The following is a 144,179-nucleotide window of genomic DNA, read 5'->3' on the forward strand; positions in this document are numbered from 1 at the left end:
AGTTTTATTTGAGAGTTTTATCAGAGCCTGGCATACTGTTTGGGATAAACAGTTAGGCTGTGATAATGTTGTATTATGAAGAGGGTTATTATAACATTCAGTTCTGAAATAATTTGGGAAGACTCATCAAGTCTGATAAATTGTGGTTATGATGGTTTGAGCTAATTGGCTCGTTTTGAACTGCAGCAAAACGAGTTATGAAGTTCTACCTATCTGACCTTTATAGAAAATATAGTTGGGAAAATGTTTGGTTAATAGCTACATTAAGAACATGATTTGGTTTATATTTCATTTAACCTCTTAATATTCCTGTTAAATGTGCCTAAAAACGCCTAAACAGCATACCCAAAGTAAATTGGAAGCTGTTCTTGAACCATTTGGAGTACATGCATGTAAATTATCTCTTTTGAAAGCTGACACTGAAGTTATGTCCCCTGTTGTCAGGACCCCTGTCAGTCCTACTAGTGTTGAGTAATAGAAGCTTGAACACAAGGAAAGTGAAAATTTATATTTCCGCCTAGATTTTGTTTTGAAAACAGAGGCCTGAAGAGGCCTAGAGGTGGTAGGTATTAGCTGGAAGACTAAATTGGACCACAGGTTGAAGCCTTACCCAATTCAAATCAAAAGTCAAACATAATACCACAATATATTCATATTTGACACGTTTTTATAAGAGTACATCCAGGCATTTTCTAAAAGGGCCTTTTGGAGACTCCAAAATGACCCTTTGTAACCAAGGTCAAATACTCAGGATAAAAGGTATTATTTTTCATAATTGTTATCTCTAATGAAAGGTGGTACTTAGAACTATCATATATAATAACTAAATCCCGAATTAGTATTACTGAAACACAAAAATTGAAGCATGAACACACTGGAGTGCTTTATCTGATTCCCAGGATTGGCGCACAAAGAAAACTGATTCTGTCAACCATATTGCGCAATCGACTTTTATTTTGACGGCTCCACAGACACATACAAATGAGGTATTGGCATTTTCAGCTAGCTGTCAGCTACAAGGCTAACGAGCTCATTTCAGAGCCAGTCGAAGCCAGTTCGAGAAATTTGTTTAGAAAGAGTGTGGGGGCGGGGGGGGGGGGGTGGAGGGGGCAGGACGCACAGACCTAGTTGGCTTTAGAGGGCTGTCAACGGGGTATGGAAGCTCCTATTGGGTCAAACAAGGTGTCAATCAAAAGGGGAGGGTTCAACGGACATTTTGATGCCTTCATATTGTAAATACTCCGTTGCTAACCGGAGAAAAGAACACTTTTATGTGAACAAGTTGTTTCTTCTGTCGGCTAACTTGCATAATGAAACAAAGGATAATGGCTATTCATGAAGTAAAACATTGTATTTGGACGAATTACTTTACATGGTTAGATACTTTGAACCCTTGGGACTGTAAGCAGATCAAGTTTTGATGGCATGATTTGCACACCTGGACCTATTTGAAGAAGCATACGGATTCTGGTTTGGCATAATGAAAATTGCTTTGATCATATCTTTGATAAAAAGAGCTGTGATTTGGTAAAATAGAGAATCTAAAACAATATCGGTCTTAAACTTAACTGTTTTAAAAGACAGAAAAGGTTTTTTGGAGTGAAAGAAATTAGACTAACAGTTGATTTTCTAAAGAAGGGAACAAAGAAACAGATTGTCATTTCTAGGCATGACTAATAGGAGTTGACTATCAAATGATGATGTATGGTCTTATTAGATGCTGTTACATGTGTTTGCTCAACAATAAGAAAACTGAAGGGTCAATACTGCCTGGTAATTATAGATACAGTATGTTTACTATGTGAATTGAAGTCTTTCCCAGTCCTATACAAGATGCATAACACCATTTGAATTGATTTATTGGAGATCATATGTAATACCACAACTTAAACCTTTCACATAGCATGAAGAAGAGGCAAATCAAATGTTTAACCAATTTTATAAAAAATGCTAACCAGAAAAGAGATGTCTTCTGCTAAATTCTGTTCCAGGCGAAGCAGTAAACCAAAAAATGGAGGAGTCAAACGAGGAGATTGGGTATTGATTAAAGTTATCAATGAAAGGAGGGATCTTATGAAAACTTTAAAATATCCTGTGTAATTTCTGGTTTTTCTATTTGTTTTGAATTTATTTTATTTTATTACAATTCTAAAAGCTTGGCTGAAGTTGTATGTATGTGGTGAAGGGGGCCTGTGAGTATGTCCAGGTCTGCCGTGGAGACATGGATGTCGAATGTCCACTCTGTGGAGTGACGGTGGGTTTTCCCCTATATCATTTACATTTAGTCATTTAGCAGACGCTCTTATCCAGAGCGACTTACAGTAAGTACAGGGACATTCCCCCGAGGCAAGTAGGGTGAAGTGCCTTGCCCAAGGACACAACGTGGCATGACCGGGAATCGAACTGGCAACCTTCGGATTACTAGCCCGACTCCCTCACCGCTCAGCCACCTGACTCCCATATCATCATTAGGGTTTTCCCACTGTGTCCAGTGTGTCCTCACCACTTGGCCATAACGCTGCATAGTCTCATCATTATTGTTGATTTGTATGTCAACATTGTGTAATCGGTAATGGGATATTTTTTACATTTGGGTTTGTTGTCACACCTTACTGTTCGCATCTCATTTGACTCAGTTACTGCTTGATCATGGGAGATAAGGTGATGCTGGGACTGTAACTCTTTTCTGCTTCAGGACGAGTCAGACCGGCGGGTCTGACTACCTAACCCCTGTTCTAAGGCCCCATTCCCCTGGAGACCCTGTCCCCCCCCCTTCTCACTGGATGATCTACCCCTTCCCCTTGGAGACCCTGCCCCATCTGCCCCTATGCCTCATCAGACCTAGGAGTGGTCTGCCCCCTCCTTCCCCTTGAAGACCCTGTCCCACCTGCCCCAATACATCATCAGATGTTCGGGGAAGCCTGTTGTACATTTATGGACAGGACCATTCAAGGTCATCGAGAGAACCTCGCACGCCCTAAGGGTGCTGGGGAAAGGAAGTACGTGGTACCACTGGAGCATGTGTTCTGCTGCTCCAGAATCCAGTCATACGTTCCAGGAGTTGGTGGAGAAGGGCCATTGAACCTTTTGCTATTGCTACGAATGTGAGAGTCCGGAAAAGAGGGTTAAGACTAGGTCAAGAGTGATACTGCTTGACCACACTAGAATTGTACTGGACTAAGAAGGTTTCCGCTATTTTACTTAAGAGTGTGCTATATCAATATCAACATGATTGTTGCTCTATCCCGTGTATCAGGTCCCTGTGCAACCAGATCATTGGCTCAGCTGTGGAGAACCCAAAGACGGGGTTCCAAATGCCATTGCTGGGGCTGGCTGACCAGGACGAGGAGGCAGTGGTTGGTCCGGGCTATGTTGATTGATCTCTGGTGTTTTCAGAGATCAAAAGAGGGATTAAAGAATATATTGTGCTTATTAAAGTTATGCATTGTGCTTATTAAAGTTATGAAACTTAGAAGTGTGCTCAGGCTTAAACATAGGGTCTCACACTGAGTGTGGGAAGCAGGCTGTTCTTTGTGTCTCTATCTTTTCATTTTCAGAAACAACCTTGAATCTGGGTGGAGATGGCACCCGAGCAGGTGGGACGCGGAGGCAAGAACAACTCCCTGATGCACGAGAGAACAAGCTCAACCCTCTTTTCATCTTTCTGTTTTAATTGCACTGTATATTATATGCTGGGGCAGGGAAAGATAGCCAGTTGGACTTCGTGAACCAGCCCAAACTCTGTTGCGGGTAGGGAAACGTAGACAACCCCAGAGCTCTGTACTTGTTGATTTCCAACTGCTGCATTAAAGCTGATATTATCGGACCTCTGCGACTCCAGACCACTCTTTCTAGAACACAGATTTGTGTCATAGAATACCATCATTACATATTGGAATAGACACATAGATTTTGAATCCTTCAGCACATTGACCAAAATTAACGGATTTCTCTTCAAAAGCGACCCTTTCTCTATGTACAAATCTACGATTCCTTGACAACGCTCTCTTGATATATGTACTTACCCACCTCTCAAGGGCCCTGCGATCATCTACATTTAAAACAAAGTTGTAACACAAAATGTCAACTACACTTTGAATCACTGTACCTACATCCATCAAAGATACAAACCTGTGAATCTCAAACAAGACCCTATTGGTCAACAACTTGATATCGATCTTATCTTTCACTCCTGATAAATTATGCAACTCTACACCTAATCTCTCACATTCCCTGAACACCATACTACCTTCACTCTTTGTCTCTTTGCTGCAGCTCATGTTGTCTTGCTTGTCGTCTGTCAGTAATGAATTATTAGATTTGAACTAGTAACTCCTCACTGACAGGGGGGGAGGGGTGGACAGTAACAATTGATTGGCTTAATCTTTGTATGAGTTACAATGTGTTGCTGGGGTGTTTGTGTGTGTTGCTGGGGGGGAGGGTGCTTAGCTGGATATAATTGGTTTGTTTACTCTGATTAATACCCAATAAGATCATATCCCCTGTCACTCACTTGTGCCCCTCCCCCCTGTCACTGTGGTAAATTGTAACATGTTCCCGCCCTTTTATGATAGACCAATAGTAAGCAGTTAAAAAAAAATAGAAGGGGGTTTAGATACAAGTGCATTTGTCTTTAGACTTTACTTACCAACAATTATGGAAAACAAACTCCAACTCCTTCGAAAGCCACGCGTGTGGATAATTGGCAGCTCGCTGATTTACTGGCTTGAACGCCACCTGACCGCCACACGGCCACGGGACACAGCCACCCTCGGCTTGATGTGCCAGATTGAGTGGATGGGGAAGAGGGGTATGAGATGGGAGCAGCTCCTGCCTCTTCTCCAGAGAACACCGGGTCCAGGTCCCGACATAATGATCGTACATCTAGGCGGAAACAACCTGGCCTCTCAAACGTCGTGTTCTCTGATGATCCAAATGAGGAACGATCTTGGATGGTTACTGCAAAAGTACCCCAGTACCAAGATCATATTTTCAGATATTATCCAGCGACGGGTCTATCGGAACCATGTACCTGGCACCAGTGTGTATGGGATTGAACGGGCCCGAAGGCGTGTGAATGCCGGCATAGCCGCCTTTCTGGCTGATAGGGGCATGTCTGGCATCCGAAACAGCAACATCCATCATAAGGATGATTGTTATTTTAGGGACGGCGTTCACCTAAATTTCAGGGGAAACAAAATGTTTCTTTTGAATGTCCACTCAGGTCTGAGCAAGATATTGTGAAGACTCCCGCCTAAAAGCAACAAAGGCTCTTTTAAGAGCCACCTAAATAACCCCAAAATAAACTTTCACTAATGCACTCAGTGAAAGTCACATTGAGCTGATCACTGTCACTCATTCAAATCCAAATGTCCTCCACCACCTTTCACACAATAGCCTACTTAAATTAGGGATTGGCTAAATTTGTTGTTTAATCTATGTGATATATAATTGTCTCATTATGTGCTGGTGATTGAAGATAATGCAGATCAGTTCACAAAAAAAGTCACTAGATGGCGGAGTTTACATTTACATGTACATTTAGTCATTTAGCAGACGCTCTTATCCAGAGCGACTTACAGTGAGTACAGGGACATTCCCCCGAGGCAAGTAGGGTGAAGTGCCTTGCCCAAGGACACAACGTCATTTGGCACAGCCGGGAATCGAACTGGCAACCTTCTGATTACTAGCCCGACTCCCTCACCGCTCAGCCATCTGACTGTGAGTTGAGGGGAATATAAAAACGCGCCCTTTTCCGGGTATGAACATACTTTTTTTTTTTTTATAGTAAACCTTGCAAGATACAAGTATACTCAAAATACAAATGTTATATGAAGCCCAAAGTACCAAAAACGTCAAACCGCAACCATGTCATGCCACTTAGGCACTGTAAAACTAAAACAAAGCCAGTATAACATCAGTCTGTCGTGGGCATTTCAAGCTGGGCTTGAAAATATAGCTAGCTACTGTCAGAATTCAGTAAATCACAGGCACTCCTAGGACTTAATCTCGATTATTTAAAAAACCCCAGCTGGGAAATGTTAGAGGTTTTCACAGTCCTGTAGAGGAGACCTTCATGAACAGAATGACATCAAATTGAGGCTGTGGCATTGAAGTTCAGGTTAGTAGCCAATGGCTCAAAGTACTCTCAGCCCATTACAGACGTCTAAAAATGGGAAAACCTCTGTGCCACATACGGGATGGTATTGGCACAGGGATTGGCTCTAATTTGAGTGACAGGTTGATTCACCAATTGAAAAACTCATCTGGGAATTTTGATTTTTGTAAGGGGAGGGCCGAGATTTTACTGTCGCCGTTTGGCTTCCTAAACTAAGTTCCTAAGTTTCTCTAAACCGCGTCGCGTACAGCCTAACAGTGAGCTACACTGGCTTAAAACTACAGGTATATAATGATAATTGTACCCATTAACTGTTTACTAGTAATATTATCTCATAATAAATCATAAAACGTTCATTGATATGTGAGCCATGTTTATTATTTTAACGATTGAAAACAGATGTATCACAGACCGCTATCGTATATGTCGTCCAACAGAGGCTAATTATGCTAACGTCTCAGTCAACAAGCCAAAATTGACTACTGTTTTCGAAAGTAAATGTACTAATAATATCATCGTACATCGTCCACTAAATAAATGTCAAGCTTATTTACGTTTTGGGGGGCATATTTTCAGTTAGCAGATGGTACTGTTTGATGCGCGATTCCATCTTCTACTGCCGGGTAACGTCGTAGAATAATCTTCAAAGGGGGTTCTTTATTCATGAATGAATGCAATATGAGTAGGCTAAATGCCTGAAAATATCACTAGAAGGGAAAAACTTAAAATGACGTTTAAGTCATAGAGATTAGGTAAATTTTTACACCGGTCTGCCAAATGTATTCGTTTTGATTCAACGATGAGTCTGCCTCTTGCAGGGGAAATGAGAAGACATCTATTTCATTCTACACTTCACTCGTATTTTCAGTTGTAAATGAGCAGCAAAAAAAAAAAGATTTTAAATCTATGTAATCTTTATAAATAATAAGTATGCATTTTTATATAAAATATACAGAAATATCAGTTGTAAAAATGTCATTCAAAAACGGACCCCTGTGCAACCGACGCAAGCAAGCACACCCTACAATTTCCCCAGAAATGTTACCCTCTCTAGTCTTATTTAGATCTTATTTACAGAGAATGGATAACTTCCCTAAACGCCGAGATGTTTTCCCATGTCACATTCTGTCCACTAGTCTGAGTTCGGTAGCACACAAAAAACATTGTACAGTGATCGGAACACGGAGTGATCGGAGTATCGTCAGTCAGCAATAGTCCCAGCTTTGTCACCACGGCCTCAATGTTGCTTCAGAGCCGGAAGTCTCCTGGAGCCGAGTGCACCAGCTGGGCGTAAAAAAGTTGGTCTTAACTCCTACGTCGGTCTTAGTTACGTCCGACTTTGTGATTTGAATTTACACCCAGTGCACCAAGCTTGACACGCCACGGTCGTAGCTACGCCTGGTTTTAAGATGCGCGTCCTTGTGAAAATGCGAAAGCGTCGATCGTTGCCAAGCAACACATTTAAGATCCAAAGCGCACTTAGCTAGCCTATCTCCCTTCAAAACAAGCCATGGATTTAAAAAAGAAAGAAAAGGAAAATACATTTTACTGATAGAGAAATTAGAAAACTTCTAGAGTTGTTTACTCAGAATAGAAGCGTGCTCACGGGGAAATGTAATAATATCAACACAAACAAACAGAAACAATCAGCTTGGAAATTGATCACCAATAAAATTAACAGTGGATTTGTGCGATCACGGACAACTTTTTCTCGCCTTAATGTCCTTTCCATATGTTGCTTATAAACAAGACGCGCTGCATCAAACGCGATCAAACTGTTGTACATTATAATTACCATGGATATTAGTCCGATTTTCCAATTTACGCCTGCTCCCCACTAGGCGTAAAATGTACACCCAGGTGCCGCACATAAAGGGCTTAAGTCTAACTGGTGCACTAGTCGTAACTTTAAGTTAGTCGTAACTTTCAGTTCTACGTCGGACGTAGCGTTACACCCAGGCGTAAGCCCAGCTGGTGCACTCGGCTCCTGGTCCAGTTGTGGCGTTCACGGTCCCGCTCTGCTGACTCTGACTGGAGGATGTGTCACGGCCACGGTCTTGCACCAGGTCTTCCCTCGTGTGTTTTCCATGCTCCCTAGTGTTTCCAGTCTTCCTGGAGGTCAGATTTTCGGTGTCTGTGCCTTGTCAAGTGTGAGGTTTTCAGCTTTCTCATTTGTTGTAGTCAGTTCTCTCGTTGTCGTAGTTTCCCCTGTCTAGTTTGGTCCTTCTGTGTGTGTATATAGTTGCTTTTTGTAAGGATAGGCGCGCTCTACTTCCAAAATAAAGGCGATTTAGGGTGCGAGTGAAAAAACCGCACTCTCAGGCTTGTCTCATTGCTTTTTTTGTGAGCAGTTTATTTAACAGACGCGTTTCGGCCTTAGCCATCGTCAGTGTGTGTGATATAGTTGCTCCCTTTGACAGTCCTTGTCACGTTCTTGTGTCTTCATGTTTGTGTGTCAGTATTTCCCCATGTTCTTTGGGTCCACCCTCTTCGACCACACTTTGACAGGATGTAGTCATCTGGAAGTCTGATAGGCTCCCCGGAAGCCTCCATCCTAAGCCACATAGAGAGATTTAGCGTCTCCTACTTAATGACCAAACTCTGTTCTACTCTCCCCTAAACTTTGCAGTAGTGCCCCAGTAGTGGAGGGTGTTACCTGTCAAGTGAGTCCAGCTCCTCTCACTCTGAGCGCATCATCTGGCCCTTCACCCGTTTCTGCTCTCTGAGCAGCTTTTTACGGATTGCAGTCAACTTACAGAGCACTTCCCTGTTGTACTCTGGTAGGCAGCCTGACACACATACACACACAATCATCACATACCAGTTACAAATAATCTACAATGTGTTGGTTCCAGCTATATGGAACATTTCGTGTTTTTGTGTGTGAGTTACCTGCAGCTCCCAGCTCCTTCCTAACAGCTGGGACAGAGGGTGTCTGGGACTGGGGCACTGAAAGAGAGCCCTTCTAAAAGGTGTTTGTGGGGGGGAGAGAGACATCAGTTTACACCCGTTTTCAGATGACGCTCTCCATAGTACGTTTATGGTTTATACAAGCGGTAACTTACAGACAGGGGGGTGGTGGGGCGTTTGCTGTCCATGCTGGGGGGACTAGGGGTGGACTGGGGGGTCCTGTGTCTCTTTTGGAGGGTGGGGATGGGGGGCGAGATCTCCCTTCGCACCTGCAGATAGACAGTAAGATGGGGATCATACTGATATTTATGTTTGTTCAAATCTTTCTAATATAGTTTTGTTGTCCTCTCACCTCTTGAATGCGCGCCTGTCTCTCTTTCTCATAGCGCATCCTCCCAGCAGCAATCTCCTCCTCCTCCAGCTCTGTCTTCTTCTTCTTCTTCTCTACAAGACGGACCAGCTCCTTGTTTTTGGCCGTTTGCTGTTGCAGAAGAAGACATGGATCCGCCCTGAGAACACTGCAACTCCAGCTGCTCTCTCCGTCAACCACTCCTTCACTCACTCACCCCGCTCAACCGGGCGGGGTGGTGGGACAGGGTTGCTTCTTTCCCCACATATTAAATACACATCCACACCACTCCCTGTTACTGCCAAATCATTTGAACACCATTATACGATGCTAACTGATCCTATCAAAGCATGCTTAATTGTTCTTTATCGCCCACCAGGCCCGCTAGCCGACTTTGTGGAGGAGCTGGACATGCTCCTCAGCGTCCTCCCGGATGATGGAAGCCCCCTGATAGTCCTTGGGGACTTCAACATCCACCTCCAAGGAACTCAGGCCGTCGACTTCTTGTCTCTCCTGACCTCCTTCGACCTGACGCTGCTGAGCACACCGGCGACCCACAAGGCAGGCAAACAGCTAGACCTCATCCTGACACGTAACTGTATCACTGACTTAACCTCTGTAACCCCACTGCATATTTCTGATCACTACTTTATCCAATTCTCTATCTCTCTCCCTCCAACTCCTTCTACCTCCCCTCCCCTTGTAACTCTCCGGCGCAACCTCCGCTCCCTATCCCCCTCCCATTTCTCCTCTATTGTAACATCCTCCCTCCCCCCCATTGACGAGTTCTCGTCCCACCCCACTAACACTGCCACCGACACCTTGTTAACCACTTTAACTGCATCACTTGACTCTCTCTGTCCCCTGTCAACCAGGCCTGCACGATCTTCTCCCTCCTGCCCGTGGCTTACGGATGTTATTCGTGAAGAACGGTCCACCCTTCGGGCAGCCGAGAGGAGATGGCGCAAGTCCAAAGGCGGTCTGGACCTTGATAAGTATCACTCCCTCCTCAAATCCTTCTCTTCTCACATAACTGGTGCTAAAACCCTCTACTTTCTGAACAAAATTAACTCTGCTTCAAACCCCCACAAACTTTTCTCTACCTTCTCCACCCTTCTTAACCCACCTCCCCCACCCCCTCCCTCCACCCTGACAGCAGACGACTTCTCCTCCTTCTTTGAGAAAAAAGTCGCCGACATTAGCAGTCGGTTCCCTAAACCCACCTTTCCTACCCTCTCACCCTCCATGACTGACCCAACTAAATGTCTAAACTCTTTTTCTCCCCTGTCTGAGGCAGAGATCTCTGACCTCATTCTCTCTCATCGCCCCACCTCCTGTCCCCTTGATCCTATACCCTCCCCTCTCTTTCAAACCATCTCCCTCTCCATCATAACTTTTCTTCTCCATGTCCTAAACTCCTCTCTCACCTCTGGCACCTTCCCCTCTGCCTTCAAACAGGCTAGAGTTACCCCTCTACTCAAAAAACCCTCCCTTAACCCTGCCATTCTCCAGAACTACAGACCGGTATCACTGTTACCCTTCCTTTCAAAAACAATTGAACGTGCTGTATCTAACCAACTGTCTAACTTTCTCTCTCAGAACAACCTGCTTGACCCCAACCAATCGGGCTTCAAGACTGGCCACTCCACAGAGACTGCCCTCCTTTCAGTCACCACTGCCCTCCAGTCTGCCAGAGCGGCTTCCAGGTCATCCGTTATCATTCTGCTGGACCTTTCTGCAGCGTTTGATACGGTTAACCACCAGATCCTGCTCGCCAGACTTTCTGAGATGGGCATCACTGGCACTGCACTCCAGTGGATCTCATCCTACCTGTCGGGAAGATCCTACCAGGTTTCCTGGGGAGGCAAACTGTCGGGCCCTCGCCAGCTCTCCACTGGTGTCCCACAGGGCTCCGTCCTTGGACCCCTCCTCTTCTCTCTGTACACCACCTCACTTGGACCAATCATCACCTCCCATGGCTTCTCCTACCACTGCTACGCTGACGACACGCAGCTGTACCTGTCGTTCCCCCCGACCGATCCGGGGATCTCAGCTAGGATTGAGGCCTGCCTCACAGACATCTCCGCCTGGATGACCGAGCACCACCTCCAGCTGAACCTCGCCAAAACAGAACTTCTCATCATCCCGGCTAAACCCTCCATCTCCCACGATCTCTCAATCACCCTGGGATCTGCGACGGTGACCCCTTCATCCTCTGCCAGGAACCTTGGGGTTACCATGGACGACGAGCTCTCCCTCACGGCCCACATTGCTGCGGTCTCCCGGTCGTGTAGATTCACCCTCTACAACATCCGGAAGATCAGGAGATACCTGTCTGAGCACTCCACCCAGCTGCTAGTCCAAGCACTCGTCCTCTCCAAGTTGGACTATTGCAACTCGCTGCTCGCTGGTCTCCCAGCATGTGCAACCCGCCCTCTTCAGAGGATTCAGAACGCGGCGGCCCGCCTGGTCTACAATCTACCCAGACGCTCCCATGTTACCCCGCTCCTCATCTCTCTCCACTGGCTACCTATCATGGCCCGTATCAGATTCAAGACCCTGGTATTGACCTTCCGAGCAGTGAACGGGACTGCACCCGTCTACATCAAGTCTCTCCTGCAGCCTTACACCCCCACCCGTCACCTAAGGTCTTCTTCAGACAACCGCCTGGTGGTCCCACCGCTCAAGACCGCCCGGTCCCAACACAAGCTCTTCTCCTGTCTGGCCCCCCAGTGGTGGAATCAACTCCCCACCTCCATCAGAGACACTGACTGTCTCTCCACCTTCAAGAAAAGGCTCAAGACGCACTTGTTCCGGGAGTACAACGGTACTTAGGAACGGTTCGCTTGACCCGATGTTAGTTTCCTCAAGGATCACAATGACTCTTGCTTAGAGACTTGTTGCTCTTGTGGTTAGTGGTAACTGATTAAAATTGTTGTTCTCGCTGTGATATATTGTTTTATTACTGTTGCTTGCTTTTTTTCCACAGGTACACTTGCACTTATAGCTGTTCATGTTGTTTAATTGTAACTTGTTTAACTACATGCTCTTATGGTTCTTCCCTTTGGCACTTACTTTGGTTGTTCACAATGTGTGCTTCATGTTTTGGCTACTCGCGATGTTTTTTGGCTATCTTGTTGTTATGATCAGTGACCTATGCACTTTGTAAAGCTCTCTCTTGGAAGTCGCTTTGGATAAAAGCGTCTGCTAAATGAATAAATGTAAATGTAAATGTAAGACCAAACTGTATTCTGCTGATAACAGCTGAGTCACAAAGAACACTCCTGAAAGAGAACACTCCTAAAAGGTGTCTGTGGGGGACAGAGACATCTGTTTCTACCTGTTTTCAGATGATGTTCTCCATAGTACGTTTATGGTTTATGCAAGCGGGTAACTTACAGACAGGGGGGTGGTGGCGCGTTTACTGTCCATGCTGGGGGGACTGGGGGTGGACTGGGGGGTCCTGTGTCTCTTCTGGAGGGTGGGGATGGGGGGCGAGATCTCCCTTTGCACCTGCAGATAGACAGTAAGATGGGGATCATACTGATTTTTCTGTTTGTTCAATTTTGTTTCTAATAAAGTTTTGTGGTCCTCTCACCTGAATGCGCGCCTGTCTCTCTTTCTCATAGCGCATCCTCCCAGCAGCAATCTCCTCCTCCTCCAGCTCTTTCTTCTTCTCCACCGCTTTCTTCTTCTGCTCCTCTGCAAGATGGACCAGCTCCTTGTTTTTGTCCGTTTTCTGTTGCAAGAAGACCAAACTTTACTTAGCTAATAACAGCTGAGTCATAAGAATATGTTACACTCGCTTAAAATCTACCCTTACGTCAAGTGTTTCCACACCATAAAAATCCAATTCTACTATCAAGATTGTTTAGCATTGTTATTCAAGAGTGTGTGGTCCAAATAAGATAAGTTGTATACTGTATATTGCAAACGCATAAAAATTAATTTCTGCCAAATCCCTCTTAGCCAATCAGTGCCCAGCTGACCTTCATCTCCTTGAGTCTTCGGATCTCCTGATTCTCGTCAAACTCCCTCTTGATTTGAGCCCTCTGCTCTGCCAGCCTCCTCTCCTCCTTCACCTCCTCCAGGCGTAGCTTCTCCCTCTCCTCTGCCTGCTTAAGGTGCTTCTCCTCAATCTGGGCAGGGCCCGAGAGGTAAACAGTTTGTTATACAACATCATGTACCTGTGTGTGTGTGTGTTTGTGTACAGTACACAACATCCTTCAAATCAATGGCTTGTTGAAGCTACAAGACCCTACAGCCACAAGAGGCCAGGGTCTTGAAATGTAAACATAACACATCCCAAACCATATCACACTGTACCTGTTGTTTTAGGCAAAGCTTATACTTATCCAGTTCAGTGAGTTGATGAAGCGTTGGCTGGTTAGGAAACACATTTCCTCTGGCATACATGGAGGTCTGGACAGGGGCAAAACCTGCAAAGATAAAATAGAACAGCCATATGCATTGTGTGTACGTGTGTATGACATTCACGTGAAATTATTGGTTGTCTGCAATGTGCCAGCTGGTGCAGTGACTGGCTACCTGAGACTGTGTTGATGGGAGGCAGTCTGTCCTCTCTCTGGGTGGGCCTGGTGACTGTGGCTTTCTTTTGAGAGGTCTTGGGGTTAAGCCAAGCTTCCTCATTCTGCCTGTGCATCTGCTTCAGGTCAGCTAGTGAGAAAAAAAACATTTTTATTTACAAGACCCTTGAAGTAAAACTTTTAACCACAGTAAAACCAGACCAGCAACCTTTTTACCCCACATGGTAGACATGTTAAAAATGTGGCCTTTTGCAGTGTGAAAATATCAAATCTTATTTGTATATCCCTCTTTACAAACAATGTCACAGAGGGCTTCACAGATCAGATGAGCACCTATATATAGTGGGCATAAGCCTGTAGCGTGAGCTACTTCATGGCAGTTAAAGCTACTCTAGTCCACCTTGTCCCAGAAACACTTCAGACAGAACTGTCTGATATCAATCTAACACAATCCACGTATAATATCCTGTAAGGTGAGCTAAAAGGGGATGCAAATGAAACATGCTACAACGTACTAATGAGGTCCCCTCGAGTGTCTCTAAGGGGTGCGCCGCACCCTCCCCGGCCCCATGGGTTATAGGTTCTTATTTCGGCCTCCAGCTTGGCCTCAGCCCGGTCCCTCTCCACCTTCTCCAGCCTCCGACACTCATGCTTCTCCTGGATCTGCAGGGATTCAAGGTTATGAAGGAATATGGTGAGGAATACTGACACCCCTGGAACCACATGTACCAGAGGTTTGAGGATAGACTCAGCGTACACATTGACATCATCATGAACATGAGACTGACTTTCAACTTGTGGCGCAAATTGAATAATTCATCTTATCTGAATAAAGATTGTCAGAATTAATACATTCATTGCATTTGGTGTATTTTGGTGCTGTATCCCAACAGATAGAGGTGGTGGTGGTGGGGGGGTCACCTGCTGTTCCAGTTCCTCCTGGTAAGTTGGTCCCCTCCTCTCCACAGGCTCCAGCCTGCTCTCTCTAAAGGGAGGTCCACCCTCCTCAGCCCAAGGACCCCTATCCTCGACCAGGTGGTGCCCCCAGTGCGCCCCTGTCTGCTGGTTAGCAAACATACTCCTGGATTTCTCAGTGGTCTGGACATGATCAAAACCTGCAAAGATCAAATATATTATAACCATGTGTATTCCATGCACGTTAATGTATGTTGTCTGCAATGTGCCAGCTGGTGCAGTGACTGTCTACCTGAGACTGTGTTAATGGGCGGCAGTCTGTCCTCTCTGAGGATGGGCCTGGTGACTGTGGCTTTTTTCTGAGACGTCTCAGGGTTCAGCCAAGCTTCCTCATTCTGCTTGTGCATCTGCTTAAGGTCAGCTAGTCAGACAAAGTACAGTCAGACACTTCACACAGAAATATCTGCCATCAATTGAAATCCAATCAACTTATGCAATCCTGTAGGGTGAGCCAACATGGAATGTAAGTGTAACATGCTACAACGTACTAATGAGGTCCCCTCGAGTGTCTCTAAGGGGTGCGCCGCACCCTCCCCGGCCCCATGGGTTATAGGTTCTTATTTCGGCCTCCAGCTTGGCCTCAGCCCGGTCCCTCTCCACCTTCTCCAGCCTCCGGCACTCCTGCTTCTCCTGGATCTGCAGGGATTCAAGGTTATGAAGGAATATGGTGAGGAATACTGACTCCTCTGGAACCACATGTACCAGAGGTTTGAGGATAGACTCAGTCAGCGTACACATTGACATCATCATGAACGTGAGACTTTCAACTTGCGCAACTAGAATAATTCATCCTTTGGGAATAAAGATAGTCTTGTATTTACCTTTATCAGGTTATAAAAGCATAATGATTATTTCATAATGAAACAGAGTCGCTAAAGTGTCTAAATGGGAAGGATCCACTTTGTGAATTAAAGTAACGTATAAAAAACACAAATCTACTTTGATGTACAACTGCTCTATTTCATCTGACCAAAAGGTCACCTCCTTCCTTTTCTCTACCCTTCCTGTCAAAACCTTACATATCCACCATCCTAAGGTCCACCTTGGAATCTCAGTCACCACATCTCAATTTCAACCACAACATCTCAAAGTTGATAAAGAACATTCCATGTTCTACAGTTCAGTCCACATTTTGGTGAGTTTGTTCTTTCAATCCCGAAACATTATCTATGAGCAGAATTAATTGCATTTGGTGTATTTTGGTGCTGTATCCCAACAGATAGAGGTGCGGGGGGGGGGGGGGGGGTCACCTGCTGTTCCAGTTCCTCTTGGTAAGTTGGTGCCCTCCTCTCCACAGGCTCCACCCTTCCCAGTCTGGTGGTCCTGCTCTCTCTAAAGGGAGGTCCATTCTCCTCAGCCCAGGGACCCCTGCTCTCGGCCATGTGGTGCCCCCAGTGCGACCCTGTCTGCTGGTTAGCAAACATACTCCTGGATTTCTCAGTGGTCTGGACATGATCAAAACCTGCAAAGAATAAGTATATTATAACCATGTGTATTCCATGCACGTTAATGTATTTGTTATCTGCAATGTGCCAGCTGGTGCAGTGACTGTCTACCTGAGACTGCGTTGATGGGCGGCAGTCTGTCCTCTCTCAGGATGGGCCTGGTGACTATGGCTTTTTTCTGAGAGGTCTCAGGGTTCAGCCAAGCTTCCTCATTCTGCTTGTGCATCTGCTTCAGGTCAGCTAGACAGGCAAATCATAAGAAGTGTTTTAAAAACAAGATTCAAAAGTAAAAATCACCAGACCAGCAAACATGTTTACCCCTGACAGTAGAACAGTTTAAAATGTGGCCCTCTACAAAGTGACTATATCAAATCATGTTATTTGTATAGCCCTTCTTACAAACAATGTCACAGAGGGTTACACAGATCAGATGAGCACCTATATATATGTGGGGATAAGCCTGTATCTCTCATCAATTTAACACAGATCCACTTATGCGATCCTGAAAGGTGACCCAACAATGAAGGTAAGTGAAACATGCTACAACGTACTAATGAGGTTCCCTCGGGTGTCTCTGAGGGGTGCGCCGCACCCTCCCCGGCCCCATGGGTTATAGTTTCTTATTTCGGCCTCCATCTTGGCCTCAGCCCGGTCCCTCTCCACCTTCTCCAGCCTCCGGAGCTCCTGCTTCTCCTGGATCTGCAGGGATTCAAGGATATGAAGGAATATGGTGAGGAATACTGACTCCCCTGGAACCACATGTACCAGAGGTTTGAGGATAGACTCAGCGTACACATTGACATCATCATGAACATGAGACTGACTTTCACTGGGTGAGACGGTCTAAATGGGATGAATTAAACTAACTTACAAATGATGTTAAAAGTCAATATAGATCTACAACTTTTATCATTTATCTGACCAAAACGTTCACTCCTCCATTCTCTGTACCCTTCATGTCAAAACATGACATGCCCACCATCATTGCTCTACTTGTTTCAAACATAGACTAAGGTAAAACACAGAATCTCAACTCAAAGTTGATAAAGAAAATTCCATGTATCACAGTTCAGTCCATGTTTTGGTGAGTTTATACCTTCAATACCAATCACTTATCTATGAGCAGAATCAATCATATTTATAGTATTCTGTGTATTTTAGTACAGTATCCCAACTCATAGGGGGGGGGGGGGTCACCTGCTGTTCTAGTTCCTCTTTGTACGTTGGTGCCCTCCTCTCCACAGGCTCCACCCTTCCCAGTCTGGTGGTCCTGCTCTCTCGAAAGGGAGGTCCACCCTCCTCAGCCCAGGGACCCCTGCCCTCGGCCGGGTGGTGGCCCATGTACACCCCTCTCCAGCCCTCAGTCAAGGTGGAGGGATCTCTTCTGAGGGAGGCACCGTACTCCTAGGGAAGAGAGAAAAGGCTTCATGCTATGAGCAGTGATCCATTTAAAAATACATTTACTCGCGACACATGAGGTGCAATTCACAAATCAGTATTCCTCTCACACCATTTTTAAAATAAAAGCCAGTCAGCTGTCTATACTCTACTGAATAAAGAGAAACTCACCCTTGTTTCCATGTAAGGACCATCTTGTTTGAAGTTAGGTTTAAGCTTCATCTTCAGACACTTTGGCCCTCTGTTGCTTGAGGAAGTTCTCAAGTTCAGTTTTCTCAATTTTGAAGATGGAAAATTGTGAACACTTCTGTGAACACAAGACAGTGTTTACCTACTAATATTAGTGGTACGCATTAAGACGTTATCTCTGTACTGAGTTTCTGTTTGTGTCAGTCTTAGCTAATATCGGCTACCAAAAAGGGTCATGCGTGACATCATAATGCTTTGGAATGCCACGATGTGTCCGTTGCTATGTCAACTTCTGATTATGATGTCACGCCAGATGCTTCTTTGCATGGCAGTTCCCTAGTGTATTAACATAGGGTGACCAGATTCGAGTTTGTGGGATGGGAGGGGGGGGGGGGGGGGGGAACTCTACAGTCAGAGCTCGCGCAAGAAGGTGGAACGTATTTTTGAGGTCTCGAAAAGAGGACATGTCTGGGTAAAAGAGGACGTCTGGTCACATTAATTAACAGAATAATATCATCACAATGTCTAATATGTCGGCTAAGGGATAATATTATTAGGCTACAAAATAACAGTGTGTGAATCGCGCATGGTCATTAACTTTTGTTCGTATGTTTAGTAAACATTTGTATCCCGCCTACACAATTCATAAATTATTTTTAAAAGTTACATCGGAAAGTGATCAATACTAAGTAATATGATTAGATCAGTAACACTCCTGTAGCTGTCATTTATTTTGATGGTTATTATGAAGAATTTGATCCCAGTACATCTTACAATTCTTTGTCAAGAATGGTCTGAAATAAAAGCCTGTATATAACCTCAGTGTATTCCCTAAATGCTTTGAGCTGTGTGTGTCATCCAAAAATACTACAGTGGAACTATTTCTGTTGTCATGCCGTATTAATATTACAAGGGGAAATCTGTCAATGGTTTAAGCAAAAGAATGACTTTGCTGGAAGGGAAATAATGGTAGAAATAAAAGTTGTGTCCAGTCAATCTTGAGTCTTATGTAATGAGTTTGTGTGACAAAGACAAGGTTCAGTTAGGCTACACCAACTAATAAGTACCCACAGTGGACCTTTTTTTATTCAGTCCACTACGTTTTCAACTGAAACAAACAAACGCAATTCACGTAAAATGGACATTCAAATGTAAATAATAGACGTCAAATTATGCAGGTCTAATGATGATGCTATACAGGCTAGTTTTAATTCCCTCAACAAGCAATTCATTTCCAGATGTGATAAGAGTTGCCATTTATTCTCCACTTGGTAATTTTTTATAATGATCTAATGGATTCGTAGAGGGTAAAGAAGGTTGCAGTCTAGAAGACACTACTCTCAGAAAACCAACGAGAAAGAGAGAGGGGGGCGGGGTATTTGGGTATGCTTTGCCTTCGGCAAGGGCACAACCTTTGTTCTCTCACATATATATTATTATTGGGTGTGCTTTGCCTTCGGCAAGGGCACAACCTTTGTTCTCTCACATATATATCTTTATTATAATTTTTTTTATTTCTTTTTGCCCCCCTAAAACTCAGTCAATATTTGGCCTACATAGACAACCTAGGTGTCAAAAGTTTCGTCTTGGTAGCGATTGAGTTGCTTCTATTGGGATTTACGTTCCGTTGCATGGTTTAGGCTCAAGTTAAGTTTTTGTGGCGAAAAGTGAAGCTAACGGTGGCTAATTTCTTAGCCACAGTCACTGACGTTACTAACGTCACTAACGTCACGAAAACACGCGTGATTACCTTTGGCAGAACATTCGTTTCGCATCTGTTAACTTGGGGGATAGCAAGGCTAACTATAGCTTTACTGCAAGACAGCTGCAGAAATGCCACAAGCAAAGAGGCCAGGGTGATAACTATTTACTCATTTTACTTTGTGATATGACACACAATTGTGATGTGTAATGTACAATATAAGCTGATATTATTAAGGAAGTACATCTACTTTCGGAAACAGTAGTCTACTATTTCACTGAAGTATTAGCATCATGACATTGGCCTGTGTTGCCCGGGCAACTCATACTAGTGGTCTATGATGTATCTGTTTTCAATCGTTAAAATAAACATTCCTCACATATACATTTTCGTTGTATGATTTATTCTGACATTAGTAAACGATTTGTTGGTGAAATTACAATTACCTGTGGTTTCAAACCAGTGTAGCTCACTGCAACGCTGTAGCTTACGCGAGACACACTACAAAAACATCTAGTACAGTACACAGCTGTTTAGGAAGTCAAACGGCGACAGAACATGTTCGGCACTCCCCTTACTTAAATCAAAAGTCTATCTAACTACTAACCTGAATTTCATTGCCACAGCCTAAACGTTGTCAATCTGTTCATGAAAATAATTAATTTCAGCCTAAACCGTACAACGGAACGTTAAATCCAATTCAACCAACGCAATCGCTACCAAGACGAACACAGCAGTAGTCTAGTACTGTACCGTAGTAGTAGGGAGGACAAACCCGTTTGAGCGTTTTTCCTGAAATACGTTTTAATAGTTATTCCTGGGGAAATTATGGAATTAAATTACATATTAACTATACTGAAATACGTGTGCACAATAATATCAACAATATTTGCTCAATTTAGACGTTTTTAAAGGTTTTTAATTTTTTTTGTGAAAAAGAGGCTAGTTTTACAACAGTGACTTTGGATGTAGCCTACTTTAACATGCTAGCTGATTAGCCAGTACGAGTGAGATATGTAAACAGCTACGTTAACAAACATCTTGTTTGTAAAATATGTAGTCTTAAATACGATGGGAACACATCACATAAACAACTCTAAAACGTCCGACACGCCAAATGTTGTCATTTTTTGTCAAGCGTCCCTGAAGCTCAAATTCCGAGTCAGAGTTCCATGAAGCTTTTCATTGCAGTGAATGGGGTGGAGAAGCGTTTCTTCTCTCATCTGTACTCTTATATTGTCCAGTCGATTTATAATAACATGTTATCAAAAGTGGACCTCTAAATCACTTTTTGTTGTCTTTATTCAAATGAATGTAATTTTTATTAAGTTATTCCATTGAAACATAATACATGTAATATAATAATGACACAACTTAAATTTGTTCAAGAACAACAATGTTTAATATGCATATTTAATAGGAAACCTAACTCATTTTCCAGAGGGAATCAAAAAACCAGTTAACCCATTTTAGCCAATATGGGATACTGGAAAAGTATTCCCCGACCCCTAGCAAAAAGGCGATCGAGCAAGCTCCTGGAAAATGTGTAGCTAATTGAAGGCACGTTCATCTGAAAAAGAGAGAGAAAAAAGTGCACATTTGTAACAAATACTTATTGACAATAAGTTACTTATAAACATATTTATGAAAACTTCATTTTACTATACAACCTCACTGCAAACGGAATGTGCTGCTGCTGTTTCATTTTCTCTTCATACCTGAAATTAGAAATACATAAATTATTAAATATCAATATCAAACCTGATCAACAGCCTTACTAGAGTAAAACTGCCAATATTTAGCTATATAAACATCCTATAAGAGATAAGAATATATGCAGAGGGAACTATTTACATCAGAAATCTTACATGAAAGAAAAAGATTATATTAGATACACAATAGTTACAAATAATTATACAGCTATCTTCAACCTAAAAGAAAAGATTAATATTAGAAGATACACAATAACTACAAATTATAGCCAATGCCCTACTCTATACTGTTGGCTTTTAAAGCCCGCTCAACAGTCTAACTGCCAATGCCCTACTCTATACTGTTGGCTTTTACATTTACATTTACATTTAGTCATGTAGGGAATGACATTTAGTCATTCAGGGACGCTTTTAAATCCCGCTCAACAGTCTGCCAATGCCGTACTCTATATTGTTGGCTTTTAAATCCCGCTCAACAGTCTGCCAATGCCCTGCTCTATACTGTTGGCTTTTAAATCCCGCTCAACAGCCTTGCTTTACAACCTATGTAAATCTGACTTCATGATTTAAATAATCATCAGAGGACATTCGTAAACCCCCTCCTCTTCGTCCTCACCCTCGTACTCTACAACAAGTAAACTACCTGTGCTACAGCCCACTACTCTACCTGGATACCAGCACTCCAACCCATCATCACTATCTATGTACATGTGCTTTATTGTCCTGCCTATCATGTCTGCAGCACTGACAGACAACAACTCCACATACCCCTCCTGAAAATCGGACCATAAATCAAACCACCACAGTCTCTTTTCCCCATCGTATCTTACATGGGAAATGGTCTTACCATTGACCTCCTTTTCCCCTATAACTGTGGCTCTGTACCAGACTTTAGTCCCATCTTCATCAAACCCATGTCTGATGATTTTACCAAGGAGCTGGTCTGCCGACTGCACATCAGGTACTATGACCTTTGAGAGCCCCCCCCTCTTCCTACCTGAATCCCAAACAAGTGCCTGCTGCTTCTCAGCAAGGCGTATAAATTCAGCCTTTGCCTCTGCAAAAACATGTGCTGATGCACACCCATACTGCCTATCCTCAGTGTCCTCCAACTCTAGAGGTGCCTGAACTACACTCCTAAGATTCCTAGTGAGAGTCTCTAAAGGCAATCTTCTCCTGTCCTTACTTAGATTGAAGACACCATTCTCATTTTTCATCCCTAGTACCACCCGTCTAAACCTCAACTGTGCTGATACAGCTAACAGTTTGGATCTCTCACCTAAACTCTCTAGTTGCTCATCTATTTCATCTAAAGTTGTCCACAAGCCCCCATACTTACCGATCTCCAATGTCAGCTTTTGCTTTGTGGCAACATCCCTAACTTCCCTCTCTCTCTCTTTGACCCTAGACGCCTGCAAAATTCTAAGTCTCTCATCCCTAATGGCTTGAGCACGCTCACAGAAAACGTCTCTCTTTTCTTGCACTGATGCTCTAGCTACAGACAACACCTGTGCTTTCCTGTCTCTATCTAACCCTGACAGCCATTCCCAAGACCGATTCTGCTTGAAAAGCATCATGCCCTCTAGTGTGTTGACCTTTGCCCTAGCTTTCTCTCGAAGAAGCCTATCAAAAACCCCAAAGTCGCGCTCACAACTGACATTGGTTTTAGGTGCTGAGGCAAGTTGGGCAACCAATTCCTCAGACACATCTGCATAGCGTCCATGCACTAAGTGGTCCGCTAGCATGCTGCTACACACCTTAACCAGGCTGGCTAAAACTATCTCGACAGCCTGCACTGTCAAACCATCAAAATCTATGTCAGTCTTTCTAGTCAAACACTTTAAAACAGGACTATCATGAACAGCTATGTCCTCAAAGAGAGTCACTTCCCCTGTAAGAAGTGAATCTCCATCCACCTGCCACTCTCTAAGCTTTCTGACAAGCTCCTGATACCTGCCATTCATTACCAGCACATTTTCCTTCCTAGAAAGTGCCTCCCACACAGGATCAACAACTAACTTCCCTACAAGCCCCAAGGCCCGACAACCTGCAAGGAAATGAGGAACATTAAGATCCTCATACACAGCCTCTACTAACCTATTGTCACTTCTATTGGCACAAGAGAAATCCAAAATATCCCTACTCAAAAAATACAAACCTGCTGAGTTGTAAAAGGTGACATTTGCCCTGTTTCCCTTAAAAGGAGCTCCGCTTTCACCACAACTCTTCTGGAAACCGGGGTGCCTAGAGCTTCCAATCTCTGCACTGCCAAGAACCATGTCTTCCCAGGTAGACAAGGCAGTGTTTGCTTGATGGGCCAGACCATCAATGAGATGCAAACCACAGAACAGCTCATTCACCACACAGAGTCTTGCTTTCTCTACCTCACTGCACTGATCAAAGTCCTCAACTATGTCAGGCAGGATACTGGCTCTGTACTGAGCTAGTATTTCATTGAACCTCTTCTCTGTGCTAGCCCTGTCACTCATCAGGTTCTTAATTTTGGAGAAAATGTCTTTCTCACAAAAATCACTAACTTCTTCACCACCACTGCTAACAACATCATGAATCATCTCCCGCACAGTATCAAACGTGCACTGGGCCGAACCGGATGCCTGTTCTCTCACACCTAAATGGAGTCTGGTACCATCCTTTAAAAAGATGCCTGCAGTGCCATATTTGTGTCCAAACTTACTTGTTGCATCTGTGCAAAGGGTCAAGTTATTCTCTGACAACAGAGTACTTTGCAGATGCTGTAACGACACCTGTCTTGCTTCCAACACCATATATTTACAAAAAGACTGGCTAGGAAGCCTTCCTATCTTGGACCTGCCAAGCTTCTGCAACACAACTTTCACAACTTCAGATGCTTTGGTGGAACTCACCCCCATAGTTGTGATCAAATCCATGTACACCTCCCTAACAACATCTGAATACCTACCATGCTCAAAAGTGGGGACCTGCCCTTGTATAAACCTGTCTAGTTCCTCCTGTGCGGCAGCATGTTCCCCTTTCCAAAACTGCACTTGCTCATTTAAACACTGAACCTGCTCTACTAAACTAGACGCTCTACCACTTACCTGATCGGTCTTTCTTTTTAAATAATTAGAACGCAGAGTCTCCCTCCTTTTCTCAATTTTCATTTGTGATAGTCCCTGACTCAGACCTACTAACCTTTCTTCTAACTCTTCCTTGGCCACTTCCAACACACTGTTCTGAAGCCTAAGGCTCTCAGCCTCCTGCTCTTTCAGTGCTAGCCTATCTTCCCTCCTCTTCAACTTCTTCTTAACCAGGGATCTGGAGCTATGGTTATCTGAGAACCTCTGACTACACTTGTCTAGCTTACACTGCAAGCTGCTGATCTTAACCTCAGCCTCATACAGCTTCAAACCTCTCTCTTTTCTATCATTGTCTATCCTATCTTTCTCTTTAAGCAGAACCTCAGAGTCCTGCACTAATTGATCCCTTTTCTTCAGTTCCCTTTCTAAATCCACAACAACCTTGTCTACGTCCCTGACACATTGCAGTTCGATACTAGCTACTAGCTCCTGGCTCTCAGCCTGTGTACTAAAGAATATATTGTGCTTATTAAAGTTATGCATTGTGCTTATTAAAGTTATGCATTGTGCTTATTAAAGTTATGAAACTTAGAAGTGTGCTCAGGCTTAAACATAGGGTCTCACACTGAGTGTGGGAAGCAGGCTGTTCTTTGTGTCTCTATCTTTTCATTTTCAGAAACAACCTTGAATCTGGGTGGAGATGGCACCCGAGCAGGTGGGACGCGGAGGCAAGAACTACTCCCTGATGCACGAGAGAACAAGCTCAACCCTCTTTTCATCTTTCTGTTTTAATTGCACTGTATATTATATGCTGGGGCAGGGAAAGATAGCCAGTTGGACTTCGTGAACCAGCCCAAACTCTGTTGCGGGTAGGGAAACGTAGACAACCCCAGAGCTCTGTACTTGTTGATTTCCAACTGCTGCATTAAAGCTGATATTATCGGACCTCTGCGACTCCAGACCACTCTTTCTAGAACACAGATTTGTGTCACAGAATACCATCATTACATATTGGAATAGACACATAGATTTTGAATCCTTCAGTACATTGACCAAAATTAACGGATTTCTCTTCAAAAGCGACCCTTTCTCTATGTACAAATCTACGATTCCTTGACAACGCTCTCTTGATATATGTACTTACCCACCTCTCAAGGGCCCTGCGATCATCTACATTTAAAACAAAGTTGTAACACAAAATGTCAACTACACTTTGAATCACTGTACCTACATCCATCAAAGATACAAACCTGTGAATCTCAAACAAGACCCTATTGGTCAACAACTTGATATCGATCTTATCTTTCTCTCCTGATAAATTATGCAACTCTACACCTAATCTCTCACATTCCCTGAACACCATACTACCTTCACTCTTTGTCTCTTTGCTGCAGCTCATGTTGTCTTGCTTGTCGTCTGTCAGTAATGAATTATTAGATTTGAACTAGTAACTCCTCACTGACAGGGGGGGAGGGGTGGACAGTAACAATTGATTGGCTTAATCTTTGTATGAGTTACAATGTGTTGCTGGGGTGTTTGTGTGTGTTGCTGGGGGGGAGGGTGCTTAGCTGGATATAATTGGTTTGTTTACTCTGATTAATACCCAATAAGATCATATCCCCTGTCACTCACTTGTGCCCCTCCCCCCTGTCACTGTGGTAAATTGTAACATGTTCCCGCCCTTTTATGATAGACCAATAGTAAGCAGTTTAAAAAAAATAGAAGGGGGTTTAGATATAAGTGCATTTGTCTTTAGACTTTACTTACCAACAATTATGGAAAACAAACTCCAACTCCTTCGAAAGCCACGCGTGTGGATAATCGGCAGCTCGCTGATTTACTGGCTTGAACGCCACCTGACCGCCACACGGCCACGGGACACAGCCACCCTCGGCTTGATGTGCCAGATTGAGTGGATGGGGAAGAGGGGTATGAGATGGGAGCAGCTCCTGCCTCTTCTCCAGAGAACACCGGGTCCAGGTCCCGACATAATGATCGTACATCTAGGCGGAAACAACCTGGCCTCTCAAACGTCGTGTTCTCTGATGATCCAAATGAGGAACGATCTTGGATGGTTACTGCAAAAGTACCCCAGTACCAAGATCATATTTTCAGATATTATCCAGCGACGGGTCTATCGGAACCATGTACCTGGCACCAGTGTGTATGGGATTGAACGGGCCCGAAGGCGTGTGAATGCCGGCATAGCCGCCTTTCTGGCTGATAGGGGCATGTCTGGCATCCGAAACAGCAACATCCATCATAAGGATGATTGTTATTTTAGGGACGGCGTTCACCTAAATTTCAGGGGAAACAAAATGTTTCTTTTGAATGTCCACTCAGGTCTGAGCAAGATATTGTGAAGACTCCCGCCTAAAAGCAACAAAGGCTCTTTTAAGAGCCACCTAAATAACCCCAAAATAAACTTTCACTAATGCACTCAGTGAAAGTCACATTGAGCTGATCACTGTCACTCATTCAAATCCAAATGTCCTCCACCACCTTTCACACAATAGCCTACTTAAATTAGGGATTGGCTAAATTTGTTGTTTAATCTATGTGATATATAATTGTCTCATTATGTGCTGGTGATTGAAGATAATGCAGATCAGTTCACAAAAAAAGTCACTAGATGGCGGAGTTTACATTTACATGTACATTTAGTCATTTAGCAGACGCTCTTATCCAGAGCGACTTACAGTGAGTACAGGGACATTCCCCCGAGGCAAGTAGGGTGAAGTGCCTTGCCCAAGGACACAACGTCATTTTGCACAGCCGGGAATCGAACTGGCAACCTTCTGATTACTAGCCCGACTCCCTCACCGCTCAGCCATCTGACTGTGAGTTGAGGGGAATATAAAAACGCGCCCTTTTCCGGGTATGAACATACTTTCTTTTTTTTTAAATAGTAAACCTTGCAAGATACAAGTATACTCAAAATACAAATGTTATATGAAGCCCAATGTACCAAAAACGTCAAACCGCAACCATGTCATGCCACTTAGGCACTGTAAAACTAAAACAAAGCCAGTATAACATCAGTCTGTCGTGGGCATTTCAAGCTAGGTAGCTAGCTACTGTCAGAATTCAGTAAATCACAGGCACTCCTCGGACTTAATCTCGATTATTTAAAAAACCCCAGCTGGGAAATGTTAGAGGTTTTCACAGTCCTGTAGAGGAGACCTTCATGAACAGAATGACATCAAATTGAGGCTGTGGCATTGAAGTTCAGGTTAGTAGCCAATGGCTCAAAGTACTCTCAGCCCATTACAGACGTCTAAGAATTGGAAAACCTCTGTGCCACATACGGGATGGTATTGGCACAGGGATTGGCTCTAATTTGAGTGACAGGTTGATTCACCAATTGAAAAACTCATCTGGGAATTTTGATTTTTGTAAGGGGAGGGCCGAGATTTTACTGTCGCCGTTTGGCTTCCTAAACTAAGTTCCTAAGTTTCTCTAAACCGCGTCGCGTACAGCCTAACAGTGAGCTACACTGGCTTAAAACTACAGGTATATAATGATAATTGTACCCATTAACTGTTTACTAGTAATATTATCTCATAATAAATCATAAAACGTTCATTGATATGTGAGCCATGTTTATTATTTTAACGATTGAAAACAGATGTATCACAGACCGCTATCGTATATGTCGTCCAACAGAGGCTAATTATGCTAACGTCTCAGTCAACAAGCCAAAATTGACTACTGTTTTCGAAAGTAAATGTACTAATAATATCATCGTACATCGTCCACTAAATAAATGTCAAGCTTATTTACGTTTTGGGGGGCATATTTTCAGTTAGCAGATGGTACTGTTTGATGCGCGATTCCATCTTCTACTGCCGGGTAACGTCGTAGAATAATCTTCAAAGGGGGTTCTTTATTCATGAATGAATGCAATATGAGTGGGCTAAATGCCTGAAAATATCACTAGAAGGGAAAAACTTAAAATGACGTTTAAGTCATAGAGATTAAGTAAATTTTTACACTGGTCTGCCAAATGTATTCGTTTTGATTCAACGATGAGTCTGCCTCTTGCAGGGGAAATGAGAAGACATCTATTTCATTCTACACTTCACTCGTATTTTCAGTTGTAAATGAGCATCAAAAAAAAAAAGATTTTAAATCTATGTAATCTTTATAAATAATAAGTATGCATTTTTATATAAAATATACAGAAATATCAGTTGTAAAAATGTCATTCAAAAACGGACCCCTGTGCAACCGACGCAAGCAAGCACACCCTACAATTTCCCCAGAAATGTTACCCTCTCTAGTCTTATTTAGATCTTATTTACAGAGAATGGATAACTTCCCTAAACGCCGAGATGTTTTCCCATGTCACATTCTGTCCACTAGTCTGAGTTCGGTTGCACACAAAAAACATTGTACAGTGATCGGAACACGGAGTGATCGGAGTATCGTCAGTCAGCAATAGTCCCAGCTTTGTCACCACGGCCTCAATGTTGCTTCAGAGCCGGAAGTCTCCTGGAGCCGAGTGCACCAGCTGGGCGTAAAAAAGTTGGTCTTAACTCCTACGTCGGTCTTAGTTACGTCCGACTTTGTGATTTGAATTTACACCCAGTGCACCAAGCTTGACACGCCACGGTCGTAGCTACGCCTGGTTTTAAGATGCGCGTCCTTGTGAAAATGCGAAAGCGTTGATCGTTTGCCAAGCAACACATTTAAGATCCAAAGCGCACTTAGCTAGCCTATCTCCCTTCAAAACAAGCCATGGATTTAAAAAAGAAAGAAAAGGAAAATACATTTTACTGATAGAGAAATTAGAAAACTTCTAGAGTTGTTTACTCAGAATAGAAGCGTGCTCACGGGGAAATGTAATAATATCAACACAAACAAACAGAAACAATCAGCTTGGAAATCGATCACCAATAAAATTAACAGTGGATTTGTGCGATCACGGACAACTTTTTCTCGCCTTAATGTCCTTTCCATATGTTGCCTATAAACAAGACGCGCTGCATCAAACGCGATCAAACTGTTGTACATTATAATTACCATGGATATTAGTCCGATTTTCCAATGTACGCCTGCTCCCCACTAGGCGTAAAATGTACACCCAGGTGCCGCACATAAAGGGCTTAAGTCTAACTGGTGCACTAGTCGTAACTTTAAGTTAGTCGTAACTTTCAGTTCTACGTCGGACGTAGCGTTACACCCAGGCGTAAGCCCAGCTGGTGCACTCGGCTCCTGGTCCAGTTGTGGCGTTCACGGTCCCGCTCTGCTGACTCTGACTGGAGGATGTGTCACGGCCACGGTCTTGCACCAGGTCTTCCCTCGTGTGTTTTCCATGCTCCCTAGTGTTTCCAGTCTTCCTGGAGGTCAGATTTTCTGTGTCTGTGCCTTGTCAAGTGTGAGGTTTTCAGCTTTCTCATTTGTTGTAGTCAGTTCTCTCGTTGTCGTAGTTTCCCCTGTCTAGTTTGGTCCTTCTGTGTGTGTATATAGTTGCTTTTTGTAAGGATAGGCGCGCTCTACTTCCAAAATAAAGGCGATTTAGGGTGCGAGTGAAAAAACCACACTCTCAGGCTTGTCTCATTGCTTTTTTTGTGAGCAGTTTATTTAACAGACGCGTTTCGGCCTTAGCCATCGTCAGTGTGTGTGATATAGTTGCTCCCTTTGACAGTCCTTGTCACGTTCTTGTGTCTTCATGTTTGTGTGTCAGTATTTCCCCATGTTCTTTGGGTCCACCCTCTTCGACCACACCTTGACAGGATGTAGTCATCTGGAAGTCTGATAGGCTCCCCGGAAGCCTCCATCCTAAGCCACATAGAGAGATTTAGCGTCTCCTACTTAATGACCAAACTCTGTTCTACTCTCCCCTAAACTTTGCAGTAGTGCCCCAGTAGTGGAGGGTGTTACCTGTCAAGTGAGTCCAGCTCCTCTCACTCTGAGCGCATCATCTGGCCCTTCACCCGTTTCTGCTCTCTGAGCAGCTTTTTACGGATTGCAGTCAACTTACAGAGCACTTCCCTGTTGTACTCTGGTAGGCAGCCTGACACACATACACACACAATCATCACATACCAGTTACAAATAATCTACAATGTGTTGGTTCCAGCTATATGGAACATTTCGTGTTTTTGTGTGTGAGTTACCTGCAGCTCCCAGCTCCTTCCTAACAGCTGGGACAGAGGGTGTCTGGGACTGGGGCACTGAAAGAGAGCCCTTCTAAAAGGTGTTTGTGGGGGGGAGAGAGACATCAGTTTACACCCGTTTTCAGATGACGCTCTCCATAGTACGTTTATGGTTTATGCAAGCGGGTAACTTACAGACAGGGGGGTGGTGGCGCGTTTACTGTCCATGCTGGGGGGACTGGGGGTGGACTGGGGGGTCCTGTGTCTCTTCTGGAGGGTGGGGATGGGGGGCGAGATCTCCCTTTGCACCTGCAGATAGACAGTAAGATGGGGATCATACTGATTTTTCTGTTTGTTCAATTTTTTTTCTAATAAAGTTTTGTGGTCCTCTCACCTGAATGCGCGCCTGTCTCTCTTTCTCATAGCGCATCCTCCCAGCAGCAATCTCCTCCTCCTCCAGCTCTTTCTTCTTCTCCACCGCTTTCTTCTTCTGCTCCTCTGCAAGATGGACCAGCTCCTTGTTTTTGTCCGTTTTCTGTTGCAAGAAGACCAAACTTTACTTAGCTAATAACAGCTGAGTCATAAGAATATGTTACACTCGCTTAAAATCTACCCTTACATCAAGTGTTTCCACACCATAAAAATCCAATTCTACTATCAAGATTGTTTAGCATTGTTATTCAAGAGTGTGTGGTCCAAATAAGATAAGTTGTATACTGTATATTGCAAACGCATAAAAATTAATTTCTGCCAAATCCCTCTTAGCCAATCAGTGCCCAGCTGACCTTCATCTCCTTGAGTCTTCGGATCTCCTGATTCTCGTCAAACTCCCTCTTGATTTGAGCCCTCTGCTCTGCCAGCCTCCTCTCCTCCTTCACCTCCTCCAGGCGTAGCTTCTCCCTCTCCTCTGCCTGCTTAAGGTGCTTCTCCTCAATCTGGGCAGGGCCCGAGAGGTAAACAGTTTGTTATACAACATCATGTACCTGTGTGTGTGTGTGTTTGTGTACAGTACACAACATCCTTCAAATCAATGGCTTGTTGAAGCTACAAGACCCTACAGCCACAAGAGGCCAGGGTCTTGAAATGTAAACATAACACATCCCAAACCATATCACACTGTACCTGTTGTTTTAGGCAAAGCTTATACTTATCCAGTTCAGTGAGTTGATGAAGCGTTGGCTGGTTAGGAAACACATTTCCTCTGGCATACATGGAGGTCTGGACAGGGGCAAAACCTGCAAAGATAAAATAGAACAGCCATATGCATTGTGTGTACGTGTGTATGACATTCACGTGAAATTATTGGTTGTCTGCAATGTGCCAGCTGGTGCAGTGACTGGCTACCTGAGACTGTGTTGATGGGAGGCAGTCTGTCCTCTCTCTGGGTGGGCCTGGTGACTGTGGCTTTCTTTTGAGAGGTCTCGGGGTTAAGCCAAGCTTCCTCATTCTGCCTGTGCATCTGCTTCAGGTCAGCTAGTGAGAAAAAAACATTTTTATTTACAAGACCCTTGAAGTAAAACTTTTAACCACAGTAAAACCAGACCAGCAACCTTTTTACCCCACATGGTAGACATGTAAAAAATGTGGCCTTTTGCAGTGTGAAAATATCAAATCTTATTTGTATATCCCTCTTTACAAACAATGTCACAGAGGGCTTCACAGATCAGATGAGCACCTATATATAGTGGGCATAAGCCTGTAGCGTGAGCTACTTCATGGCAGTTAAAGCTACTCTAGTCCACCTTGTCCCAGAAACACTTCAGACAGAACTGTCTGATATCAATCTAACACAATCCACGTATAATATCCTGTAAGGTGAGCTAAAAGGGGATGCAAATGAAACATGCTACAACGTACTAATGAGGTCCCCTCGAGTGTCTCTAAGGGGTGCGCCGCACCCTCCCCGGCCCCATGGGTTATAGGTTCTTATTTCGGCCTCCAGCTTGGCCTCAGCCCGGTCCCTCTCCACCTTCTCCAGCCTCCGACACTCATGCTTCTCCTGGATCTGCAGGGATTCAAGGTTATGAAGGAATATGGTGAGGAATACTGACACCCCTGGAACCACATGTACCAGAGGTTTGAGGATAGACTCAGCGTACACATTGACATCATCATGAACATGAGACTGACTTTCAACTTGTGGCGCAAATTGAATAATTCATCTTATCTGAATAAAGATTGTCAGAATTAATACATTCATTGCATTTGGTGTATTTTGGTGCTGTATCCCAACAGATAGAGGTGGTGGTGGTGGGGGGGTCACCTGCTGTTCCAGTTCCTCCTGGTAAGTTGGTCCCCTCCTCTCCACAGGCTCCAGCCTGCTCTCTCTAAAGGGAGGTCCACCCTCCTCAGCCCAAGGACCCCTATCCTCGACCAGGTGGTGCCCCCAGTGCGCCCCTGTCTGCTGGTTAGCAAACATACTCCTGGATTTCTCAGTGGTCTGGACATGATCAAAACCTGCAAAGATCAAATATATTATAACCATGTGTATTCCATGCACGTTAATGTATGTTGTCTGCAATGTGCCAGCTGGTGCAGTGACTGTCTACCTGAGACTGTGTTAATGGGCGGCAGTCTGTCCTCTCTGAGGATGGGCCTGGTGACTGTGGCTTTTTTCTGAGACGTCTCAGGGTTCAGCCAAGCTTCCTCATTCTGCTTGTGCATCTGCTTTAGGTCAGCTAGTCAGACAAAGTACAGTCAGACACTTCACACAGAAATATCTGCCATCAATTGAAATCCAATCAACTTATGCAATCCTGTAGGGTGAGCCAACATGGAATGTAAGTGTAACATGCTACAACGTACTAATGAGGTCCCCTCGAGTGTCTCTAAGGGGTGCGCCGCACCCTCCCCGGCCCCATGGGTTATAGGTTCTTATTTCGGCCTCCAGCTTGGCCTCAGCCCGGTCCCTCTCCACCTTCTCCAGCCTCCGGCACTCCTGCTTCTCCTGGATCTGCAGGGATTCAAGGTTATGAAGGAATATGGTGAGGAATACTGACTCCTCTGGAACCACATGTACCAGAGGTTTGAGGATAGACTCAGTCAGCGTACACATTGACATCATCATGAACGTGAGACTTTCAACTTGCGCAACTAGAATAATTCATCCTTTGGGAATAAAGATAGTCTTGTATTTACCTTTATCAGGTTATAAAAGCATAATGATTATTTCATAATGAAACAGAGACGCTAAAGTGTCGAAATGGGAAGGATCCACTTTGTGAATTAAAGTAACGTATAAAAAACACAAATCTACTTTGATGTACAACTGCTCTATTTCATCTGACCAAAAGGTCACCTCCTTCCTTTTCTCTACCCTTCCTGTCAAAACCTTACATATCCACCATCCTAAGGTCCACCTTGGAATCTCAGTCACCACATCTCAATTTCAACCACAACATCTCAAAGTTGATAAAGAACATTCCATGTTCTACAGTTCAGTCCACATTTTGGTGAGTTTGTTCTTTCAATCCCTTATCTATGAGCAGAATTAATTGCATTTGGTGTATTTTGGTGCTGTATCCCAACAGATAGAGGTGCGGGGGGGGGGTCACCTGCTGTTCCAGTTCCTCTTGGTAAGTTGGTGCCCTCCTCTCCACAGGCTCCACCCTTCCCAGTCTGGTGGTCCTGCTCTCTCTAAAGGGAGGTCCATTCTCCTCAGCCCAGGGACCCCTGCTCTCGGCCATGTGGTGCCCCCAGTGCGACCCTGTCTGCTGGTTAGCAAACATACTCCTGGATTTCTCAGTGTTCTGGACATGATCAAAACCTGCAAAGAATAAGTATATTATAACCATGTGTATTCCATGCACGTTAATGTATTTGTTATCTGCAATGTGCCAGCTGGTGCAGTGACTGTCTACCTGAGACTGCGTTGATGGGCGGCAGTCTGTCCTCTCTCAGGATGGGCCTGGTGACTATGGCTTTTTTCTGAGAGGTCTCAGGGTTCAGCCAAGCTTCCTCATTCTGCTTGTGCATCTGCTTCAGGTCAGCTAGACAGGCAAATCATAAGAAGTGTTTTAAAAACAAGATTCAAAAGTAAAAATCACCAGACCAGCAAACATGTTTACCCCTGACAGTAGAACAGTTTAAAATGTGGCCCTCTACAAAGTGACTATATCAAATCATGTTATTTGTATAGCTCTTCTTACAAACAATGTCACAGAGGGTTACACAGATCAGATGAGCACCTATATATATGTGGGGATAAGCCTGTATCTCTCATCAATTTAACACAGATCCACTTATGCGATCCTGAAAGGTGACCCAACAATGAAGGTAAGTGAAACATGCTACAACGTACTAATGAGGTTCCCTCGGGTGTCTCTGAGGGGTGCGCCGCACCCTCCCCGGCCCCATGGGTTATAGTTTCTTATTTCGGCCTCCATCTTGGCCTCAGCCCGGTCCCTCTCCACCTTCTCCAGCCTCCGGAGCTCCTGCTTCTCCTGGATCTGCAGGGATTCAAGGTTATGAAGGAATATGGTGAGGAATACTGACTCCCCTGGAACCACATGTACCAGAGGTTTGAGGATAGACTCAGCGTACACATTGACATCATCATGAACATGAGACTGACTTTCACTGGGTGAGACAGTCTAAATGGGATGAATTAAACTAACTTACAAATGATGTTAAAAGTCAATATAGATCTACAACTTTTATCATTTATCTGACCAAAACGTTCACTCCTCCATTCTCTGTACCCTTCATGTCAAAACATGACATGCCCACCATCATTGCTCTACTTGTTTCAAACATAGACTAAGGTAAAACACAGAATCTCAACTCAAAGTTGATAAAGAAAATTCCATGTATCACATTTCAGTCCATGTTTTGGTGAGTTTATACCTTCAATACCAATCACTTATCTATGAGCAGAATCAATCATATTTATAGTATTTTGTGTATTTTAGTACAGTATCCCAACTCATAGGGGGGGGGGGGGGGGGTCACCTGCTGTTCTAGTTCCTCTTTGTACGTTGGTGCCCTCCTCTCCACAGGCTCCACCCTTCCCAGTCTGGTGGTCCTGCTCTCTCGAAAGGGAGGTCCACCCTCCTCAGCCCAGGGACCCCTGCCCTCGGCCGGGTGGTGGCCCATGTACACCCCTCTCCAGCCCTCAGTCAAGGTGGAGGGATCTCTTCTGAGGGAGGCACCGTACTCCTAGGGAAGAGAGAAAAGGCTTCATGCTATGAGCAGTGATCCATTTAAAAATACATTTACTCGCGACACAAGAGGTGCAATTCTCAACAATTTTTTAAATAAAAGCCAGTCAGCTGTCTATACTCTACTGAATAAATAGAAACTCACCCTTGTTTCCATGTAAGGACCATCTTGTTTGAAGTTAGGGTTAAGCTTCATCTTCTGACACTTTGGCCCTCTGTTGCTTGAGGAAGTTCTCAAGTTCAGTTTTCTCAATTTTGAAGATGGAAAATTGTGAACACTTCTGTGAACACAAGACAGTGTTTACCTACTAATATTAGTGGTACGCATTAAGACGTTATCTCTGTACTGAGTTTCTGTTTGTGTCAGTCTTAGCTAATATCGGCTACCAAAAAGGGTCATGCGTGACATCATAATGCTTTGGAATGCCACGATGTGTCCGTTGCTATGTCAACTTCTGATTATGATGTCACGCCAGATGCTTCTTTGCATGGCAGTACCCTAGTGTATTAACATAGGGTGACCAGATTCGAGTTTGTGGGATGGGGGGGGGGGGGGGGGGAACTCTACAGTCAGAGCTCGCGCAAGAAGGTGGAACGTATTTTTGAGGTCTCGAAAAGAGGACATGTCTGGGTAAAAGAGGACGTCTGGTCACATTAATTAACAGAATAATATCATCACAATGTCTAATATGTCGGCTAAGGGATAATATTATTAGGCTACAAAATAACAGACAGTGTGTGAATCGCGCATGGTCATTAACTTTTGTTCGTATGTTTAGTAAACATTTGTATCTCGCCTACACAATTCATAAATTATTTTTAAAAGTTACATCGGAAAGTGATCAATACTAAGTAATATGATTAGATCAGTAACACTCCTGTAGCTGTCATTTATTTTGATGGTTATTATGAAGAATTTGATCCCAGTACATCTTACAATTCTTTGTCAAGAATGGTCTGAAATAAAAGCCTGTATATAACCTCAGTGTATTCCCTAAATGCTTTGAGCTGTGTGTGTCATCCAAAAATACTACAGTGGAACTATTTCTGTTGTCATGCTGTATTAATATTACAAGGGGAAATCTTTCAATGGTTTAAGCAAAAGAATGACTTTGCTGGAAGGGAAATAATGGTAGAAATAAAAGTTGTGTCCAGTCAATCTTGAGTCTTATGTAATGAGTTTGTGTGACAAAGACAAGGTTCAGTTAGGCTACACCAACTAATAAGTACCCACAGTGGACCTTTTTTTATTCAGTCCACTACGTTTTCAACTGAAACAAACAAACGCAATTCACGTAAAATGGACATTCAAATGTAAATAATAGACGTCAAATAATGCAGGTCTAATGATGATGCTATACAGGCTAGTTTTAATTCCCTCAACAAGCAATTCATTTCCAGATGTGATAAGAGTTGCCATTTATTCTCCACTTGGTAATTTTTTATAATGATCTAATGGATTCGTAGAGGGTAAAGAAGGTTGCAGTCTAGAAGACACTACTCTCAGAAAGCCAACGAGAAAGAGAGAGGGGGGAGGGGTATTTGGGTGTGCTTTGCCTTCGGCAAGGGCACATCCTTTGTTCTCTCACATATATATTATTATTGGGTGTGCTTTGCCTTCTGCAAGGGCACAACCATTGTTCTCTCACATATATATCTTTATTTTATTTATTTATTTTTTTGCCCCCCTAAAACTCAGTCAATATTTGGCCAACATAGACAACCTAGGTGTCAAAAGTTTCGTCTTGGTAGCGATTGAGTTGCTTCTATTGGGATTTACGTTCCGTTGCATGGTTTAGGCTCAAGTTAAGTTTTTGTGGCGAAAAGTGAAGCTAACAGTGGCTAATTTGCTAGCCACAGTCACTGACGTTACTAACGTCACTAACGTCACGAAAACACGCGTGACTACCTTTGGCAGAACATTCGTTTCGCATATGTTAACTTGGGGGATAGCTAGGCTAACTATAGCTTTACTGCAAGGCAGCTGCAGAAACGCCACAAGCAAAGAGGCCAGGGTGATAACTATTTACTCATTTTACTTTGTGATATGACACACAATTGTGATGTGTAATGTACAATATAATCTACTTTCGGAAACAGTAGTCTACTATTTCACTGAAGTATTAGCATCATGACATTAGCCTGTGTTGCCCGGGCAACACATACTACAGTGGTCTATGATGTATCTGTTTTCAATCGTTAAAATAAACATTCCTCACATATACATTTTCGTTGTAGGATTTATTCTGACATTAGTAAACGATTTGTTGGTGAAATTACCATTACCTGTGGTTTCAAACCAGTGTAGCTCACTGCAACGCTGTAGCTTACGCGAGACACACTACAAAAACATCTACAGTACACAGCTATTTAGGAAGTCAAACGGCGACAGAACATGTTCGGCACTCCCCTTACTTAAATCAAAAGTCTATCTAACTACTAATCTGAACTTCATTGCCACAGCCTAAACGTTGTCAATCTGTTCATGAAAATAATTCATTTCAGCCTAAACCGTACAACGGAACGTTAAATCCAATTCAACCAACGCAATCGCTACCAAGACGAACACAGCAGTAGTCTACTGTACTGTACTGTAGTAGTACAATTTACCGGGGCAGCTTCTCCACACAGGGCTATATCGCATTTTGCGTTGTTACTGACAATGATCGCTACCAGTGAGTTTTTTATGAATGAGCTATTTTCCACTAAATAAATGTCAAGCTTATTTACGTTTTGGGGGGCATATTTTCAGTTAGCAGATGGTACTGTTATTTTTATATAAAATATACAGAAATATCAGTTGTAAAAATGTCGTTCAAAAACGGACCCCTGTGCAACCGACGAAAGCAAGCACACCCTGCAATTTCCCCATAATTTGTACCCTCTCTAGTTGGGTGTGCTTTGCCTTCGGCAAGGGCACAACCTTTGTTCTCTCACATATATATTATTATTGGGTGTGCTCAAGCCTTCGGCGAGAGCACAAGCCTTCGGCGAGAGCACAACCTTTGTTCTCTCACATATATATTTATTATTATTATTATTTATTTTTGCCACCCTAAATCTCAGTCAATATTTGGCCTACATAGACAACCTAGGTGTCAAAAGTTTCGTCTTGGTAGCGATTGAGTTGCTTGTATTTTTATTTACGTTCCGTTGCATGGTTTAGGCTCAAGTTAAGTTTTTGTGGCGAAAAGTGAAGGTAACGGTGGCTAATTTGCTAGCCACAGTCACTGACGTTACTAACGTCACTACGTGACGAAAACACGCGTGACTACCTTTGGCAGAAAATTCGTTTCGCATCTGTTAACCTGGGGGATATAGACTGTGGGCCAAGTCCGTTTTTCTCCTTTAGTTTTCGATTTGATAGATCTCCTTCAGGGAACTGGTGAATTTTTTATAACTGTCTAAATAAATTGTTGTTGAGCACATAACCTCTTGTTTCCAACGTCAATTATTGCACATTAAAAAGATAACGTAGATATAATATCGCAAGTTAACAACAAAATGTTAGCCGGAGTCAGAACCAATCAAAACTCGTGTTGTTACCTTGTCAACCTGAGTTGACCAATCACGTCATTGTTTGAATCGGTGCCCGAAGACCCGGATGTGGCTAAGAGTCGGAAATCGCTTTGGCTCTAAACTCAGCTCTTCTGCCAGACTTTTCCGTCTCCGAAAGGATGTAACTTCTCCGTTGTTCTGGCTACAGTGTATGGCTGCACCACACGTCGTGGAAGCGGTAGGTAATGTTCTCAAAATGGCTAACCGCTATCAGTATTTGTACAACTAATCTAAGCAAAGTACCTTGGTGGAGCTTTTTACAAGCGATGGAGTGGAGCCTACATCGGGAGGGCAGAAGGTAGACGCTCTTGGAACACCTCACTTGAATTGGTGAATTAGGCAAAGTATTAACTGTATCTCCATGAAGCTATTTAGTGAATTAACAACACCAGACAAAATGAACTTGAACCAGATTACGTTTATCAGTGCAATATCTGCATGCTCACAATGTCGTGTTGCGTACTTAGACACAATTGGAGCAGTTAACACATTGACACATGTCTGTGCATGGTAGCTGGTGCTTTCTGCACGTGCAGTGTCCCCCCACACATTGTAGTGTTTTGCACTTGCAGTGTACAAGCTCCATGACACTTGCTGGTGCTGGTGGAAGTGTCATCCAATTAACTGCAAAGCATCCCCCCTCGATCCTCCATCCATGCTGGATTGGTGGAGGTATGTCTGGCATGTTTTCTAAACTTCTCCTGTAGAACAAAGGAATAGATAGTATTTTGGTATATATTCCAGTATAATTATTATATTATTATTTTATTTTTTATTTGATGGGCCTTATAAAAATGGCTATGTATTGTGTATCAAACTAGAGAGGGTACAATTTCTGGGGAAATTGTAGGGTGTGCTTGCTTGCGTCGGTTGCACAGGGGTCCGTTTTTGAATGACATTTTTACAACTGATATTTCTGTATATTTTATATAAAAATGCATACTTATTATTTATAAAGATGACATAGATTAAAAAGCATTTTTTTTTTTTGCTGCTCATTTACAACTGAAAATACGAGTGAAGTGTAGAATGAAATAGATGTCTTCTCATTTCCCCTGCAAGAGGCAGCCTCATCGTTGAAACAAAACGAATGAATTGGGCAGACCAGTGTAAAAATTGACCTAATCTCTATGACTTAAACGTCATTTTAAGTTTTTCCCTTCTCATGATATTTTCAGGCATTTAGCCTACTCATTGCATTCATTCATAAATAAAGAACCCACGTTGAAGATTATTCTACGACGTTACCCGGCAGTAGAAGATGGAATCGCAATTCAAACAGTACCATCTGCTAACTGAAAATATGCCCCCCAAAACGTAAATAAGCTTGACATTTATTTAGTGGAAAATCGCTCATTCATAAAAAGCTCAGTAGTAGCGATCATTGTCAGTAACAACGCAAAATGCGATATAGCCCTGTGTGGAGAAGCTGCCCCGGTAAATTGTACTACTACGGTACAGTACTAGACTACTGCTGTGTTCGTCTTGGTAGCGATTGCGTTGGTTGAATTGGATTTAACGTTCCGTTGTACGGTTTAAGCTTAAATTAATTATTTTCATGAACAGATTGACAACGTTTAGGCTGTGGCAATGAAGTTCAGGTTAGTAGTTAGACTTTTGATTCAAGTAAGGGGAGTGCCGAACATGTTCTGTCGCCGTTTGACTTCCTAAACAGCTGTGTAGTGTAGATGTTTTTGTAGTGTGTCTCACGTAAGCTACAGCGTTGCAGTGAGCTACACTGGTTTGAAACCACAGGTAATGGTAATTTCACCAACAAATCGTTTACTAATGTCAGAATAAACCCTACAACGAAAATGTATATGTGAGGAATGTTTATTTTAACGATTGAAAACAGATAACGCTACATCATAGACCACTGTAGTATGTGTTGCCCAGGCAACACAGGCTAATGTCATGATGCTAATACTTCAGTGAAATAGTAGACTACTGTTTCCGAAAGTAGATGTACTTCCTTAATAATATCAGCTTATACTGTACATTACACATGACAATTGTGTGTCATATCACAAAGTAAAATGAGTAAATAGTTATCACCCTGGCCTCTTTGCTTGTGGCGTTCCTGCAGCTGCCTTGCAGTAAAGCTATAGTTAGCCTAGCTATCCCCCAAGTTAACAGATGCGAAACGAATGTTCTGCTACAGGTAGTCACGCGTGTTTTCCTGACGTTAGTAACGTCAGTGACTGTGGCTAGCAAATTAGCCACCGTTAGCTTCACTTTTCACCACAAAAACGCAATTTCTACTTAAACCATGCAACGGAACGTAAATACATTTAGTCATTTAGCCATTGTGTATGTAGTCCAAATATTGACTGATCCTTAGGGGGGCGAAAATAAAAAATAATAATAAAAAGATATATATGTGAGAGAACAAAGGTTGTGCTCTCGCCGAAGGCTTGAGCACACCCAAATAGCACAGTGTTAAGAATTTAAAAAAATGCAGAAAATAATTGACCCAAAACAGGGAGCTGGAAGACTGTTGAGCGCTTTGCACTTGCTTGTTTAAGACACATGGCAAGTGAAAGATGACTCTCTCATTGGTTTTCTCAGTCCAAACCATGTCTAGTGAAGAGCTGTTAATTATGATCAAATGTTGCTTTGATAAAAACATATTATACTATTTTTAAAATTCAAAATACAAAATATTGTTTATTTTGATACATGTCATGGTTGCTGTAATTTGTATTTTTATTCATATACCTTTACAGCTTGAATATTTTGTCTTATTTCAAAATACATTTTTGCCAATCCCTGAGTAACATTGGAATTCTTGGTATTGCTTGTTCTTACAGTACTATTTTTTTTCTTCTGTTCCTAGGTTCTGTACCTGTGTATAGCAGCCTGATAGTTTGCTCTCTGAATGTGAAGGTGAAGGGAGTCCTTATTTGGAGGAAGACTTCTCTCCAAACATTTCCCTGATCTGAACATTTGCCACCTTGCCTTGTTGACATCTGTTATACCCTTCTGATCATAGAGCTTGCATGTGAATGCTTCCACTGCCTCATAGAGCTCTGGTGGTACAGTGAAAGCAGTGCCCATTTTTCTGAATGTAGCACAGTGTTCACGATTAGACAGGAGTGTCTTGACTGTCTTCACCTTTCCTATCCCATACAGGGAACTCACTGTGTCACAGCCAGAGAAGCAATGTAGACCAATCAGCGCATCACACACTTCTTCTCCTAGTTGGTCATGGATCCTTTCAACTTCAACTGTGCGAGTGTTGACTCCTTTTCCAGTGTGAAAGTACAGATGAGCCCTAACTTCTTTGTAAAAAGCAAGGGCCAGAATAAACACATCAGTGTCAGGACTTCTGATGACTATATGTCTGCTGTAATTAGCAGCATGTGCACAGTGTAGCAGAAGTCGGGTGTCTGCCTCTTCCTGTACTGTGAATAGATCTGGCATTGGTAAGACTTGCAGATCAGCTGTATTTTGTCTTTTTCTTAGAGCATGGCACTCTCCTCCATGTCCAACGATTAAAGTGAGGTCATCTAGCAGATCATTTCCGGATTTGCACCATCGCTCAAAGAAAAACTGTAGGAGATTTTCTTTGTTTTCACCACATGCCAAGAACTTTAGCCATTGCTTTGGTGTCCTTTGTTCTTCAGAATATATTTTGGTAACTTGAGAGCCCTTTACAGCACGTAGATCTCGTTCGGCATTCTTGATGCTCATGGTTTTGTAGGTGTCCGGTACAAAATGCACCACCTTGGACTTGCTTGCTTTAGCCACACTGACAATCAAGCTCAGAGCACTGTCTGCAAACATCCCAAATGTTGCTTGGGGTTTCATGACTTGCACAAGTGCCATAGCATCCCACACCCAAGTTGAACCCTCTGGAATGTTGTCCACTGTCGCCGGTGGGTTGACCTCTGCTTCCAGAAAGTGCATCAGCTTTGCTTTGTCGGTTTTCATGAGGGAACCGTCATAATGGGCCAGTGATGCAGGTAAGGGCCCTAAACTATATACAAGCATCTCACTCATGTCAATCGTTCTAGAGGTTCCAATTACATTTAGTCATTTAGCAGACGCTCTTATCCAGAGCAACTTACAGTAAGTACAGGGACATTCCCCCGAGGCAAGTAGGGTGAAGTGTCTTGCCCAAGGACACAACGTCAGTTGGCATGACCGGGAATCGAACTGGCAACCTTCGGATTACTAGTCCGACTCCCTCACCGCTCACTGCTCAGCCACCTGACTCCCAATTACAATTAGTCTGGCGAACGGATCACAGTCGGCTTTTAGGGCTATCTCTCTGCCTCTTGATTTTGTCACAGTTTTAGTTGCAGTGTCTTTGAAGGTCTTTAGCTTCATTTTTCTTATTGGCTCATAGATTCCTGCCTCATCAGTTTGTAGCCTTTTTTCACAAAAATCTAAGAAGGCTTTCTCACCTCTCTCTTTTGCTTCATGCAGATCTGTGAAAATGGGCTCTGATACTACATGACCTGATGTGATGTGGTAAAGGACCTCTCTATCTATGGAAGGATCAAATGGATTCATCATGTTTTGAATGGTAGACATGATATTCTTTACATCCTTCTTGTCACATTTTCTTCGTGCATCATCTAGATCCGCTCTTTGCCTTGTTGTGGTGTTGTGTCCAGCCATGTCTCTGCACCCCATAGTGATGGCTGCACGCTCATGTTGTGTGAGTGTCCATCTATGAACTGCGCTTTTGTTGAGTGAAAATCCAGTTAGTCCACCTTTTGTTTTGGAGTCACGGTTTGCTGTCTGCTCAATCACTTGGTCACATGCAGTATAAGCAAAGCCATAGGCCTGCTGTCTCTGGGCAACAAAATCTACTGATTGGAGCTGGTGGTTTATGCTTGGATGAGTGTCCCCTAAACTTATCATCTCCATCCAGTACGTTGATAGATATCGAGCATAGTTGATCCTGTCATAAGAGAAGAACCATGGCAAAATGGAATGGACACTTGACAGATGGAGACTCCAATTTGCCTCGCGTGTTCCTCTGAGGAAGAGGAGAAGGTCCTGATATGTATGTGCTCCAAAAGTGGAATGTCTTGTTGGTGGTGTTGTCTTTGATAAAATGTTAATACCCTCTCATAACTGTCAAAAAGTTCTCAGAAATTACCAAAACATCAAAGTCTTCACCGGGGAAGGCTGTCTGCAGATCAGCAGCTATCTTCATAGCAGATTCACGGTCGTCTTCTGAAAGGATGTCAAGGTATTCCTGCCAGCGGAGTCTTTGAAATGCCTCACACATTAACTTGTGAGAACGGATGCTTCTGTTGTACTGATGTCCAGTTATGACTCCTTCTATAGATCCTACAGCAACAACTTCAGCTTCAATGATGACATCTTGAAATCCTGCATCCCCAAAGCGCTTCCCAATACAGGACAGGTATGCCATGGCTGTATGAAATTCCCCCATTCTCAGGACTAGTCGTTTCATAAATGTGGTGTTCATCCAACGAATTTCTTGTGCTTTTGCATATATGGCCTGATCCATTACCAACACAATTTCATTCAGCTCCAGTTTGTCTGCTATTTCTAGTTCTGCCAAGATTTCCGGGGTTCTCTAACTAGAGAAGTACTTCTAAACATCAGGACTACAACCCCTGTGGATTTATTTCCCACTTTTCTGCTTCCAGCGGCGGAATTAGTGGGAATTATAGTCAAAGCCACCCTCGGCTTTGTCCTAGCAGCGAAGCGCCGTAGGAGAGGCAAACGAGCCGGTGCTCTGGTGCGACTCCGTCGGCGTGGGGCACGCACAGCGTTACCGGGGATATTTCTCTCCAACGTGCGTTCACTGAGCAACAAACTGGATGAACTTCAGCTACTGGTGTGGAAAAACAGAGACTTTCATTCATCTTCCGTTTTGTGCTTTACGGAGACATGGCTGAGTGAACTGATCCCAGACTCTGCGCTACAGCTAGCAGGTTTCAAACTGCTGAGAGCGGATCGTAACCCTGTGCTCTCTGGCAAAACGAAAGGCGGTGGTATTTGTTTTTACATTAACAGTGGCTGGTGTGAAGATGTGACAGTGATTCTGCAGCAATGTTCTCCTGATCTGGAATCATTTTTTATTAACTGTAGATCTTTTTACTCGCCACGAGAGTTTGCATCATTCATTCTGGTTGGCGTCTACATGCCTCCGCAGGCTAGCGTTAACGAGGCTCAACGTGTGCTCGCCAGCCAGATACTGAGTGTGGAGCATGAAAATCCGGATTCCTTGGTTATTGTCCTAGGCGACTTTAACAAAGGCAATCTCACTCAAGAACTCCCAAAATATAGACAATTCATCAAATGCCCTACCAGAGAAGGAAACACCCTGGATCACTGCTACTCTACAATCAGCAAAGCATACCATGCGGTCCCCCGAGCAGCACTGGGTCACTCTGACCACGCCATGGTCCACCTGATTCCTGCATACAGGCAGAAGCTAAAGCGCTGTAAGCCTGCTGTGAGGACATCAAAACAGTGGACCAGTGAAGCTATGGAGGATCTGCGGGCGTGCTTGGACTGCACTGACTGGGACATGTTCACGACTGCTACCAATAGTCTGGATGAGCTCACAGAGGCTGTAACATCATACATCAGCTTCTGTGAGGACTGCTGTATACCAACACGCACCAGGGTAAGCTACAACAACGACAAACCCTGGTTTACAGCTAAACTCAGAAGGTTGAGGTCAGAGAAAGAGGCCGCGTTTAGGAGTGGGGACAAAGACAGTTTCAAGGAGTCGAAGAACAGGTTTAGCAAGGCGGTGAGGGAGGCTAAACGACTGTACTCAGAGAGGCTAAAACACCAATTCTCTGCAAACGACTCTGCTTCTGTCTGGAGAGGGCTCAGGCAAATTACCAACTACAAGCCCAGAGCCCCCCACTCCACTAACGACTCCCGCCTGGCCAACGACCTGAATGAGTTCTACTGCAGATTTGAAAGACAATTGGACAGTCTTGAACTACCCCTTCCCACCCAGGAGGCCTCCCACCTCCCCCCCTCTACAGTGACGACTCTCTCCATTCAGGAGGGTGAAGTTAACAGACTTTTCAAGAGGCAGAACCCCCGCAAAGCAGCTGGGCCGGACTCTGTCTCTCCAGCCACCCTCAAGCACTGCGCTGACCAGCTGTCTCCGGTGTTTACCCACATCTTTAACACCTCCCTTGAGACATGCCATGTGCCAGCCTGTCTCAAGTCCTCCACCATCATCCCTGTGCCCAAAAAGCCAAGGCCAACAGGACATAATGACTACAGACCCGTCGCCCTGACCTCTGTGGTAATGAAGTCTTTTGAGCGCCTGGTGCTGGCACACCTTAAATCCATCACTGACCCTCTACTGGACCCCCTGCAGTTTGCCTACAGAGCCAACAGGTCTGTGGACGATGCAGTTAACATGGCCCTCCACTTCACCCTACAGCACCTGGACTCCCCAGCATCCTATGCCAGGATCCTGTTTGTGGACTTCAGCTCTGCCTTCAACACCATCATCCCCGCCCTGCTTCAGGACAAGCTCTCCCAGCTGAACGTGCCTGATTCCACCTGCAGGTGGATCACAGACTTCCTGTCTGACAGGAAGCAGTGCGTTAAGCTGGGAACACAAGTCTCTGACTCCCGGTCCATCAGCACCGGATCACCTCAGGGCTGCGTCCTTTCTCCTCTGCTCTTCTCCCTGTACACCAACAGTTGCACCTCCAGTCATCCGTCCGTCAAACTCCTGAAGTTTGCGGACGACACCACCCTTATTGGGCTCATCTCTGGTGGAGACGAGTCTGATTATAGGTGGGAAGCGGCCAACCTGGTGACCTGGTGCAGCCAGAACAACTTAGAGCTCAATGCTCTTAAGACAGTGGAGATGGTTGTGGACTTCAGGAGGAACACAGCCCCACTCACCCCCATCACCCTGTGTGACTCCCCAGTCAACACTGTGGAGTCCTTCCGCTTCCTGGGCACTATCCTCTCCCAGGACCTCAAGTGGGAACTGAACATCAGCTCCCTCATCAAGAAAGCACAACAGAGGATGTACTTCCTTCGGCAGCTGAAGAAGTTCAACCTGCCAAAGACAATGATGGTGCACTTCTACTCAGCCATCATTGAGTCCATCCTCACCTCCTCCATCACCGTCTGGTACGCTGCTGCCACTGCCAAGGACAAGAGCAGACTGCAGCGTATCATCCGTACTGCTGAGAAGGTGATTGGCTGCAATCTGCCTACCCTCGAGGACCTGCACACCTCGAGGACCCTGAGGCGAGCGAGGAAGATTGTGGCCGACTCCTCCCACCCTGGACACTCCCTGTTTCAGTCACTCCCCTCCGGCAGAAGGCTGCGGTCTATCAGGACCAATACCTCACGCCACAAAAACAGTTTCTTCCCCTCTGCTGTTGGCCTCTTCAACAAGGCCAAGGGACCACACTGACTCAAATGACTTATTGCTTAAAACACTCTGCTTTTGCACTGCACCACAACATGGTATCTTGTACATTTGTATTTTTTGTAATATTTGTATTTTTATATTGTAATTTACGGCAACTTATATTTATTCCACTTAGTACTGCTAGTCTATGTACCCTTAGTATAGTTAGTCCACATATTTAAATTTTAGGTATATGTTTATTGTATGCACCTTCCTGCCAAAGCAAATTCCTTGTCTGTGCAAACTTTCATGGCGAATAAATCCCTTTCTGATTCTGATTCTTCTATTGAACGAGTAAGGATGGTGTGTACTGTGTCTAGGTCCGTTGGACTGGCGTCAATGATGGGCAGGTAACCAATGCTAGACTGCTGTGGAATCGTACCTCTCTGAAGAAGTGTATTGTGACCAGTCCATCCAGGTAAAACGCTGCCATGAACTTCTTGAGTCTTCATGAAAAAGTAGGCATCATCCAGTCTTCGTGCAGATTCCTGTGTATACATGTATTTCTCGTGTCCCCGTTCAACTTCTGATCCAAAAGGTTTTGAACCGGTCCTCTTTCTTCTAATGTAGGTGTCAATATGGGCGTGAGGTGGTTGAAGAGATCTTTTCCTTGTTCTCTGCAGAGATACTGTCTCAGAAGTAGACACAACACACGTAATTGGCCTCTGAATTATAATACCATTTGTGTTATGTGTTGTTCCCTTTCCAGATAGTGTTTCTTCACCAAAGTCGTTGTTGTCCCATACAAGAGTTGCTTGAACTTGAACTGTAATGTTTGGTGGGATGTATGTATCACCTCTATGCAATTGCAGCTCTGCTAGAGCAGTGTCATGTTCCAGTACTTGTGAGTTGGAGGAACAGTGCCCTAGACCATTCAGTATTCCTTTAAGCTGAGCTGATCCTGTCGTATGTCGTACAGCCATGGCTAAGGAGGAATGCTTTGGCATGAGCCAGCGTCCTCTCATTGCCAGATTCATGATATCTTGGCACAATGACACAATCTTCCGATTGTTCTCCACACTAACATTGGCACACAAACCACCAGTTCTAAATTCTGTAGTCATACCTGTTGTCCAAGCCAGGACATTGTATAATTCATTTGGTACAATATTTGAGGCAGTGTCCATCTGAAGGTCTTGCGCTGTGGGTGGCCATGGCAGTTTAGGAGTAGTTTTGCACTTGGCCTCAATAATCTCCCTGAGTGACATGGCTGCATGATAGAGAAGGCTTGAGTCTTTTGTTCCTTGCCCTGCTCCAACATGACTTGGTTCTGTGTCATCTTCACTATGGTCTGATGATGAGGATGATGGCTGTGTAGCTTTATCATGGATTACTTCATCAGCAGTTAACCTTTTGCTGCCTAAGCCAACATTCCAAACATTCCATATGCTGTTGAAATATGATATTCATATTAATATGCAAATTTTATGAATTTTCATATTAAATCATACACCTTAACTGTTGACACCATATTGAAGAACAGAACTAGGGGATTTTTATGATGTGAATAAATATATGATTACTTAAGGCAAATCATATTTTATCAAGGTGATTTCAGGCAGCCATTTTTTACAAAAACTTCTCCATCCACCATACCTCATCAGACAACTTCATTTTTAACCACTTTAATTACAAGATGGAGGAAAACTTTGAGCAGGTGGAATATCCACACACCTGTGGGCAATGTGGAACAGAAGACAGATTAGAAATATCATATTTTGATTAAAAGTTATGACCATTCTAGTGACTACATGGAAACACGTGGAAACATGGGGGAAACCTACATTTCTCTGCCCCAAAAGTAGCTAGCGCTATGGCTGGATACTCCTCTCGATAACTAAAAAACGTTGGAGTTTCTTCCACAATCGACCGAATTGGCCAAACAAGGCATGTACATTTAGCTTACAGTGTATATAATCTAGCTAGTTAATGTTGTTTTTCTAAGTTTTTTAGAAATCTGCTCAAATCGAGGCTAAACAGTGCTACTAACGTCATTACTGCCTGTCCTGCCGGACACGGCAGAACGCGAGTTTTTTTCTGGAAAAAACTCGCATCACTCCCACAAACAAATTCTTCGTATGTAAAAAGTTTCGACTTTTAATTGACAATATTGACAACACATATTAATAAACTTGTCTTTACTCAGAATATCGTCTCAGATTTCAATTCGAAGCTGTAAATCTAACACTGTAGGCAATCTCCCATGGTCTCCGCTCTGGCTCCGCCTCGAAAAACAATGGCTGCCGTTGCAGACGATACATTTATTTCCCCCTCCCAGTAACCCCTTAACCAATGATATGTACTTTGAGCTTAACTTGTCATGAGTATCTGGCAGTTTTCAGAAATAAAATCGGTGATTGGACGGCAAAGATATTAAGGCGGGTCTTATGGGTCTTTTTCGACCCATATTTGAATGGGCCGGCTAGATAGGGTTAAATCATCAACATACACTAAATAATTTAGTGAACATTTCAGAAATCTCAAAAATGGATGTGACTTTTGAAGTCTGGCTTTTAAGGAAAAGGCTTTGTAAGTTGAAATGTCAACACCTTCTTTTTCCTTAACTATTTTCTTAAAAAGGCCATTTAGCCAGGACAGCCTTAACAACTCACGGTTTCTCAGCAACCTCTTTTCCACCACTGACTTGCAGAAATGGGTGTAGCCTGCCTGATATGGATTGCTTTCTGGATTTCCCTCTTGAGGAATTTTGGCCAGATGTCTTGTATAATGTCTGTAGCAGCTCAAATGATACATGGCCTCTGAAGCTACAAGATCCCTCCCACGTATGTGCATTAGTACACTTTCATCCCTCCGTTCCTCTGCAGCAACAAGTAGCTTACCGGCAGTTAGTGTTTCACACTGAGCAAGTTTTTCTTTTGACCTTTTTCTGCTGTGACTGTTAGTAATGTATTGGTTCTTTCTGCATATTAGGCATCCAACAGGCAAGAGATGGGAAGCTCTTTTTGGGAGGCTTGGGCCATCTGATGCAGAACGCAAAACCCGGACTTTGGATGCAGTGTCATCACTGACTTCCTCTGGCAGTAGTTGGGCTTTATCTACATATGTAGGGGACAGAACAAAGGGGACAAAGCATGTTTATCAAAGGTGGTTACTTTTAATCTAGTAATCTCAATGTTTAGAATGGGAAAAAAACCATTTAATGTCTTTTTTTTTTTTACTTTCCTAAAAAACAACAATGACTTTTGTGTTCAATTCATTGTCAACCTGTAATCTAATATTGAATCGATGCTTTTTGCCCTTGTTAAATGTCCAGCTTTTCAATAAAAAATGTAAGATACAGTGTTCAAAAATATACATTTATTAAAAATCACATTGTGTAATTAAGATTCACTGGTAGTGTGAGGTTTATTTAACAAACATTTTTAAACCAACTACAATACACGTATAACAGTTACATGAACCACCAATACAAAATTATCTTAATAGAGAATTGGTAGAATTTATTGGGTGTGCTCAAGCCTTCGGCGAGAGCACAACCTTTGTTCTCTCACATATATATTTATTATTTTTATTTATTTTCGCCCCCCCTAAGGATCAGTCAATATTTGGACTACATACACAACGGCGGTGTCAAAAGGTTCGTCTTGGTAGCGATTGCGTTGGTTGTATTTTTATTTACGTTCCGTTGCATGGTTTAAGTAGAAATTGCGTTTTTGTGGTGAAAAGTGAAGCTAACGGTGGCTAATTTGCTAGCCACAGTCACTGACGTTACTAACGTCACGAAAACACGCGTGACTACCTGTAGCAGAACATTCGTTTCACATCTGTTAACTTGGGGGATAGCTAGGCTAACTATAGCTTTACTGCAAGGCAGCTGCAGGAACGCCACAAGCAAAGAGGCCAGGGTGATAACTATTTACTCATTTTACTTTGTGATGTGAAACACAATTATGAAATGTAATGTACAATATTAGCTGATATTATTAAGGAAGTAGGCCCACATCTACTTTTGGAAACGGTAGTCTACTATTTCACTGAAGCATTAGCATCATGACATTAGCCTCTGTTGCCCGGGCAACACATACTACAGTGGTCTATGATGCATCTGTTTTCAATCTTTAAAATAAACATTCCTCACAAATATATTTTCGTTGTAGGATTTATTATGACATTACATTACAAGTAAACGATTTGTGGGTGAAATTATCATTACCTGTGGTTTCAAACCAGTGTTGCTCACTCACTGCAATGCTGTAGCCTACGCGAGACACTACAAAAACATCTACACAGCTGTAGGAAGTCAAACGGCGACAGAACATGTTCGGCACTCCCCTTACTTAATCAAAAGTCTATCTAACTACTAACCTGAACTTCATTGCCACAGCCTAAACGTTGCCAATCTGTTAATGAAAATAATTAATTTCAGCCTAAACCGTACAACGGAACGTTAAATCCAATTCAACCAACGCAATCGCTACCAAGACGAACACAGCAGTAGTCTACTAGTACTGTACCGTAGTAGTACAATTTACCGGGGCAGCTTCTCCACACAGGGCTATATCGCATTTTGCGTTGTTACTGACAATGATCGCTACCAGTGAGCTTTTTATGAATGAGCGATTTTCCACTAAATAAATGTCAAGCTTATTTACGTTTTGGGGGGCATATTTTCAGTTAGCAGATGGGACTGTCTGAATCGCGATTCCATCTTCTACTGCCGGGTAATGTCGTAGAATAATCTTCAAAGGGGGTTCTTTATTAATTAATTAATGCAATGAGTAGGCTACATGCCTGAAAATATCACGAGAAGGGAAAAACTTAAAATGACGTTTAAGTCATAGAGATTAGGTCCATTTTTACACCGGTCTGCCAAATTTATTCGTTTTGATTCAACGATGAGGCTGCCTCTTGCAGGGGAAATGAGAAGACATCTATTTCATTCTACATTTCACTCGTATTTTCAGTTGTAAATGAGCAGCAAAAAAAATGCCTTTAAATCTATTTAATCTTTATAAATAATAAGTATGCATTTTCATATAAAATATACATAAATCAGTTGTAAAAATGTCATTCAAAAACGGACCCCTGTGCAACCGACGCAAGCAAGCACACCCTACAATTTCCCCAGAAATTGTACCCTCTCTAGTTTACATTACATTTAGTCATTTAGCAGACGCTCTTATCCAGAGCGACTTACAGTAAGTACAGGGACATTCCACCCAAAGCAAGTAGGGTGAAGTGCCTTGCCCAAGGACACAACATCATTTGGCACGGCTGGGAATCGAACTGGCAACCTTCAGATTACTAGCCTGACTCCCTCACCGCTCAGCCATCTGACTCACAATTTATGTTTTTTTATACATACCTTCAGTATCTTTGGCTGCCTTTTCTCTCCTACATGCTCTTGCAATGTGCTCTTTTTTAGTGAAGAGCATGTAGCACTCCCTATGGAAGCCCACATTAACTGGCATATCTTGGTCTCGCCACGTCTCCGTCAAATTAAATTTCGCTATTGCTTTTTCAGCAATCAAACTCTCAGCTGTGTTGAGATTAACCCATTTCTGGGCACACTGAACAAATGATGCCCAACTTGCTTTTGAGAATAGGGATATTTGGCTTTTTGTCTTCGAGGCAACATGTATACAGCACTTCATTGTCAAATAAGTTGCCGGCTGTCATCGCGTCTCGCTTTGATGTTTTGCTGTCTATGTAACATTAGATAACCCACAGGTGATCAACGGAGGTCTGACGGTAAGTGCTCAATGTATATTATAGCTCATGTCATGTAACGTTAGACAAAAAGTATTTAAAAAAACTATTTTTAATAGCCGGCTTTCGTTCTAATCAGGGCGACGTGACAGGTTGTCAAGGAGACGGGGGATTTGTTTACGTTTTCTGAGGCGACGTTTTAGTAGTCCTACAAATTTGCCCTTTTAAAAATGTAAACGTTTAAATCGATATCTTAATCAAATGTGCACATATCCACGTTGGAAACAATCGGTAAACTACTTATACAAATTTTCCATGCCATCTGTAAACAAATTACTTAGTTCCCTGACAGGGATCAATGAAATTCACAATTTTGGGGTCCGGCCCACGGCCTATTAAAATCAGGTGTGTAGGAGAAGGGGAAACATAACCACCTGTTCTGTATGATTTTCAAGGACCAGGGTAGAGATTGATCAATATTTCTCAAGGCCCCCCTGTCCTAGATTTTTCCCATCTCCAACATACCTGATATAAATGAATTGGTTATCTAGCTCTGCAGAAGCTAGTAAGGGCTGTTCATTAAAATCAGGTGTAGGTGGAGGGGAAACATTCAGAACAATTGGTCTGTAATGCCTAAGGTAGAAAATCACAGGCTTAGGTCACTAGTGCTCAACCCTGGTCCTCAGGGCCCCCCTGTCCTGCATGTTTTAGATTTTTCCCTGCTCAACATACCTGATACAAATGAATTGGTTGTTATCAAGCTCTGGAGAAGCTTATGACTTCATTTGTATCAGGTATGTTGGAGTGGGGAAAAATCAAATGTGCAGGGCAGTGGGGCCCTGAAGACCAGGATTTTGAAACCGTTGGGTCCTGGGGCACCCCAGGAGTAAAGGTCAGGCTGCGTGCAACTAGGGTTGGGGTTTGGATAAAAGGTCAGACTGATTAGGGTTAGGGTTGTATGTCTGAGAAATCCCATCACCAAGCAGATCGGAGAACCGGTAAGCAAGGATCAGAGTGAGTGCACTGGCATCTTCCAGGGACCCCGGGATACAACGCCAAGAGACAGGGGCTAAGCCCCTCCAGGAACCCAAAAGGGGACCCAGGCCGGGTGTCCAGTGGTACGCAAGCCACCCAACCTCCGGAGTGGAGGAGAACACTCAGGGGGACAGGAAACAGAGGTGGGCACATGAATAGTCCGTCTCTGTATCCACCTAGGCACGCCAGTGAAACAGTGTCAAGGCTCAGGTGGGTGGGGTGATGGTGTGTTGTGGGGGGGTGATGATTACCGTGGTGGGGGAGGCGTCGGCGGGAACAGGGGAGGTTTGGGTAAGGGGCGGAAAAGATGGGTCCAATTGGGCAGGCGGGTATAGGAGTGGGATGGCGGAAGGGTGTGGGCGTGTGGAGGCCGAACCTCCCCAAGGGAAAAGGGGCAGGTGGTGGAGGGGGCCCTAAGGATCATGCCAGCAGCCATAGAAATGGCGGAGCACTGACTCCTTGTCCTAGGAGGGGCGGTGGGCGGCAAGGTTAGCCCGCCTAGAGGGGGTCAGGGACCAGTCCGATTTACACCCGGGGCCGTGTCGGGCAGGCCCGGGGGTCTGGTGACAGACACCGGGGGGATCCAAGGGACCGCTGGTTCAATGGGGAAGACCCGTCCCGGCAGGAGGGCCTCCACGCACCTCAGGGTTCGCTGAGGTACGGGGGCCCCTAGATCCACGGCGGCCCAGCGGACCGCCAGTTCCCAGGCATCCGGCCAGCCATCAAAGGCCGGGAATTGGATCTGGAGATGGCGGACTTTGGCCTCCAACGCCAGGTTGTAGTGTCTCTCCAGCAACTGATAATTGCTGGAGATCCAAGTGTTGGAGCGGAGTTCGTCTCAGTTTTCATATGTGGGCGATGAGGGGCGGAAGAGGGCCGCTAGCTCCAGCACCTTTTGTGTGTGGCCGGGCGGGGCGATGCTGTCCCTTGAAAAGGCGGTTACTTGGTCGCGGTGGAAGGCGGTCTTGATCACCCGGTTGATCAGTTTGCCAGCCTCCGTGATCGCCGGGCCATGTTCCCGTCGTGCCCGGGTTCTAGAGACCGCGTGGAGGTCTGTGGTCAGCGGCAGTAGCGTTGGCGCGCCTGAGTCCTGCGGACACCACCGCGCCGCCGAGGCGACTGGGCGGAGGTGTCGGTTGTATGGGAGGAGGTTGGGCGGTGGGCACGACGGTCAGCAGACCGGGCAGAGGTGGTGGAGGAAGAGGGGCCGGAGGTACGGATCCGCCGCCTTCGGTCCTCCTGGTGGCGGCGAGCGCGGCGTGGGGATGGGGAGGGAGATGCCTGCCGGCGGTGTTCCAGGTAGCGGGCGGCCGCCTGGTGGTCGCTGGCGGAGGGGAGTCGGTGGTCAGGGCGACGCACGGGATCCGATCGGCGGGTAAATTGGTCCTTGGTCATTAGGACCCAGACGTGCCCGGAGGGATCCTGGGGTAGGAGGGAGGGGGGGAGAAGTGGGAGGATCCGGGGGTTAGGGTTAGGGTTGTAAGTTTGAAATTCCCTATCACCCTGACAGATCCGAAGATCAGCAGAGGTCAGGGTCAGAAGCACGGGCACTTCCATCGCCAAGGATCACCCACAGAGAGAAAAGAGGCTAGGCCTCTCCAGGAACTCCGAGGAGAACCCGGGCCGAGTGCCCCATGGTAGCACGCCGTCTGAACCAGAGAGCAGTGAGTGGGCACTGCGAGCAAAGGTCAGACACATGGATAAACTCCTCCTGATCCAACCAGGCATGCCAACGAGACAGGACTAAAATGGGTGGACTCACATTGTCAGCAACTACAACACCAAGAACTACAACAGCTAAAACAAATTATTCCAAGCTAAAGAGTATAGAGGTAATAACCACCAGAGAAGGGAGACAGGAAACAGCAGGAAGGGCAGGAACCCAACAAGTCCTAAACGACAGTTGGCACACAGGAGGCAAGAGCCAGGAGGCAAGAGCCAGGAGGCAAGAGCCAGGAGGCAAGAGCCAGGAGGCAAGAGGAGGCAAGAGCCTCCAGGAGGCAAGAGCCAGGAGGCAAGAGCCAGGAGGCAAGAGCCAGGAGGCAGAACATTCACACGGCAGACAGCAGGAGAGTATTCCCACAGCACGGAGCAGGAAGGCATTCACACAGCAGACAGCAAGAGAGCATTCACACAGCACGGAGCAGGAAGGCATTCACACAGCACACAGCCCACAGCAGGAGAGCATTCACACAGCACACCGCCCACAGCACACCGCAGACAGCAAGAGAGCATACACACAGCACAGAGCAGGAAGGCATTCACACAGCACACCGCAGACAGCAAGAGAGCATTCGCACAGCACGGAGCAGGAATGCATTCACACAGCACACCGCAGACAGCAGGAGAGCATTCACACAGCAGACAGGAGAGCATTCACACAGCCCACAGCAGACAGCAGGAGAGCATTCACACAGCACACCGCCCACAGCACACAGCAGACAGCAAGAGAGCATACACACAGCACACCGCACACAGCAGACAGCAGGAGAGCATTCACACAGCAGACAGGAGAGCATTCACACAGCACGGAGCAGGAAGGCATTCCCACAGTACACAGCAGGAAGGGCAGGAACCCAACAGGTCCCAAATGACAGTTGGGAAGCGCCCGAACACGGCCCAATCTGGGGCGAGATTAGAGAAGGGGTGGGGTGGGGTAAAAAAATGGAGGGAGGGACAACAAGGACAACCCAAAGTTTATTTTTTTGTTGTCTTTTTGTTGTGTTTCTTAAGTTGTTTCTTAAGGTGGCGGGGAGGAGGGGTGGGTGTTTGGGAGCTAGGGGTGTGTTGGGTTGTGATGGGCTGGGAGCTTGAGAGAAGGGGGGCGAGGGATGGTGCGGAGGGGGTGGAGGTGTTTAAGGAACCGAGAGGGGGAATGCGGGTTAAGGAACGACGTTGGGTCAGAGCAGGCGCCCCCGTGGAGGTGGAGGCCCCCGTGTCGAACAGAGGGGACACTAGCTTCAAGAGTTCCTCCTCAATGTTGTCCTCATCGAGCGTCCAAGAGGGAGCGAGAGGGGGGGCCAAGGGAAGGGGGCGGTGGGGAGGGGAGAGGGAAAGGGATTCAATGCTGGACTCCAGGAAGGCAGAGGCGTCCTGGGTCCCAGCAGTGGTGTATGGTGGCGGTTGGTGAACGGGGAAGTCATCGTCCAGAGTGATAGTGGACGTGGTGGCATGGTGGCGGGGCCTAGGGGTGTTGGGAGGTCTCTGCTCCCTAGGTTCTAGCGCCTGTGAGCTGACCTCCTCCACATTGATTGGGCTCCAGTCCAGGTCCATATCCACTGGGGGGGATAGTGGTACCTGGATCTGGGAGGCTGAAAGGGCCTGGGCTGAGGTGGAGGGGTTGGTTGTAGGGGTGGGTGAGGGGAGGATGGGCGTGGCCAGGGCAGTTTCGTCAGAGCCACTTGCAGTAGCTACCGGCGGGGTTTGGACCTCCATGGGGGTGGGGAGGGGGTCAAATAAAGTTAGCGAGGCTCTGGAGGAGGATGTGTGAGGGGGGGTGGTGGTGGTGGTGGCGTGGAGTTCAGCCTTAGCGGCGGACCCAGGGAGAGGGTAAGGGGAGTGGGGGCCTGTGGGGTAGATATCCACTGGCAGCAGGGATCTGGTGTGCTGCAGGACCCTCTGGGGGATGGGGGCATTGAGGTCCTGAGTGGCCCAACGGACACCCAGTTCCCAGGAGTCCGACCAAGAGCGGTGGGTGGGGAACTGGGCCCTTAGAAGGCCGGAGAGTGAGGTGAGGGTGGAGGAGTAGTGGGTGGAGAGGACCTGGTAGTTGTGACGGATCCAGGTAACCGCATTATCCCGCAGTTCCCGTAGGCTCTCCGGAGTGGGGGAGAGCGGGCGGAACTGGGCGGCGTACTCCTCCACCTTGCTGTCGTAGCCGGGTGGAGGGATGCCCTCGTTTAAAAACGATGATACTTGCCCGTGGTGGTAGGCCGTCCTGAGGAGGCGGCAAATGAGTTTGCCCGCCTCCGTGGTTCGCCTGCCATAGACCTTAAGGGACTGGTGGCGGGAGACCGCGTGCATGTCCGTGGAGAGGAGGGGGGCGGTGGATGGGGTGGGCCTGACAGTTCGGGGCGCTAATGCCATCAGCGCTGCGGGGGCAGAGGTGCTGCTGCGGCCGGTGGAGCTAGCCGGGGTCTGGGGCGTGGCGGAGGAGCCCAAAGTGGCTCCCGTGCTAGAGAGTAGGCCCAGTGTGGTAGGGGTGTCGGTGGACACGGAAGGTGTCACCGACCTGGGGTGGGCCAGGTTGGGGCTGGGACCCAAGAGGGGTAGGGGAGTGGAGGAGGGGGACGGGTGGCCGCCAGCTGAGCCGTATAATATTTTTGGGCCGGGGTCCTACGTAACCCTCCCCGGCGACGCCTGGAGGGAGGGGGTGTAGAGGTGGAGGAGCTGGTGGTGTAGGCTGGTCTGGAGAGGTGTGGGAACAGAGGGGTGGGGGTGGGGGGGACAGTATTGGGGGTCCTCAGGTGACCGGAGGTCTGGTGAGAGGAGGGATGATAAGAGGGTGGGGGGCGGTGGTGGTAGCCCTGTCGTGGGGCGTAATGGTGGAAGGGACTGGGGAGGCTGCCACTGGGGCACGGTGTGTAGGGGGGATAATAAGGGAGATAGGGGTCAGGGGTCATGTAGACCCAGCGGGCACCAGAGTCTGGGTAGTGGGAAGAGGAGGGGGGAGGAGGAGGAGGGGGAAGGTAGGGGTGGGGTCTGTAGGGATGGTGGGGGGGATTCTGGGGGGCGTAACGCCACTGGCGAGGAGGAGAGATGCTAGTGGGGGGAGAGAGAGGGGGAGACAGAGGGAAGGCAAGACAAGGGGGGTGAAACCAACACAGTGGACTACCAGGCAAGAGAGGAGGCGGATAGCAAAACTAAAAAAACGGAGGGCCAGATCATTATTACAACAGAAAACATATATACATAATATATATGAAAACCCGCCATGTGGAAGATCCCAACTACCTGTAGTGTCTACAGGTACCCCCAAGGAAGACCAAGGTAAGTTTTTTTCAACACTCCCTGATGTTTAATCAGGGCCTTTTTGGATTGTTAATATTTTTCATTTAGCCCTAGCGGGTCAATTGTTTTTAAAAGGTGTATCCAGGTCCTTTCAGCCTTCTGTCTTTGAGTTTTTGTCCACTCTTTATGGCTCTCCAGACCCTCAATCCCCATGTTGTTAACCCCATGCATTACAAAGTGCCGGTAAAGGACTGTATCCTCGTTTCCTCTCCTGACCTGATACCTGTGCTGTTTAAAACGGATCTCCATGGAGTATCTGGTTTCTCCTATGTACAGTTTCTGGCAACCGGAGCATCTGATAGCATAGACCACGTTGTAAGTTTTAAAATCAATGCTATTCCCTATAGGTACCCCCCTCCCAGAATATCTATTCCCAATATACACATCCTGTTGGAAGTGTTGTTGTTCTGTTAGGGATACCTTAGTTTTTTTTATTCAGGCTCGAGTGTACCAGTTTATCTTTAAGATTTTTGTTTCTCCTGTATGCAGAGATCAATTTAAAACCACCCGGGTCTCCTGGGCCTGTCCAAAGTTGAGCCTCAGCTGGCCACCCAAATGTCCAAGAGGATGAGAGAACGTCGTGACCACAGGTATAGGGTTAGGTGTGGCAGTAATAACGAGGAAACACCCTGTGGGACCCCAATGGGACCACAGTACAGGTGAGACCCCATTTAGGCACGCGCACCTGAAACCCCACTCCGTCCACCTGAAATGAATGAATGGGCAGGAGTCTGTTTTATAGGCTCCTCCCTTTCCACTGCCAGACCTATTGACCAATAGGAGTAGTATTAGTAACCCTCAGGGATACAGTTGTCCGAAGACTTTACTACTACCTATTGTCACATAGGATATTCTTATTGGACGTATTGTTCCTGATGATCCAATGTCCATGTCTTGTTGTCTTCTTTCCAACCTGACCCTATCGGCAAATAGGAGCCTATCAGTATTAACAACCCCCAGGGATGACATACTGTTGTCCGAAGACATTAACACTACCCATTGCCAAGGTCATCAGAATAAAAATAACTTGAGTCCAAGTCTTCATCCAACATCTTGTGTCCAAATCTTCTTCCAATATCCTGTGTTCAGAATATCCACGTCTTGTCTTCTTTCCAGCCAGACCCTATTGGCAAATAGGAGCCTATCAGTATTAACAACCCCCAGGGATGACATACTGTTGTCCGAAGACATTAACACTACCCATTGCTAAGGTCATCAAATACAAATTTGTTGTGTCCAAGTCTTCATCCAACATCTTGTGTCCAAGTCCTCCTCCAATAACCTGTGTTCAAGTCTTCATCCCACATCCCGTGTCCAAGTCTTCTTCTCATATCCTGTGTTCAGAATATCCATGTCATGTTGTCTTCTTTCCAACCAGAACCTATTGGCAAATAGGAGCCTATCAGTATTAACAACCCCCAGGGATGACATACTGTTGTCCGAAGACATTAACACTACCCATTGCTAAGGTCATCAGAATAAAAATCTCTTGTGTCCAAGTCTTCATCCAACATCTTGTGTCCAAGTCTTCTTCCAATAACCTGTGTTCAAGTCTTCATCCAACATCCTGCGTCCAAGTCTTCTTCCAATATCCTGTGTTCAAGTCTTCATCCAACATCCTGTGTCCAAGTCTTCTTCCAATATCCTGTGTTCAAGTCTTCATCCAACATCCTGTGTCCAAGTCTTCTTCCAATATCCTGTGTTCAAGTCTTCATCCAACATCCTGTGTCCAAGTCTTCCTCCAAAATCCCGTGTCCAAGTCTTCTTCCAATATCCTGTGTACAAGTCTTCATCCAACATCATGTGTCAAAGTCTTCTGTCACTGTCAGCGGGGCCGAGGTGAAAAACTGGAAGGCAATCGGAATGAGTTTTTTATCGCCGTGTCAGTCGACACCAACACGGAGTGGACTGGCTGGAAGGCGCATACGATAAACACGTACGGATCTTAATGGAGAAAAAGCCATCAATGAAATGGAGAAAGTGCGGTAAGGAAAGAAAAGCCAAGCGGGCGGGCCGAGCCCCTCTGCGGCCTGTGGCGTTTCCGCGCCTTTTTTTTCCCGAGAAGGATGCGGTTCGCCCCGGTTCTCCCCGGTTCGCCCCGGTTCGCCCCCGCGGACGGGTGAGTCAGGGCCAACGGAGGGGTTGGAGGTAGGCCGTTTGGGTCGTTTCAAATCGACGCTCTGGTTCCCCTTCAGCACGCACAAGCCTTTCGCCTTTTACTAAAGACTTCCGTGGAGGGGAGCGCCGACGAGTGGAACGTGGTATTTTTGGGAGGCTTTGCCCGAGGGAGGGCAGAGCCTGATGGACGTGTGACAAAAGCAGGGTGAGGTTGGCTTTGGGGTTAGGTGCGTGCCTGCGGGTAAGGCAGGTTTTGTCTTTGCTTCTTCTGTAGCTGTTTCAATTCTGTTGCCTTTTCCTTGGCTTTCCGCTTCCGTCCCTGCTTGTCCTGCCGCTTTTGGCCTCGGCTTTCCGCTTCCGTCCCTGCTTGTCCTGCCGCTTTTGGCCTCGGCTTTCCGCTTCCGTCCCTGCTTGTCCTGCCGCTTTTGGCCTCGGCTTTCCGCTTCCGTCCCTGCTTGTCCTGCGGCTTTTGGCCTCGGCTTTCCGCTTCCGTGGTTTCGGCCGTTCTCGGTGTGGTGACCGAGCGGCCCAGGTGGTGCACGGAGGGTCCGCGCGCCGGGGGCGTCCGATAATGCGGTCATCGCTTCTCGGCCTTTTGGCTAAGATCAAGTGTAGTATCTGTTCTTATCAGTTTAATATCTGATATGTCCTCCATGCGAGGACATATCAGAGCCTTTTTTTTTTAGGGTTAGGGTTAGGTGTGGCAGTAATCACGAGGAAACACCCTGTGGGACCCCAACGGGACCACAGTACAGGTGAGACCCCATTTAGGCACGCGCACCTGAAACCCCACTCACTCTGTCCCCCTGAAATGAATGAATGAGCAGGAGTCTGTTTTATAGGCTCCTCCCTTTCCCCTGCCAGACCTATCGACCAATAGGAGTAGTATTAGTAACCCTCAGGGATACAGTTGTCTGAAGACTTTACTACTACCAATTGTAACATAGGATATTCTTCTTGGACGTATTGTTCCTGATGATCCTATGTCCATGTCTTGTTTTCTTCTTTCCAACCTGACCTTATTGGCAAATGGGAGCCTATCAGTATTAACAACCCCCAGGGATGACATACTGTTGTCCGAAGACATTAACACTACCCATTGCTAAGGTCATCAGGATAAAAATATCTTGAGTCCAAGTCTTCATCCAACATCTTGTGTCCAAGTCTTCTTCCAATATCCTGTGTTCAGAATATCCTTGTCTTGTTGTCTTCTTTCCAACCTGACCTTATTGGCAAATAGGAGCCTATCAGTATTAACAACCCCCAGGGATGACATACTGTTGTCCGAAGACATTAACACTACCCATTGCTAAGGTCATCAGAATAAAAATATCTTGAGTCCAAGTCTTCATCCAACATCTTGTGTCCAAGTCTTCTTCCAATATCCTGCGTTCAGAATATCCATGTCTTGTTGTCTTCTTTCCAGCCAGACCCTATTGGCAAATAGGAGCCTATCAGTATTAACAACCCCCAGGGATGACATACTGTTGTCCGAAGACATTAACACTACCCATTGCTAAGGTCATCAGAATAAAAATATCTTGAGTCCAAGTCTTCATCCAACATCTTGTGTCCAAGTCTTCTTCCAATATCCTGTGTTCAGAATATCCTTGTCTTGTTGTCTTCTTTCCAACCTGACCTTATTGGCAAATAGGAGCCTATCAGTATTAACAACCCCCAGGGATGACATACTGTTGTCCGAAGACATTAACACTACCCATTGCTAAGGTCATCAGAATAAAAATATCTTGAGTCCAAGTCTTCATCCAACATCTTGTGTCCAAGTCTTCTTCCAATATCCTGTGTTCAGAATATCCATGTCTTGTTGTCTTCTTTCCAGCCAGACCCTATTGGCAAATAGGAGCCTATCAGTATTAACAACCCCCAGGGATGACATACTGTTGTCCGAAGACATTAACACTACCCATTGCTAAGGTCATCAGAATAAAAATATCTTGAGTCCAAGTCTTCTTCCAATATCCTGTGTTCAAGTCTTCATCCAACATCCTGTGTCAAAGTCTTCCTCCAAAATCCCGTGTCCAAGTCTTCTTCCAATATCCTGTGTACAAGTCTTCATCCAACATCCCGTGTCAAAGTCTTCTGTCACTGTCTGGTCTTCTTCTTTAAGACCTAACCTTTTTTGGCAAGTAGGAGCCTATCAGCATTAACATCCCTCAGGGATGACATACTGTTGTCCGAAGACTTTAACACTCCCCATTGCTAACATAAGTACAGCTGTCTTATCGTCTGTCAGTCAAGTAGAAGTGAGAAATAAATCCAAATGTGAATCTAAATTGTGGAAACACATCATCAGTAGTATACCTAGGATCATCGGGCGTTTCGGCCTTCGAAACACTAGACACCCTCCCCATAGGCAGGCCCACCAGGGTTGATCAAATCCCCAGTGTGTGTTTCCAGTCCAATTGGTGAATCAACATATAAATTTGGAAAAAGTCTGGTCCACAGAAAAACAGTCCATCCTAATGCAGTCTTGAGGTGTAACTGGGGATAATAAAGAAAATACCAACGGAATACATATACATTTATTAATCAAACAGCCGCCTTGAACCAAAGCGTCTTTACAATAAAAAGTCACTTAACAATAAAACATGAATGTCAACAATAATACTTACCAATAAAAAGTCACTTAACAATAAAACAACATTAATGTCAACAATAATACTTACCTGTGCTAGGAGTAAAAGAGGGTTAGGGTTAGAAGAGAAAGCAAGAAGGGTTAGGTTTAAGACAAGAAAAAGAGAGACCCACCAGGGGTTAGGGTTAGGTTTTATGTCTGAAAATCCCCCGAGCCCAGTAGTTCAGTACTTCGACCCACTTAGGCTCAGGACTGAGGCACTCGCTATGCCAATGCTGAGTCATCCACCACATCCGAACAGGGGCTAGGCCCCTCCAGGAACCCCGAAGGGAACCCAGGCCGGGTGCCCCTGAAATGCTCGCCACTCGACACAAGGTGAGTGAGGAACACTCAGAGGGATAATAACACACAAACATACAACAAGAAACAATGCATAATCTATGAGTATAGGTCGAGCACATGGATAGCCGTCTCCGAATCCACTTGACATGTTCTGGTAGCAGGGTTAATGCGGAAGCGTGCTCAGAGTCAGAAAAGCCCCTCGGCGCGGATTCAAAAGTACCGCAGCCAAAAGTTGTGATGAGAATAAAATGTAAAAACCGAAGGTCTCTCCTAGTTCTTTGATTGGCAGGGAGGGTCTTTGATGACAGGTGCAAAGTCAATAGATGGCAAGAATAATGAGTCTCCTCTTCTGTCTTCCATAACCCGAGTGTTGGTTATCATTAGTCAAATGGATTCCCATCAGAGTCCCGACCCAGAGGGGGTCGTGGTTAACATCATCAGAGTGTTAAAGGATTGTGAGTATTCTTCATAATCGTTATAGCTGATCCCAGGGTCCTTGATTTCAGGGGGTCAAGGTAAACACCATTGGGAATATGATACGAGTTGATACGGGGGGGAGGCGACAGTTATGTTAAGGCGTCAACTCTCACTGGTAGGGATTAGAATAGATGACTCAGTGAGGTCGCCCAGGGACTGGAGCTAAATCCATCAGGGGGAAGTGACGATTATGTTCAGGCGTGAACCCTCACCGGTTGGGGTTAGGACAGGTGACCCAGTGAGGTGGCCCAGTAATCAGAGCTAAACCCACTGGGGGGAAGCAACGGTTAAGTTTTAGGCATCGACCCTCCCAGGTTGGGGTTAGGATAAGTGACAGGGGGGCTATCCTACCCCATTAAGTCACAGCAGGTCAGCCTTCCAGTTGAGTTTTAGGCGTAGACCCTCCCAGGTTGGGCTTAGGGTAAGTGACAGGGGGACTATCCTACCCCATTAAGTCAGGGTTAGGGTTAGGGTAGGGTTAAAAGAAAAACTGGGTGGTCCTAAGGAGCACGGGCCTATTATTCCTGTGTTTAAAAAAATGTATATAACAAAAGAAAGGAAAACAGAAATAAAAAAAACGTGTTGAGAAATAATGTGTGTTTTTTTTGCAGATGCTGTGTGACGATGGATGAGTGGATGGTGCTGATCAAGGTGAGTGTTGTTGAAGGTGTAATTTATTTATTGAGTGAAGCAGGTCTTGTATGTGATTAAGAGTGTTATGTTTTTTCATTCAGTCCCAGGGGTGTAATTGTGTTTAACTGTGTGATCCATTTTCTTTCGGCGTGTTTCCGCTGTCCACTGGACCACCCGGACCCCGACTCCACACCAGATATGATGAGGTGAGTGACGGGGTGCTCCTGGAAGTGTGTGACGAGTGTTGTTTGTAGATGTGCCCGTGAAATGTTGTACAGATGTTGTTTGAGTCTAGTGTCTATTGAAGAGCCAGTTTCTCCTATATAATGTTTGTGGCAGAGGGTGCAGGTGATGATGTATACGACGTTGGAGGTTTGTAAGGTGAGGTTGTCCGGGACTGGAGCTGATGTGTGACTGTGAGGGTTTGTAATGAATTTTCTGTATTTATAATGAAGTGTATGAGGTTTGGCTGCTGGAGAGGGCATAGTGCTGAATTTGGTGTGTATGAGTATGTTTTTTAAACTTTTATTTTTTCTGTATGCGGAAATGATCCTGTAGGGTTTTAGTGCGGGGTATGTGCGTTGGGCCGTGGTGAAGTTATGTTTGAATGCATGTTGTAGGGGTCGAGTTTTATGTGAAAATGTGGTGACTAAGGGAATGATTATTAATGGGTCCGTAACGGTGTCTGAGGTGAACGGTGTGCCGGTTTTGGTTGTGGGTGGTGGGGCCGGGGGGGTGAAACCAGAATCCTGAGTATTGTTGAAATCAGGATCGGGAGGTATGGTGGGGTTAAGGGGCGGGTCAACATCCAGTGGGGGACCAGGAAGGGTATTAACGGTAGGGTGGGGATGGGAAGGCAGGGTGGGATTAAAGGGTGGGTTGGGAAGGGTGGTGGGATTAAAGGGTGGGTCAACACCCAGTGGGGAACTAGGAAGGGGATTAAAGGTAGGGTGGGTATGGGAAGGGAAGGTGGGGTTAAAGGGCGGGTCGGGAAGGATAGTGGGGTTAAAGGGCGGGTCAGCACACAGTGGGGAACTAGGCAGGGGATTAAAGGTAGGGTGGGGGTGGGAAGGTAGGGTGGGTTTAAAGGGTGGGTTAGGAAGGATGGTGGGATTAAAGGGTGGGTCAACACCCAGTGTGGGACTAGGGAGGGGATTAAAGGTAGGGTGGGAATGGGAAGGCAGGGTGGGGTTAAAGGGCGGGTTAGAGGGACTTTTAAAGAGAGGGTTGGGTTTAGGCCTTGGGTTTGAGGGGTTGGGTTTGGGGTTTAGGCCTGGACTGGGTTTAGTCCTAGGGTTAAGGGGAGGGGTGGGGTTACAGGGTAGGTTGGGGTTGGGTATGGGGTCGGAGGGACTTTTAAAGGGAGGGTTGGGTTTAGGCCTAGGGTTAAAGGGAGGGGTGGGGTTACAGGGAGGGTTGGGGTTGGGTATGGGGTCCGGGTTAGGGTTAGGGTTAGGTTTGGGTTAGGGTAGGGTTAAAAGAAAAACTGGGTGGTCCTAAAGAGCACGGGCCTATTATTCCTGTGTTTAAAAAAATGTATATAACAAAAGAAAGGAAAACAGAAATAAAAAAAACCGTGTTGAGAAATAATGTGTGTTTTTTTTGCAGATGCTGTGTGACGATGGATGAGTGGATGGTGCTGATCAAGGTGAGTGTTGTTGAAGGTGTAATTTATTTATTGAGTGAAGCAGGTTAGGGTTAGGGTTAGGGTTAGGGTTAGGGTTAGGGTTAGGGTTAGGTTTGTAGAAAGGTCTCAGCCCAATGTTGGACTGGAGTTGCGCTGGCACAAGTCCTGTGTTTCTATTCAATGATTTTTTGTCCCCAGAAAAGAAGGTGAAGAGGAGGATTATTATATTCACATCAAGGTAGGTATCCTAGTAGGTAAGTATCTAGGGTAAGTAAACAACTAAATACCCTATACTTTGGATCTGTGCTGATCTTTTTTTCTTTTTTTGTCCTACAGGAACCCTTCTGCCCCCCACTGGTCATCACAGGTAAGTATCACAGGTAAGTAGGTATGTGCATATATACACTCTTTCCTGATTCCTGGTATTGTTAAATAACTTTCTCTTTCCCCAGGAATCCCTCACCTCCTACCCGGAAAACAGCAGGGGGTATGCAACCTTTAGATGTTTATATTAATAAATCACTAATCCATAATTTTAGCATTCTTTCTGCGGTTTCCGTGGTCCAGAGAACTGGATCCCGTCCCGTCACCTGGAATTGGAGTTTATCCATCTCAGGTAACGTTTGAAAAGGAGATTTACTATCAATATAAAAGTTAAAAGCGTCAAATAATTTTTGCTGGTCCTTAGCCAACCTGTCAGAGAAATTAATGAATGGCATGTAGATAACAGCCTTGGGAAATTGTTTTTGACAGGTTTTCCAAAGCTGCTGCAGTTGTTTCACGGTGGTCGTGGGTTGCTGTCTGTCGAGACAGTTAACCATCCCCACTGACAGGATGACATGCTCTGTGTTAGAGTTTGGTGTCAATTTCTCTAGCACCCCCCTTAAATGATGGCAGTTTGCCCCTGGGAAACTGTCAACTTGGATAAAATCATCCTTAAAAGTAGGGATTGCCGAGAGATTATTGTCCCCCACCACCACTATGGGTTTCACTACGTCTAACTGCCAATCTTGTATTTTCCTCCAACAGGTCGGATGGATAACGGGCTCCTCTCGATGGAGGACCTTTGGCTGTGACTGGCTGAGGGCGTGACGGTAAGTAGGTTCCAGGGGAAGGGAAAGGGGGAGGGGGGAGGGGGGAGGGTTGGGGTGAGGTATAGGAGAGGGAGGGTTGGGGTTAGGATGAGGGATCAGGGAGGGGTTAAGTCCCCCTTCCACCATGGGGTTTGGGGAAGGGGGAGGATTAGATATGGGGAAGGGAGGGTTGGGGTTAGGGTTCAGGGTCAAGGTGGGGTTAGGACCCCTTATACCCACCATGGTGTCACTCAACCTCGTCAACAGCACTTTGGGAGGGAAACTGGTCTCCACTGTTGGGGGTGGGCTGGCAATAGTCAGGCTAATTGCCACCTCACTGCCACTACTGGGGGCAACTTGGACCCTTTCCCTCACAATTTCAGAGACCCCAGATGTAAAGTTCAGGGCCTCTTTAAAGGTAAGTAAGGTAATTCCAACTGTGTTTAACCCATGTGACTGTTTGATGTTTTTTGTTTTCCCCACAGGAGATGTTCCCGAGACCTCTGGAGTTTCCCTCATCCCTACCAAAGGTAAGTGTCCATTCCCCTGGGTGACCACACTGGTATCGGAGTCTTCCTGTATTGGAATTAGGACCCCCATATCCATGGATGCAGGCAATGGTGGGAAGTCCTCCGGACTCATCGGCCGGAGGGCTTGAGAAGATGGATTTTCTCCTGGAGAGGTGAGTAATTCCCGCAATGTTTTCACTGATGTTGTTGTGAATTTGCGTTTGTATCTCAACCTTCCCCAGCCCACCGCCACTCGAAAAGCCTCCTCATCCATTCCAGGTAAGTCACCCAGTAAAAAGACCAACATATTATCATAATGACACTTTAAAATTTCCAAGTTCCCCTCTAACCATGTGTTGGTGTTGATTTTCACCTTACTGGTGGTTTCAAACGAGGGGGACGCAGGTTTAATAAAAGTTGTTAATTTATTAACCTGCCTCTGCATCCCTTTTGGACAGGATCCCTTGGAGATGGAATCATCCAGGATCTCTGTGTGATGCAGAGCTTGGAGAAGTTTAAAATAAATTTTGGCCAGTGGGACATTCAGGCATTTGGGTCGGTTTCTCCCGTTTCCTGTTTCTGTAAGTCCCACTTCCATGCTCCTTATAAAAAGTAAAACCGCTAAAATTGCTAAAAGTATTTCTAAAATGTCTCAATAAAATTGTTCAGACATCAATAAAATGCATCTATTGCCTATGGTATTTTCCTATTTAGTCCTTTTATTGCACATAGATTATTGGCCTTTAAAAAAGCCTGTCTAAAAAGAGCCCTTACTGTAAGGGTTGTCTTTTTTTGCCCCAATGACACCTGTGCAGGGTGAAGATGGCCCCTTCCTTGGTCAGTCCCTATAGAACAGCACACTGTGCTTTTTGAAAAAGAGGTTCCAAACCAGGAATAAGGTAAGTGCACCCCACACTCACACACACACACTCACCCCACACAAAGAGGGAACTGAGCCAACCAGGGTTCTCTCCCCTGCTCATAAAGTGCCAAGTGTTGGGTGCAAAAATGTGCAACTGTTTGTTTAAAACAAAGGACTAAAAAAAGTTCAAAGATGGACTGGGTCCACTCTGAATAAAACCATAGATTAAAATGCACTCTAAAAGTTTTTGCCCCCCATAAAAGAATAAAAGAGTAAAAGAATAAAAGAAGGAGCTCCTAACGTTTCACCTTCATAAGGCTTCCTCAGAGGAGAACTGAGTTGGATGAGGCAGACAGGAAGTTAAGTAGTGGAAGAGGGGTGGGGGCTTGGCCACTTCCTGTGGTTTCTAATTGGCCAATCTGCCATACCCCTCTTACACCCTCTTGTGTTCAATTAAGGCCTAATTAGGCCCAACACTTTCTTTGTAAAAGTTACCAGTTACTTAATTCCTATCTAAAACCTCAAAAAAATGGAGTAAAAGGGGAATTAAAAATATTATCAAAGAATAAAACACTGGACTAGGCTCTGGCTGGGTTAGGTTTGTAGAAAGGTCTCAGCCCAATGTTGGACTGGAGTTGCGCTGGCACAAGTCCTGTGTTTCTATTCAATGATTTTTTGTCCCCAGAAAAGAAGGTGAAGAGGAGGATTATTATATTCACATCAAGGTAGGTATCCTAGTAGGTAAGTATCTAGGGTAAGTAAACAACTAAATACCCTATACTTTGGATCTGTGCTGATCTTTTTTTCTTTTTTTGTCCTACAGGAACCCTTCTGCCCCCCACTGGTCATCACAGGTAAGTATCACAGGTAAGTAGGTATGTGCATATATACACTCTTTCCTGATTCCTGGTATTGTTAAATAACTTTCTCTTTCCCCAGGAATCCCTCACCTCCTACCCGGAAAACAGCAGGGGGTATGCAACCTTTAGATGTTTATATTAATAAATCACTAATCCATAATTTTAGCATTCTTTCTGCGGTTTCCGTGGTCCAGAGAACTGGATCCCGTCCCGTCACCTGGAATTGGAGTTTATCCATCTCAGGTAACGTTTGAAAAGGAGATTTACTATCAATATAAAAGTTAAAAGCGTCAAATAATTTTTGCTGGTCCTTAGCCAACCTGTCAGAGAAATTAATGAATGGCATGTAGATAACAGCCTTGGGAAATTGTTTTTGACAGGTTTTCCAAAGCTGCTGCAGTTGTTTCACGGTGGTCGTGGGTTGCTGTCTGTCGAGACAGTTAACCATCCCCACTGACAGGATGACATGCTCTGTGTTAGAGTTTGGTGTCAATTTCTCTAGCACCCCCCTTAAATGATGGCAGTTTGCCCCTGGGAAACTGTCAACTTGGATAAAATCATCCTTAAAAGTAGGGATTGCCGAGAGATTATTGTCCCCCACCACCACTATGGGTTTCACTACGTCTAACTGCCAATCTTGTATTTTCCTCCAACAGGTCGGATGGATAACGGGCTCCTCTCGATGGAGGACCTTTGGCTGTGACTGGCTGAGGGCGTGACGGTAAGTAGGTTCCAGGGGAAGGGAAAGGGGGAGGGGGGAGGGGGGAGGGTTGGGGTGAGGTATAGGAGAGGGAGGGTTGGGGTTAGGATGAGGGATCAGGGAGGGGTTAAGTCCCCCTTCCACCATGGGGTTTGGGGAAGGGGGAGGATTAGATATGGGGAAGGGAGGGTTGGGGTTAGGGTTCAGGGTCAAGGTGGGGTTAGGACCCCTTATACCCACCATGGTGTCACTCAACCTCGTCAACAGCACTTTGGGAGGGAAACTGGTCTCCACTGTTGGGGGTGGGCTGGCAATAGTCAGGCTAATTGCCACCTCACTGCCACTACTGGGGGCAACTTGGACCCTTTCCCTCACAATTTCAGAGACCCCAGATGTAAAGTTCAGGGCCTCTTTAAAGGTAAGTAAGGTAATTCCAACTGTGTTTAACCCATGTGACTGTTTGATGTTTTTTGTTTTCCCCACAGGAGATGTTCCCGAGACCTCTGGAGTTTCCCTCATCCCTACCAAAGGTAAGTGTCCATTCCCCTGGGTGACCACACTGGTATCGGAGTCTTCCTGTATTGGAATTAGGACCCCCATATCCATGGATGCAGGCAATGGTGGGAAGTCCTCCGGACTCATCGGCCGGAGGGCTTGAGAAGATGGATTTTCTCCTGGAGAGGTGAGTAATTCCCGCAATGTTTTCACTGATGTTGTTGTGAATTTGCGTTTGTATCTCAACCTTCCCCAGCCCACCGCCACTCGAAAAGCCTCCTCATCCATTCCAGGTAAGTCACCCAGTAAAAAGACCAACATATTATCATAATGACACTTTAAAATTTCCAAGTTCCCCTCTAACCATGTGTTGGTGTTGATTTTCACCTTACTGGTGGTTTCAAACGAGGGGGACGCAGGTTTAATAAAAGTTGTTAATTTATTAACCTGCCTCTGCATCCCTTTTGGACAGGATCCCTTGGAGATGGAATCATCCAGGATCTCTGTGTGATGCAGAGCTTGGAGAAGTTTAAAATAAATTTTGGCCAGTGGGACATTCAGGCATTTGGGTCGGTTTCTCCCGTTTCCTGTTTCTGTAAGTCCCACTTCCATGCTCCTTATAAAAAGTAAAACCGCTAAAATTGCTAAAAGTATTTCTAAAATGTCTCAATAAAATTGTTCAGACATCAATAAAATGCATCTATTGCCTATGGTATTTTCCTATTTAGTCCTTTTATTGCACATAGATTATTGGCCTTTAAAAAAGCCTGTCTAAAAAGAGCCCTTACTGTAAGGGTTGTCTTTTTTTGCCCCAATGACACCTGTGCAGGGTGAAGATGGCCCCTTCCTTGGTCAGTCCCTATAGAACAGCACACTGTGCTTTTTGAAAAAGAGGTTCCAAACCAGGAATAAGGTAAGTGCACCCCACACTCACACACACACACTCACCCCACACAAAGAGGGAACTGAGCCAACCAGGGTTCTCTCCCCTGCTCATAAAGTGCCAAGTGTTGGGTGCAAAAATGTGCAACTGTTTGTTTAAAACAAAGGACTAAAAAAAGTTCAAAGATGGACTGGGTCCACTCTGAATAAAACCATAGATTAAAATGCACTCTAAAAGTTTTTGCCCCCCATAAAAGAATAAAAGAGTAAAAGAATAAAAGAAGGAGCTCCTAACGTTTCACCTTCATAAGGCTTCCTCAGAGGAGAACTGAGTTGGATGAGGCAGACAGGAAGTTAAGTAGTGGAAGAGGGGTGGGGGCTTGGCCACTTCCTGTGGTTTCTAATTGGCCAATCTGCCATACCCCTCTTACACCCTCTTGTGTTCAATTAAGGCCTAATTAGGCCCAACACTTTCTTTGTAAAAGTTACCAGTTACTTAATTCCTATCTAAAACCTCAAAAAAATGGAGTAAAAGGGGAATTAAAAATATTATCAAAGAATAAAACACTGGACTAGGCTCTGGCTGGGTTAGGTTTGTAGAAAGGTCTCAGCCCAATGTTGGACTGGAGTTGCGCTGGCACAAGTCCTGTGTTTCTATTCAATGATTTTTTGTCCCCAGAAAAGAAGGTGAAGAGGAGGATTATTATATTCACATCAAGGTAGGTATCCTAGTAGGTAAGTATCTAGGGTAAGTAAACAACTAAATACCCTATACTTTGGATCTGTGCTGATCTTTTTTTCTTTTTTTGTCCTACAGGAACCCTTCTGCCCCCCACTGGTCATCACAGGTAAGTATCACAGGTAAGTAGGTATGTGCATATATACACTCTTTCCTGATTCCTGGTATTGTTAAATAACTTTCTCTTTCCCCAGGAATCCCTCACCTCCTACCCGGAAAACAGCAGGGGGTATGCAACCTTTAGATGTTTATATTAATAAATCACTAATCCATAATTTTAGCATTCTTTCTGCGGTTTCCGTGGTCCAGAGAACTGGATCCCGTCCCGTCACCTGGAATTGGAGTTTATCCATCTCAGGTAACGTTTGAAAAGGAGATTTACTATCAATATAAAAGTTAAAAGCGTCAAATAATTTTTGCTGGTCCTTAGCCAACCTGTCAGAGAAATTAATGAATGGCATGTAGATAACAGCCTTGGGAAATTGTTTTTGACAGGTTTTCCAAAGCTGCTGCAGTTGTTTCACGGTGGTCGTGGGTTGCTGTCTGTCGAGACAGTTAACCATCCCCACTGACAGGATGACATGCTCTGTGTTAGAGTTTGGTGTCAATTTCTCTAGCACCCCCCTTAAATGATGGCAGTTTGCCCCTGGGAAACTGTCAACTTGGATAAAATCATCCTTAAAAGTAGGGATTGCCGAGAGATTATTGTCCCCCACCACCACTATGGGTTTCACTACGTCTAACTGCCAATCTTGTATTTTCCTCCAACAGGTCGGATGGATAACGGGCTCCTCTCGATGGAGGACCTTTGGCTGTGACTGGCTGAGGGCGTGACGGTAAGTAGGTTCCAGGGGAAGGGAAAGGGGGAGGGGGGAGGGGGGAGGGTTGGGGTGAGGTATAGGAGAGGGAGGGTTGGGGTTAGGATGAGGGATCAGGGAGGGGTTAAGTCCCCCTTCCACCATGGGGTTTGGGGAAGGGGGAGGATTAGATATGGGGAAGGGAGGGTTGGGGTTAGGGTTCAGGGTCAAGGTGGGGTTAGGACCCCTTATACCCACCATGGTGTCACTCAACCTCGTCAACAGCACTTTGGGAGGGAAACTGGTCTCCACTGTTGGGGGTGGGCTGGCAATAGTCAGGCTAATTGCCACCTCACTGCCACTACTGGGGGCAACTTGGACCCTTTCCCTCACAATTTCAGAGACCCCAGATGTAAAGTTCAGGGCCTCTTTAAAGGTAAGTAAGGTAATTCCAACTGTGTTTAACCCATGTGACTGTTTGATGTTTTTTGTTTTCCCCACAGGAGATGTTCCCGAGACCTCTGGAGTTTCCCTCATCCCTACCAAAGGTAAGTGTCCATTCCCCTGGGTGACCACACTGGTATCGGAGTCTTCCTGTATTGGAATTAGGACCCCCATATCCATGGATGCAGGCAATGGTGGGAAGTCCTCCGGACTCATCGGCCGGAGGGCTTGAGAAGATGGATTTTCTCCTGGAGAGGTGAGTAATTCCCGCAATGTTTTCACTGATGTTGTTGTGAATTTGCGTTTGTATCTCAACCTTCCCCAGCCCACCGCCACTCGAAAAGCCTCCTCATCCATTCCAGGTAAGTCACCCAGTAAAAAGACCAACATATTATCATAATGACACTTTAAAATTTCCAAGTTCCCCTCTAACCATGTGTTGGTGTTGATTTTCACCTTACTGGTGGTTTCAAACGAGGGGGACGCAGGTTTAATAAAAGTTGTTAATTTATTAACCTGCCTCTGCATCCCTTTTGGACAGGATCCCTTGGAGATGGAATCATCCAGGATCTCTGTGTGATGCAGAGCTTGGAGAAGTTTAAAATAAATTTTGGCCAGTGGGACATTCAGGCATTTGGGTCGGTTTCTCCCGTTTCCTGTTTCTGTAAGTCCCACTTCCATGCTCCTTATAAAAAGTAAAACCGCTAAAATTGCTAAAAGTATTTCTAAAATGTCTCAATAAAATTGTTCAGACATCAATAAAATGCATCTATTGCCTATGGTATTTTCCTATTTAGTCCTTTTATTGCACATAGATTATTGGCCTTTAAAAAAGCCTGTCTAAAAAGAGCCCTTACTGTAAGGGTTGTCTTTTTTTGCCCCAATGACACCTGTGCAGGGTGAAGATGGCCCCTTCCTTGGTCAGTCCCTATAGAACAGCACACTGTGCTTTTTGAAAAAGAGGTTCCAAACCAGGAATAAGGTAAGTGCACCCCACACTCACACACACACACTCACCCCACACAAAGAGGGAACTGAGCCAACCAGGGTTCTCTCCCCTGCTCATAAAGTGCCAAGTGTTGGGTGCAAAAATGTGCAACTGTTTGTTTAAAACAAAGGACTAAAAAAAGTTCAAAGATGGACTGGGTCCACTCTGAATAAAACCATAGATTAAAATGCACTCTAAAAGTTTTTGCCCCCCATAAAAGAATAAAAGAGTAAAAGAATAAAAGAAGGAGCTCCTAACGTTTCACCTTCATAAGGCTTCCTCAGAGGAGAACTGAGTTGGATGAGGCAGACAGGAAGTTAAGTAGTGGAAGAGGGGTGGGGGCTTGGCCACTTCCTGTGGTTTCTAATTGGCCAATCTGCCATACCCCTCTTACACCCTCTTGTGTTCAATTAAGGCCTAATTAGGCCCAACACTTTCTTTGTAAAAGTTACCAGTTACTTAATTCCTATCTAAAACCTCAAAAAAATGGAGTAAAAGGGGAATTAAAAATATTATCAAAGAATAAAACACTGGACTAGGCTCTGGCTGGGTTAGGTTTGTAGAAAGGTCTCAGCCCAATGTTGGACTGGAGTTGCGCTGGCACAAGTCCTGTGTTTCTATTCAATGATTTTTTGTCCCCAGAAAAGAAGGTGAAGAGGAGGATTATTATATTCACATCAAGGTAGGTATCCTAGTAGGTAAGTATCTAGGGTAAGTAAACAACTAAATACCCTATACTTTGGATCTGTGCTGATCTTTTTTTCTTTTTTTGTCCTACAGGAACCCTTCTGCCCCCCACTGGTCATCACAGGTAAGTATCACAGGTAAGTAGGTATGTGCATATATACACTCTTTCCTGATTCCTGGTATTGTTAAATAACTTTCTCTTTCCCCAGGAATCCCTCACCTCCTACCCGGAAAACAGCAGGGGGTATGCAACCTTTAGATGTTTATATTAATAAATCACTAATCCATAATTTTAGCATTCTTTCTGCGGTTTCCGTGGTCCAGAGAACTGGATCCCGTCCCGTCACCTGGAATTGGAGTTTATCCATCTCAGGTAACGTTTGAAAAGGAGATTTACTATCAATATAAAAGTTAAAAGCGTCAAATAATTTTTGCTGGTCCTTAGCCAACCTGTCAGAGAAATTAATGAATGGCATGTAGATAACAGCCTTGGGAAATTGTTTTTGACAGGTTTTCCAAAGCTGCTGCAGTTGTTTCACGGTGGTCGTGGGTTGCTGTCTGTCGAGACAGTTAACCATCCCCACTGACAGGATGACATGCTCTGTGTTAGAGTTTGGTGTCAATTTCTCTAGCACCCCCCTTAAATGATGGCAGTTTGCCCCTGGGAAACTGTCAACTTGGATAAAATCATCCTTAAAAGTAGGGATTGCCGAGAGATTATTGTCCCCCACCACCACTATGGGTTTCACTACGTCTAACTGCCAATCTTGTATTTTCCTCCAACAGGTCGGATGGATAACGGGCTCCTCTCGATGGAGGACCTTTGGCTGTGACTGGCTGAGGGCGTGACGGTAAGTAGGTTCCAGGGGAAGGGAAAGGGGGAGGGGGGAGGGGGGAGGGTTGGGGTGAGGTATAGGAGAGGGAGGGTTGGGGTTAGGATGAGGGATCAGGGAGGGGTTAAGTCCCCCTTCCACCATGGGGTTTGGGGAAGGGGGAGGATTAGATATGGGGAAGGGAGGGTTGGGGTTAGGGTTCAGGGTCAAGGTGGGGTTAGGACCCCTTATACCCACCATGGTGTCACTCAACCTCGTCAACAGCACTTTGGGAGGGAAACTGGTCTCCACTGTTGGGGGTGGGCTGGCAATAGTCAGGCTAATTGCCACCTCACTGCCACTACTGGGGGCAACTTGGACCCTTTCCCTCACAATTTCAGAGACCCCAGATGTAAAGTTCAGGGCCTCTTTAAAGGTAAGTAAGGTAATTCCAACTGTGTTTAACCCATGTGACTGTTTGATGTTTTTTGTTTTCCCCACAGGAGATGTTCCCGAGACCTCTGGAGTTTCCCTCATCCCTACCAAAGGTAAGTGTCCATTCCCCTGGGTGACCACACTGGTATCGGAGTCTTCCTGTATTGGAATTAGGACCCCCATATCCATGGATGCAGGCAATGGTGGGAAGTCCTCCGGACTCATCGGCCGGAGGGCTTGAGAAGATGGATTTTCTCCTGGAGAGGTGAGTAATTCCCGCAATGTTTTCACTGATGTTGTTGTGAATTTGCGTTTGTATCTCAACCTTCCCCAGCCCACCGCCACTCGAAAAGCCTCCTCATCCATTCCAGGTAAGTCACCCAGTAAAAAGACCAACATATTATCATAATGACACTTTAAAATTTCCAAGTTCCCCTCTAACCATGTGTTGGTGTTGATTTTCACCTTACTGGTGGTTTCAAACGAGGGGGACGCAGGTTTAATAAAAGTTGTTAATTTATTAACCTGCCTCTGCATCCCTTTTGGACAGGATCCCTTGGAGATGGAATCATCCAGGATCTCTGTGTGATGCAGAGCTTGGAGAAGTTTAAAATAAATTTTGGCCAGTGGGACATTCAGGCATTTGGGTCGGTTTCTCCCGTTTCCTGTTTCTGTAAGTCCCACTTCCATGCTCCTTATAAAAAGTAAAACCGCTAAAATTGCTAAAAGTATTTCTAAAATGTCTCAATAAAATTGTTCAGACATCAATAAAATGCATCTATTGCCTATGGTATTTTCCTATTTAGTCCTTTTATTGCACATAGATTATTGGCCTTTAAAAAAGCCTGTCTAAAAAGAGCCCTTACTGTAAGGGTTGTCTTTTTTTGCCCCAATGACACCTGTGCAGGGTGAAGATGGCCCCTTCCTTGGTCAGTCCCTATAGAACAGCACACTGTGCTTTTTGAAAAAGAGGTTCCAAACCAGGAATAAGGTAAGTGCACCCCACACTCACACACACACACTCACCCCACACAAAGAGGGAACTGAGCCAACCAGGGTTCTCTCCCCTGCTCATAAAGTGCCAAGTGTTGGGTGCAAAAATGTGCAACTGTTTGTTTAAAACAAAGGACTAAAAAAAGTTCAAAGATGGACTGGGTCCACTCTGAATAAAACCATAGATTAAAATGCACTCTAAAAGTTTTTGCCCCCCATAAAAGAATAAAAGAGTAAAAGAATAAAAGAAGGAGCTCCTAACGTTTCACCTTCATAAGGCTTCCTCAGAGGAGAACTGAGTTGGATGAGGCAGACAGGAAGTTAAGTAGTGGAAGAGGGGTGGGGGCTTGGCCACTTCCTGTGGTTTCTAATTGGCCAATCTGCCATACCCCTCTTACACCCTCTTGTGTTCAATTAAGGCCTAATTAGGCCCAACACTTTCTTTGTAAAAGTTACCAGTTACTTAATTCCTATCTAAAACCTCAAAAAAATGGAGTAAAAGGGGAATTAAAAATATTATCAAAGAATAAAACACTGGACTAGGCTCTGGCTGGGTTAGGTTTGTAGAAAGGTCTCAGCCCAATGTTGGACTGGAGTTGCGCTGGCACAAGTCCTGTGTTTCTATTCAATGATTTTTTGTCCCCAGAAAAGAAGGTGAAGAGGAGGATTATTATATTCACATCAAGGTAGGTATCCTAGTAGGTAAGTATCTAGGGTAAGTAAACAACTAAATACCCTATACTTTGGATCTGTGCTGATCTTTTTTTCTTTTTTTGTCCTACAGGAACCCTTCTGCCCCCCACTGGTCATCACAGGTAAGTATCACAGGTAAGTAGGTATGTGCATATATACACTCTTTCCTGATTCCTGGTATTGTTAAATAACTTTCTCTTTCCCCAGGAATCCCTCACCTCCTACCCGGAAAACAGCAGGGGGTATGCAACCTTTAGATGTTTATATTAATAAATCACTAATCCATAATTTTAGCATTCTTTCTGCGGTTTCCGTGGTCCAGAGAACTGGATCCCGTCCCGTCACCTGGAATTGGAGTTTATCCATCTCAGGTAACGTTTGAAAAGGAGATTTACTATCAATATAAAAGTTAAAAGCGTCAAATAATTTTTGCTGGTCCTTAGCCAACCTGTCAGAGAAATTAATGAATGGCATGTAGATAACAGCCTTGGGAAATTGTTTTTGACAGGTTTTCCAAAGCTGCTGCAGTTGTTTCACGGTGGTCGTGGGTTGCTGTCTGTCGAGACAGTTAACCATCCCCACTGACAGGATGACATGCTCTGTGTTAGAGTTTGGTGTCAATTTCTCTAGCACCCCCCTTAAATGATGGCAGTTTGCCCCTGGGAAACTGTCAACTTGGATAAAATCATCCTTAAAAGTAGGGATTGCCGAGAGATTATTGTCCCCCACCACCACTATGGGTTTCACTACGTCTAACTGCCAATCTTGTATTTTCCTCCAACAGGTCGGATGGATAACGGGCTCCTCTCGATGGAGGACCTTTGGCTGTGACTGGCTGAGGGCGTGACGGTAAGTAGGTTCCAGGGGAAGGGAAAGGGGGAGGGGGGAGGGGGGAGGGTTGGGGTGAGGTATAGGAGAGGGAGGGTTGGGGTTAGGATGAGGGATCAGGGAGGGGTTAAGTCCCCCTTCCACCATGGGGTTTGGGGAAGGGGGAGGATTAGATATGGGGAAGGGAGGGTTGGGGTTAGGGTTCAGGGTCAAGGTGGGGTTAGGACCCCTTATACCCACCATGGTGTCACTCAACCTCGTCAACAGCACTTTGGGAGGGAAACTGGTCTCCACTGTTGGGGGTGGGCTGGCAATAGTCAGGCTAATTGCCACCTCACTGCCACTACTGGGGGCAACTTGGACCCTTTCCCTCACAATTTCAGAGACCCCAGATGTAAAGTTCAGGGCCTCTTTAAAGGTAAGTAAGGTAATTCCAACTGTGTTTAACCCATGTGACTGTTTGATGTTTTTTGTTTTCCCCACAGGAGATGTTCCCGAGACCTCTGGAGTTTCCCTCATCCCTACCAAAGGTAAGTGTCCATTCCCCTGGGTGACCACACTGGTATCGGAGTCTTCCTGTATTGGAATTAGGACCCCCATATCCATGGATGCAGGCAATGGTGGGAAGTCCTCCGGACTCATCGGCCGGAGGGCTTGAGAAGATGGATTTTCTCCTGGAGAGGTGAGTAATTCCCGCAATGTTTTCACTGATGTTGTTGTGAATTTGCGTTTGTATCTCAACCTTCCCCAGCCCACCGCCACTCGAAAAGCCTCCTCATCCATTCCAGGTAAGTCACCCAGTAAAAAGACCAACATATTATCATAATGACACTTTAAAATTTCCAAGTTCCCCTCTAACCATGTGTTGGTGTTGATTTTCACCTTACTGGTGGTTTCAAACGAGGGGGACGCAGGTTTAATAAAAGTTGTTAATTTATTAACCTGCCTCTGCATCCCTTTTGGACAGGATCCCTTGGAGATGGAATCATCCAGGATCTCTGTGTGATGCAGAGCTTGGAGAAGTTTAAAATAAATTTTGGCCAGTGGGACATTCAGGCATTTGGGTCGGTTTCTCCCGTTTCCTGTTTCTGTAAGTCCCACTTCCATGCTCCTTATAAAAAGTAAAACCGCTAAAATTGCTAAAAGTATTTCTAAAATGTCTCAATAAAATTGTTCAGACATCAATAAAATGCATCTATTGCCTATGGTATTTTCCTATTTAGTCCTTTTATTGCACATAGATTATTGGCCTTTAAAAAAGCCTGTCTAAAAAGAGCCCTTACTGTAAGGGTTGTCTTTTTTTGCCCCAATGACACCTGTGCAGGGTGAAGATGGCCCCTTCCTTGGTCAGTCCCTATAGAACAGCACACTGTGCTTTTTGAAAAAGAGGTTCCAAACCAGGAATAAGGTAAGTGCACCCCACACTCACACACACACACTCACCCCACACAAAGAGGGAACTGAGCCAACCAGGGTTCTCTCCCCTGCTCATAAAGTGCCAAGTGTTGGGTGCAAAAATGTGCAACTGTTTGTTTAAAACAAAGGACTAAAAAAAGTTCAAAGATGGACTGGGTCCACTCTGAATAAAACCATAGATTAAAATGCACTCTAAAAGTTTTTGCCCCCCATAAAAGAATAAAAGAGTAAAAGAATAAAAGAAGGAGCTCCTAACGTTTCACCTTCATAAGGCTTCCTCAGAGGAGAACTGAGTTGGATGAGGCAGACAGGAAGTTAAGTAGTGGAAGAGGGGTGGGGGCTTGGCCACTTCCTGTGGTTTCTAATTGGCCAATCTGCCATACCCCTCTTACACCCTCTTGTGTTCAATTAAGGCCTAATTAGGCCCAACACTTTCTTTGTAAAAGTTACCAGTTACTTAATTCCTATCTAAAACCTCAAAAAAATGGAGTAAAAGGGGAATTAAAAATATTATCAAAGAATAAAACACTGGACTAGGCTCTGGCTGGGTTAGGTTTGTAGAAAGGTCTCAGCCCAATGTTGGACTGGAGTTGCGCTGGCACAAGTCCTGTGTTTCTATTCAATGATTTTTTGTCCCCAGAAAAGAAGGTGAAGAGGAGGATTATTATATTCACATCAAGGTAGGTATCCTAGTAGGTAAGTATCTAGGGTAAGTAAACAACTAAATACCCTATACTTTGGATCTGTGCTGATCTTTTTTTCTTTTTTTGTCCTACAGGAACCCTTCTGCCCCCCACTGGTCATCACAGGTAAGTATCACAGGTAAGTAGGTATGTGCATATATACACTCTTTCCTGATTCCTGGTATTGTTAAATAACTTTCTCTTTCCCCAGGAATCCCTCACCTCCTACCCGGAAAACAGCAGGGGGTATGCAACCTTTAGATGTTTATATTAATAAATCACTAATCCATAATTTTAGCATTCTTTCTGCGGTTTCCGTGGTCCAGAGAACTGGATCCCGTCCCGTCACCTGGAATTGGAGTTTATCCATCTCAGGTAACGTTTGAAAAGGAGATTTACTATCAATATAAAAGTTAAAAGCGTCAAATAATTTTTGCTGGTCCTTAGCCAACCTGTCAGAGAAATTAATGAATGGCATGTAGATAACAGCCTTGGGAAATTGTTTTTGACAGGTTTTCCAAAGCTGCTGCAGTTGTTTCACGGTGGTCGTGGGTTGCTGTCTGTCGAGACAGTTAACCATCCCCACTGACAGGATGACATGCTCTGTGTTAGAGTTTGGTGTCAATTTCTCTAGCACCCCCCTTAAATGATGGCAGTTTGCCCCTGGGAAACTGTCAACTTGGATAAAATCATCCTTAAAAGTAGGGATTGCCGAGAGATTATTGTCCCCCACCACCACTATGGGTTTCACTACGTCTAACTGCCAATCTTGTATTTTCCTCCAACAGGTCGGATGGATAACGGGCTCCTCTCGATGGAGGACCTTTGGCTGTGACTGGCTGAGGGCGTGACGGTAAGTAGGTTCCAGGGGAAGGGAAAGGGGGAGGGGGGAGGGGGGAGGGTTGGGGTGAGGTATAGGAGAGGGAGGGTTGGGGTTAGGATGAGGGATCAGGGAGGGGTTAAGTCCCCCTTCCACCATGGGGTTTGGGGAAGGGGGAGGATTAGATATGGGGAAGGGAGGGTTGGGGTTAGGGTTCAGGGTCAAGGTGGGGTTAGGACCCCTTATACCCACCATGGTGTCACTCAACCTCGTCAACAGCACTAGGGTTAGGGTTAGGGTTAGGGTTAGGTTTGACGTCTGAAAATCCCCCGAGCCCAGTAGTTCGGTACTTCGACCCACTTAGGCTCAGGACTGAGGCACACGCTATGCCAATGCTGAGTCATCCACCACATCCGAACAGGGGCTAGGCCCCTCAAGGAACCCCGAGGGGAACCCAGGCCGGGTAACCCCTGAAGTGCTCGCCACCCGACACAAGGTGAGTGAGGAGCACCCAGAGGGACAGTAATATATAAACATACAGTAAGAAACAATGCATAATATATAAGTATAGGTCGAGCACATGGATAGCCGTCTCCGTATCCACTTGACATGTTCAGGTAGCAGGGTCAATGCGGAAGCATGCTCAGGGTCAGAAAGGCCCCTTGTAGTTAGTAGAAGTTATTATCTGGAGGGTCTCTGTCCACCTGGGGACAAAGTAAACACCATCAGAGTATATAAAAGTCATAAATTGTTTGAAACCGAGTTATTATTCCAACTATGGTATTGATCCTTGGAGTCCCGATCCCAAAGGGGTCAAGGTACACATCCTCAGATTATAAATCAGGTTTGATGTCTGATGATCCCTCGAGCCCAGCAGTTTCGTGCTTCGACCCGCTTAGGCGTGAACTCTCACTGGTTGGGGTTAGAAAAAATGACTCAGTGAGGTGGCCCAGTGATCAGAGATAAACCCACTGGGGGGAAGCAACGGTCAAGTTTTAAGCGTAGACCCCCCCCAGGTTGGGGTTAGGATAAGTGACAGGGGGGCTATCCCACCCCATTAAGTCACGGTAGGTTAGTCGTCCGGTTAAGTTCTAGGCGTAGGCCCTCCCAGGTTGGGGTTAGGATAAGTGACAGGGGGGTTATCTTACCCCCTTAAAGTCACAGTAGGTAAGCCTTCCGGTTAAGTTTTAGGCGTAGACCCTCCCAGGTTGGGGTTAGGGTAAGTGACAGGGGGGCTATCTCACCCCATTAAGTCACAGCAGGTCAGTCGTCTGTTTAAGTTTTAGGCGTAGACCCTCCCAGGTTGGGGTTAGGATAAGTGACAGGAGGGCTATCCTAGCCCATTAAGTCACAGTAGGTCAGCTTTACGGTTAAGTTTAGGCGTAGACCCTCCCAGGTTGGGGTTAGGATAGGTGACAGGGGGGCTATTCCACCCCATTAAATCACAGTAGGTCAGCCTATGGGATGGTGACGGTTGGGTTGAGGTACGCGGAGGAGGGCAAGAAAGGGAGAAATATGCAGGCGTCTAGGGGGAGTACCCGAGGAACGCAGGAGGGATAGATAGAAATTAAATAAAGGGCCTGTGTGGACATATGAGGTGCAACTGAGTGTGTGAGTGCGTGTCCTACCTTGACCGGGCAGCTAACTTAATCTGAAAAGCTAAAAAAGGTTCTACCTGGAAAGTTAAGAATCTATACCAATCCCGGGTGCAGATGTGGGGAGGACCCCAAGGAAATGCAGGGCTGTGGAAGGAAGGGGTTAATAAACAAGATACATGAGTGTCATAGCCCTGTCCTCACTGCACATGAGTGCGATGAAGATAAAGCCATGCAGACAATAGTGGTGGGAGTGGGGTGAGAGAGATATAGAGAGAGGCGCTCCTGTTAGAGCAAATAAAAGTTGTAGTCAAAAACGCAGGACTCCATTCCCTGGGCGGTGCCTCCTGCCGGGCCCATGCCAGAAATTAAGCAGGGATATACGGGGTCCTAACTGGCCACGACCGGTTTCGTCCTCTCCCAGGACTCGTCAGGTGACGGAAATAAAACATGAGCAGGAACCAGGGCCATCCTAGGCTACGGACTGACAGGGGACCTCGAGGCTACACCAAAGAAGGAGGATGGTGGTCACCCCGGTGCCCTCCTGGCAGCCCACCAGAAGCGGTATTCAGAATTATTGTCTAGGGAAAAGAGTAGAGAGGGAGAGAGAGAGAGAGAGAGGGGGAGGGCGCGCGTGTGTGCGAGGCATGTGTGTACACTCAGGGTGGTGAACAAGCTAAGTGAGAGGAGAAGATCTGTAAAAGAAGAAGCATGGGTTAGGATTAGTGAAAGGGGGTCCAGAAAAACCTGTGGAAGGAGGGGGGGGGGGGGGGGGGGGATTGTCTTTATGTGTGAGTGCTTAATGCACAGAGAAGCCTAAAATGTGTGTGTGCCTAGAGAAAGAGAGAGAGCGGAACAGACCAGTAGAGAATAGTAGAGAGAGAGAGACAGAATGTGTGTGTGAGTGTGTGAGAGAGTATGTGTGTGAGCAAAGCCTAAGATTATGTGTGTGTGCTTATGCACAGAAATGAATGTGTGAGCATGGAATGGGAGGGGGAGGAGGGAGAGGGAAGAAAAGAGAAAGTACATTATATCCATGCATACATATACACAGACATGTAGTACAAGCATGCACACACACTATCAGCAGTTCATGCAAACGCGTGGGGTATGAGTATGAGGTGGTAGGCCCAAGTTATTAATAAATGCACCCTATTAAATCAATCAAGCAACCAAACTAGACTAGAAAGAAAAACTTACATATGGCCCCAGAAGATGGAGAAGTGAAGATGAGATGGGAGATCCTAAGATGGATGCTTGCAGCGCGTGGTAGCAGCAGGTGCGTTTATGGGCAAAAAACAAGTGGGCTAATTAGCAACAGGTCCGCTAGCACGCATGCGTTCAGAGCATGGTACTGAATATGACACAAAACAAGCTAATAATTCGATAAAAAAACTAGATAAACAATTTATGGATAGCAAAAGCAAGTTAGAAAACTTATTATTGAGGGGTGGGAAATGGTCTTACGGTCACGCAGCTCCGGTCGGCAGTCACAGTCTCAAACGAACACACAGGCTTATTAATACCGGAGTATTAGTGACGGTGAAGAAAAAAGTTTTTGGAGAGAGGACGTCAAGGGGCGGGATCTCCAAATCACGTCACTAGCCATTGGAGTGTAAGGTCTGTGATTGACGTGGCAAACCGGGACGTGCAGCCAAGTCCGATGTAAACAAACACTGCAAAACTAGCAACGCCGTTCGGTAGCAGAAAACGGAGACTTGGAGATGAGAAAAAATTCCAAACCAAGAGGCAGTAGAGTGGTACAATCCTCAGAGTGTAGGGGAAAACTAATCACGTTTTACACAGGTGTAGAACCGGTCTGCACTGCTACGTTATGTGAAAAATAGCTGCCGCAGAAGAACGACCTGTTGCGGTGACGTCACTGAGAGGAAATCCCAGGGAAGCCCCTGCGCGTCCGTGGTCTCTACAACAGGGTGTAGGTACAGGCGAAAAAAATATTATGTTGAGCAGCAATAAGGGACTGGACTACACATTAGCAGTAAACAGTAAACTAATATTATCCCTATTAATATAATATAATATATTATATAATAAACCCTTAGAATAAAAGGCAAAACCAGAACGTTCCAAGGTAAAATTAGGACTCCAAGATAATCTAAGGATGGCCAAAGTATCTAAAAAACAGTGGCAGAAACGTGATAAAAGCAGCTCTCAGACTAAGAATCACCATAGAGGTCACGACCAACATAATCCAGAGGCCTAGAGCCAGCCGTCTCACAGAGAAACCACGTCACACAAGCACATCCCTACTCTGGACAGCAACACAACTCAGACCACCAGAGTCCGCAAAGTGGTCGAGGTCACATCCGATATTCCCCAATCATCAATGCAGACCATGGTGCCTAATCCATGCCCTGACAGATGACAGCCGGTAGGCAAGACACCAGGGTCACATCCGATATACCTGATGTCAACAGCCACCCCAGGCAGTCACCCAAGGCCAAAACCCCATGACAAGGCCCAAGACCAAGATCACCGCTGAGGGTGAAACGCCCCGCAGTGAGTCCAAGTGGTCCAGAGATTATGGTATTAGCCAGTGAACAAGATACTCATCAAGACACCGGCCTAGGCCTCAATGGACAGAACAGTCTAGATTCCTAGAGTAGAGAGTAGGCCTAAATCCATATGTGTGTGAAAAAATGTGGTCCAGTCTATATGGTGATCTCCAGCGTAATCCCTCCAGGAAGATGACCACAAAAGGTGGTGTGTATACACAAAGTAGGCGTCAAGGCGCCACTCCACAGGTAACCTAATGGCATAGCCACAGGTAAAAACAGCTCTGTGGGTAGATGTCACCTGGTCACAACTTCTGTAGCCGTACAGGGATGTGTATTTGGAGAGTACAGGCCGTGGCATCCACTTTTTCTTGGTCTCCAGTGTAATCCCTCCAGGAAGATGACCACATAGAGTGGTGTGTAAACACAAAATAGGCGTGAGGGCGCCACTCCACAGGAAACCTAATGGCACAGCCACAGGTAAAATCACCTCTGTGGGTAGATGTCACCTGGTCACAACCTCTGCAGTTGTACAGGGATGTGTATTGTGACAATACAGGCCGTAGCGTCCACTTCATTCTTCTCCACATGTGGTGAGGGGGGTGACGCGGTGGGGGCTCCATCGTCACGTGTGGGAGTGAGGGAATGTATAAAAGGAACATCCCCAGGTGGCCAACACACGGTGATAGCCCTTAGTACCGGTCCAGGCCTCAGTGTCCGTGGATGTGAATCCAAATAAGGAGAGCAAAAACTAGAAATACGTAGGCTATTAGATGTGAATAAACTCTGAGTAGTGGCTTCCGCATGCTAGGTTGACTTGCTGCTGTTGAGCCATGTCCTCTGACTATGCCATTGGGCGTCAGGAGGCTCCCGGTGGGTGATTGGCCGAGGAGGCCAGCTGAACCAGGAGCCGAGCGTCATGCAACACCACCTAGGTCCATTCATGGTAGTAAGATAAGGATAGGAGGCTGCTTAAGGGGAATCGGGCTAAAGGCTAGAGGGAAAATATCCCGCTAATCAAAGGCCACCGGCTGTGGCAGGCTGAGTAGGAAGGTCTACCATTCCACGGACAGTCTGATGGGGGCCATTCTGGCTCCATACTAAATCCACACCCCCTAAGCGGTCCCCCCACTGTGCGAGCTGGTAAGGTCAATTAGTCGAAGCCCCAGCCAACACATCCACGGTCTTCTAGGTGAGAATGTTGTGAATGCAGGGGACATTAGGGACAGTTTGTATTGTGGACCCAGGTCTGGAGGAGAAGTCCAGACGCGCGTACGCGATCAATGGAGGTCTTTAAATCCAAAACAAGTGTATTGTATCTTCTCCCAGAAGGCTCCACATCAGATTTATTTGTGTCTAACAGGCGATACCATCCAGATCAGGTAGAGAATGGGGGGTCCCAGTCAGAGCACCTAAGTGTATCCAGGGGAGGCGAACCCTGATAGAGGTGACGGTGTCCGGGTACTCAAAAAACCAAACTAAACACAGGGAGAGGGATCACACTCCATGATGTGAGAGAGCCCCAAGTCCCAACTAGCGTGTGGGTGTCCCCACTAAACCTGGTTGCAGGGAGGGACACCAGAGAGACGGAGATGATAGGCCTCGGGTTGAAGGTAACTGACTAGAGTGCCCACCAGGAGTAGAGCGCCCCAGTGAAGGGGGGCTCGGCTAACCTAGGGGCTTATATAAGTAGGAACCAGGTACGGGAGCCTCAAAAGCGTGAGCAAAGTGCTGAACTAACCCGAACCACTGGATTTCTAATATGAGGTCAGGTTAGGCTAACAATGCTAAGTAGGGTTAAGCTAACAAAACCAATCTAAACGACGTGAACCGTGTGGACAAACGCTAAGCGGCAGAAATTGAGGGGCTAGGCTAACAAAGCTAGGTTAGGCTAACAATGCTAAGCTAGGCTAAGCTAACAAAAACCATCCAATTTGGTCAAAAACCGATATAGACCATGTCTAACATGCAAATTAGTGAGTTGGGTAAAGGCTAACAATGCTAAGCTAGGCTAAGTTAACAAAAACCGTCTAGATTGGTCAAAAAACGATATAGATCATAACTAACATGCAAAGTAGCGAATTGGGTAAAGGCTAATAATGCTAAGCTAGGCTAAGCTAGGTTATGCTAAGCTAACAAAAACGTCTAAGTAAGCAAAAAACGTGTGGGTCATGTTAAACCTACCGAATAACGCGTCGGGCTAGGCTAACAATGCTAAGCTAAGCATGCTAAACGGCGTGAGATGGACCCAAAATGCGACGTTCTGATACATAACCTGGGTTCCTCGTGAAAAAGAGCGAAGGCCCGCCCGGTAGGTCTCTAGTCACACCGCGAGAATCAGGAGAAGCAATGTACATGGCTGCGAGTTTTAATCACATGCGGGTACATCATATAAAACCAGTACCCTCGCCACATCAACCCAGTGTGCGGCCGGTCCCATCTCCAAAAATGTGTCCCAACGGAAGTCTCAGCACATCTAGTTCCATGTCTCTGACTGGAGATCTGCCATGCACAAATTAGAGGGGCATATCCCCGTGCCCAGCTAGGAGGTGTTGCATGAAAGGGTTGGATCGCTAGTGGAGGGAGACGGTGCGAACAAGTTAGTGGTCCCAATATAACAGGCAGGTAAATTGGTGGCATCCTGATGTGGATTCAGATCACAGCCTTGTATGCTCCGGCGGGTTAGGTTTGACGTCTGAAAATCCCCCGAGCCCAGTAGTTCGGTACTTCGACCCACTTAGGCTCAGGACTGAGGCACACGCTATGCCAATGCTGAGTCATCCACCACATCCGAACAGGGGCTAGGCCCCTCAAGGAACCCCGAGGGGAACCCAGGCCGGGTAACCCCTGAAGTGCTCGCCACCCGACACAAGGTGAGTGAGGAGCACCCAGAGGGACAGTAATATATAAACATACAGTAAGAAACAATGCATAATATATAAGTATAGGTCGAGCACATGGATAGCCGTCTCCGTATCCACTTGACATGTTCAGGTAGCAGGGTCAATGCGGAAGCATGCTCAGGGTCAGAAAGGCCCCTTGTAGTTAGTAGAAGTTATTATCTGGAGGGTCTCTGTCCACCTGGGGACAAAGTAAACACCATCAGAGTATATAAAAGTCATAAATTGTTTGAAACCGAGTTATTATTCCAACTATGGTATTGATCCTTGGAGTCCCGATCCCAAAGGGGTCAAGGTACACATCCTCAGATTATAAATCAGGTTTGATGTCTGATGATCCCTCGAGCCCAGCAGTTTCGTGCTTCGACCCGCTTAGGCGTGAACTCTCACTGGTTGGGGTTAGAAAAAATGACTCAGTGAGGTGGCCCAGTGATCAGAGATAAACCCACTGGGGGGAAGCAACGGTCAAGTTTTAAGCGTAGACCCCCCCCAGGTTGGGGTTAGGATAAGTGACAGGGGGGCTATCCCACCCCATTAAGTCACGGTAGGTTAGTCGTCCGGTTAAGTTCTAGGCGTAGGCCCTCCCAGGTTGGGGTTAGGATAAGTGACAGGGGGGTTATCTTACCCCCTTAAAGTCACAGTAGGTAAGCCTTCCGGTTAAGTTTTAGGCGTAGACCCTCCCAGGTTGGGGTTAGGGTAAGTGACAGGGGGGCTATCTCACCCCATTAAGTCACAGCAGGTCAGTCGTCTGTTTAAGTTTTAGGCGTAGACCCTCCCAGGTTGGGGTTAGGATAAGTGACAGGAGGGCTATCCTAGCCCATTAAGTCACAGTAGGTCAGCTTTACGGTTAAGTTTAGGCGTAGACCCTCCCAGGTTGGGGTTAGGATAGGTGACAGGGGGGCTATTCCACCCCATTAAATCACAGTAGGTCAGCCTATGGGATGGTGACGGTTGGGTTGAGGTACGCGGAGGAGGGCAAGAAAGGGAGAAATATGCAGGCGTCTAGGGGGAGTACCCGAGGAACGCAGGAGGGATAGATAGAAATTAAATAAAGGGCCTGTGTGGACATATGAGGTGCAACTGAGTGTGTGAGTGCGTGTCCTACCTTGACCGGGCAGCTAACTTAATCTGAAAAGCTAAAAAAGGTTCTACCTGGAAAGTTAAGAATCTATACCAATCCCGGGTGCAGATGTGGGGAGGACCCCAAGGAAATGCAGGGCTGTGGAAGGAAGGGGTTAATAAACAAGATACATGAGTGTCATAGCCCTGTCCTCACTGCACATGAGTGCGATGAAGATAAAGCCATGCAGACAATAGTGGTGGGAGTGGGGTGAGAGAGATATAGAGAGAGGCGCTCCTGTTAGAGCAAATAAAAGTTGTAGTCAAAAACGCAGGACTCCATTCCCTGGGCGGTGCCTCCTGCCGGGCCCATGCCAGAAATTAAGCAGGGATATACGGGGTCCTAACTGGCCACGACCGGTTTCGTCCTCTCCCAGGACTCGTCAGGTGACGGAAATAAAACATGAGCAGGAACCAGGGCCATCCTAGGCTACGGACTGACAGGGGACCTCGAGGCTACACCAAAGAAGGAGGATGGTGGTCACCCCGGTGCCCTCCTGGCAGCCCACCAGAAGCGGTATTCAGAATTATTGTCTAGGGAAAAGAGTAGAGAGGGAGAGAGAGAGAGAGAGAGGGGGAGGGCGCGCGTGTGTGCGAGGCATGTGTGTACACTCAGGGTGGTGAACAAGCTAAGTGAGAGGAGAAGATCTGTAAAAGAAGAAGCATGGGTTAGGATTAGTGAAAGGGGGTCCAGAAAAACCTGTGGAAGGAGGGGGGGGGGGGGGGGGGATTGTCTTTATGTGTGAGTGCTTAATGCACAGAGAAGCCTAAAATGTGTGTGTGCCTAGAGAAAGAGAGAGAGCGGAACAGACCAGTAGAGAATAGTAGAGAGAGAGAGACAGAATGTGTGTGTGAGTGTGTGAGAGAGTATGTGTGTGAGCAAAGCCTAAGATTATGTGTGTGTGCTTATGCACAGAAATGAATGTGTGAGCATGGAATGGGAGGGGGAGGAGGGAGAGGGAAGAAAAGAGAAAGTACATTATATCCATGCATACATATACACAGACATGTAGTACAAGCATGCACACACACTATCAGCAGTTCATGCAAACGCGTGGGGTATGAGTATGAGGTGGTAGGCCCAAGTTATTAATAAATGCACCCTATTAAATCAATCAAGCAACCAAACTAGACTAGAAAGAAAAACTTACATATGGCCCCAGAAGATGGAGAAGTGAAGATGAGATGGGAGATCCTAAGATGGATGCTTGCAGCGCGTGGTAGCAGCAGGTGCGTTTATGGGCAAAAAACAAGTGGGCTAATTAGCAACAGGTCCGCTAGCACGCATGCGTTCAGAGCATGGTACTGAATATGACACAAAACAAGCTAATAATTCGATAAAAAAACTAGATAAACAATTTATGGATAGCAAAAGCAAGTTAGAAAACTTATTATTGAGGGGTGGGAAATGGTCTTACGGTCACGCAGCTCCGGTCGGCAGTCACAGTCTCAAACGAACACACAGGCTTATTAATACCGGAGTATTAGTGACGGTGAAGAAAAAAGTTTTTGGAGAGAGGACGTCAAGGGGCGGGATCTCCAAATCACGTCACTAGCCATTGGAGTGTAAGGTCTGTGATTGACGTGGCAAACCGGGACGTGCAGCCAAGTCCGATGTAAACAAACACTGCAAAACTAGCAACGCCGTTCGGTAGCAGAAAACGGAGACTTGGAGATGAGAAAAAATTCCAAACCAAGAGGCAGTAGAGTGGTACAATCCTCAGAGTGTAGGGGAAAACTAATCACGTTTTACACAGGTGTAGAACCGGTCTGCACTGCTACGTTATGTGAAAAATAGCTGCCGCAGAAGAACGACCTGTTGCGGTGACGTCACTGAGAGGAAATCCCAGGGAAGCCCCTGCGCGTCCGTGGTCTCTACAACAGGGTGTAGGTACAGGCGAAAAAAATATTATGTTGAGCAGCAATAAGGGACTGGACTACACATTAGCAGTAAACAGTAAACTAATATTATCCCTATTAATATAATATAATATATTATATAATAAACCCTTAGAATAAAAGGCAAAACCAGAACGTTCCAAGGTAAAATTAGGACTCCAAGATAATCTAAGGATGGCCAAAGTATCTAAAAAACAGTGGCAGAAACGTGATAAAAGCAGCTCTCAGACTAAGAATCACCATAGAGGTCACGACCAACATAATCCAGAGGCCTAGAGCCAGCCGTCTCACAGAGAAACCACGTCACACAAGCACATCCCTACTCTGGACAGCAACACAACTCAGACCACCAGAGTCCGCAAAGTGGTCGAGGTCACATCCGATATTCCCCAATCATCAATGCAGACCATGGTGCCTAATCCATGCCCTGACAGATGACAGCCGGTAGGCAAGACACCAGGGTCACATCCGATATACCTGATGTCAACAGCCACCCCAGGCAGTCACCCAAGGCCAAAACCCCATGACAAGGCCCAAGACCAAGATCACCGCTGAGGGTGAAACGCCCCGCAGTGAGTCCAAGTGGTCCAGAGATTATGGTATTAGCCAGTGAACAAGATACTCATCAAGACACCGGCCTAGGCCTCAATGGACAGAACAGTCTAGATTCCTAGAGTAGAGAGTAGGCCTAAATCCATATGTGTGTGAAAAAATGTGGTCCAGTCTATATGGTGATCTCCAGCGTAATCCCTCCAGGAAGATGACCACAAAAGGTGGTGTGTATACACAAAGTAGGCGTCAAGGCGCCACTCCACAGGTAACCTAATGGCATAGCCACAGGTAAAAACAGCTCTGTGGGTAGATGTCACCTGGTCACAACTTCTGTAGCCGTACAGGGATGTGTATTTGGAGAGTACAGGCCGTGGCATCCACTTTTTCTTGGTCTCCAGTGTAATCCCTCCAGGAAGATGACCACATAGAGTGGTGTGTAAACACAAAATAGGCGTGAGGGCGCCACTCCACAGGAAACCTAATGGCACAGCCACAGGTAAAATCACCTCTGTGGGTAGATGTCACCTGGTCACAACCTCTGCAGTTGTACAGGGATGTGTATTGTGACAATACAGGCCGTAGCGTCCACTTCATTCTTCTCCACATGTGGTGAGGGGGGTGACGCGGTGGGGGCTCCATCGTCACGTGTGGGAGTGAGGGAATGTATAAAAGGAACATCCCCAGGTGGCCAACACACGGTGATAGCCCTTAGTACCGGTCCAGGCCTCAGTGTCCGTGGATGTGAATCCAAATAAGGAGAGCAAAAACTAGAAATACGTAGGCTATTAGATGTGAATAAACTCTGAGTAGTGGCTTCCGCATGCTAGGTTGACTTGCTGCTGTTGAGCCATGTCCTCTGACTATGCCATTGGGCGTCAGGAGGCTCCCGGTGGGTGATTGGCCGAGGAGGCCAGCTGAACCAGGAGCCGAGCGTCATGCAACACCACCTAGGTCCATTCATGGTAGTAAGATAAGGATAGGAGGCTGCTTAAGGGGAATCGGGCTAAAGGCTAGAGGGAAAATATCCCGCTAATCAAAGGCCACCGGCTGTGGCAGGCTGAGTAGGAAGGTCTACCATTCCACGGACAGTCTGATGGGGGCCATTCTGGCTCCATACTAAATCCACACCCCCTAAGCGGTCCCCCCACTGTGCGAGCTGGTAAGGTCAATTAGTCGAAGCCCCAGCCAACACATCCACGGTCTTCTAGGTGAGAATGTTGTGAATGCAGGGGACATTAGGGACAGTTTGTATTGTGGACCCAGGTCTGGAGGAGAAGTCCAGACGCGCGTACGCGATCAATGGAGGTCTTTAAATCCAAAACAAGTGTATTGTATCTTCTCCCAGAAGGCTCCACATCAGATTTATTTGTGTCTAACAGGCGATACCATCCAGATCAGGTAGAGAATGGGGGGTCCCAGTCAGAGCACCTAAGTGTATCCAGGGGAGGCGAACCCTGATAGAGGTGACGGTGTCCGGGTACTCAAAAAACCAAACTAAACACAGGGAGAGGGATCACACTCCATGATGTGAGAGAGCCCCAAGTCCCAACTAGCGTGTGGGTGTCCCCACTAAACCTGGTTGCAGGGAGGGACACCAGAGAGACGGAGATGATAGGCCTCGGGTTGAAGGTAACTGACTAGAGTGCCCACCAGGAGTAGAGCGCCCCAGTGAAGGGGGGCTCGGCTAACCTAGGGGCTTATATAAGTAGGAACCAGGTACGGGAGCCTCAAAAGCGTGAGCAAAGTGCTGAACTAACCCGAACCACTGGATTTCTAATATGAGGTCAGGTTAGGCTAACAATGCTAAGTAGGGTTAAGCTAACAAAACCAATCTAAACGACGTGAACCGTGTGGACAAACGCTAAGCGGCAGAAATTGAGGGGCTAGGCTAACAAAGCTAGGTTAGGCTAACAATGCTAAGCTAGGCTAAGCTAACAAAAACCATCCAATTTGGTCAAAAACCGATATAGACCATGTCTAACATGCAAATTAGTGAGTTGGGTAAAGGCTAACAATGCTAAGCTAGGCTAAGTTAACAAAAACCGTCTAGATTGGTCAAAAAACGATATAGATCATAACTAACATGCAAAGTAGCGAATTGGGTAAAGGCTAATAATGCTAAGCTAGGCTAAGCTAGGTTATGCTAAGCTAACAAAAACGTCTAAGTAAGCAAAAAACGTGTGGGTCATGTTAAACCTACCGAATAACGCGTCGGGCTAGGCTAACAATGCTAAGCTAAGCATGCTAAACGGCGTGAGATGGACCCAAAATGCGACGTTCTGATACATAACCTGGGTTCCTCGTGAAAAAGAGCGAAGGCCCGCCCGGTAGGTCTCTAGTCACACCGCGAGAATCAGGAGAAGCAATGTACATGGCTGCGAGTTTTAATCACATGCGGGTACATCATATAAAACCAGTACCCTCGCCACATCAACCCAGTGTGCGGCCGGTCCCATCTCCAAAAATGTGTCCCAACGGAAGTCTCAGCACATCTAGTTCCATGTCTCTGACTGGAGATCTGCCATGCACAAATTAGAGGGGCATATCCCCGTGCCCAGCTAGGAGGTGTTGCATGAAAGGGTTGGATCGCTAGTGGAGGGAGACGGTGCGAACAAGTTAGTGGTCCCAATATAACAGGCAGGTAAATTGGTGGCATCCTGATGTGGATTCAGATCACAGCCTTGTATGCTCCGGCGGGTTAGGTTTGACGTCTGAAAATCCCCCGAGCCCAGTAGTTCGGTACTTCGACCCACTTAGGCTCAGGACTGAGGCACACGCTATGCCAATGCTGAGTCATCCACCACATCCGAACAGGGGCTAGGCCCCTCAAGGAACCCCGAGGGGAACCCAGGCCGGGTAACCCCTGAAGTGCTCGCCACCCGACACAAGGTGAGTGAGGAGCACCCAGAGGGACAGTAATATATAAACATACAGTAAGAAACAATGCATAATATATAAGTATAGGTCGAGCACATGGATAGCCGTCTCCGTATCCACTTGACATGTTCAGGTAGCAGGGTCAATGCGGAAGCATGCTCAGGGTCAGAAAGGCCCCTTGTAGTTAGTAGAAGTTATTATCTGGAGGGTCTCTGTCCACCTGGGGACAAAGTAAACACCATCAGAGTATATAAAAGTCATAAATTGTTTGAAACCGAGTTATTATTCCAACTATGGTATTGATCCTTGGAGTCCCGATCCCAAAGGGGTCAAGGTACACATCCTCAGATTATAAATCAGGTTTGATGTCTGATGATCCCTCGAGCCCAGCAGTTTCGTGCTTCGACCCGCTTAGGCGTGAACTCTCACTGGTTGGGGTTAGAAAAAATGACTCAGTGAGGTGGCCCAGTGATCAGAGATAAACCCACTGGGGGGAAGCAACGGTCAAGTTTTAAGCGTAGACCCCCCCCAGGTTGGGGTTAGGATAAGTGACAGGGGGGCTATCCCACCCCATTAAGTCACGGTAGGTTAGTCGTCCGGTTAAGTTCTAGGCGTAGGCCCTCCCAGGTTGGGGTTAGGATAAGTGACAGGGGGGTTATCTTACCCCCTTAAAGTCACAGTAGGTAAGCCTTCCGGTTAAGTTTTAGGCGTAGACCCTCCCAGGTTGGGGTTAGGGTAAGTGACAGGGGGGCTATCTCACCCCATTAAGTCACAGCAGGTCAGTCGTCTGTTTAAGTTTTAGGCGTAGACCCTCCCAGGTTGGGGTTAGGATAAGTGACAGGAGGGCTATCCTAGCCCATTAAGTCACAGTAGGTCAGCTTTACGGTTAAGTTTAGGCGTAGACCCTCCCAGGTTGGGGTTAGGATAGGTGACAGGGGGGCTATTCCACCCCATTAAATCACAGTAGGTCAGCCTATGGGATGGTGACGGTTGGGTTGAGGTACGCGGAGGAGGGCAAGAAAGGGAGAAATATGCAGGCGTCTAGGGGGAGTACCCGAGGAACGCAGGAGGGATAGATAGAAATTAAATAAAGGGCCTGTGTGGACATATGAGGTGCAACTGAGTGTGTGAGTGCGTGTCCTACCTTGACCGGGCAGCTAACTTAATCTGAAAAGCTAAAAAAGGTTCTACCTGGAAAGTTAAGAATCTATACCAATCCCGGGTGCAGATGTGGGGAGGACCCCAAGGAAATGCAGGGCTGTGGAAGGAAGGGGTTAATAAACAAGATACATGAGTGTCATAGCCCTGTCCTCACTGCACATGAGTGCGATGAAGATAAAGCCATGCAGACAATAGTGGTGGGAGTGGGGTGAGAGAGATATAGAGAGAGGCGCTCCTGTTAGAGCAAATAAAAGTTGTAGTCAAAAACGCAGGACTCCATTCCCTGGGCGGTGCCTCCTGCCGGGCCCATGCCAGAAATTAAGCAGGGATATACGGGGTCCTAACTGGCCACGACCGGTTTCGTCCTCTCCCAGGACTCGTCAGGTGACGGAAATAAAACATGAGCAGGAACCAGGGCCATCCTAGGCTACGGACTGACAGGGGACCTCGAGGCTACACCAAAGAAGGAGGATGGTGGTCACCCCGGTGCCCTCCTGGCAGCCCACCAGAAGCGGTATTCAGAATTATTGTCTAGGGAAAAGAGTAGAGAGGGAGAGAGAGAGAGAGAGAGGGGGAGGGCGCGCGTGTGTGCGAGGCATGTGTGTACACTCAGGGTGGTGAACAAGCTAAGTGAGAGGAGAAGATCTGTAAAAGAAGAAGCATGGGTTAGGATTAGTGAAAGGGGGTCCAGAAAAACCTGTGGAAGGAGGGGGGGGGGGGGGGGGGATTGTCTTTATGTGTGAGTGCTTAATGCACAGAGAAGCCTAAAATGTGTGTGTGCCTAGAGAAAGAGAGAGAGCGGAACAGACCAGTAGAGAATAGTAGAGAGAGAGAGACAGAATGTGTGTGTGAGTGTGTGAGAGAGTATGTGTGTGAGCAAAGCCTAAGATTATGTGTGTGTGCTTATGCACAGAAATGAATGTGTGAGCATGGAATGGGAGGGGGAGGAGGGAGAGGGAAGAAAAGAGAAAGTACATTATATCCATGCATACATATACACAGACATGTAGTACAAGCATGCACACACACTATCAGCAGTTCATGCAAACGCGTGGGGTATGAGTATGAGGTGGTAGGCCCAAGTTATTAATAAATGCACCCTATTAAATCAATCAAGCAACCAAACTAGACTAGAAAGAAAAACTTACATATGGCCCCAGAAGATGGAGAAGTGAAGATGAGATGGGAGATCCTAAGATGGATGCTTGCAGCGCGTGGTAGCAGCAGGTGCGTTTATGGGCAAAAAACAAGTGGGCTAATTAGCAACAGGTCCGCTAGCACGCATGCGTTCAGAGCATGGTACTGAATATGACACAAAACAAGCTAATAATTCGATAAAAAAACTAGATAAACAATTTATGGATAGCAAAAGCAAGTTAGAAAACTTATTATTGAGGGGTGGGAAATGGTCTTACGGTCACGCAGCTCCGGTCGGCAGTCACAGTCTCAAACGAACACACAGGCTTATTAATACCGGAGTATTAGTGACGGTGAAGAAAAAAGTTTTTGGAGAGAGGACGTCAAGGGGCGGGATCTCCAAATCACGTCACTAGCCATTGGAGTGTAAGGTCTGTGATTGACGTGGCAAACCGGGACGTGCAGCCAAGTCCGATGTAAACAAACACTGCAAAACTAGCAACGCCGTTCGGTAGCAGAAAACGGAGACTTGGAGATGAGAAAAAATTCCAAACCAAGAGGCAGTAGAGTGGTACAATCCTCAGAGTGTAGGGGAAAACTAATCACGTTTTACACAGGTGTAGAACCGGTCTGCACTGCTACGTTATGTGAAAAATAGCTGCCGCAGAAGAACGACCTGTTGCGGTGACGTCACTGAGAGGAAATCCCAGGGAAGCCCCTGCGCGTCCGTGGTCTCTACAACAGGGTGTAGGTACAGGCGAAAAAAATATTATGTTGAGCAGCAATAAGGGACTGGACTACACATTAGCAGTAAACAGTAAACTAATATTATCCCTATTAATATAATATAATATATTATATAATAAACCCTTAGAATAAAAGGCAAAACCAGAACGTTCCAAGGTAAAATTAGGACTCCAAGATAATCTAAGGATGGCCAAAGTATCTAAAAAACAGTGGCAGAAACGTGATAAAAGCAGCTCTCAGACTAAGAATCACCATAGAGGTCACGACCAACATAATCCAGAGGCCTAGAGCCAGCCGTCTCACAGAGAAACCACGTCACACAAGCACATCCCTACTCTGGACAGCAACACAACTCAGACCACCAGAGTCCGCAAAGTGGTCGAGGTCACATCCGATATTCCCCAATCATCAATGCAGACCATGGTGCCTAATCCATGCCCTGACAGATGACAGCCGGTAGGCAAGACACCAGGGTCACATCCGATATACCTGATGTCAACAGCCACCCCAGGCAGTCACCCAAGGCCAAAACCCCATGACAAGGCCCAAGACCAAGATCACCGCTGAGGGTGAAACGCCCCGCAGTGAGTCCAAGTGGTCCAGAGATTATGGTATTAGCCAGTGAACAAGATACTCATCAAGACACCGGCCTAGGCCTCAATGGACAGAACAGTCTAGATTCCTAGAGTAGAGAGTAGGCCTAAATCCATATGTGTGTGAAAAAATGTGGTCCAGTCTATATGGTGATCTCCAGCGTAATCCCTCCAGGAAGATGACCACAAAAGGTGGTGTGTATACACAAAGTAGGCGTCAAGGCGCCACTCCACAGGTAACCTAATGGCATAGCCACAGGTAAAAACAGCTCTGTGGGTAGATGTCACCTGGTCACAACTTCTGTAGCCGTACAGGGATGTGTATTTGGAGAGTACAGGCCGTGGCATCCACTTTTTCTTGGTCTCCAGTGTAATCCCTCCAGGAAGATGACCACATAGAGTGGTGTGTAAACACAAAATAGGCGTGAGGGCGCCACTCCACAGGAAACCTAATGGCACAGCCACAGGTAAAATCACCTCTGTGGGTAGATGTCACCTGGTCACAACCTCTGCAGTTGTACAGGGATGTGTATTGTGACAATACAGGCCGTAGCGTCCACTTCATTCTTCTCCACATGTGGTGAGGGGGGTGACGCGGTGGGGGCTCCATCGTCACGTGTGGGAGTGAGGGAATGTATAAAAGGAACATCCCCAGGTGGCCAACACACGGTGATAGCCCTTAGTACCGGTCCAGGCCTCAGTGTCCGTGGATGTGAATCCAAATAAGGAGAGCAAAAACTAGAAATACGTAGGCTATTAGATGTGAATAAACTCTGAGTAGTGGCTTCCGCATGCTAGGTTGACTTGCTGCTGTTGAGCCATGTCCTCTGACTATGCCATTGGGCGTCAGGAGGCTCCCGGTGGGTGATTGGCCGAGGAGGCCAGCTGAACCAGGAGCCGAGCGTCATGCAACACCACCTAGGTCCATTCATGGTAGTAAGATAAGGATAGGAGGCTGCTTAAGGGGAATCGGGCTAAAGGCTAGAGGGAAAATATCCCGCTAATCAAAGGCCACCGGCTGTGGCAGGCTGAGTAGGAAGGTCTACCATTCCACGGACAGTCTGATGGGGGCCATTCTGGCTCCATACTAAATCCACACCCCCTAAGCGGTCCCCCCACTGTGCGAGCTGGTAAGGTCAATTAGTCGAAGCCCCAGCCAACACATCCACGGTCTTCTAGGTGAGAATGTTGTGAATGCAGGGGACATTAGGGACAGTTTGTATTGTGGACCCAGGTCTGGAGGAGAAGTCCAGACGCGCGTACGCGATCAATGGAGGTCTTTAAATCCAAAACAAGTGTATTGTATCTTCTCCCAGAAGGCTCCACATCAGATTTATTTGTGTCTAACAGGCGATACCATCCAGATCAGGTAGAGAATGGGGGGTCCCAGTCAGAGCACCTAAGTGTATCCAGGGGAGGCGAACCCTGATAGAGGTGACGGTGTCCGGGTACTCAAAAAACCAAACTAAACACAGGGAGAGGGATCACACTCCATGATGTGAGAGAGCCCCAAGTCCCAACTAGCGTGTGGGTGTCCCCACTAAACCTGGTTGCAGGGAGGGACACCAGAGAGACGGAGATGATAGGCCTCGGGTTGAAGGTAACTGACTAGAGTGCCCACCAGGAGTAGAGCGCCCCAGTGAAGGGGGGCTCGGCTAACCTAGGGGCTTATATAAGTAGGAACCAGGTACGGGAGCCTCAAAAGCGTGAGCAAAGTGCTGAACTAACCCGAACCACTGGATTTCTAATATGAGGTCAGGTTAGGCTAACAATGCTAAGTAGGGTTAAGCTAACAAAACCAATCTAAACGACGTGAACCGTGTGGACAAACGCTAAGCGGCAGAAATTGAGGGGCTAGGCTAACAAAGCTAGGTTAGGCTAACAATGCTAAGCTAGGCTAAGCTAACAAAAACCATCCAATTTGGTCAAAAACCGATATAGACCATGTCTAACATGCAAATTAGTGAGTTGGGTAAAGGCTAACAATGCTAAGCTAGGCTAAGTTAACAAAAACCGTCTAGATTGGTCAAAAAACGATATAGATCATAACTAACATGCAAAGTAGCGAATTGGGTAAAGGCTAATAATGCTAAGCTAGGCTAAGCTAGGTTATGCTAAGCTAACAAAAACGTCTAAGTAAGCAAAAAACGTGTGGGTCATGTTAAACCTACCGAATAACGCGTCGGGCTAGGCTAACAATGCTAAGCTAAGCATGCTAAACGGCGTGAGATGGACCCAAAATGCGACGTTCTGATACATAACCTGGGTTCCTCGTGAAAAAGAGCGAAGGCCCGCCCGGTAGGTCTCTAGTCACACCGCGAGAATCAGGAGAAGCAATGTACATGGCTGCGAGTTTTAATCACATGCGGGTACATCATATAAAACCAGTACCCTCGCCACATCAACCCAGTGTGCGGCCGGTCCCATCTCCAAAAATGTGTCCCAACGGAAGTCTCAGCACATCTAGTTCCATGTCTCTGACTGGAGATCTGCCATGCACAAATTAGAGGGGCATATCCCCGTGCCCAGCTAGGAGGTGTTGCATGAAAGGGTTGGATCGCTAGTGGAGGGAGACGGTGCGAACAAGTTAGTGGTCCCAATATAACAGGCAGGTAAATTGGTGGCATCCTGATGTGGATTCAGATCACAGCCTTGTATGCTCCGGCGGGTTAGGTTTGACGTCTGAAAATCCCCCGAGCCCAGTAGTTCGGTACTTCGACCCACTTAGGCTCAGGACTGAGGCACACGCTATGCCAATGCTGAGTCATCCACCACATCCGAACAGGGGCTAGGCCCCTCAAGGAACCCCGAGGGGAACCCAGGCCGGGTAACCCCTGAAGTGCTCGCCACCCGACACAAGGTGAGTGAGGAGCACCCAGAGGGACAGTAATATATAAACATACAGTAAGAAACAATGCATAATATATAAGTATAGGTCGAGCACATGGATAGCCGTCTCCGTATCCACTTGACATGTTCAGGTAGCAGGGTCAATGCGGAAGCATGCTCAGGGTCAGAAAGGCCCCTTGTAGTTAGTAGAAGTTATTATCTGGAGGGTCTCTGTCCACCTGGGGACAAAGTAAACACCATCAGAGTATATAAAAGTCATAAATTGTTTGAAACCGAGTTATTATTCCAACTATGGTATTGATCCTTGGAGTCCCGATCCCAAAGGGGTCAAGGTACACATCCTCAGATTATAAATCAGGTTTGATGTCTGATGATCCCTCGAGCCCAGCAGTTTCGTGCTTCGACCCGCTTAGGCGTGAACTCTCACTGGTTGGGGTTAGAAAAAATGACTCAGTGAGGTGGCCCAGTGATCAGAGATAAACCCACTGGGGGGAAGCAACGGTCAAGTTTTAAGCGTAGACCCCCCCCAGGTTGGGGTTAGGATAAGTGACAGGGGGGCTATCCCACCCCATTAAGTCACGGTAGGTTAGTCGTCCGGTTAAGTTCTAGGCGTAGGCCCTCCCAGGTTGGGGTTAGGATAAGTGACAGGGGGGTTATCTTACCCCCTTAAAGTCACAGTAGGTAAGCCTTCCGGTTAAGTTTTAGGCGTAGACCCTCCCAGGTTGGGGTTAGGGTAAGTGACAGGGGGGCTATCTCACCCCATTAAGTCACAGCAGGTCAGTCGTCTGTTTAAGTTTTAGGCGTAGACCCTCCCAGGTTGGGGTTAGGATAAGTGACAGGAGGGCTATCCTAGCCCATTAAGTCACAGTAGGTCAGCTTTACGGTTAAGTTTAGGCGTAGACCCTCCCAGGTTAGGGTTAGGGTTAGGGTTAGGGTTAGGGTTAGGGTTAGGGTTAGGGTTAGGGTTAGGTGTGGCAGTAATCACGAGGAAACACCCTGTGGGACCCCAACGGGACCACAGTACAGGTGAGACCCCATTTAGGCACGCGCACCTGAAACCCCACTCACTCTGTCCCCCTGAAATGAATGAATGAGCAGGAGTCTGTTTTATAGGCTCCTCCCTTTCCCCTGCCAGACCTATCGACCAATAGGAGTAGTATTATTAACCCTCAGGGATACAGTTGTCCGAAGACTTTACTACTACCTATTGTAACATAGGATATTCTTCTTGGACGTATTGTTCCTGATGATCCCATGTCCATGTCTTGTTTTCTTCTTTCCAACCTGACCCTTTTGGCAAATAGGAGCCTATCAGTATTAACAACCCCCAGGGATGACATACTGTTGTCCGAAGACATTAACACTACCCATTGCTAAGGTCATCGAATAAAAATATCTTGTGTCCAAGTCTTCATCCAACATCTTGTGTCCCAGTCTTCTTCCAATAACCTGTGTTCAAGTCTTCATCCCAAATCCTGTGTCCAAATCTTCTTCCAATATCCTGCGTTCAGAATATCCTTGTCTTGTTGTCTTCTTTCCAACCTGACCCTATTGGCAAATAGGAGCCTATCAGTATTAACAACCCCCAGGGATGACATACTGTTGTCCGAAGACATTAACACTACCCACTGCTAAGGTCATCCGAATAAAAAAATCTTGTGTCCAAGTCTTCATCCAACATCCTGCGTCCAAGTCTTCTTCCAATATCCTGTGTACAAGTCTTCATCCAACATCCCGTGTCAAAGTCTTCTGTCACTGTCTGGTCTTCTTCTTTAAGACCTAACCTTTTTTGGCAAGTAGGAGCCTATCAGCATTAACATCCCTCAGGGATGACATACTGTTGTCCGAAGACATTAACACTACCCATTGCTAAGGTCATCAGAATAAAGATATCTTGTGTCCAAGTCTTCATCCAACATCTTGTGTCCAAGTCTTCTTCCAATAACCTGTGTTCAAGTCTTCATCCAACATCCTGTGTCCAAGTCTTCTTCCAATATCCTGTGTTCAAGTCTTCATCCAACATCCTGTGTCCAAGTCTTCTTCCAATATCCTGTGTTCAAGTCTTCATCCAACATCCTGTGTCCAAGTCTTCCTCCAAAATCCCGTGTCCAAGTCTTCTTCCAATATCCTGTGTACAAGTCTTCATCCAACATCCCGTGTCAAAGTCTTCTGTCACTGTCAGGTCTTCTTTAAAACCTAACCTTTTTTGGCAAGTAGGAGCCTATCAGCATTAACATCCCTCAGGGATGACATACTGTTGTCCGAAGACTTTAACACTCCCCATTGCTAACATAAGTACAGCTGTCTTATCGTCTGTCAGTCATGTAGAAGTGAGAAATAAATCCAAATGTGAATCTAAATTGTGGAAACACATCATCAGTAGTATACCTAGGATCATCGGGCGTTTCGGCCTTCGAAACACTAGACACCCTCCCCATAGGCAGGCCCACCAGGGTTGATCAAATCCCCAGTGTGTGTTTCCAGTCCAATTGGTGAATCAACAGATACATTTGGAAAAATAGTAGTCTGGTCCACAGAAAAATAGTCCACCCTAATGCAGTCTTGAGGTGTAACTGGAGAGAATAAAGAAAACACCAGCGGAATACACATACATTTATGAATTAAACAGCCGCCTTGAACCAAAGCGTCTTTACAATAAAAAGTCACTTAACAATATAACAACATGAATGTCAACAATAATACTTACCAATACAAAGTCACTTAACAATAAAACAACATGAATGTCAACAATAATACTTACCTGTGCTAGGGTTAGGGTTAGGGTTAGGGTTAGGGTTAGGGTTAGGGTTAGGGTTAGGGTTAGGGTTAGGTGTGGCAGTAATCACGAGGAAACACCCTGTGGGACCCCAACGGGACCACAGTACAGGTGAGACCCCATTTAGGCACGCGCACCTGAAACCCCACTCACTCTGTCCCCCTGAAATGAATGAATGAGCAGGAGTCTGTTTTATAGGCTCCTCCCTTTCCCCTGCCAGACCTATCGACCAATAGGAGTAGTATTAGTAACCCTCAGGGATACAGTTGTCCGAAGACTTTACTACTACCAATTGTAACATAGGATATTCTTCTTGGACGTATTGTTCCTGATGATCCCATGTCCATGTCTTGTTTTCTTCTTTCCAACCTGACCCTTTTGGCAAATAGGAGCCTATCAGTATTAACAACCCCCAGGGATGACATACTGTTGTCCGAAGACATTAACACTACCCATTGCTAAGGTCATCGAATAAAAATATCTTGTGTCCAAGTCTTCATCCAACATCTTGTGTCCCAGTCTTCTTCCAATAACCTGTGTTCAAGTCTTCATCCCACATCCTGTGTCCAAATCTTCTTCCAATATCCTGCGTTCAGAATATCCTTGTCTTGTTGTCTTCTTTCCAACCTGACCCTATTGGCAAATAGGAGCCTATCAGTATTAACAACCCCCAGGGATGACATACTGTTGTCCGAAGACATTAACACTACCCATTGCTAAGGTCATCCGAATAAAAAAATCTTGTGTCCAAGTCTTCATCCAACATCTTGGGGTCCAAGTCTTCTTCCAATAACCTGTGTTCAAGTCTTCATCCAACATCCTGCGTCCAAGTCTTCTTCCAATATCCTGTGTACAAGTCTTCATCCAACATCCCGTGTCAAAGTCTCCTGTCACTGTCTGGTCTTCTTCTTTAAGACCTAACCTTTTTTGGCAAGTAGGAGCCTATCAGCATTAACATCCCTCAGGGATGACATACTGTTGTCCGAAGACATTAACACTACCCATTGCTAAGGTCATCAGAATAAAGATATCTTGTGTCCAAGTCTTCATCCAACATCTTGTGTCCAAGTCTTCTTCCAATAACCTGTGTTCAAGTCTTCATCCAACATCCTGTGTCCAAGTCTTCTTCCAATATCCTGTGTTCAAGTCTTCATCCAACATCCTGTGTCCAAGTCTTCCTCCAAAATCCCGTGTCCAAGTCTTCTTCCAATATCCTGTGTACAAGTCTTCATCCAACATCCCGTGTCAAAGTCTTCTGTCACTGTCAGGTCTTCTTTAAAACCTAACCTTTTTTGGCAAGTAGGAGCCTATCAGCATTAACATCCCTCAGGGATGACATACTGTTGTCCGAAGACTTTAACACTACCCATTGCTAACATAAGTACAGCTGTCTTATCGTCTGTCAGTCAAGTAGAAGTGAGAAATAAATCCAAATGTGAATCTAAATTGTGGAAACACATCATCAGTAGTATACCTAGGATCATCGGGCGTTTCGGCCTTCGAAACACTAGACACCCTCCCCATAGGCAGGCCCACCAGGGTTGATCAAATCCCCAGTGTGTGTTTCCAGTCCAATTGGTGAATCAACATATAAATTTGGAAAAAGTCTGGTCCACAGAAAAACAGTCCATCCTAATTGCAGTCTTGAGGTGTAACTGGGGATAATAAAGAAAATACCAACGGAATACATATACATTTATTAATTAAACAGCCGCCTTGAACCAAAGCGTCTTTACAATAAAAAGTCACTTAACAATAAAACAACATGAATGTCAACAATAATACTTACCAATAAAAAGTCACTTAACAATAAAACAACATGAATGTCAACAATAATACTTACCTGTGCTAGGAGTAAAAGAGGGTTAGGGTTAGAAGAGAAAGCAAGAAGGGTTAGGTTTAAGACAAGAAAAAGAGAGACCCACCAGGGGCCTAGGGTTAGGGTTAGGATAGGGTGCAGGTGGGGTTAGGGTTGAGAGCAGGAGGGTTGGGTTTAGGTAAGAGAAGGAGAGGAAAATTAAATCAGTGACTCATACAGGGTCGACACCCACAGGGCGAATGACACTGCTGCCCACGGGGCTTGAGTCGAAATCTCCCGCCCAGCCCAAGGGAATCAATCCCAGGGGGTGGAAGGCAGAGACAGAGTAGGAAAAGCAGGGAATAGTGAAGCAGATCTGTTTGACCCGGTCCAGAATGATGTGAAGAATCCAAAATTAGGAGATCCACAGGCCATCCTAAATTGATTGTGAAGTGAAGAAATCCTGTAGAAGACTGGAATGAGGAAGTCCTGTTTACTTCAGTCCAGAGTGTTGTGAAAAATCCAAAAATAGGAGAGTAAGGCCACAGGCCATCTTACAAAAATGTAGAGTGAACAAAACCTTGTAAAATATCTTCTTGAGGCAATATAGTAAATAAGAGCGGAAATGGAAAGGGGGCAATATGAGCAAGTGGGGCCAAGGCCCCGGCAGAGTTAGGTGTGGCAGTAATCACGAGGAAACACCCTGTGGGACCCCAACGGGACCACAGTACAGGTGAGACCCCATTTAGGCACGCGCACCTGAAACCCCACTCACTCTGTCCCCCTGAAATGAATGAATGAGCAGGAGTCTGTTTTATAGGCTCCTCCCTTTCCCCTGCCAGACCTATCGACCAATAGGAGTAGTATTAGTAACCCTCAGGGATACAGTTGTCCGAAGACTTTACTACTACCAATTGTAACATAGGATATTCTTCTTGGACGTATTGTTCCTGATGATCCCATGTCCATGTCTTGTTTTCTTCTTTCCAACCTGACCCTTTTGGCAAATAGGAGCCTATCAGTATTAACAACCCCCAGGGATGACATACTGTTGTCCGAAGACATTAACACTACCCATTGCTAAGGTCATCGAATAAAAATATCTTGTGTCCAAGTCTTCATCCAACATCTTGTGTCCCAGTCTTCTTCCAATAACCTGTGTTCAAGTCTTCATCCCACATCCTGTGTCCAAATCTTCTTCCAATATCCTGCGTTCAGAATATCCTTGTCTTGTTGTCTTCTTTCCAACCTGACCCTATTGGCAAATAGGAGCCTATCAGTATTAACAACCCCCAGGGATGACATACTGTTGTCCGAAGACATTAACACTACCCATTGCTAAGGTCATCCGAATAAAAAAATCTTGTGTCCAAGTCTTCATCCAACATCTTGGGGTCCAAGTCTTCTTCCAATAACCTGTGTTCAAGTCTTCATCCAACATCCTGCGTCCAAGTCTTCTTCCAATATCCTGTGTACAAGTCTTCATCCAACATCCCGTGTCAAAGTCTCCTGTCACTGTCTGGTCTTCTTCTTTAAGACCTAACCTTTTTTGGCAAGTAGGAGCCTATCAGCATTAACATCCCTCAGGGATGACATACTGTTGTCCGAAGACATTAACACTACCCATTGCTAAGGTCATCAGAATAAAGATATCTTGTGTCCAAGTCTTCATCCAACATCTTGTGTCCAAGTCTTCTTCCAATAACCTGTGTTCAAGTCTTCATCCAACATCCTGTGTCCAAGTCTTCTTCCAATATCCTGTGTTCAAGTCTTCATCCAACATCCTGTGTCCAAGTCTTCCTCCAAAATCCCGTGTCCAAGTCTTCTTCCAATATCCTGTGTACAAGTCTTCATCCAACATCCCGTGTCAAAGTCTTCTGTCACTGTCAGGTCTTCTTTAAAACCTAACCTTTTTTGGCAAGTAGGAGCCTATCAGCATTAACATCCCTCAGGGATGACATACTGTTGTCCGAAGACTTTAACACTACCCATTGCTAACATAAGTACAGCTGTCTTATCGTCTGTCAGTCAAGTAGAAGTGAGAAATAAATCCAAATGTGAATCTAAATTGTGGAAACACATCATCAGTAGTATACCTAGGATCATCGGGCGTTTCGGCCTTCGAAACACTAGACACCCTCCCCATAGGCAGGCCCACCAGGGTTGATCAAATCCCCAGTGTGTGTTTCCAGTCCAATTGGTGAATCAACATATAAATTTGGAAAAAGTCTGGTCCACAGAAAAACAGTCCATCCTAATTGCAGTCTTGAGGTGTAACTGGGGATAATAAAGAAAATACCAACGGAATACATATACATTTATTAATTAAACAGCCGCCTTGAACCAAAGCGTCTTTACAATAAAAAGTCACTTAACAATAAAACAACATGAATGTCAACAATAATACTTACCAATAAAAAGTCACTTAACAATAAAACAACATGAATGTCAACAATAATACTTACCTGTGCTAGGAGTAAAAGAGGGTTAGGGTTAGAAGAGAAAGCAAGAAGGGTTAGGTTTAAGACAAGAAAAAGAGAGACCCACCAGGGGCCTAGGGTTAGGGTTAGGATAGGGTGCAGGTGGGGTTAGGGTTGAGAGCAGGAGGGTTGGGTTTAGGTAAGAGAAGGAGAGGAAAATTAAATCAGTGACTCATACAGGGTCGACACCCACAGGGCGAATGACACTGCTGCCCACGGGGCTTGAGTCGAAATCTCCCGCCCAGCCCAAGGGAATCAATCCCAGGGGGTGGAAGGCAGAGACAGAGTAGGAAAAGCAGGGAATAGTGAAGCAGATCTGTTTGACCCGGTCCAGAATGATGTGAAGAATCCAAAATTAGGAGATCCACAGGCCATCCTAAATTGATTGTGAAGTGAAGAAATCCTGTAGAAGACTGGAATGAGGAAGTCCTGTTTACTTCAGTCCAGAGTGTTGTGAAAAATCCAAAAATAGGAGAGTAAGGCCACAGGCCATCTTACAAAAATGTAGAGTGAACAAAACCTTGTAAAATATCTTCTTGAGGCAATATAGTAAATAAGAGCGGAAATGGAAAGGGGGCAATATGAGCAAGTGGGGCCAAGGCCCCGGCAGAGTTAGGTGTGGCAGTAATCACGAGGAAACACCCTGTGGGACCCCAACGGGACCACAGTACAGGTGAGACCCCATTTAGGCACGCGCACCTGAAACCCCACTCACTCTGTCCCCCTGAAATGAATGAATGAGCAGGAGTCTGTTTTATAGGCTCCTCCCTTTCCCCTGCCAGACCTATCGACCAATAGGAGTAGTATTAGTAACCCTCAGGGATACAGTTGTCCGAAGACTTTACTACTACCAATTGTAACATAGGATATTCTTCTTGGACGTATTGTTCCTGATGATCCCATGTCCATGTCTTGTTTTCTTCTTTCCAACCTGACCCTTTTGGCAAATAGGAGCCTATCAGTATTAACAACCCCCAGGGATGACATACTGTTGTCCGAAGACATTAACACTACCCATTGCTAAGGTCATCGAATAAAAATATCTTGTGTCCAAGTCTTCATCCAACATCTTGTGTCCCAGTCTTCTTCCAATAACCTGTGTTCAAGTCTTCATCCCACATCCTGTGTCCAAATCTTCTTCCAATATCCTGCGTTCAGAATATCCTTGTCTTGTTGTCTTCTTTCCAACCTGACCCTATTGGCAAATAGGAGCCTATCAGTATTAACAACCCCCAGGGATGACATACTGTTGTCCGAAGACATTAACACTACCCATTGCTAAGGTCATCCGAATAAAAAAATCTTGTGTCCAAGTCTTCATCCAACATCTTGGGGTCCAAGTCTTCTTCCAATAACCTGTGTTCAAGTCTTCATCCAACATCCTGCGTCCAAGTCTTCTTCCAATATCCTGTGTACAAGTCTTCATCCAACATCCCGTGTCAAAGTCTCCTGTCACTGTCTGGTCTTCTTCTTTAAGACCTAACCTTTTTTGGCAAGTAGGAGCCTATCAGCATTAACATCCCTCAGGGATGACATACTGTTGTCCGAAGACATTAACACTACCCATTGCTAAGGTCATCAGAATAAAGATATCTTGTGTCCAAGTCTTCATCCAACATCTTGTGTCCAAGTCTTCTTCCAATAACCTGTGTTCAAGTCTTCATCCAACATCCTGTGTCCAAGTCTTCTTCCAATATCCTGTGTTCAAGTCTTCATCCAACATCCTGTGTCCAAGTCTTCCTCCAAAATCCCGTGTCCAAGTCTTCTTCCAATATCCTGTGTACAAGTCTTCATCCAACATCCCGTGTCAAAGTCTTCTGTCACTGTCAGGTCTTCTTTAAAACCTAACCTTTTTTGGCAAGTAGGAGCCTATCAGCATTAACATCCCTCAGGGATGACATACTGTTGTCCGAAGACTTTAACACTACCCATTGCTAACATAAGTACAGCTGTCTTATCGTCTGTCAGTCAAGTAGAAGTGAGAAATAAATCCAAATGTGAATCTAAATTGTGGAAACACATCATCAGTAGTATACCTAGGATCATCGGGCGTTTCGGCCTTCGAAACACTAGACACCCTCCCCATAGGCAGGCCCACCAGGGTTGATCAAATCCCCAGTGTGTGTTTCCAGTCCAATTGGTGAATCAACATATAAATTTGGAAAAAGTCTGGTCCACAGAAAAACAGTCCATCCTAATTGCAGTCTTGAGGTGTAACTGGGGATAATAAAGAAAATACCAACGGAATACATATACATTTATTAATTAAACAGCCGCCTTGAACCAAAGCGTCTTTACAATAAAAAGTCACTTAACAATAAAACAACATGAATGTCAACAATAATACTTACCAATAAAAAGTCACTTAACAATAAAACAACATGAATGTCAACAATAATACTTACCTGTGCTAGGAGTAAAAGAGGGTTAGGGTTAGAAGAGAAAGCAAGAAGGGTTAGGTTTAAGACAAGAAAAAGAGAGACCCACCAGGGGCCTAGGGTTAGGGTTAGGATAGGGTGCAGGTGGGGTTAGGGTTGAGAGCAGGAGGGTTGGGTTTAGGTAAGAGAAGGAGAGGAAAATTAAATCAGTGACTCATACAGGGTCGACACCCACAGGGCGAATGACACTGCTGCCCACGGGGCTTGAGTCGAAATCTCCCGCCCAGCCCAAGGGAATCAATCCCAGGGGGTGGAAGGCAGAGACAGAGTAGGAAAAGCAGGGAATAGTGAAGCAGATCTGTTTGACCCGGTCCAGAATGATGTGAAGAATCCAAAATTAGGAGATCCACAGGCCATCCTAAATTGATTGTGAAGTGAAGAAATCCTGTAGAAGACTGGAATGAGGAAGTCCTGTTTACTTCAGTCCAGAGTGTTGTGAAAAATCCAAAAATAGGAGAGTAAGGCCACAGGCCATCTTACAAAAATGTAGAGTGAACAAAACCTTGTAAAATATCTTCTTGAGGCAATATAGTAAATAAGAGCGGAAATGGAAAGGGGGCAATATGAGCAAGTGGGGCCAAGGCCCCGGCAGAGTTAGGTGTGGCAGTAGGGTTAGGGTTAGGGTTAGGGTTAGGGTTAGGGTTAGGGTTAGGGTTAGGGTTAGGGTTAGGGTTAGGGTTAGGTTTGACGTCTGAAAATCCCCCGAGCCCAGTAGTTCGGTACTTCGACCCACTTAGGCTCAGGACTGAGGCACACGCTATGCCAATGCTGAGTCATCCACCACATCCGAACAGGGGCTAGGCCCCTCTAGGAACCCCGAGGGGAACCCAGGCCGGGTAACCCCTGAAGTGCTCGCCACCCGACACAAGGTGAGTGAGGAGCACCCAGAGGGACAGTAATATATAAACATACAGTAAGAAACAATGCATAATATATAAGTATAGGTCGAGCACATGGATAGCCGTCTCCGTATCCACTTGACATGTTCAGGTAGCAGGGTCAATGCGGAAGCATGCTCAGGGTCAGAAAGGCCCCTTGTAGTTAGTAGAAGTTATTATCTGGAGGGTCTCTGTCCACCTGGGGACAAAGTAAACACCATCAGAGTATATAAAAGTCATAAATTGTTTGAAACCGAGTTATTATTCCAACTATGGTATTGATCCTTGGAGTCCCGATCCCAAAGGGGTCAAGGTACACATCCTCAGATTATAAATCAGGTTTGATGTCTGATGATCCCTCGAGCCCAGCAGTTTCGTGCTTCGACCCGCTTAGGCGTGAACTCTCACTGGTTGGGGTTAGAAAAAATGACTCAGTGAGGTGGCCCAGTGATCAGAGATAAACCCACTGGGGGGAAGCAACGGTCAAGTTTTAAGCGTAGACCCCCCCCAGGTTGGGGTTAGGATAAGTGACAGGGGGGCTATCCCACCCCATTAAGTCACGGTAGGTTAGTCGTCCGGTTAAGTTCTAGGCGTAGGCCCTCCCAGGTTGGGGTTAGGATAAGTGACAGGGGGGTTATCTTACCCCCTTAAAGTCACAGTAGGTAAGCCTTCCGGTTAAGTTTTAGGCGTAGACCCTCCCAGGTTGGGGTTAGGGTAAGTGACAGGGGGGCTATCTCACCCCATTAAGTCACAGCAGGTCAGTCGTCTGGTTAAGTTTTAGGCGTAGACCCTCCCAGGTTGGGGTTAGGATAAGTGACAGGAGGGCTATCCTAGCCCATTAAGTCACAGTAGGTCAGCTTTACGGTTAAGTTTAGGCGTAGACCCTCCCAGGTTGGGGTTAGGATAGGTGACAGGGGGGCTATTCCACCCCATTAAATCACAGTAGGTCAGCCTATGGGATGGTGACGGTTGGGTTGAGGTACGCGGAGGAGGGCAAGAAAGGGAGAAATATGCAGGCGTCTAGGGGGAGTACCCGAGGAACGCAGGAGGGATAGATAGAAATTAAATAAAGGGCCTGTGTGGACATATGAGGTGCAACTGAGTGTGTGAGTGCGTGTCCTACCTTGACCGGGCAGCTAACTTAATCTGAAAAGCTAAAAAAGGTTCTACCTGGAAAGTTAAGAATCTATACCAATCCCGGGTGCAGATGTGGGGAGGACCCCAAGGAAATGCAGGGCTGTGGAAGGAAGGGGTTAATAAACAAGATACATGAGTGTCATAGCCCTGTCCTCACTGCACATGAGTGCGATGAAGATAAAGCCATGCAGACAATAGTGGTGGGAGTGGGGTGAGAGAGATATAGAGAGAGGCGCTCCTGTTAGAGCAAATAAAAGTTGTAGTCAAAAACGCAGGACTCCATTCCCTGGGCGGTGCCTCCTGCCGGGCCCATGCCAGAAATTAAGCAGGGATATACGGGGTCCTAACTGGCCACGACCGGTTTCGTCCTCTCCCAGGACTCGTCAGGTGACGGAAATAAAACATGAGCAGGAACCAGGGCCATCCTAGGCTACGGACTGACAGGGGACCTCGAGGCTACACCAAAGAAGGAGGATGGTGGTCACCCCGGTGCCCTCCTGGCAGCCCACCAGAAGCGGTATTCAGAATTATTGTCTAGGGAAAAGAGTAGAGAGGGAGAGAGAGAGAGAGGGGGAGGGCGCGCGTGTGTGCGAGGCATGTGTGTACACTCAGGGTGGTGAACAAGCTAAGTGAGAGGAGAAGATCTGTAAAAGAAGAAGCATGGGTTAGGATTAGTGAAAGGGGGTCCAGAAAAACCTGTGGAAGGAGGGGGGGGGGGGGGGGGGATTGTCTTTATGTGTGAGTGCTTAATGCACAGAGAAGCCTAAAATGTGTGTGTGCCTAGAGAAAGAGAGAGAGCGGAACAGACCAGTAGAGAATAGTAGAGAGAGAGAGACAGAATGTGTGTGTGAGTGTGTGAGAGAGTATGTGTGTGAGCAAAGCCTAAGATTATGTGTGTGTGCTTATGCACAGAAATGAATGTGTGAGCATGGAATGGGAGGGGGAGGAGGGAGAGGGAAGAAAAGAGAAAGTACATTATATCCATGCATACATATACACAGACATGTAGTACAAGCATGCACACACACTATCAGCAGTTCATGCAAACGCGTGGGGTATGAGTATGAGGTGGTAGGCCCAAGTTATTAATAAATGCACCCTATTAAATCAATCAAGCAACCAAACTAGACTAGAAAGAAAAACTTACATATGGCCCCAGAAGATGGAGAAGTGAAGATGAGATGGGAGATCCTAAGATGGATGCTTGCAGCGCGTGGTAGCAGCAGGTGCGTTTATGGGCAAAAAACAAGTGGGCTAATTAGCAACAGGTCCGCTAGCACGCATGCGTTCAGAGCATGGTACTGAATATGACACAAAACAAGCTAATCATTCGATAAAAAAACTAGATAAACAATTTATGGATAGCAAAAGCAAGTTAGAAAACTTATTATTGAGGGGTGGGAAATGGTCTTACGGTCACGCAGCTCCGGTCGGCAGTCACAGTCTCAAACGAACACACAGGCTTATTAATACCGGAGTATTAGTGACGGTGAAGAAAAAAGTTTTTGGAGAGAGGACGTCAAGGGGCGGGATCTCCAAATCACGTCACTAGCCATTGGAGTGTAAGGTCTGTGATTGACGTGGCAAACCGGGACGTGCAGCCAAGTCCGATGTAAACAAACACTGCAAAACTAGCAACGCCGTTCGGTAGCAGAAAACGGAGACTTGGAGATGAGAAAAAATTCCAAACCAAGAGGCAGTAGAGTGGTACAATCCTCAGAGTGTAGGGGAAAACGAATCACGTTTTACACAGGTGTAGAACCGGTCTGCACTGCTACGTTATGTGAAAAATAGCTGCCGCAGAAGAACGACCTGCTGCGGTGACGTCACTGAGAGGAAATCCCAGGGAAGCCCCTGCGCGTCCGTGGTCTCTACAACAGGGTGTAGGTACAGGCGAAAAAAATATTATGTTGAGCAGCAATAAGGGACTGGACTACACATTAGCAGTAAACAGTAAACTAATATTATCCCTATTAATATAATATAATATATTATATAATAAACCCTTAGAATAAAAGGCAAAACCAGAACGTTCCAAGGTAAAATTAGGACTCCAAGATAATCTAAGGATGGCCAAAGTATCTAAAAAACAGTGGCAGAAACGTGATAAAAGCAGCTCTCAGACTAAGAATCACCATAGAGGTCACGACCAACATAATCCAGAGGCCTAGAGCCAGCCGTCTCACAGAGAAACCACGTCACACAAGCACATCCCTACTCTGGACAGCAACACAACTCAGACCACCAGGGTCCGCAAAGTGGTCGAGGTCACATCCGATATTCCCCAATCATCAATGCAGACCATGGTGCCTAATCCATGCCCTGACAGATGACAGCCGGTAGGCAAGACACCAGGGTCACATCCGATATACCTGATGTCAACAGCCACCCCAGGCAGTCACCCAAGGCCAAAACCCCATGACAAGGCCCAAGACCAAGATCACCGCTGAGGGTGAAACGCCCCGCAGTGAGTCCAAGTGGTCCAGAGATTATGGTATTAGCCAGTGAACAAGATACTCATCAAGACACCGGCCTAGGCCTCAATGGACAGAACAGTCTAGATTCCTAGAGTAGAGAGTAGGCCTAAATCCATATGTGTGTGAAAAAATGTGGTCCAGTCTATATGGTGATCTCCAGCGTAATCCCTCCAGGAAGATGACCACAAAAGGTGGTGTGTATACACAAAGTAGGCGTCAAGGCGCCACTCCACAGGTAACCTAATGGCATAGCCACAGGTAAAAACAGCTCTGTGGGTAGATGTCACCTGGTCACCACTTCTGTAGCTGTACAGGGATGTGTATTTGGAGAGTACAGGCCGTGGCATCCACTTTTTCTTGGTCTCCAGTGTAATCCCTCCAGGAAGATGACCACATAGAGTGGTGTGTAAACACAAAATAGGCGTGAGGGCGCCACTCCACAGGAAACCTAATGGCACAGCCACAGGTAAAATCACCTCTGTGGGTAGATGTCACCTGGTCACAACCTCTGCAGTTGTACAGGGATGTGTATTGTGAGAATACAGGCCGTAGCGTCCACTTCATTCTTCTCCACATGTGGTGAGGGGGGTGACGCGGTGGGGGCTCCATCGTCACGTGTGGGAGTGAGGGAATGTATAAAAGGAACATCCCCAGGTGGCCAACACACGGTGATAGCCCTTAGTACCGGTCCAGGCCTCAGTGTCCGTGGATGTGAATCCAAATAAGGAGAGCAAAAACTAGAAATACGTAGGCTATTAGATGTGAATAAACTCTGAGTAGTGGCTTCCGCATGCTAGGTTGACTTGCTGCTGTTGAGCCATGTCCTCTGATTATGCCATTGGGCGTCAGGAGGCTCCCGGTGGGTGATTGGCCGAGGAGGCCAGCTGAACCAGGAGCCGAGCGTCATGCAACACAACCTAGGTCCATTCATGGTAGTAAGATAAGGATAGGAGGCTGCTTAAGGGGAATCGGGCTAAAGGCTAGAGGGAAAATATCAAGCTAATCAAACTCCACCGGCTGTGGCAGGCTGAGTAGGAAGGTCTACCATTCCACGGACAGTCTGATGGGGGCCATTCTGGCTCCATACTAAATCCACACCCCCTAAGCGGTCCCCCCACTGTGCGAGCTGGTAAGGTCAATTAGTCGAAGCCCCAGCCAACACATCCACGGTCTTCTAGGTGAGAATGTTGTGAATGCAGGGGACATTAGGGACAGTTTGTATTGTGGACCCAGGTCTGGAGGAGAAGTCCAGACGCGCGTACGCGATCAATGGAGGTCTTTAAATCCAAAACAAGTGTATTGTATCTTCTCCCAGAAGGCTCCACATCAGATTTATTTGTGTCTAACAGGCGATACCATCCAGATCAGGTAGAGAATGGGGGGTCCCAGTCAGAGCACCTAAGTGTATCCAGGGGAGGCGAACCCTGATAGAGGTGACGGTGTCCGGGTACTCAAAAAACCAAACTAAACACAGGGAGGGGGATCACACTCCATGATGTGAGAGAGCCCCAAGTCCCAACTAGCGTGTGGGTGTCCCCACTAAACCTGGTTGCAGGGAGGGACACCAGAGAGACGGAGATGATAGGCCTCGGGTTGAAGGTAACTGACTAGAGTGCCCACCAGGAGTAGAGCGCCCCAGTGAAGGGGGGCTCGGCTAACCTAGGGGCTTATATAAGTAGGAACCAGGTACGGGAGCCTCAAAAGCGTGAGCAAAGTGCTGAACTAACCCGAACCACTGGATTTCTAATATGAGGTCAGGTTAGGCTAACAATGCTAAGTAGGGTTAAGCTAACAAAACCAATCTAAACGACGTGAACCGTGTGGACAAACGCTAAGCGGCAGAAATTGAGGGGCTAGGCTAACAAAGCTAGGTTAGGCTAACAATGCTAAGCTAGGCTAAGCTAACAAAAACCATCCAATTTGGTCAAAAACCGATATAGACCATGTCTAACATGCAAATTAGTGAGTTGGGTAAAGGCTAACAATGCTAAGCTAGGCTAAGTTAACAAAAACCGTCTAGATTGGTCAAAAAACGATATAGATCATAACTAACATGCAAAGTAGCGAATTGGGTAAAGGCTAATAATGCTAAGCTAGGCTAAGCTAGGTTATGCTAAGCTAACAAAAACGTCTAAGTAAGCAAAAAACGTGTGGGTCATGTTAAACCTACCGAATAACGCGTCAGGCTAACAATGCTAAGCTAAGCATGCTAAACGGCGTGAGATGGACCCAAAATGCGACGTTCTGATACATAACCTGGGTTCCTCGTGAAAAAGAGTGAAGGCCCGCCCGGTAGGTCTCTAGTCACACCGCGAGAATCAGGAGAAGCAATGTACATGGCTGCGAGTTTTAATCACATGCGGGTACATCATATAAAACCAGTACCCTCGCCACATCAACCCAGTGTGCGGCCGGTCTCATCTCCAAAAATGTGTCCCAACGGAAGTCTCAGCACATCTAGTTCCATGTCTCTGACTGGAGATCTGCCATGCACAAATTAGAGGGGCATATCCCCGTGCCCAGCTAGGAGGTGTTGCATGAAAGGGTTGGATCGCTAGTGGAGGGAGACGGTGCGAACAAGTTAGTGGTCCCAATATAACAGGCAGGTAAATTGGTGGCATCCTGATGTGGATTCAGATCACAGCCTTGTATGCTCCGGCGGGTTAGGTTTGACGTCTGAAAATCCCCCGAGCCCAGTAGTTCGGTACTTCGACCCACTTAGGCTCAGGACTGAGGCACACGCTATGCCAATGCTGAGTCATCCACCACATCCGAACAGGGGCTAGGCCCCTCTAGGAACCCCGAGGGGAACCCAGGCCGGGTAACCCCTGAAGTGCTCGCCACCCGACACAAGGTGAGTGAGGAGCACCCAGAGGGACAGTAATATATAAACATACAGTAAGAAACAATGCATAATATATAAGTATAGGTCGAGCACATGGATAGCCGTCTCCGTATCCACTTGACATGTTCAGGTAGCAGGGTCAATGCGGAAGCATGCTCAGGGTCAGAAAGGCCCCTTGTAGTTAGTAGAAGTTATTATCTGGAGGGTCTCTGTCCACCTGGGGACAAAGTAAACACCATCAGAGTATATAAAAGTCATAAATTGTTTGAAACCGAGTTATTATTCCAACTATGGTATTGATCCTTGGAGTCCCGATCCCAAAGGGGTCAAGGTACACATCCTCAGATTATAAATCAGGTTTGATGTCTGATGATCCCTCGAGCCCAGCAGTTTCGTGCTTCGACCCGCTTAGGCGTGAACTCTCACTGGTTGGGGTTAGAAAAAATGACTCAGTGAGGTGGCCCAGTGATCAGAGATAAACCCACTGGGGGGAAGCAACGGTCAAGTTTTAAGCGTAGACCCCCCCCAGGTTGGGGTTAGGATAAGTGACAGGGGGGCTATCCCACCCCATTAAGTCACGGTAGGTTAGTCGTCCGGTTAAGTTCTAGGCGTAGGCCCTCCCAGGTTGGGGTTAGGATAAGTGACAGGGGGGTTATCTTACCCCCTTAAAGTCACAGTAGGTAAGCCTTCCGGTTAAGTTTTAGGCGTAGACCCTCCCAGGTTGGGGTTAGGGTAAGTGACAGGGGGGCTATCTCACCCCATTAAGTCACAGCAGGTCAGTCGTCTGGTTAAGTTTTAGGCGTAGACCCTCCCAGGTTGGGGTTAGGATAAGTGACAGGAGGGCTATCCTAGCCCATTAAGTCACAGTAGGTCAGCTTTACGGTTAAGTTTAGGCGTAGACCCTCCCAGGTTGGGGTTAGGATAGGTGACAGGGGGGCTATTCCACCCCATTAAATCACAGTAGGTCAGCCTATGGGATGGTGACGGTTGGGTTGAGGTACGCGGAGGAGGGCAAGAAAGGGAGAAATATGCAGGCGTCTAGGGGGAGTACCCGAGGAACGCAGGAGGGATAGATAGAAATTAAATAAAGGGCCTGTGTGGACATATGAGGTGCAACTGAGTGTGTGAGTGCGTGTCCTACCTTGACCGGGCAGCTAACTTAATCTGAAAAGCTAAAAAAGGTTCTACCTGGAAAGTTAAGAATCTATACCAATCCCGGGTGCAGATGTGGGGAGGACCCCAAGGAAATGCAGGGCTGTGGAAGGAAGGGGTTAATAAACAAGATACATGAGTGTCATAGCCCTGTCCTCACTGCACATGAGTGCGATGAAGATAAAGCCATGCAGACAATAGTGGTGGGAGTGGGGTGAGAGAGATATAGAGAGAGGCGCTCCTGTTAGAGCAAATAAAAGTTGTAGTCAAAAACGCAGGACTCCATTCCCTGGGCGGTGCCTCCTGCCGGGCCCATGCCAGAAATTAAGCAGGGATATACGGGGTCCTAACTGGCCACGACCGGTTTCGTCCTCTCCCAGGACTCGTCAGGTGACGGAAATAAAACATGAGCAGGAACCAGGGCCATCCTAGGCTACGGACTGACAGGGGACCTCGAGGCTACACCAAAGAAGGAGGATGGTGGTCACCCCGGTGCCCTCCTGGCAGCCCACCAGAAGCGGTATTCAGAATTATTGTCTAGGGAAAAGAGTAGAGAGGGAGAGAGAGAGAGAGGGGGAGGGCGCGCGTGTGTGCGAGGCATGTGTGTACACTCAGGGTGGTGAACAAGCTAAGTGAGAGGAGAAGATCTGTAAAAGAAGAAGCATGGGTTAGGATTAGTGAAAGGGGGTCCAGAAAAACCTGTGGAAGGAGGGGGGGGGGGGGGGGGGATTGTCTTTATGTGTGAGTGCTTAATGCACAGAGAAGCCTAAAATGTGTGTGTGCCTAGAGAAAGAGAGAGAGCGGAACAGACCAGTAGAGAATAGTAGAGAGAGAGAGACAGAATGTGTGTGTGAGTGTGTGAGAGAGTATGTGTGTGAGCAAAGCCTAAGATTATGTGTGTGTGCTTATGCACAGAAATGAATGTGTGAGCATGGAATGGGAGGGGGAGGAGGGAGAGGGAAGAAAAGAGAAAGTACATTATATCCATGCATACATATACACAGACATGTAGTACAAGCATGCACACACACTATCAGCAGTTCATGCAAACGCGTGGGGTATGAGTATGAGGTGGTAGGCCCAAGTTATTAATAAATGCACCCTATTAAATCAATCAAGCAACCAAACTAGACTAGAAAGAAAAACTTACATATGGCCCCAGAAGATGGAGAAGTGAAGATGAGATGGGAGATCCTAAGATGGATGCTTGCAGCGCGTGGTAGCAGCAGGTGCGTTTATGGGCAAAAAACAAGTGGGCTAATTAGCAACAGGTCCGCTAGCACGCATGCGTTCAGAGCATGGTACTGAATATGACACAAAACAAGCTAATCATTCGATAAAAAAACTAGATAAACAATTTATGGATAGCAAAAGCAAGTTAGAAAACTTATTATTGAGGGGTGGGAAATGGTCTTACGGTCACGCAGCTCCGGTCGGCAGTCACAGTCTCAAACGAACACACAGGCTTATTAATACCGGAGTATTAGTGACGGTGAAGAAAAAAGTTTTTGGAGAGAGGACGTCAAGGGGCGGGATCTCCAAATCACGTCACTAGCCATTGGAGTGTAAGGTCTGTGATTGACGTGGCAAACCGGGACGTGCAGCCAAGTCCGATGTAAACAAACACTGCAAAACTAGCAACGCCGTTCGGTAGCAGAAAACGGAGACTTGGAGATGAGAAAAAATTCCAAACCAAGAGGCAGTAGAGTGGTACAATCCTCAGAGTGTAGGGGAAAACGAATCACGTTTTACACAGGTGTAGAACCGGTCTGCACTGCTACGTTATGTGAAAAATAGCTGCCGCAGAAGAACGACCTGCTGCGGTGACGTCACTGAGAGGAAATCCCAGGGAAGCCCCTGCGCGTCCGTGGTCTCTACAACAGGGTGTAGGTACAGGCGAAAAAAATATTATGTTGAGCAGCAATAAGGGACTGGACTACACATTAGCAGTAAACAGTAAACTAATATTATCCCTATTAATATAATATAATATATTATATAATAAACCCTTAGAATAAAAGGCAAAACCAGAACGTTCCAAGGTAAAATTAGGACTCCAAGATAATCTAAGGATGGCCAAAGTATCTAAAAAACAGTGGCAGAAACGTGATAAAAGCAGCTCTCAGACTAAGAATCACCATAGAGGTCACGACCAACATAATCCAGAGGCCTAGAGCCAGCCGTCTCACAGAGAAACCACGTCACACAAGCACATCCCTACTCTGGACAGCAACACAACTCAGACCACCAGGGTCCGCAAAGTGGTCGAGGTCACATCCGATATTCCCCAATCATCAATGCAGACCATGGTGCCTAATCCATGCCCTGACAGATGACAGCCGGTAGGCAAGACACCAGGGTCACATCCGATATACCTGATGTCAACAGCCACCCCAGGCAGTCACCCAAGGCCAAAACCCCATGACAAGGCCCAAGACCAAGATCACCGCTGAGGGTGAAACGCCCCGCAGTGAGTCCAAGTGGTCCAGAGATTATGGTATTAGCCAGTGAACAAGATACTCATCAAGACACCGGCCTAGGCCTCAATGGACAGAACAGTCTAGATTCCTAGAGTAGAGAGTAGGCCTAAATCCATATGTGTGTGAAAAAATGTGGTCCAGTCTATATGGTGATCTCCAGCGTAATCCCTCCAGGAAGATGACCACAAAAGGTGGTGTGTATACACAAAGTAGGCGTCAAGGCGCCACTCCACAGGTAACCTAATGGCATAGCCACAGGTAAAAACAGCTCTGTGGGTAGATGTCACCTGGTCACCACTTCTGTAGCTGTACAGGGATGTGTATTTGGAGAGTACAGGCCGTGGCATCCACTTTTTCTTGGTCTCCAGTGTAATCCCTCCAGGAAGATGACCACATAGAGTGGTGTGTAAACACAAAATAGGCGTGAGGGCGCCACTCCACAGGAAACCTAATGGCACAGCCACAGGTAAAATCACCTCTGTGGGTAGATGTCACCTGGTCACAACCTCTGCAGTTGTACAGGGATGTGTATTGTGAGAATACAGGCCGTAGCGTCCACTTCATTCTTCTCCACATGTGGTGAGGGGGGTGACGCGGTGGGGGCTCCATCGTCACGTGTGGGAGTGAGGGAATGTATAAAAGGAACATCCCCAGGTGGCCAACACACGGTGATAGCCCTTAGTACCGGTCCAGGCCTCAGTGTCCGTGGATGTGAATCCAAATAAGGAGAGCAAAAACTAGAAATACGTAGGCTATTAGATGTGAATAAACTCTGAGTAGTGGCTTCCGCATGCTAGGTTGACTTGCTGCTGTTGAGCCATGTCCTCTGATTATGCCATTGGGCGTCAGGAGGCTCCCGGTGGGTGATTGGCCGAGGAGGCCAGCTGAACCAGGAGCCGAGCGTCATGCAACACAACCTAGGTCCATTCATGGTAGTAAGATAAGGATAGGAGGCTGCTTAAGGGGAATCGGGCTAAAGGCTAGAGGGAAAATATCAAGCTAATCAAACTCCACCGGCTGTGGCAGGCTGAGTAGGAAGGTCTACCATTCCACGGACAGTCTGATGGGGGCCATTCTGGCTCCATACTAAATCCACACCCCCTAAGCGGTCCCCCCACTGTGCGAGCTGGTAAGGTCAATTAGTCGAAGCCCCAGCCAACACATCCACGGTCTTCTAGGTGAGAATGTTGTGAATGCAGGGGACATTAGGGACAGTTTGTATTGTGGACCCAGGTCTGGAGGAGAAGTCCAGACGCGCGTACGCGATCAATGGAGGTCTTTAAATCCAAAACAAGTGTATTGTATCTTCTCCCAGAAGGCTCCACATCAGATTTATTTGTGTCTAACAGGCGATACCATCCAGATCAGGTAGAGAATGGGGGGTCCCAGTCAGAGCACCTAAGTGTATCCAGGGGAGGCGAACCCTGATAGAGGTGACGGTGTCCGGGTACTCAAAAAACCAAACTAAACACAGGGAGGGGGATCACACTCCATGATGTGAGAGAGCCCCAAGTCCCAACTAGCGTGTGGGTGTCCCCACTAAACCTGGTTGCAGGGAGGGACACCAGAGAGACGGAGATGATAGGCCTCGGGTTGAAGGTAACTGACTAGAGTGCCCACCAGGAGTAGAGCGCCCCAGTGAAGGGGGGCTCGGCTAACCTAGGGGCTTATATAAGTAGGAACCAGGTACGGGAGCCTCAAAAGCGTGAGCAAAGTGCTGAACTAACCCGAACCACTGGATTTCTAATATGAGGTCAGGTTAGGCTAACAATGCTAAGTAGGGTTAAGCTAACAAAACCAATCTAAACGACGTGAACCGTGTGGACAAACGCTAAGCGGCAGAAATTGAGGGGCTAGGCTAACAAAGCTAGGTTAGGCTAACAATGCTAAGCTAGGCTAAGCTAACAAAAACCATCCAATTTGGTCAAAAACCGATATAGACCATGTCTAACATGCAAATTAGTGAGTTGGGTAAAGGCTAACAATGCTAAGCTAGGCTAAGTTAACAAAAACCGTCTAGATTGGTCAAAAAACGATATAGATCATAACTAACATGCAAAGTAGCGAATTGGGTAAAGGCTAATAATGCTAAGCTAGGCTAAGCTAGGTTATGCTAAGCTAACAAAAACGTCTAAGTAAGCAAAAAACGTGTGGGTCATGTTAAACCTACCGAATAACGCGTCAGGCTAACAATGCTAAGCTAAGCATGCTAAACGGCGTGAGATGGACCCAAAATGCGACGTTCTGATACATAACCTGGGTTCCTCGTGAAAAAGAGTGAAGGCCCGCCCGGTAGGTCTCTAGTCACACCGCGAGAATCAGGAGAAGCAATGTACATGGCTGCGAGTTTTAATCACATGCGGGTACATCATATAAAACCAGTACCCTCGCCACATCAACCCAGTGTGCGGCCGGTCTCATCTCCAAAAATGTGTCCCAACGGAAGTCTCAGCACATCTAGTTCCATGTCTCTGACTGGAGATCTGCCATGCACAAATTAGAGGGGCATATCCCCGTGCCCAGCTAGGAGGTGTTGCATGAAAGGGTTGGATCGCTAGTGGAGGGAGACGGTGCGAACAAGTTAGTGGTCCCAATATAACAGGCAGGTAAATTGGTGGCATCCTGATGTGGATTCAGATCACAGCCTTGTATGCTCCGGCGGGTTAGGTTTGACGTCTGAAAATCCCCCGAGCCCAGTAGTTCGGTACTTCGACCCACTTAGGCTCAGGACTGAGGCACACGCTATGCCAATGCTGAGTCATCCACCACATCCGAACAGGGGCTAGGCCCCTCTAGGAACCCCGAGGGGAACCCAGGCCGGGTAACCCCTGAAGTGCTCGCCACCCGACACAAGGTGAGTGAGGAGCACCCAGAGGGACAGTAATATATAAACATACAGTAAGAAACAATGCATAATATATAAGTATAGGTCGAGCACATGGATAGCCGTCTCCGTATCCACTTGACATGTTCAGGTAGCAGGGTCAATGCGGAAGCATGCTCAGGGTCAGAAAGGCCCCTTGTAGTTAGTAGAAGTTATTATCTGGAGGGTCTCTGTCCACCTGGGGACAAAGTAAACACCATCAGAGTATATAAAAGTCATAAATTGTTTGAAACCGAGTTATTATTCCAACTATGGTATTGATCCTTGGAGTCCCGATCCCAAAGGGGTCAAGGTACACATCCTCAGATTATAAATCAGGTTTGATGTCTGATGATCCCTCGAGCCCAGCAGTTTCGTGCTTCGACCCGCTTAGGCGTGAACTCTCACTGGTTGGGGTTAGAAAAAATGACTCAGTGAGGTGGCCCAGTGATCAGAGATAAACCCACTGGGGGGAAGCAACGGTCAAGTTTTAAGCGTAGACCCCCCCCAGGTTGGGGTTAGGATAAGTGACAGGGGGGCTATCCCACCCCATTAAGTCACGGTAGGTTAGTCGTCCGGTTAAGTTCTAGGCGTAGGCCCTCCCAGGTTGGGGTTAGGATAAGTGACAGGGGGGTTATCTTACCCCCTTAAAGTCACAGTAGGTAAGCCTTCCGGTTAAGTTTTAGGCGTAGACCCTCCCAGGTTGGGGTTAGGGTAAGTGACAGGGGGGCTATCTCACCCCATTAAGTCACAGCAGGTCAGTCGTCTGGTTAAGTTTTAGGCGTAGACCCTCCCAGGTTGGGGTTAGGATAAGTGACAGGAGGGCTATCCTAGCCCATTAAGTCACAGTAGGTCAGCTTTACGGTTAAGTTTAGGCGTAGACCCTCCCAGGTTGGGGTTAGGATAGGTGACAGGGGGGCTATTCCACCCCATTAAATCACAGTAGGTCAGCCTATGGGATGGTGACGGTTGGGTTGAGGTACGCGGAGGAGGGCAAGAAAGGGAGAAATATGCAGGCGTCTAGGGGGAGTACCCGAGGAACGCAGGAGGGATAGATAGAAATTAAATAAAGGGCCTGTGTGGACATATGAGGTGCAACTGAGTGTGTGAGTGCGTGTCCTACCTTGACCGGGCAGCTAACTTAATCTGAAAAGCTAAAAAAGGTTCTACCTGGAAAGTTAAGAATCTATACCAATCCCGGGTGCAGATGTGGGGAGGACCCCAAGGAAATGCAGGGCTGTGGAAGGAAGGGGTTAATAAACAAGATACATGAGTGTCATAGCCCTGTCCTCACTGCACATGAGTGCGATGAAGATAAAGCCATGCAGACAATAGTGGTGGGAGTGGGGTGAGAGAGATATAGAGAGAGGCGCTCCTGTTAGAGCAAATAAAAGTTGTAGTCAAAAACGCAGGACTCCATTCCCTGGGCGGTGCCTCCTGCCGGGCCCATGCCAGAAATTAAGCAGGGATATACGGGGTCCTAACTGGCCACGACCGGTTTCGTCCTCTCCCAGGACTCGTCAGGTGACGGAAATAAAACATGAGCAGGAACCAGGGCCATCCTAGGCTACGGACTGACAGGGGACCTCGAGGCTACACCAAAGAAGGAGGATGGTGGTCACCCCGGTGCCCTCCTGGCAGCCCACCAGAAGCGGTATTCAGAATTATTGTCTAGGGAAAAGAGTAGAGAGGGAGAGAGAGAGAGAGGGGGAGGGCGCGCGTGTGTGCGAGGCATGTGTGTACACTCAGGGTGGTGAACAAGCTAAGTGAGAGGAGAAGATCTGTAAAAGAAGAAGCATGGGTTAGGATTAGTGAAAGGGGGTCCAGAAAAACCTGTGGAAGGAGGGGGGGGGGGGGGGGGGATTGTCTTTATGTGTGAGTGCTTAATGCACAGAGAAGCCTAAAATGTGTGTGTGCCTAGAGAAAGAGAGAGAGCGGAACAGACCAGTAGAGAATAGTAGAGAGAGAGAGACAGAATGTGTGTGTGAGTGTGTGAGAGAGTATGTGTGTGAGCAAAGCCTAAGATTATGTGTGTGTGCTTATGCACAGAAATGAATGTGTGAGCATGGAATGGGAGGGGGAGGAGGGAGAGGGAAGAAAAGAGAAAGTACATTATATCCATGCATACATATACACAGACATGTAGTACAAGCATGCACACACACTATCAGCAGTTCATGCAAACGCGTGGGGTATGAGTATGAGGTGGTAGGCCCAAGTTATTAATAAATGCACCCTATTAAATCAATCAAGCAACCAAACTAGACTAGAAAGAAAAACTTACATATGGCCCCAGAAGATGGAGAAGTGAAGATGAGATGGGAGATCCTAAGATGGATGCTTGCAGCGCGTGGTAGCAGCAGGTGCGTTTATGGGCAAAAAACAAGTGGGCTAATTAGCAACAGGTCCGCTAGCACGCATGCGTTCAGAGCATGGTACTGAATATGACACAAAACAAGCTAATCATTCGATAAAAAAACTAGATAAACAATTTATGGATAGCAAAAGCAAGTTAGAAAACTTATTATTGAGGGGTGGGAAATGGTCTTACGGTCACGCAGCTCCGGTCGGCAGTCACAGTCTCAAACGAACACACAGGCTTATTAATACCGGAGTATTAGTGACGGTGAAGAAAAAAGTTTTTGGAGAGAGGACGTCAAGGGGCGGGATCTCCAAATCACGTCACTAGCCATTGGAGTGTAAGGTCTGTGATTGACGTGGCAAACCGGGACGTGCAGCCAAGTCCGATGTAAACAAACACTGCAAAACTAGCAACGCCGTTCGGTAGCAGAAAACGGAGACTTGGAGATGAGAAAAAATTCCAAACCAAGAGGCAGTAGAGTGGTACAATCCTCAGAGTGTAGGGGAAAACGAATCACGTTTTACACAGGTGTAGAACCGGTCTGCACTGCTACGTTATGTGAAAAATAGCTGCCGCAGAAGAACGACCTGCTGCGGTGACGTCACTGAGAGGAAATCCCAGGGAAGCCCCTGCGCGTCCGTGGTCTCTACAACAGGGTGTAGGTACAGGCGAAAAAAATATTATGTTGAGCAGCAATAAGGGACTGGACTACACATTAGCAGTAAACAGTAAACTAATATTATCCCTATTAATATAATATAATATATTATATAATAAACCCTTAGAATAAAAGGCAAAACCAGAACGTTCCAAGGTAAAATTAGGACTCCAAGATAATCTAAGGATGGCCAAAGTATCTAAAAAACAGTGGCAGAAACGTGATAAAAGCAGCTCTCAGACTAAGAATCACCATAGAGGTCACGACCAACATAATCCAGAGGCCTAGAGCCAGCCGTCTCACAGAGAAACCACGTCACACAAGCACATCCCTACTCTGGACAGCAACACAACTCAGACCACCAGGGTCCGCAAAGTGGTCGAGGTCACATCCGATATTCCCCAATCATCAATGCAGACCATGGTGCCTAATCCATGCCCTGACAGATGACAGCCGGTAGGCAAGACACCAGGGTCACATCCGATATACCTGATGTCAACAGCCACCCCAGGCAGTCACCCAAGGCCAAAACCCCATGACAAGGCCCAAGACCAAGATCACCGCTGAGGGTGAAACGCCCCGCAGTGAGTCCAAGTGGTCCAGAGATTATGGTATTAGCCAGTGAACAAGATACTCATCAAGACACCGGCCTAGGCCTCAATGGACAGAACAGTCTAGATTCCTAGAGTAGAGAGTAGGCCTAAATCCATATGTGTGTGAAAAAATGTGGTCCAGTCTATATGGTGATCTCCAGCGTAATCCCTCCAGGAAGATGACCACAAAAGGTGGTGTGTATACACAAAGTAGGCGTCAAGGCGCCACTCCACAGGTAACCTAATGGCATAGCCACAGGTAAAAACAGCTCTGTGGGTAGATGTCACCTGGTCACCACTTCTGTAGCTGTACAGGGATGTGTATTTGGAGAGTACAGGCCGTGGCATCCACTTTTTCTTGGTCTCCAGTGTAATCCCTCCAGGAAGATGACCACATAGAGTGGTGTGTAAACACAAAATAGGCGTGAGGGCGCCACTCCACAGGAAACCTAATGGCACAGCCACAGGTAAAATCACCTCTGTGGGTAGATGTCACCTGGTCACAACCTCTGCAGTTGTACAGGGATGTGTATTGTGAGAATACAGGCCGTAGCGTCCACTTCATTCTTCTCCACATGTGGTGAGGGGGGTGACGCGGTGGGGGCTCCATCGTCACGTGTGGGAGTGAGGGAATGTATAAAAGGAACATCCCCAGGTGGCCAACACACGGTGATAGCCCTTAGTACCGGTCCAGGCCTCAGTGTCCGTGGATGTGAATCCAAATAAGGAGAGCAAAAACTAGAAATACGTAGGCTATTAGATGTGAATAAACTCTGAGTAGTGGCTTCCGCATGCTAGGTTGACTTGCTGCTGTTGAGCCATGTCCTCTGATTATGCCATTGGGCGTCAGGAGGCTCCCGGTGGGTGATTGGCCGAGGAGGCCAGCTGAACCAGGAGCCGAGCGTCATGCAACACAACCTAGGTCCATTCATGGTAGTAAGATAAGGATAGGAGGCTGCTTAAGGGGAATCGGGCTAAAGGCTAGAGGGAAAATATCAAGCTAATCAAACTCCACCGGCTGTGGCAGGCTGAGTAGGAAGGTCTACCATTCCACGGACAGTCTGATGGGGGCCATTCTGGCTCCATACTAAATCCACACCCCCTAAGCGGTCCCCCCACTGTGCGAGCTGGTAAGGTCAATTAGTCGAAGCCCCAGCCAACACATCCACGGTCTTCTAGGTGAGAATGTTGTGAATGCAGGGGACATTAGGGACAGTTTGTATTGTGGACCCAGGTCTGGAGGAGAAGTCCAGACGCGCGTACGCGATCAATGGAGGTCTTTAAATCCAAAACAAGTGTATTGTATCTTCTCCCAGAAGGCTCCACATCAGATTTATTTGTGTCTAACAGGCGATACCATCCAGATCAGGTAGAGAATGGGGGGTCCCAGTCAGAGCACCTAAGTGTATCCAGGGGAGGCGAACCCTGATAGAGGTGACGGTGTCCGGGTACTCAAAAAACCAAACTAAACACAGGGAGGGGGATCACACTCCATGATGTGAGAGAGCCCCAAGTCCCAACTAGCGTGTGGGTGTCCCCACTAAACCTGGTTGCAGGGAGGGACACCAGAGAGACGGAGATGATAGGCCTCGGGTTGAAGGTAACTGACTAGAGTGCCCACCAGGAGTAGAGCGCCCCAGTGAAGGGGGGCTCGGCTAACCTAGGGGCTTATATAAGTAGGAACCAGGTACGGGAGCCTCAAAAGCGTGAGCAAAGTGCTGAACTAACCCGAACCACTGGATTTCTAATATGAGGTCAGGTTAGGCTAACAATGCTAAGTAGGGTTAAGCTAACAAAACCAATCTAAACGACGTGAACCGTGTGGACAAACGCTAAGCGGCAGAAATTGAGGGGCTAGGCTAACAAAGCTAGGTTAGGCTAACAATGCTAAGCTAGGCTAAGCTAACAAAAACCATCCAATTTGGTCAAAAACCGATATAGACCATGTCTAACATGCAAATTAGTGAGTTGGGTAAAGGCTAACAATGCTAAGCTAGGCTAAGTTAACAAAAACCGTCTAGATTGGTCAAAAAACGATATAGATCATAACTAACATGCAAAGTAGCGAATTGGGTAAAGGCTAATAATGCTAAGCTAGGCTAAGCTAGGTTATGCTAAGCTAACAAAAACGTCTAAGTAAGCAAAAAACGTGTGGGTCATGTTAAACCTACCGAATAACGCGTCAGGCTAACAATGCTAAGCTAAGCATGCTAAACGGCGTGAGATGGACCCAAAATGCGACGTTCTGATACATAACCTGGGTTCCTCGTGAAAAAGAGTGAAGGCCCGCCCGGTAGGTCTCTAGTCACACCGCGAGAATCAGGAGAAGCAATGTACATGGCTGCGAGTTTTAATCACATGCGGGTACATCATATAAAACCAGTACCCTCGCCACATCAACCCAGTGTGCGGCCGGTCTCATCTCCAAAAATGTGTCCCAACGGAAGTCTCAGCACATCTAGTTCCATGTCTCTGACTGGAGATCTGCCATGCACAAATTAGAGGGGCATATCCCCGTGCCCAGCTAGGAGGTGTTGCATGAAAGGGTTGGATCGCTAGTGGAGGGAGACGGTGCGAACAAGTTAGTGGTCCCAATATAACAGGCAGGTAAATTGGTGGCATCCTGATGTGGATTCAGATCACAGCCTTGTATGCTCCGGCGGGTTAGGTTTGACGTCTGAAAATCCCCCGAGCCCAGTAGTTCGGTACTTCGACCCACTTAGGCTCAGGACTGAGGCACACGCTATGCCAATGCTGAGTCATCCACCACATCCGAACAGGGGCTAGGCCCCTCTAGGAACCCCGAGGGGAACCCAGGCCGGGTAACCCCTGAAGTGCTCGCCACCCGACACAAGGTGAGTGAGGAGCACCCAGAGGGACAGTAATATATAAACATACAGTAAGAAACAATGCATAATATATAAGTATAGGTCGAGCACATGGATAGCCGTCTCCGTATCCACTTGACATGTTCAGGTAGCAGGGTCAATGCGGAAGCATGCTCAGGGTCAGAAAGGCCCCTTGTAGTTAGTAGAAGTTATTATCTGGAGGGTCTCTGTCCACCTGGGGACAAAGTAAACACCATCAGAGTATATAAAAGTCATAAATTGTTTGAAACCGAGTTATTATTCCAACTATGGTATTGATCCTTGGAGTCCCGATCCCAAAGGGGTCAAGGTACACATCCTCAGATTATAAATCAGGTTTGATGTCTGATGATCCCTCGAGCCCAGCAGTTTCGTGCTTCGACCCGCTTAGGCGTGAACTCTCACTGGTTGGGGTTAGAAAAAATGACTCAGTGAGGTGGCCCAGTGATCAGAGATAAACCCACTGGGGGGAAGCAACGGTCAAGTTTTAAGCGTAGACCCCCCCCAGGTTGGGGTTAGGATAAGTGACAGGGGGGCTATCCCACCCCATTAAGTCACGGTAGGTTAGTCGTCCGGTTAAGTTCTAGGCGTAGGCCCTCCCAGGTTGGGGTTAGGATAAGTGACAGGGGGGTTAGGGTTAGGGTTAGGGTTAGGGTTAGGGTTAGGGTTAGGGTTAGGGTTAGGGTTAGGGTTAGGGTTAGGGTTAGGGTTAGGGTTAGGGTTAGGGTTAGGGTTAGGGTTAGGGTTAGGGTTAGGGTTAGGGTTAGGGTTAGGGTTAGGGTTAGGGTTAGGTTTGGGTTAGGGTAGGGTTAAAAGAAAAACTGGGTGGTCCTAAGGAGCACGGGCCTATTATTTCTGTGTTTTTTAAATTATAACAAAAGAAAGGAAAACAGAAATACAAAAAAAATTGTGTTGAGAAATAATGTGTGTGTTTTTTTCTTTTGCAGGTGCTGTGTGGTGGTGGTGACTGAGTGGATGGTGCTGAGGATTGGAGTGGATGGTGCTGATCAAGGTAAGTGTTGTTGAAGGTGTAATTTATTCATTGAGTGAAGCAGGTCTTGTATGAGGTGAAGAGTGTTATGTTTTTTCATTCAGTCCCAGGGGTGTAATTGTGTTTAACTGTGTGATCCATTTTCTTTCGGCGTGTTTCCGCTGTCCACTGGACCACCCGGATCCCGACTCCACACCAGATATGATGAGGTGAGTGACGGGGTGCTCCTGGAAGTGTGTGACGAGTGTTGTTTGTAGGTGTGCCCGTGAAATGTTGTATAGATGTTGTTTGAGCCTAGTGTCTATTGATGAACCGGTTTCTCCTATGTAGTGTTTGTGACAGAGGGTGCAGGTGATGATATATACTGCATTGGAGGTTTGTAAGGTGAGGTTGTCCGGGACTGGAGCTGATGTGTGACTGTGAGGGTTTGTAATGAATTTTCTGTATTTATAATGAAGTGTATGAGGTTTGGCTGCTGGAGAGGGCATAGTGCTGAATTTGGTGTGTATGAGTATGTCCTTTAAGCTTTTATTTTTCCTGTATGCTGAAATGATCTTGTAGGGTTTTAGTGCGGGGTATGTGCGTTGAGCCGTGGTGAAGTTGTGTTTGAATGCATGTTGTAGGGGTCGAGTTTTATGTGAAAAGGTGGTGACTAGGGGAATGATAATCAACGGGTCTGTGACGGTGTCTGAGGTGAATGGTGTGCCGGTGTTGGTTGTGGGTGATGGGGACGGGGGGGTGAAAACAGAATCCTGAGTGTTGTTAAAATCAGGATCGGGAAGAATGGTGGGGTTAAAGGGCGGGTCAACATTCCGTGAGGAACTAGGGAGGGTATTAAAGGTAGGGTGGGGATGGGAAGGCAGGGTGGAATTAAAGGGCGGGTTGGGAAGGGTGGTGGGATTAAAGGGTGGGTCAACACCCAGTGGGGAACTAGGAAGGGGATTAAAGGAAGGGTGGGAATGGGAAGGCAGGGTGGGGTTAAAGGGCGGGTTGAAGGGACTTTTAAAGGGAGGGTTGGGTTTAGGCCCAGGGTTAAAGGGAGGGGTGGGGTTACAGGGAAGGTTGGGGTTGGGTATGGGGTCGGAGGGACTTTGAAAGGGAGGGTTGGGTTTGGGCCTAGGGTTAAAGGGAGGGGTGGGGTTACAGGGAAGATTGGGGTTGGGTATGGGGTCGGAGGGACTTTTAAAGGGAGGGTTGGGTTTAGGCCTAGGGTTAAAGGGAGGGGTGAGGTTACAGGGAAGGTTGGGGTTGGGTATGGGGTCGGAGGGACTTTTAAGGGGAGGGTTGGGTTTAAGCCTAGGGTTAAAGGGAGGGGTGGGGTTACAGGGAGGGTTGGGGTTGGGTATGGGGTCCGAGGGGTTGGGGTTAGGATGAGGGACCAGGTTGGGTGTAGGTCTTGGGGTGGGCAGAGAGGGGTTAAAGGGAAGGTTGGGTTGGGGTTTAAGACGGCGGATGGAATTGAATATGGGGTAGAGACGGGGTGTTGGATGGAGTCCCGCAGCAAGGTCCCGGGAAGGTTCAGGGCTAGGAGGGGGGTTGGGGGAGGATGCAGGATACGGACCCGGTGTAGGGTAAGGGGAGGGATTCGGAGGGGATGGGGAAAGGAGGGAGAGGGACCGTGCTGCGGGTTGTGTATGTATTGATGCTTGTGTTTGGAGTGTAGGAATTGTGTGTAGTGTGTGTGCCGTGTGTGTATTGGTTGTGTATGTGTCTTTGTTTGGTGCGGTGGGTGTATGTGTGGGCTGAGTGGGAGAGAGGGCTGCCAAAGTGTCATTCTTGATTGTGCGCAGAAACCGTTTGGAATATCCCCTGTGCCTAAGTGCGTGAAATAGTGTTGAGATGGCTATGTGTAAATCTTCTTTGTGAGAAGATATTCTATGAAACCGGATTATTTGTGATTTAACTATGCCTTTAAACGTGTGTTTGGGATGGTAACTGTGTTTGTGTAATAGGGCGTGTGTGTCTGTAGGTTTAAAATAAACGCGTGTCTGTAATGTCTTATGTGTTGTATTTATTGGGTGAAAATATACAGTGGTGTCCAAAAAGTGAATTTGCTGTGGGTCAATTATGTATTTTACTGTTATTGACGGGTGATGTGAGTTGAGTATGCGTATGAATTCCGTGAAATGTTTGATGTCGTGTGGCCATGCTCCTATGATGTCATCTAAAAATCTGTAGTAAAATGATGGTTGTAGTGGACACTTTGACAGCGCTTCTCTCTCCCACTCAGCCATGTATATGTTGGCATAGGCGGGTGCGAACTTTTTGCCCATAGCTGTTCCCGATATCTGTAGATAGTGTTTATTGTTAAATAAAAAGTCATTGCTGTCTAAACTAATTTGGAGTAATTGTAGAATGTCCTGATCCGGTCTATTGGGGTCTGGGTGTTTTTGAAATAATGACTTGACAGCCTGCACACCCATAGTGGTGTTAATGTTGGTGTACAGGCTGTCAACGTCAATGGTGAAAATGTGTGTGTGGGAGGGAACAGCTATGGGCTTGAGCTTCTCCAGGAAATGGTAGGTGTCTTTGAGGTAACTGGGGTGGCGGGTGGATAGGGGGTTGATGTAATGGTCAATGTATTCCGATATGTTATATGATTCGCTGTTGCAGTCCGAGACTATGGGTCTACCAGGAGGAACTTCAAAGGGAATGGTCCAGGTGTCCGGTTCTTTATGGATCTTGGGAAGTAAGTAAAATAGTCTCTGTCGTGGTGTGTCTGGTCCGTATAAGTAGTCCCGTTGTTTGGCTGTAATGTATTGTCTGCTGTAAAGTGATTTGATGATAGTCCTGAGTTTAACCTGTGTCTGTGGTTGTATGCTATCCGGTATGATCTTGTAATGTCTGTTGTTGTTTAATTGCCTGTTTGCCTCAAAGATGTACTGATGGTTATCTAAAATGACTATCTTGGATCCTTTGTCCGCTGGTTTGATGACTATGTGTGTGTTGTTTTTAAGTGTTTGTAGTGATTCTCGGAGTGTGGTCGTGAGGTTGTCTTGTCTGTCCGTCTGTGTGTTGTTGTAGTCCCGTAGTGTCCTTCTGTCTGTCTTAATAAGGTGCCTGATATGGTGATCCACCTGGGAGAGTTTGGGCTCCCAAGTGGAGGGATTGATAAATGGCAGGTGAGTGTCATTGTCCGTGAAGTCAAAGTAGTCCAAAATCTTGAGTCGTCTGTGGTATTTGTGAATGTCCCTTTGAAGTTCCTCCTGGTCAAAAGTGGTGGGGCGGGGAACGAAGGTGAGGCCTCTCTCCAGCAGTGCTATTTGTGTTTGTGACGGATGAAATGTTTTGGATAGATTAAGTATGTTGGAGTTGGGTGGTAGTGGTGCATGAGGGGGCTGAGAGACGGAGAGAGGGGGGCCAGTAGATGTGTGTGTCGTTAATGGATGAGTGGTGATGTTGGAAGTGTCCGGGTTGTGGGTAGGGGTGATTATAAATTTAGCTGTGCACACCAGTGTGAGAAAATTGCTGTTGCTGTTTCCGGTGTCCAGTGAATGGTGTCCCTAGTGGTGCGGAATGAGTCCTTCGGTATTTCAAAGAGTGTGGGTAGATGTGTGCTGATGTATCCATTCATTATCTTGATGTTTTGTTTCTGTTGTGGGGTGAGAAGTGGTGAGTGGTTCATGATGGGGACATAGATGGTGGCGTTGGGGAAAGTGCTCTGGGCTTCCTTGTACATGCTTGCTAGCTGTTTCAGTGATGTCTGGTATGGGTCGTGGTCCTTGTTGTTGAGACCCACCGAGAGGACCACCACCTCTGTGTGTGGGTGTATATCAGTTTTTTCTAGAACCTTTTGGAAATGATAGAAAGTGGCCCCAGGGTAGCTGTCCACCTGTGCCATAGGGTTCTGGAAGGAGGGGACTCTGTTGAGGTTAGAGTCACCAATGAACAAATGGGACTTGGTGCCCTTGATCGTCCAGTCCGCCACCTTGCGTGAGGGGCGAGCTATATGGTAGGAGGGTTTGAATGATGTGTGTGCGTGAGAGGAGGTGGTTTGGCTGTGTGATGGAGGCTGGGGACTATATGTTGGTTCTAAGGGTGTGTGTGCGGAGGCGCCAAGTCGTGGAGAGTCCCCCACAGGCCCCTTGGTAGGGTGGAAAGGGGAGGGCTCAGAGCAGGCTTTCTCCAAAGGTGATTTGCCTTTTAGGTGCCCTTTCATCATTTTAGCCTGCAATGAGGGCCTGTTTTTTGGGGGACTCTCCTGTCTGGCGCCTGGGGAAGGGAAAAAAGAGGGGGTTAATGGGTGTACAATGATGTTTGGGCCAGGTTTCTGAGGGATGGGGGAGGCTGATGAGGGGGAATTGCGGTGACCTACGGGGGAGGGGAAGCTTGTCTCAGTGGAGAAAGCTTCCCGTGTACGTGTTTGTGTGTTAGAGGGGGAGTAGGTGTGTTTTTTGAAATGGGATTGAGTGAGGGACTTAGTGGTTAGTGTGGGGGGAGTCCTAAGTGTGGTGGCCAGAAGGGGGATCTGAGATGTGCGTGTGCCTAAATTAAGTGTGTACTTGTATGTGTGAGCGGCTCTGGGAAGGAGTGGGAATTCTGGTGATATCTGTGTGTTGTGAAAAGAAGTGTCTGTGATGTGTTGTTCGGTGGGTGTTCCTATGTGTGTGCTAATTGTTTCTTTTTTTGTAGGTGTGTTTGTAAGTGGCTGAGGTGGCGGTCGAGCTGGCAAGGTGGCGGACTGGACGGTCGGCAAAGGTAGGTGCTGAGTTGTGATCCGGCGTGCAGGTGAAGTTGAAGGCAAGGCGACTGGTTGGAGGACAGGTGATGTTGGAGATTGGACTACAGGTAAGATGAAATGTGTGGTGCATGACTGTTGAGTTGTTGGGTGTGGTGTAGTATTAGTCGTGTGTATGATGGGTGGCTGTTGTGTGGGTAAATGTGTTGTGGGAGTGGCTACAGGTGTAGGGGCCATGTCTGTGTGTGTAGTGGTAATGGGTGGCTGTTGAGTGACTGTATATGTTATGGTGGTATCTATGTGTTCTGTAAGTAAACATTGGGTGGGTGAGTGTGGTGTAGTGTTGTTGGATGTGTGTGTGATAGGTTGCTGTGGAGAGAGCAAGTGTGGTGCAGTGTTGTTGACCGTGTGTGAGACAGGTGACTGTTGGTGGAGTGAGTGCGGTGAAGTGTTTCTGAATGTGTGTGTGATAGGTGGCTGAGATGGTGGGGGTGATGCCGTGTTGTTGGCTGTGTGAGGTGTGTGTAGTGTAGTGTTGTTGGTTGTATGTGGTGTGTGTGTGTGTGATGCGGTGTTATTGGCTGTGTGTTGTGTGTGTTGTGTAGTGTTGTCGGGTGTATGTGGTATGTGTGTGTGTGATGCAATGTTGTTGGTTGTGTGAGGTGTGTGTAGTGTGGTGTTGTTGGCTGTATGTGGTGTGTGTGTGTGTGATGCCGTGTTGTTGGCTGTGTGTGGTGTGTGTTGTGTAGTGTTATTGGGCGTATGTGGCGTGTGTGTGTGTGATGGTGATGCAGTGTTGTTGGATATGTGTGGTGTGTGTTGTGTAGTGTTGTTGGGTGTATGTGGCGTGTGTGTGTGTGATGCAGTGTTGTTGGCTATGTGTGGTGTGTGTTGTGTAGTATTGTTGGCTGTATGTGATGTGTATGTGTGTGATGGTGATGTAGTGTTGTTGGCTGTGTGTGGTGTGTGTTGTGTAGTATTGTTGGCTGTATGTGGTGTGTATGTATGTGATGGTGATGCAGTGTTGTTGGCTGTGTGTGGTGTGTGTTGTGTAGTAGTGTTGACTGTACGTGGTGTGTATGTGTGTGGTGGTGATGCAGTGTTGTTGGCTGTGTGTGGTGTGTGTTGTGTAGTATTGTTGGCTGTATGTGGTGTGTGTGTGTGTGCTGGTGATGCAGTATTGTTGGCTGTGTGTGGTATGTGTTGTGTAGTATTGTTGGCTGTATGTGGTGTGTGTGTGTGTGCTGGTGATGCAGTGTTGTTGGCTGTGTGTGGTGTGTGCTGTGTAGTGTTGTTGGCTGCATGTGGTGTGTGTGTGTGTGATGCAGTGTTGTTGATTATGTGTGGTGTGTGTTGCGTAGTGTTGTTGGCTGTATGTGGTGTGTGTAGTGTAGTGTTGTTAGTTATGTGTGTTGTAGTTTGCTGCTGAAGGAATGACTGTGGTGTGTGTGGTGTGGTGTCACTAGCTGTGTGCATTGTAGATGACTGTTGAAGGGAGGACTGTGTTGTGTGTGGAGTGTGTGTTCTGGGTTGTCGTTGAGGAAGTGACTCTAGTGGGTGTGATGGAAGGTGGGCTGTATGTGTGATAGGTGGTTGAGATGTAGGTGCCTGTGCTGTAATAGTATGTGTGGAGATGCTGGATGACTGTTGGCTAGGTGTCTGTGATTTAAGTGTGTCTGCATATGTCTTGCGTGGCTGTTGAGTGAATGTGTGTGCTGCAGGGATGGTTGTGTGTGCAGTAGTGGTAGTAGTAGTGAGTGGCTGATGTACAGATGGATCTGTTGTGGGAGTGACTATGTGTGTAGTGGCTGGCTGTTGAGTGGGTGACTGTGGTGTTGGAGTGGTCCTGTGTGACTGCCCGTGCTGTGTGGCTGAGGGGAGTTGTAGAAGTGTCTCTACTGTTGCAATGGTTGTCTGTGTGAGTCTGTGTGTGTACCTCTTCTGTGCCCACCCCATGGCTATGTGCAATGCAGTGGTGTTGAGTGTGGGTGCTGTGGGAATGAGTGTCTGGATGGTAGTGTTGTAGTGTGTCTGTAAAATGCCCAGGTTATTGTTCATCCATAGTGTAGTGTTGTCTGCAACTAAAAGTGTGGTGTGTTCAGTAGGTGAAGAAGGTCTGATAAAAGAAGTGAGTTTCCCCACCTGCCTCATCATGCCTCTCGGGTGAGTCTTTGTTAAAATGGCGGCATTCATGATCTCACCATGGTGGACTGCCTGTATTATTTTAAAATACAATTTTGCTGCTTGCCTGGTGGCCTCATCCGGTGCCTGACCAGTGGGCAGAGTGTTGTATGTGCTGTGTGTGTAGGTGTTGTGTGTGTGCGTGTCTGCATGGGTGTTGTGTGTTTGAGTATTGTGTGGCTGCACATTGGGTGGATGCATTCGTTGTGGATAAGTGTTGTAGGCCTGGGTGTTGTGTGACTGAGTGTTATGTGATGCAGTGTGATGTGGATGAGGATTACGGGGTTGAGTGTTGTCTGGTAGGGTGTTGTGTGCTGAAGTGTGATATGTGTGAGTGTTGTGGCCCTGGGTGTTGTATGTCTGAGTGTGGCGTGGTTGAATGTGTTGTACATGAGTGTTATGTGGGTGAGTGTTGTGTGCATGGATGTTATGTGGATGAATGTTACGGTATTGTGTCTGGATGGAAGGATGTGGTGTTCTATTGTAGGTGTGTGGTGTTCTAAGTGGTGGATGGATCTGTGGGTGAGTAATGTGTGAATGGAGGCTATGTGCAGCATTATTGTGTGCATAGGTATTGTGTGAATGAATGTTGTAGTGCTGTGTCTGAGTGGCAGGGTATGATGTTCTATTGTAGGTGTGTGGTGTTCTAAATGGTGGGTGACTCTGTAAGTGTAAAAGTGATGGCAAACCTAACAAAGATGGCCTAGCTACACTGTTAAAACCGCTAACTAAACTGCTGGTGTGTTCTCCTGTCTTAAAACGCACCGCCGGCCTACCTCCCTGAGGGTACATATTTAAAAATCAGAGTGGGGTAATCTGGACAGCTGTGGTGTTTGTTAAAAGCTGCCCAGACAGGGCCCTTACCGCCTAGTTTTGTTGCTTCCAGCTGCTAGGGCGTTGGTGGTGGGTTTCCCAGGTCCGGTCCGTCTCCTCCTCTTCACCTCTCCAGGCTCAGGACACAGTGTTTCAGATTCCAGTGGAAATAGTAAAAATTTGTGTTCCTGGTGTAGGTAAAAAAGGCCCGGGCCTGTAGATGGATATTAAAAAGAGAAAAAGCAATCCTGGGAAACCTTTGCTGCAGAGAGTCTAAAAAGAGCCCTCCCCAAACTGATTTTAAAATTGTAACTTTATTAAACTTTAAAATCAAATTATCAATATCCAAACTCAAGGAGATAAAACCAAATGTGCATAAAAAGATAAAACCCGACGTTTCGCAGTAATTTCTGCTTCATCAGGGGAGATAGGCTCCCAGGAGAACACACCAGCTTTTATGAACTAGCACCCTTGGGAGAGGGGCGTGCCCCTCTCCCAAGGGTGCACCTAATTGGCCCTATCTGATTGGATGATACATTGTCCCTAAGCTATCCCTATGCTATACCTGATTTCTAATTGGTTCTCTATGCTAACTGGTTTCAGTGATTGGTTCATTTGAATTGTGTGATGTCATGGAGAGATGGATATGGGTAGGTCCTGGTATATTTCCATTCATTTTATAAGGGATTGCCAGAGGTTTGTGCAGAGGTGGAAAATTTCCAGTTGTGTGTGTGTCATGTGCAATGCATTATGGGAGATGTGGTCTGTGAAAAGATGGGAATGTGGACCCAAACCAAATAGATATAACTGTAACTCAAAAAACATGTATATGGGTGAGCTGTGAATATAGGGTGCCTCATATAAAATGTGTTCTATAAAAGGGTGGGGATTAAAATTCAATAAAATACAAATTGTAACAATAAAACCAATTCTATTATGTGTCCCTGAGAAGGTAATGTAAGTGTAAATGTAACTAAAAAAACTTATATTGTATTGTAGATGGGTGCGTAGTGTCCTGTAAGGTGGATCACGGAAGGTGTCTTGTGCATGCTGATGGAGATATGGTAAGTATACTGTATGTTAATGTATATATGTGGGAATTAAAATGTATTGCAGATCTTAAAAATAGGTTGTGTAATGATGTTGTTTCATGATCATGGGCATGATGAGACAGGTCTAAAAGATTAAAATAAAATAAATATGATAAAACATTGGGGGAAACTACACAACTAGACTATGAAGCTTAAAATTGTACAGTCATCTAGTTTCTCTTTTTTCCTTTTTTAGGTGTAGGTAAGTACTTCGGCCACTAGATGTCCCCATTTAGCCACCTCTTTATTGGTAAGTCTATTTGTTCAAATGTGATAGATGTGGTATGTAGGAAAATGAAGTGTTTCAGATGTTTGGTCTATTCTTCTAGTCCTAATGTGTATCTGTGCATGTGGTGTATGTGGTAGTATGTGTGATGTTCCTTATGGAGGGATAAATAGTGAATGTCATATAGTTTGTGTAAAGTTTGATGTGATGTAAGAAGCCTTATGTCTGTGTTGTGTCTGCGTGCTGCTGAATGGAAAAAGCTCACACTGTGGGGTTGAAAGGTCACATATACACAACAATTTCAAAAGCACACAGTCTAACAACACAACACAACCATCATAATGCTCTTCTCTTGGCTGTTAGGGATCCTAGGGGTTTATTGCTGTTGTGATGAAGATATTATCTAAGGCACAGGTGGGCCACCCCGGGGCCTTAACTGTAGTTGTTGTGGTTGTTGTTTTGCTCTCAGTGGATCCCAACCTGGTGGCCAGCGGACAGCGGGTGCTTCTTGTGTATTGTGGTGGGAGGTGAGTGTAAAAACAGAACTAAGGCTAAACAAACAGAAATAGTGGCTCTGGCAGGGTTAGGTTTGGGTTAGGGTAGGGTTAAAAGAAAAACTGGGTGGTCCTAAGGAGCACGGGCCTATTATTTCTGTGTTTTTTAAATTATAACAAAAGAAAGGAAAACAGAAATACAAAAAAAATTGTGTTGAGAAATAATGTGTGTGTTTTTTTCTTTTGCAGGTGCTGTGTGGTGGTGGTGACTGAGTGGATGGTGCTGAGGATTGGAGTGGATGGTGCTGATCAAGGTAAGTGTTGTTGAAGGTGTAATTTATTCATTGAGTGAAGCAGGTCTTGTATGAGGTGAAGAGTGTTATGTTTTTTCATTCAGTCCCAGGGGTGTAATTGTGTTTAACTGTGTGATCCATTTTCTTTCGGCGTGTTTCCGCTGTCCACTGGACCACCCGGATCCCGACTCCACACCAGATATGATGAGGTGAGTGACGGGGTGCTCCTGGAAGTGTGTGACGAGTGTTGTTTGTAGGTGTGCCCGTGAAATGTTGTATAGATGTTGTTTGAGCCTAGTGTCTATTGATGAACCGGTTTCTCCTATGTAGTGTTTGTGACAGAGGGTGCAGGTGATGATATATACTGCATTGGAGGTTTGTAAGGTGAGGTTGTCCGGGACTGGAGCTGATGTGTGACTGTGAGGGTTTGTAATGAATTTTCTGTATTTATAATGAAGTGTATGAGGTTTGGCTGCTGGAGAGGGCATAGTGCTGAATTTGGTGTGTATGAGTATGTCCTTTAAGCTTTTATTTTTCCTGTATGCTGAAATGATCTTGTAGGGTTTTAGTGCGGGGTATGTGCGTTGAGCCGTGGTGAAGTTGTGTTTGAATGCATGTTGTAGGGGTCGAGTTTTATGTGAAAAGGTGGTGACTAGGGGAATGATAATCAACGGGTCTGTGACGGTGTCTGAGGTGAATGGTGTGCCGGTGTTGGTTGTGGGTGATGGGGACGGGGGGGTGAAAACAGAATCCTGAGTGTTGTTAAAATCAGGATCGGGAAGAATGGTGGGGTTAAAGGGCGGGTCAACATTCCGTGAGGA

At 46.2% G+C, this 144,179-nt stretch overlaps 1 non-coding gene and 1 pseudogene across 1 annotated transcript; both read left to right on the top strand.

Annotated features, from left to right (window-relative positions):
• Positions 1-61,507: 61,507 nt before the first annotated feature.
• On the top strand, positions 61,508-61,625 carry LOC136938324 (U5 spliceosomal RNA). Its single transcript, XR_010875262.1, has one exon. It is a non-coding gene; the product is annotated as a U5 spliceosomal RNA (small nuclear RNA).
• Positions 61,626-62,029: 404 nt separating this feature from the next.
• On the top strand, positions 62,030-62,179 carry LOC136938323 (U2 spliceosomal RNA; annotated as a pseudogene).
• The last annotated feature ends 82,000 nt before the right edge of the window (positions 62,180-144,179 follow it).

This window comes from Osmerus mordax, chromosome 28, assembly GCF_038355195.1.
Source record: "Osmerus mordax isolate fOsmMor3 chromosome 28, fOsmMor3.pri, whole genome shotgun sequence".
Classification (NCBI taxonomy): Eukaryota; Metazoa; Chordata; class Actinopteri; order Osmeriformes; family Osmeridae; genus Osmerus; species Osmerus mordax.